Genomic DNA, 126,066 nt, shown 5'->3' with positions numbered 1-126,066 from the left:
ACAATCTACTACTACTACTACTACTACTAATAATAATAATAATAATATTGTTGTTGTTGTTGTTATTATTATTATTATTATTATTATTATATATTTTATATTACTGTATACTCCGGCATATAAGACTGGGTGTATAAGACTGACCATACTCCCGCCGCCACAATTTTTTGCCTCATCTCATCTCACCGATGCAATGTGTCTGTCTCTTCTTGTGACTCGCTCTCTCATCTTTATTTACTACTCCGTCCTTTATCTCACCTTGTACACATAATGTTACCTCTGAGCGGAAATACTTTTAGCCTTCTGTGTGCGAGAAGAAAGCCTCATCCAGCCCTTAGTAGTGTTGAACAAACTCGGACACAATCCACTTAGGTCATTATAAAAAGCAACAAGAAGTGAGTGGGGGACAGTTCCTGTTCGTGCCCTATTCCCCGCTGTCAGAATCTGTGCAGTCCGTTTCGTTCCAAACAAAGTCTTGCTGTTTTGCAAATAGTATTTTATTGATTAAAAACAACCTAAGCGAGCTACACATATGATTCAGTGTCAGGAATGAGCTATTGACTACACTTATAAGATTTATAAATGATCCTGCATACAAGCTGCCATCAAAAAACCCAACATCCAGCCTATTCATTGGCTCATTGATCATGCATCCTAGTTCTTTGTTCTCAAACCTATCTATCATAAATACTGTATATTTTGGCATATAAGACGACTGGGTGTATAAGACAATCCCCAACTCTTCCAGTTAAAATATAGAGTTTGGGATATACTCGCCGTATAAGACTACCCCTCTTCCAACACACACCAAATAAAATTTTTTAAAGCATCAGATTTGATTTCAATATGGCAATTTTCCTATTACTGTACCTCCTTCTCTACCTCTCAGATCTCGCACTTGCGCACCTGCACCACTTCACTGCAGTCTTCAGGAGCGAGGTATGAGAAGCAGAGAAGGAGGTACAGTAATAGGATACAAGGGCGGGCCAGACAGGTAAAAGAGTTGTATTTTTATGGGCCCAGAGCCACTCTATCTCTTTTTTCCATATCTTGGGTGCCCCGGAAGCCTGCAGCTTGCTCCATCCTTCACTTACACCTTCCCGGTGAGGCGCCCCTTCACCTCACTATCAGGACCGCATTAAGTCCACGAATCCCGATGAATAGATTTTCTTCTACCGTACTTGTACTACGTCGCCCTTAATGCTTTCATACAGTTGCTGCATATGGCAGGGACGTGGCCATTTTTGAGCTCCCCCCACAATATGCAGCAACCACAGATTTTCCAATTCAGATTGAAAGTTTCAGCACCCGCTCTGTAAGACAACTCCCGCTGTATAAGACTACTCCTGCATATAAGACGGCTCCCATGCATAAGGCTACACCAGCGTATGTCGACTCCCATGTATAAGGCAATTCCCGCATATAAGACGACTCCTAACTTTTGAGAAGATTTTCTTAGGTTAAAAAGTAGTCTTATACGCCAGAATATACGGCACATGTAATATTACTAATAATATTACAATATAATGGTATAGTACAATATATTGTACTATGCTAATAATATAATATATTGTATGTATATATATATCTTGTAAGCTGCTCTGAGTCCCTTTCAGAGTGAGAAGGGCGGCATATAAATGTCATAAATAAATAAACAAAGTGACTGCAAGACCAATGTGGAGTGGAAAAAATGTGGCACCAAGTTGAAATCTTTACATTAGTGTATCAAAGGTAAATGACATCCCATGCTTTCAGGTGTCAGAGTTAATTTGTAACCATTCAGCTGGATCATTTCTGATCCCAGAGTTTACTCTTTGAAAAAGATTTTAAAGAAAATATATCGAATTACTGTACATCATGCACCCTCTCAGACTGACGGAGCAGCAAAATTTAACTGACAGTCTTGTAGTGTCATCAATCTACAGCAAAACTGGTACAAATTGTTCCCTATCCGGAATGGACAGAGAATAAAATATAGGATAAACTTGCTTCTCTAAGAGCCCATAATGACGCTATGTAAGGTTCGTATCCACTCATTATGAGGTGGAAATCTCCCACAACACTTCCCTATTCCATCACAGTGCAATATGGACTGTGGTATAAGAAGTTAATAAAGTTTCATTTTGTTGTGTCATCCTACTGAGAGATTTGTGAAATTCAATACATTCATTAAAAAGTTTTAACTACACAGTTAATAACAGAAAATCAATATATTAGTTGTCCAATATTTATACTTTTTAGGTAACATACAAAATAAATTAAATTCGCATACAATAAAATGAAAATAAAAGCCACAACACAACATAGTCAGAACTGATAATATAAAAACATATTTTATCACACACACACACATCCTGATAGCTCAGTGTGTAAGTCATAGGGTTGTGAACTGCCTTGTTTCTTCTGTGAAAAGAATCCTTATATTGTGTCACTGTACCATGATGTTAATAACTTAGTAAAATCAAAATGTGAAAAAATCACGGAGGCTCTAGACAGCTCTGAAAAGTCAGTTTCACATCTCCCCGAGGAGCAACTCTTAGATCTAAACCAGTTGTTAGAGACAAGAGCAGACCAACTGAATAAACTGAGATTTGGTAGATCAAAAGTTACATATCTTATTTAGAGGATCTACGCTAGTTGAGACTAATAACTGGCATTGGTCAAGGTTAAGCAAAGTATAGCTTTTATATCAACTCTAGCCAACATAACCAATGAGAAGTTATGTTGAGAGGTGACATCTTGCAACATGTGGAGAATCACATTTTGTCTAATAATAATAATAATAATAATAATAATAATAATAATAATCTTTATTTATACCCCGCCACCATCTCCCCCAACGGGAACTCGGAATGGCTTACATGGTGCCTTAGCAGATGCAGTCATCACTTCTCCTTGTTTTTCCATATTGCTGAGATGGAATCCCACAGAGCCCATCACATGACACAAGGCAACTTCTGGCGGGACTTTGTGGGGCTCTGTTTCAATAATATGGAGAAGCACTGCCCATAGTGGTGTTACCTGACTCCTCATTGAAGAACATGAAGAAGAAGTGGGGAAAGGATGAGAAAGCACATGGGATGCGAGACCATCCCAGAAGATGGTAGGGAATGAGGAGGGATGGTTCCCTCCACTTTTCGACTTTCTTCCGCTTTGCCCATCCAATGAGGTCCTTAGTCTATAGCAATCAGACACAGGATAAATACAATAGGTGTGCAAAGGGATTCAGCCATTAGAATCCCAAGCTATCTGGAAGTAGTTTATAGAGTAAGGACATATACAGAATGAGCAAGAAAAGAGCTGTATTTTGTTAATCATACACTGGGGAAAAAGGTCAAAAGTTTTAAGACTTTAAAGGAAGGGTTTAGAGGACATTTTATTTTTGTCCCAAAATGCTCCCAACTGTCCTCTTGGGTTTTGGGAGATGTCTACACCACATTTTAGATCAGTATAAGTCCAAGAGAGTGCCTTGGACAGCGAGAAGATCCAACCAGTCCATACTTCAAGAAATAAAGCCTGACTGCTCATTGGAGGGAAGAATAGTAGAGGCCAAGATGAAGTATTTTGGCCACATCATGAGAAGAAAGGAAAGCTTAGAGAAGACAGTTATGCTAGGGAAAATGGAAGGAAAAAGGAAGAGGGGCCAACCAAGGGCAAGATGGATAGATGGTATCCTTGAAGTGACTGGATTGACCATGAAGGAGCTGGAGGTGATGACGGCTGACAGGGAGCTCTGGCGTGGACTGGTCCATGAAGTCACAAAGAGTTGGAAACGGCTGAATGAATGAACAACAACAAAAGTCCAAGAGATGTTGGGGATTGGAGGGGGGGGGGTTATGACTCTTTCAAGGTCATATCATATCTTGAAAATGTCAACATGGGTCATACATCTGTTGTATTATGGAGTTTAGGGGAGACCCTTTGTCCAAACTTTTGTCTGAGGGGATCAAAAAAGCATAACATATAATCCAGTTTCCAAAACGAAATTATTTGCTTTGAACTGGATTATATGCCAGTGTAGATCCAGTCTGAGGAAGCCATAACACTGGGTTATATGTAAGACTGATGCTGTCTTGAAAATTGATCTATTTATTATAGATAGGTTTGAGAACAAAGGACTAGGATGCATGATCAATGAACCAATGAATAGGCTGGATGATGGGTTTTTTGATAGCAGTTTGTATGCAGGGTCATTTATAAATCTTGTAAGTGTAGTCAATAGCTCAGTCTTGACACTGAATAATATGTGTAGTTTGCCTTGGCTGTTTGTTAATCAATAAAGTACTATTTGCAAAACAGCAAGACTTTGTTTGGAACGAAACAGACTGCACAGATTCTAACAGCGGGGAATAGGGCATGAACAGGAACTGTCCCCCACTCACTTCCTGTTGCTTTTTATAATGACCTAAGTGGATTGTGTCCAAGTTTGTTCAACACTGCTAAGGGCTGGATGAGGCTTTCTTCTCGCACAGAAGGCTAAAAGCATTTCCGCTCAGAGGTACCGTTGTGTGTACAAGGTGAGATAAAGGATGGAGTAGTAAAGACGAGAGAGCGAGTCACAAGAAGGGACATACACATTGCATCGGTGCAAAATGAGATGAGGCAAATAATTGTGGCGGGGGAGGATGGTCAGTGCATGTAGCAGTGTGTAAGAAACAAGTAAAGGGCACACTACAAATAGACAAGTTGAAGAAAAGAACACAGCATGAGAGAATAAGAGGGAATGGATGGAAGTGTGCAAGACACAAAGGGGGTGCTGCAGTCCAAAGGTGCAAAGCAGGCCCGTAGCAGGATTTGGATTCGGGGGGTGCTGAGTTTGATTCACGGGGGGAGGGGGGGCCGAGTTTGATTCGGGGGGAGGGGGACTGAGGATCTACTGAGCAAACCTTTTGTATCGTTATCCTAATACACCCATGCATATGGGATATATTGAGCAGGTGATCAGATCATGATATGAATGAACATAACAGTTTAAATAATGTACCAGTAAGGCCTTCTTGCAGACCACCCTGAGAATTTGCTACACCTTATCAGTGTTTTCTTTTCAAAATCCTCCCTCGCTTACTCAAAAGGGAGAGAAGCTCTTGCAAGTCAGGAATATCCATTAATCTTATAAAAGCATTTTCCCTCAAAATATTTGTTAATCTCTCCTACAGATATATAGGCATTTCCCCCAGCAAGCCTTTCCAATCCCAATGTACCCAAATATTATCTGTATCTATCTATCTTTATACATTAATTTTATATATGAATTCCCCCCTCATTTGTTTGCAGGTCTTTGCAAATCCAATATACATATAGAGATTTCCATGTACCTGTATATCTGTAACTATATATGTATACATTATTTTCAAATATGAATTTGCTCCTCACATGTTTGCAAGTCTCTGTAAATCCTATATATAGATATCAAAAATATAGAGCTACCTATACATCTGTACATCTGTGTATGTATACACACACACACACAAATTTATATATGCATTTTCCCCTCACATGTTTGCAAGTCTTTGCAAATCCTATATAGATTTAGTTATCTATAAGGAGAAAGATGTCTAGATAGATATGAAAATAGATATATAGAGCTTACAAATATTGCAGGAGAGAAATGCACATATACAGAGAGAGGATCTGCAAACGTTTCAGGGGAAATGCATATGTGAAATTAGTATATATAATTATAGATCTACAGGGTTAGTCAAAATGCATAGGCCAATAAGCCATTCAATTGAATGGCTTATTGGCCTATGCATTTTGACTAACCCTGTATATCTAGCTCTGCATTGTTTATATAGGAATTGAATGTTTGCCTGTTACTATGTTGGAAGCTGGCCTGAGTCCCCATGGGGAGATAGGGCTGGACAGAAATTTTACTATTATTATTGTTTTTGATACCATATTATTTTTGTTGACCCTACTTTTCCACTTGCAGAGCTAATTTACTGTTTTTCTCTGAAATACAGTAAATATTCAAAAACATTTAACCAACTGATGCCTCAGTTAATGTCATTTTATTGATATCTATTTTTATTTTGAAATTTACCAGTAGCTGCTGCATTTCCCATCCTAGGCTTATACTTGAGTCAATAAGTGTTCCCATTTTTTTTTGTGATAAAATTAGGTGACTTTGATTATAAATTGGGGATGGCTCATACTCGAGTATAACCGGTACTCAAAATATTTTTTTTTAATCAGTGTATAATAATAATAATTGTAAAATAGCAGACATACCCTCTCAATGAACGTTAATGGATAGTTGAGAATGGACCATTAGGCCTAAACCTAATGAAAGGAGACTCAGTGAATCAATGGGAATGGAGTATATGAACTAGGACTAGGAAGAGGCCAAAATGTTCTTTTCTACTGCATACTGGTTTTGCATTAATAAGTCGATGCTAACAGTACATGGAACAATTACTTTTTAATCAAATTATATTCAGATGCAGTAATGGCTGGTATACAAATTGGAAATAGTTTAACGCCATCAGTTTAATAAATACAATATGCACATATGTATACATCGAATGCAGTCACATATGTAATTTTACATATATACACAAATGCAAATTCCATATTTCTTTAGATAAAACTATAATTTCGTTGGCAAGAAATGTTAAGACTATTAAATATACAGTAACATTACTGAAAATCTAAATGTGGAACCTTCCCCCCGAATCTCCAAAAGTAAAGTTGATAGTTTCTTCCCAGAATATACAATCCATGTGGAATTTTAAGATGTTTGTCTTCGACATGTAGATTGGCAAAGTGTTAAAACACAGAATTTTATCTGCCTATATATCAAATATTTCAGAATTACGAGAATCAGATCGGGTTCTTAAACTGTACGCATAGCACTGTTTCCTCAATACAAATATACTATATTGATTTGAATAAGAAAACCCAGAAGGGAAATATCTGTTTTGTTCCTCGTTTGCTTTTCTAAAAACGTGGTACAATTAAAAATGCTCACTGCAGTGGCTAGTCCCTTTTTCCCCATTCAAATATCCAAAGTGAAACCAAAGCATCCTCAAAAAATTAATTGCCTCTTATAATCAACTTAAACTAATCAATATATCCATTTTTTTTCCAAATAGTTATATACAAAAGATGAACTACAGGGCTTAAAATGTAACTTGTACACCAAAGTGATTTTTAAAAATATACATGAGGAAGAACATATAGTAAGAAATCGAAAGGAGGACTTCTGGTGTCAAGACATTCAACAAGAGTGGTTTCATACTGTAAGCCTCTTTCCAGTGCGGGCATCATTCTACATCTTTACATACTATACATGATATAGAAATATTTATAGGAGGTCTTTTTTACCCAATATATTGTTTCAAATCTTGAGGTAAAAAAAGAGAAGTATGGTCATATGAGTTTATTCCCCCCACCCCCACCCCCGTCATCCCCAAACACCACAATACATTAGAGAACATCCAGGCAGAACATAACATGCTGGGTGTATTTAATGCCTATTTTCTTGCTCTTTTGAGACATAAGGGTGGCAGGGGGAGCCTCTGGGCAGTATTATGCTACAACTGAAGCTATATGAAATTAAAGCATTTTGGTTTTAAATGGCTGTGTTTTGCATTGTGGAACGGAATATTCATCAAGTTTAATGTTAGCAGCATGACATAAGCCGATATGAACTATTTGCTTTATATTCAGTATTTGTATCTTATATAGTAACTAATGCTCAGGTTCCCCAAACTTTTACAGCAAATTGACATTCTTTTAGCATGGCCCCCTAACCTTTCCACCTGCTTGTGTAATGCACACTGCAATGGTTGGTTCAGGTTTATGCAGGTGGAAGGTGGAAACGTAGCAGTGTATAAAACCCAAGGTGGGATCTGAACAGGTCCCGTCTTTCAATATTCTCGTTGTCAGTTTCCGTCTCCACATGAAGTTTCAATATTCCTTTTCTTCATATAATCACTTTGCCCCCACTTCAACATGCGGTGAACTTGTGAACGTTCTGCAAACAAGTCAGCAGGCGATGATATGGATTTCCTGGTGAAGCGACCACTTCAAATACAGATTGAAAGGCTCTGCGATCCAGTTCTTCATCTATCTGATGTCTGTAAAAGTCTATCGCCACCAAGCAGAAGAGGTTGACGTCAATTTGTTCTGATTTTCCCATCCTGCTGATTATGTGTGGAAGACTTCAGAAAGGGTTAAGGAGGTACAAAACACACTCTGGAAAACTTTATATCATGATGAACTAGATAATGAATTATATTTATATCTATATCTACATCTACATTTATATCTATATATATATGCTCTGTGCATAATGAGTACCTTAAAAACAAAAGAACCAATGAACAAAATCACAACAAATTTGGCAACAAAATGTCTCACAACACAAGGAGTGACCATCACTAAAAAAAAAAATTGATTTTGTCATTTGGGAGTTGTAGTTGCTGGGATTTATAGTTCACCTATAATCAAAGAGCATTCTGAACTCCTCCAATGATGGAATTATTTATTATTTATTTATTTACGACATTTATATGCCGCCCTTCTCACCTCGAAGGGGACTCAGAGTGGCTTACAAGGTATATATACATACAATATATTATTAACATAGTACAATATCAGTTTTAAATATTGCTATATTGCACTATATCAATTATACTGTAATATTATTAGTAATATTACATGTAATATAAATATACAATTATAATATCATATTATTGTTATTATTATTATTATTATTATTAGTAGTAGTAGTAGTATATTGCATTACATTACAATATTATAAATATTATATGTATATACAATATATTATATATTATATTAAAACAAATTGAACCAAACTTGGCACACAGGACTCCCGTGACCAACAGAAAACACTAGAAGGGCCTCCGGACCAACCGGAGACTTTTTTTGAAAACGGTTCCATGCACAAGCCTAGTATCCATTATGAGTTGAACCAGTGAACATTAGGGCTTTGTTGTTCAAGCACATCATGAGAAAAACTGTTCTGAGATAACGCAGAGAGCGTTCCATACACACTTTGCACTTGCTTGAAATGCATCTGTATCAGATTTAAAAAATGAATTTGCTATGGGTTTCTAATCTTTGGGCAACTGGATCCACACTGAAAAGAAAATCCCTGGCAGGCTTAAGACTGTTAGAACACCAGAAAATGTGGAAGCAGTAAAAGCATCACCATGTCATGGTACTGGAAATATCAGGTCGGAGCTTGAGGAGGAGTCTGCATAGTGACAAAACTATTTGTCTGATATTATTTCTAAACCCATTCAACTAAACTTTTCAGAAACATATACATTTCTTAGACTGATTTGTTCATTTTAATACCCCTTCAAAATATGGGAGATCTTTATGCTCCATCCTATATTAGTGAGTTATAAGAAATTTGCACTTGTTATTGTATGTTGTCTTTAACAAGCCTTATAAAGTATCAGGCCATGGCTACCATAGCAAACCCTCCACAGCAGCGTAGTTACACGACCACCTTTAAGGGCTCACCTTGAGGCTCAGAAACCCATCCTAGAAAGAAATTAAGAGAACAAACAAGGTCAAAATGAGTGACAGGTTCCTAGGGTTGGGACTGTGGGGCCAGACTGGGAAAGGGGATCTGTCACAAGCTATTGGCAAAGCTCTAACTAACATGATGTTGAAAACAGAGCGAGATTTAAAATTATGAATAAAAAGAAAATTATTGACTTAAGAGATGGGATGTGAAGGAATTTTGTTAATTACTAATCAAACAAATACACTCCCCTTGATGAATTACAAGCTAACCCATCCCAAAAAAGTCAAACTAACTCATCCCAACACCATTAGAAAATGAAGGATTATTGTAGACCTTTGCAGACCAATACGCCTTGCAAAGGATACATTGCTGAAATCCACAGGCTGGTAGAAGCACTGACAAAGAAACAAGACAGACTCCACATTGCCATGGCAACGGGTGTTCTCTGTGTGAAGTTGGAGAGTGACAACATCACCCAGTCACGGACCATGGATGACTGGCCAGTGGTATGCAATCTCTGAAACACCTGTGAAAGTCAAAACAGATCATTAACATGCCAAAGAAAGTGCATCAAATCATTCCCTGCAAAACGAACACAAATATACAATGGTCCCAAGTCATATATATATATATAAACCATGTGGTTGCTTCTATGTGGTTGCACCAGCAGTTTCAGAGCAGTTCATAAGTATTAAAATACACAAATAATAAAATACATAAAAACAAAAATAAAAACTGGCAACACATAATAATGATTCTGGCATAAAACTAAAGAAGCTCTCAAACTTTTAAAAGCTATGTGAAAACAAAAAGGTCTTTCATAAATGTCTCTCCCACATCTAGATTATTCTCCAAACTGGGATACCAGACCTGAAAAAGTTACCTTCACTTGAGACAAATGAGACCCAGAAAACAACTCTGAACAATGAGATGAAGTCATCCTGAAGAATGCCTCACATACAGATAATTAAATGAGCACGAAATGGTAAATTATTTATTTATTTATGGCATTTATATGCTGCCCTTCTCACCCCGAAGAGGACTCAGAGTGGCTTACAAGATATATATATACACACACACACACACATACACACACACACATATACATACATACATATATTATGTTATTAGCATAGTACAATATCAGTATTATATATTACTATATTGTACTGTACAATTATATTGTAGTAATATTACATGTAATATAAAATATATAATTACAATATCATATTAGTAGTAGTAATATTATATTGTATATTAGTAGTAGTATTACATTGTATTACATTATAATATTATAAATATTATATGTATATACAATATATTATATTACCTTACATTATATTATATTATTATCATTGCACAGGAGAAGTCTCAGATTCGTTCTATTAATTACAAAGCAAGATTTTTCCAGAAGGAATTTCTCCTATTATACCATGCAAGTCAACACACACCCAGGTAAGTACATGTAAGACCAATCTGCTAAGGAGCAAAACTACTTATTTCCATTACTTCTCTTACATCACTCCATTATCTTACCTTATAAACTACAGATGCCATAAACTGTGGATATGGCTGCTGGTTAGATAAAAACTCTCCAATAACTTTATTCATGACATCTTGTGGGGGGAAAAAGTCATCCAGAAACTGAGGAAGAATCCGAGTTACCACTCTGGCTTCAAAGGGATATCCTTTTCTGACCCTAACACCCAAAGGATACAGATAACAATAATGACTTTGTCTCATGAAACATGGGCTAATTAGTATTCACTCTAAAAAAGAAAGGAGTTGAAAAATGTTATCCCTCACTGTGAACTACAATCCTTTTAGAGGGCTGTGGATGAGTTTCCAAGGTACCTCTTCGATTGAGAAGGATACTGTAAGACAGAGGTTCTCAACCTGTGTGTCCCCAGGTGTTTTGGCCTACAACTCCCAGAAATCCCACCCAGTTTACCAGCTGTTAGGATTTCTGGGAGTTGAAGGCCAAAATATCTGGGGACCCACAGGTTGAGAACCACTGCTGTAAGACCTTTAGGCCAAGATCCATAACCACTCCATACTGCTGATAGGAACCCAAACACACTGATTATTTGAATTATCTGAACATCCTAAACACTGTTTTTAGTACATTTTTTAGAATAATGCTAAAAACACAGTAAGAATGGTCTGGGCCATATGGTAAATAGATAAACATGACAGCAGTGTTCTTTTAGGAGCTTATGGCACATATATCTTAGCCTTGGTTTCTTTCTGTTTACCTTCCTTCTGAGTATAAAGCAGTAGGTGTGAGTGGAAAACCTATGACACAAATTCCAACTAATTATGACTGATGAAAGTCAGAATCCTGAAACATATGGAAAGACAACAGCTTTCTGACCCTTATGGGAAAGAGTCAGCTTCCCATGTTGTTGCTCATCTACCATATTTTTACAAATAAATTATTTCTGTCTTATCAAATGGACAGAGAGAATTTTACCCGTACTACTGATGTCAAAGATTGCTGTTACACAAGTAGGATGAAGTCTAAATTTTGTAATTGAGTATTTATGATAGCATTATAGATAACAGTTTGAAGAATTGTTAACTATCTCTATATTCTTAACAATCCCCCCCCCCCCCCCCCGTTAATAGATAAAACGGGCTGCTTAAAACAATCTTACACCTAGCCACCACAGAATATGAAGAGGATAGATAAGAAAAAGGAAGAAGCGTTGATTTTGCATGTTTTCTGTATTTCTGTGCTGGATTGACATAATATTTGCACTGGTGACAAACATTGGGAAATAAAAGTTAATTTGTATCCTAATGTCTAATGCCATATCTGAATATGCAATAACCGTATGTAACAACATTTGAAAAATGTTCTGTTCCTGGGTATTTCCTGTTTAATTGTGCGGTACTTTTTTTTTTGTGACTGCCACAAGCTAGGTTGAATTAGTTGAGACTCTATGAGATATTCATTGAAAAACTATAGCAAACTGTGCTGCAAAATACCCCACAAAAACAAAGTTTTGCAGTTTAATAATTTTTCCCATGTTTTATGATCAAATCCATTAGGAATGACATTTATAACACAGGAACCAAAAATATGTTACATAGTGTAATCAAACAATGCATTTGCTTTAGGACTACAAATTCCTACCTGTCAAAGAGAATAGAAACTCGTTCCATAGCCACAATGACAGATTCGCTGTCCGGGGTGGTTTGATTATGATCTGTAACTCGCACTGGGCTGATTTTCTCTTTTCCTAAAACAAAATACCAAGAAAATAAAAGATATCAGCTCAATTAAGTAAATAATTAAAATAATGCAGGACAAGACAATTCGCCCTGGATACGAATTGCAGCATTGGCATCCAGTAGCATAGTGGCACTGCCTTCATATGACAGCCAAGAGTGGCCATGGTTAGGTCCATTTTAGTTTATCTTTTAAACCTCTCAAATGCAGAAAGACTATCTGACATTTCCCTGACAACTTTCAGTCTTTTTCTCAAAAAGCATTTTCTGGACTCTCTGAACAGGTGCCATGGTGCAGGGCTGAACATCATGAGGCCCTCAAGATGTTATTATCCGGGAATTTTCAGCATTCCTCATCACTTTTATGATGGCTAAGACTACTGAGATGTGCAGTCCAATATCGTCTGGAGGGCAAAATGATTCACAATGTTGCCATGGTGGAAATGCTAACCTGCATTTCCATAAAGGACAAAAATGCCTTTGCAGTTTAACAACAAAAGTACACCCCTATTGTTTCCATAAAAAGAAAATAGAATGTGGAAAACAGAGTGTTGGATACATACACCTTTTTCACATTGGGTAAAACTTAAGTCAAGTTGGACCATAATCTTGCATTTTATTGAATTATAATAGGGAAGAGGCTAAAATACCAGTATTTAAATTAACATATTTTTGAGATTTAAAACAATAGTGTAAAATGATGATGATGATGATGATGATAATAATAATAATAATAATAATAATAATAAATTATTTTAAATATTTATTAAAAAATAAGACCTCACAACCTCTGAGGATGCCTGATGTGGGTGAAATGTCAGGAAAGAATGCTTCTGAAACAAGGCCACCCAGCCCAGAAAATTCACAGCAACCCAATAAAATCAAACCTTATTTATATCCTACCCACTCTCCACAAGTACTCGGGGCGGCTTACAACAAAATCAACATAGTACATACAAAACGAAAATCAAAAAAAGCAATACATCAAATGAAAACCATCATAAACAAAATTAAACTAAGACGGTATCACAATAATAAATACAAACAGATTTAAAATATTTTGCTGGGTTTAAAGACATGGCCTGGAAAAAATTATCAATTTTCAGATTAAAAACTCTTATTTTATTGGAACAAATATTACTGTCCTGCAATTGCCTAAGTGGTTTTCTTAGGCTTTAAAATATTGTCATCATGATGGAAATGATATATTACATGAAGGCACATATAACTTGAAGACAAGAGAGAATCAAGAATTTGAAAACAGATCTATTGAGAAATTCAGAGTTCTTGTTATAGTCTTAAATACGTAACTTTGGTTTTCAGAGTCCTACTGTATCCAACTGCATTCTTAATTTCACGGGTTTGGATCTATGTATCAGAAAAGTGCGAATCTGTGTAGTGATTTGGGTTCTAGACCATAACTCTGAATACCAAGGTTCAAATCCTCACTTGGTCACAGAAACCCACTATGTGACCCTGGACAAGTCACATTTTCTCAGGCTCACTGGAATAACTCTTGGCAAATGCTGAGATAGGTCTAAGCTGATGTAAAGGCACACAACATCAGAAAAGTAAATTGTCAATTTTCTATCATGTATGTGCATTATTTTAAATCATTTCGAAAGAAAGTGGAGTAGCTCTCTGTTTATGTGTATCAAAAGTTGAAGGAAGAAAGCTTGCACAACACAGTTTGCATTCCCAACCAATGATGAACAAAATGCTTGCTGCTTTAGGCCTTTCCCCCAACTGGGTGGGGGGCCCCCAGATGCCAGTGAACTGTTACTCTTTCAACCTAGATAGATATGCAGTTGGTCCTGTGTCCCTAATGCAATCCAAACAGAAGGAAGGGAAATTAACACTTGTTCAGCGACATCAAAACATAGATGAGGAAGAGATATAAATCAAGATAGGAATCACAGAATTATAGATGAAGGAAAACACATTTGAGTTCAGAAAACCAAGAGCATGAGCACAAGTGGGAAAAAGCTTTGTTTCCACCCTCCAAATGAAAGATTGGTCTGGAATGACTCCCATAGAAGGAGCAGATGTCTACCTTATGCTTTTTTATTAACTGGAGCCTTTTAAAAATGTCTACGGTGAACAGGAATTTTAGATGCAAAGACATTTGCTTCACACATACGTGAGCAAAAGGTGACTAACTAAGCAAATCCTGACCCACCTACTCCATTTTGTTTCAATATTCATTTCATTATTCACTGAACCCTTAATTCCAAAGGATAATAATACAATGGCGTTATAGAGAAAATCAAAGTCTGAATTGCACATGGAGTGTGCATTTTCAGCACTAAAAGAATTACTAGACTTGTACCTGTATACATGCAGGTCAGCATTAACCCCAATGCAGCCATGGCTCTGTGGGGGCTGTGTACATTCACTCTGTCTACACTCAGCTTAACCAATGCTTCACAATCCAGCCTAGAAAGCTGTTCTGAAAGAAGAAGTCGTTCTAATCCCCTCAGGACACAGTGGTAAGTAATGGATGGTGTTGATTCTTCACTTCCAGACAACATCACTCCGCACATCTGAAAAAAAAATTGCTAAAATGAGGCCAGTTTTGAATCAAACATGTTTGAGGTAAAACCAAAATAAGTCAAATGGCAGACAATTAAGAACACAAATCGAGTGTCTCCATGGGAACATTGTGGTTTCCTCTTGTGGGGGTGGGGGAAAGTATTTGTGTACTTTCCAGCCAAGTTGTTTTCTCCCACTGCTTCAGTGTTAACCCTGTCCTCACAAGCACTCTGCATGCTGCTCCTGGATTCCTGCTCTGCATTATTCATACATTATTCATCTTCTGGACGGATGCATATTGCAGCTTGTACTGGGAGTGTATGTTTTGTAAACACCCTGGGCTGGCTTCAAATTGGATTTTAGTGGCTGTGTAGAAGAGCCCTGAGACGATGTGGAAATGCTGGGAGGATTAATGGTGTCTGTGTGGTTAGATCTTGCCTAGCCTATGTAGTGCCAAGAGTTAATCTCTGTATGAATGGTTCCTTCTTCTTTTTTGCTGAGAGTGACTTGTTTGTAGGCTTCTGTCTCATAAGCTTTTTCTCAGATTATGCCTGAACAACATGGGCTTCCTTCAGATTTATGAACCACTCTCCCCCCTCCCCCGAGATATCACAGGATGCTGGAAAATGAATATTACTGCTACAAAGTCTTGTAACCAATACTCCTCCCTCCAAAAAAGAAGCAAAACTTCCACAATCCTTCTGGGAAAACGGACATCCTCTAAAGTCAACAGACATCTACTAAAAGGGTGTTATTATGTAACTAAAACTAGATAGTATGTGAGCTCCTATTTATGAGAATGCTTGCTAAATTCACATCAATCATCTGTCAAGGCACTGTTTAGAAGCCACTTCCTTCCATTTACTGTATATTCTGGTGTATGAGACTACTTTTTAACCCAAGAAAATCTTCTCAAAAGTCAGGGGTTGTCTTATACGCGGGGTCGTCTTATACGCGGGAGTAATCTTATACACGGGAGTTGTCTTATACGCGGGAGTAGTCTTATACATGGGAGTCGTCTTATACACGGGAGTTGTCTTATAGAGCGGGTGCTGAAACTTTCAATCAGATTGGAGAATCTGTGGTTGCCGCATATGGTGATGGTGGGGGGGGGGGGAGTTCAAAAATGGCCATGGCCACGTCCCTGCCTTATGCAGTGATTGTATGAAAGCATTAAGGGCGACGCTGTACAAGTACAGTAGAAGAAAATCCATTCATCAGGATTCGTGGACTTAATGCGGTCCCGATGGTGAGGTGAAGGGGCGCCTACCGGGAAGGTGTAAGTGAATGGCGGAGCAAGCTGCAGGCTTCCAGGGCGCACGGGGTATGGAAAAAAAAAGATAGAGTGGCCCTGGCCCCAGAAAAACACACCTCTTTTACCTGTCTGGGCCGCCCTTGTATCCTATTACCGTACCTCCTCCTCTGCCCTTCAGATCTCGCTTCTGAAGTTTGCAGTGAAGAGGTGCAGGTGCGCATGTGCGAGATCTGAGAGGCAGAAAAGGAGGTACAGTAATAGGAAAATTACCATATTGAAATCAAATCTGATGCTTTTAAAAATTTTATTTGGTGTGCATTGGAAGAGGGGTAGTCTTATACGGCGAATATATCCCAAACTCTGTATTTTAACTGGAAAAGTTGGGGTCGTCTTATACGCCCAGTTGTCTTATATGCAGGAAAATACGGTATATTCTGCCAATCTCATAAGGTAAAAAAGCAAATACAAACACATACATATGTATACATCACACATACCTGTATAATACCGGATGAGAATTCAGATCCTACATCAAGTGGATAATTTTCTATTAAATAGAACGCAACTGCACACATTACTAACACATGTTGCTGATTGTGGACGTTCACACAGCTGTTAAGAAAGGAAGAAATTAATGATCAATGGAATCCACTTTCTTCTGTAATCTGTACATATCAGGAATTCTTATTAAGAACTAAGACCCAGAGGTCTTGACTGGAAGGCATTTTTTGTAAAGTTTCTTTACAGCTCACAAATCAATGAAACTTTGCACTCAGCTGGTGCTTCAATGAATTTAACCACTCTAGCATATGATTCTCTTCCAGTTCCATAGCTTAGAAATTCTGTTAAATGAATGCCACAAAAGAGAGCTTGTTATGGTGATACCTACTGTGCTATTCCCCTCAAATTGGAAAGAAGATATTCAGTAATGACTGGAATGAGCTGCTTTGCTGTTTCATCAAGGAGGTCACACTCAAGAATGTAAAGAATTCCATGGAGAGCGCCTATCCGGCTTGGCATGTGAGTACTGCGTAGTGTTGAGTCCAGAAGGCGGCTTACTGGCTCTGCTACAGCTTTATCCTAATGGATATAGAACACATCCAAAATATGCTGAATTAAATAATAACTTGGTGTGTTTAGCATAAAATGATGAAGTAAAATCCACAAGATTTCCAAGTTATAATTAACTATGTCAAATTAAGAACCTATTTTTCCGTGTGTGTGTGCCTTTGAGTTGCCTGTACATTTATAGTGAACCCTATGAATGTCACAGGGTTTTCTTAGGCAAGGAATTTTCAATGGTCATTTTGTCAGTTTTTTTCCTCTGAAATACAGCCTACTACATCTGTGTTTGTCAGCAGCCTCTCATTCAAGCACTAATCAGGCCTGATCTTGCTTAGCTTTCAAGATCAGATAGGATCCTTTCTGACAAGCCTGTTTATATTCAATATATATTCAATATAATTTGATTTTTCCCTTAAAGAGATGACTAAAGTAACCTTGGCGTGTCATTCAATGTCAGCTGTACTGTAGAGAAGATATAGCAAAGTACCATATGATGAACGCCAATGTCTCTGTGAGGCTGAGGCAGTGGAAACTGTGGGATACGTTTTGTTGTACTGCTCTTTTTACCAAGGCCTTCAAAAATATTTCATAAATCAAATTTTAGAAAGTTTAGCAGGGAGATCTGTAAGGTTTTATGTTGATTATCTTTTGGCTGACCAACACCCCAAAATTACTGCCAAAATTGCAAGTTTTTGTGCAGCAACAATAGCTTGTCAGTGCAAGATGCTGTCAGAGTCTTAGAAGTTTAAATATTTATTTTAGTATTTACCATTGTCATCTAAGTATATACCGTTTTAACTATCATATTGAATAATCGGTTTTAACTTCGCTATTAACAATGTTTCTTAACACCTAAATGTATGACATGTTCCTACTCCAACGTTTGCTCATTTTTTGGTGCTGGTCATCAACCCCAATACATACATATAAGTTTATTTATTTATTGACTATACTTGTATACCGCCTTTCTCAGCCTATCGGCGATTCAAGGCGGTTTACAACAAGTTAGTACACACAATAACAAAATACAGATTAAGCATTAAAACAATATAAAACCACAATAGGAACAATAAAAACCAACATCATTATCATTAGCGTCTCCTAGTTAAAAACGTTGCTCAAATTCCATTGTCAGTGATTCTATTTCCTATGTCAAGTTACTCTGCATTTGTAAACGCTTGCTCATATAACCTTGTCTTAACCTGTCTCCAAAATGTTACGAGTGAGGGAGATGATCTAATCTCCTTAGGGAGGGCATTCCATAGCCGAGGGGCCACCACAGAGAAGGCCCTGTCTCTTGTCACTGCCAAATGTACTTGTGATGAAGGCGGGATTGAGAGCAGGGTCTCCCCGGACCATCTTAAAGTCCTAGATGGTTCATAAGGGAAGATGCATTCAGACAGGTAAATTGGGCCAGAACCGTTTAGGCCATTTTAGGCTAAAGCCAGCACTTTGAATTGTGCCCGGTAGCAGACTGGCAGCCACACATATACACAATATAAGTTGCTTTTCTCTTAAAGAGATGACAGAAGTAACTTCTAGTGTGTCATTTTATCACCTTCTCATAGTGACACCAGAGGCACTCCAAGTGGTCAGCTTCTGATCAAAAGAAATAAAGTATAATGCCAAGGTTTTTTAAAACTTTGTTACTGTTCTTTTTTAAAATACATTATAATTGTAACCTCGTTTAGCTTCTGACACAATAAATAAATAGAACCTCAAGAGTTAGCAAAAGAGTTGCACTTTGGAATTATGATCAAGAAAAGACTTATTACAAAATTGACAGCTTACCATTCCGAGAACAGCAGCTGCTTTGCATATAGCTGGGACCAAATATTGAACAAGAATCTCATCTTCTGAGGGGTGTATTTTCCGTAGCTCTGTTAATGTTGTATACATCATTTCAAACTGATTCCTTTCAGTAAACAAGTCAGATACAGCTAAAAGCTGCAAGCAGAAAAGCACAACAGATTGTTTAAAAAATAATAATTTTAAAATCGTAATTGTAATTCAGTAGATGTAATATAATGAAGCATAGCTGAACCAGAAAAAAACATTATAAATATTTAATTTTGTGTAATGAAATGCTATACATTTTAAGAGAAATATCCTATTTCTCTTTTGGAAGAAAAAAGGCATCCTGAATAGAGAACAAAGATTGAGAAACAAGGAATATTTTTGACAAAAAGAACACTTTTTCTTGATGTCATGCTCCACAGAAGAGGGAAGATTAATGCAGAATTATTGAAGTTTGAGATCACTTTAACTGCCATGGTTCAGTGACAGAGAAGACTAAAGGCCTTGCAAAACTACAAGTCTCACAATTCTACAGTGTAGATCAGGCATGGGAAAAATGTCGCCCCTCCAGGTGTTTTGGACTTCAACTCCCACAGCTCCTAACAGCCTTCCAGCTGTTAAGAATTGTGGGAGTTGAAGTCCAAAACATGGGAGAGCCAAAGTTTACCCATGCCTGGTGTAGATGCACCCTAACACAAGATACTTAAACTCATTGTCTGTTCTAGACTACTCCAACAAGATCTCAAACTCAAACATATATTAGTGTATTGGCAGAAATTGATCCACAAATTTGGTACCAGTTTAAAAGAAGGATATTCCTTTTTCTGACATATTATTGTTCCTGAAAAGAAAGTAGTAGTTACTGTATTACGGCAACTGCTATGCAAAACCCCCATAATCTGGAGAATCATCATTTCTAGCTTCAGAGAAAATGAACATGAAGATTTTTTTAACCTTATTAACCTTGTACACCTTTGGAGAAAAGGGGTCTTTGGACCATAATAAAATGTTGTTGTTAAGAGAAATTATACTTCCATTTGGTGCAAGCGAGGAAAAAAAATACTTCTGCTTTGAGGTTATTGTCTGAAATGCCCTGAGATTGCCAAGATCTAGTCAAAATCATTTATGATATTGAAAGCATAAAAACTTACAGATCGGACGACCTCACTGATCAGAACAATTGGGGTTCTCTTGTTTGGATTTGATGGCAAAATCCATTGACTGTACAACTCCAGTAAGAATTGGGAACAGGAATGTATGTCAACACCGGCACGATGTTTCCTGTAACCAGGCACAACATTAATACATCACTACATGATGGCATTTTTAAAGCATAATTCAAGAGGATCCATTGAGGAGCAAATGATCACATATGAAGCGGAAGAAACCATTCTGCATGTTACCCTGCTCTTGCTGAACTTTACCTGACCATAGAAAGAGCATCAGGGACACAAATGAGTGGTGAGGCTGCAATGCATAAGGGTCCTAAGGCTTAAAAAGCATCACTTCTGCACATTTCTTTGAAGTCTACATTGTTGCATTTTTACCTCCTGTTTCCCAGCTAATGACTGGCTCATTTTGCAGTAGCTGCCACTCCCACCTACACACTGAAAGAGGCCGAGTCAAACATTGGGAAACATTCAGAAGATGAAGACCATTATCTATGTGTAAGGCCTTCAGATTAACTCTCTTCCTTGTTCCCTTTCCCAGAGTGATTCCTTTTCTCTCTATTAATCTGTGAAACTTCATTCATTGTAGTATGAAGATGAGGTGAATTAGAAATCCTTGAAACTAGACCATCTCATGAAAACAAATATAGGCCAATTTTTTTAGAGCTCAAGGTCCATGGGCCAAATCTGGCCCACCATATCATTTTATGTTGGCCTCCAGACGTTGGACTACACCTCCTGTATTCCTCATTAGACATCATAACTGGAGTTCATAGGAGGTGTGACACAGTAACATCTAGAAGGCTGCAGTTTGTTTTGTTTAGTCAGGAAAGCGGAGTTTGAATTTAGATACAAGGCTGGTGGATATGATGCCTGGCTTTAAAATGTCTTCTAATCTTTCCCCAATCTCACAGCCACAAATGGGTTGCATTTCCCACTATTCCCAGTCTGCATAGCAGTTAATCAAAAATGAGGGGAGCTGTCATTCTATAACATCTGGGGACCCCGATTGGGGAAAAACTAAAGAGCAGCATCTACCACTATGTAAAAGAAGTATAGTTAGCCCTTATGTGTACACGGATTCTCTGTCCATGGAGTCAAAAGCTCTTCGAAGGCAACCATAAGGCTGACTGTGACCCTCAATGAAAATGTGTTTGACAACCCTGCTTTAGAGGCAGAATCTGTAACTGCCATTTTAAGCTGGATTTTGCATTTCCAAGGAAATTATTTTATTTAGACAGATATTTGGTGAGAACATGTCTCTGCTCCAGGCAGGATAAAATCACAGAGAAGCGTGTATGTTCAACTTCTAGTGAGGAATGAGGAATCCAATTTCTGTCTCAACTATATTATCTCAGCCTGCTTGATGAAGTTTCTAAAGTGTGAAAAGGGGGTAGATCTACTATCAGCTAAGAAACTGTGAAATCTCTTAAAACATATGTGAGTATAGTGTGGTGGCTACATTGTTGGTGACACAGCCTAGCCTAACTCACAGGTTTGCTGTAAGAGTAAAATGGAGAAAAGAGAAACATTACCTCATACTGAGCATGCTGGAGAAAAGGTGGAATAGACAGCAAACTAATAAATATTACTAACTGATCATTCTTGATACAATACTCGCCCCCGCACAACGGAATAGCTAAAAACCTGGAATTGATGGGAGAGGATGGTGGTGAGGAAGGGACAGGCACATCACCCTCATCATCTTCATCTTCATCCCACTCTTCTTCGCGTAATGGAGTAATATTATTTCCAAGCCACACAGAGTGGATAGACACCTTGAATACGAAAAAGAGAATTTAAAGAATAACCAAAAGGTCTATTTCTTAAATGCCCATATATTTCAACACGGCAAAATCCTTAACTCTTCAAATATATGTTGTTTTCGTAATAAATAAAAATCGGAATCTTTACATTACTGCACCTGCATTATTGTAAACAGTTTCTGCATAGGGCTATTTTTGTTACCTCATTCATCAGGATCTATACACTTCTCTCAATCTCATGCAAATGGGCTGAGTCTTCAAATTTGGGGAAAGTTCTGGGATTGTTTGGTGCCAATTTGTAAACATTACCTTCAACCAACTTTATTTGGGTGTCTTTGAAAATAAGGGTGATGGCATACTAGAAATAAAGCACTATGCAAATGTAGCAGTTGTGGTATTTTCTTTTATATCATTTCTTTTCTGTCACAACTATTATGGCAAAGCAACTTAGAAAACCACAAAAGGGAGGAGGTCTCGTCGGAAGACTTTGGCTGGGATGCCTCTGTTTAAGGAATATGACATCTTGTTTAGGATCCCCCTGCTCAGAGGTAGCAGGGTTGGCATCACAGTGAAATAAAACAAAATCCATACATTTTTGCATGATCAACAGAAATGCTTCCAAATAAATATTTTTTCTGGATTTAGCCTAAGTAAAGAAATCCTACAAGGCTGGAATTGTGTGACTTTCCAAGATGCTATTGGAGCGCAGTTTCCAGCAGCCCTGGCCACCAAATCAGGAGTCCAAAATGCTGGGAGCTGTAGTTTAACAACATCTGGACAGTCTCATAACTCCCACTCAAGGTATAGTATGGAACACTAACAAGGATCATAATTGAGACGGGTGTCTGGCCAAGCTAATAACTACAAGGAATGAGAGACAAGTGTGGTTCAAAAGTCTGGTGTGCACTATTCGTTGTTCCCTAAATTTGTGGATAACTAGAGGTCAAATGAGATTGCTTGCCCTTATAAATCATTTAATGTCAAGGTGGGAACAGATATAAACCTCTATGTGTGAGAAAACACTTGGATAAGGGACAAAATACTCTCCTGATTAATAATTATTTTATTTTATTAGCCTTAAATCCCAAAATTCTTTATTTTCCAATAGTACACTGTTGGATATTTTGAATGAAAGTCAAAGTTACTCAGTTAATGTAGGAATCTGAACATACCTGTCCTAATTTATACCCCATATTTCCTATTTCACGCTCTGTATTGATCTGCAAAAGGAGTTTTTCATGGCTGATAAGAGCACCTAAAATAGAAAAGAAAAAGAAAAATGCTTCAAATAACACTTAAAATAAGTCTGGACATATACAGGCATTTTTTTGAAAATATAATTTTGGCATTTTACTAATATGCTATATTTCTTTTCTCTTTTTGCTAGAGCAGTGTTTCTCAAACTCTGCTCCTCCGGGTGTTTTGGACTTAGCTCCCAGAAATCCCAGCCAGCTTACCAGCTATTAGGAATTGTAGGAGATGAAGCCCAAAACATCTGGAGGGGCAGAGTGTGAGAAACACTGTACTCGAGATTGTTCCAAACCAAAGAAACAGTTGACATTGCAGTGTTTAACCACAATCCCATTGTATACTTCCTGTGAATCCTGCTTTTCTCATCTGAGTGAAAAGTTATCTTTCTTAAGTTTTATCATAGATAATAAGGGATCTTCACCAAACTTGGGCATTACATCAGGATATGTTTGGGGTTGTTTAAGCTTGAAGAATCCTGCCACTGCAAGAAATTTAGTTGTGCTTATATCTGAGGTTTGGCTTCAAATTCTACAATAAGCCATTTAGGAAACCGCTCCAGTATCACACAAGAAAATGCAGTTTCCCCTTCTGAAAACAGCCATACCTGTAGAAGAAGGGGACAGAGATGGAACCGGATCCCATGCTTGATACAAATGATGTGTAGCAATGTTGTCTCTTTTGGATGCCATTTCTTGGATTTCTTGTTCTACAATTCCTCTGATGACACTTAATTTTCTCCCAAACCTGGGATGAACAGAAATAGTCAAACATTAGCTATAGTCAAGCAAATCTTGCTGGTAAATTATTTCAGCTATTGATTTTATTGCCATAACTATCACAGATTCACGAGGTCTACTAGGTCAAATAATAACTTAATTGTATTCATGGTATCAACATTGGGAGAATATGGCTTACAGTAAGAAGAGAGATGGCTCTCCAACTCCACTGGCTACCGATCTGCTACCGGGCTGAATTCAAAGTGCTGGCGTTGGCCTTTAAAGCCCTAAACGGTTCTGGCCCAAGCTACCTATCTGACCGCATCTCTGCCTATGAACCCACCAGGACTTTGAGATCTTCCGGGGAGACCCTGCTCTCGATCCCGCCTGCTTCTCAAGCTCAGCTGGCGGGGACGAGAGATAGGGCCTTCTCGGTGGTGGCTCCTCGGCTGTGGAATGCCCTTCCTACGGACATTAGACTAGCACCATCTCTAATGGTATTCCGCAAAAAGGTGAAGACCTGGATGTTTGTGCAGGTGTTTGAGTAATTAAGTGCAATCTGGTAATGGAACATAGGAATGGAACAATGGACGACGAACCTGGACTACGCTTGGATGATGAGAAGATTGGGTACGGTTGTTTTTTGTAATAATTGTGCATTGTAATTGCTTATTGGTAATTTATGGATAATGTGTTAAGTCAATTGTTATATGTTGTATGGAACTGCTGTTTCTACTGTTTTTACTGTTTGTGAACCGCTGTGAGTCGCCTTCGGGCTTGAGATACAGCGGTATATAAGCAAAGTAAATAAATAAATAAATAAATAAATGGCTGATGTAATGTCCCCGAGTAAAGGTGATTTTAAATACTATGAAAATACAAAAAAAGTTTAAATATTAAAAATGATTCAATTATGATGTAGGTACCAAGCAGAACTTTGGGTAGAATTCTCACCCAGGAGGTCCTTCTGCATATGAAATATGAGTCTGACATGTTTTACAAATACATGTAGATAACCTAAGTTACACCATGCAAAGTGTTGAAATTTTCTCCTTCAAAAAAGTAAAGGTATTTTGGATTTCAACTCCATTCACTCCACATCATTGGCTGTATTGGTCAGGATAAAGATCAATGCAATTTAGCAATATTTAAAGGAATATAGATCTGTCAGCTCTGTCTTACAGAGTGAGCAATGATGGTTGTTCTGCCTTATTCTCCTAATTTCCTGGCTTGCCTGGTGCTTTGGACTTCAGCTCCCAGAATTCCTGATTATTGAACAAGCTGGCTACAACTTTTGGGAGTTGGAGGCACAAACACCTGGAGGGGCTGCACGTTAAAGAGGCCTCTTCTACATTAAGATAAATCATCTCTTGTGCCAAAAGGGGATGATAGGCTAGAAAATATATTTGCAACTACATTAGTATAGGGCCCCCTGGTGGCACAGTGGGTTAAACCGCTGAGCTACAGAACTTGCTGACCGAAAGGTTGGCGGTCCAAATCCGGGGAGCGGGGTGAGTTCCTGCTGTTAGCCCCAGCTTCTGCCAACCTAGCAGTTCAAAAACATGCAAATGTGAGTAGATCAATAGGTACCGCTTCTGTGGGAAGGTTATGGCGCTTCATGCAGTCATACCAGCCACATGATTTTGGCAGCGTCTACAGACGATGCTGGCTCTTCGGCTTAGAAATGGAGATGAGCACCACCCCCCAGAGTCAGACTTGACTAGATTCAATGTCAGGGGAAACCTTTACCTTTACTTTACATTATCTGAAAACACATGGAAAGCCTTTGACTTCCTAACATCCACTGTCCCCTGCCGAAAGGAAACAAAAGAATCTCCAAACATCTAATTCATGATGGTTCTGCTTCTGAATAATTTGCTGTGATGAGTGAAGATACCATCTGTGCCTTATTTATTTTATGAGATTCATATTTTACCGAGATTCAAAATGGCTATCATCAATAAATTGAATAAAACAGTACAAGGTGAATTCTGGCATATAAATCACTTAAAACAAGGAGGAAAACAACAAATGGGTTTTCCCCTCTTTAGCAACATCTCCTTAAGAAAAACCAAGATGTAGAAGTCTGGAAGTAACTATTAAGATTCTGTGCATTTTCGTTGAAGAGTTTTAAAATAGGATAAACTTCTGAGTAAGGTTACATTAAGTTAGGATACAACAAAAAGAACCCCAGCAAATGAAATACCTTGTATCTAGAGCCTTTAATGCTTTATTTCGTGGTTGCTGTTCCAAACAGCTAACTGACGGATTGCCAGCAAATGGTATTGTCATTGCACTTAACACCAAGGATGTTATGGCTTGAACAGCTAGAACATTTATTTGTGTTCTTTCTGTGTCTTCCTAAAAAAATTCAAACACAAAACCACAGTTATCCATATTATTTTACATAAAAAGACAACATCAAGCTCAAAACTCCCTGTAGCTTCATGACCAGCTTGGCAGAATTACAGGCAGCTACTTAGCAGAGCTCTGACTTCCAGATGAAGACCAGAAAAATGCAGAGCTCTTAGGATATAACAAGTGTTATATCTGATTTTCCTCCTCGAAATTCTCGTTTTTTCTGTATTTTGACTATTTAATCCCAGCAGATGACAAAATGGATGCTCACATGATCCCACTAAAAAAAGCATGTGTTACAGCAATAGTACAAAAATATTTTGCAAAATTATATATCCCTTGAGTTACACTTCATACTGTCTCCTGGATGTTATGGATAGATATACACACTTATTCACAACTTATATCTCTCAATACATCTCTGTTTTAATGATGTTGTATCAGGCCTTGAGCCGCAGAGAGACAGAGGTAACAAAATTCATTATTATTAACATTATTATTATTGGATATCTGCTGAGATCTGTGTGTCTTTTGTACTTCCCAACCCATGATCTCCATAAAATAGTTTGGCTTTTGCTACTAGTAGGAGACAGGATTCCGGCTGGAGATTGCTAGGCAGTACTTTGACCTTCAATCCCTACAGGATCTGCATTGGTCCTACTGACCAGTCATTGCTGACAGCTGTGTTGTAACATTAACAGAGAGTAATGAGCAAAGCAAGGGCTCTCAAAAGACATCATAATTAATATTGAGGTTTTATAGCTAGAAACTGTATTTAAAAGAAGAAATAAAGTCAATTGTCAAATAATTCAGATAAAACAAAATTACTCATTGAATTGTTTTTTTAACCTCTTGCTGGTTTTCCTCTTGGTCCATTACAATTGGCTGGGTTACCAGAACGCCGAGAAGTGTAGCCCAAGTTTCTTCAAACTGCATGCGGTTTGTCCACCCTGAAAGCAAAACCACACCACAAACAGTAGCTATTTTTAATAATCAAAATTTGGAGAGTAGATATTTTAATCCCTATAGCTGTATTTTAAAGAAAAACACTAGCAACATTTGCAAATGGAATATGCCCATCAAACAGAACTAAGGGTGGTGGAGGAAAAGATAATAATGTACTGAATTAGAACACGAAAGACAGTAAAGTCTTACTTATCCAACATAAACGGGCCAGCAGAATGTTGGATAAGAGAAAATGTTGGATAATAAAGACGAAAAAAAAAGCCTATTAAACATCAAATTATGTTATGATTATATTATGGTTTTACAAATTAAGCACCAAACACATCATGTTTTACAACAAATAGCAGAAAAAGCCGTTCAATACACTGTAACGTTATGTAGTAATTACTGTATTGACAAATTTAGCACCAAAACAAACACGGGTTCTTTCCTTCTCCCACCCTGGACTGCACTGGATAATACAGAACTTTAGATGAGCGAAGGTTGGATAAGCGGGACTCTACTGTACATGTAAAAGTTTGACAGTTGCCTTTGCTTGAGAAGGGGGGAAAGTCAATTTCGTTATTAGGTTTTTAATTTTTTTTAAAAGGTGGAGAAAACATTTAGTTATTAGTTTTAGGTGGTAGGGATGGGGAGAACTGGGGTGGGAATATTATGGCGTTAACTTTGTATCAAATTATTTTTTTGTTTCTTATTTTAATGTTTGTGTTTTGTTCTTCATATTTTTAATTTTCTGTGGGAATATAATAAAATAATTTTTAAAAACTGCCTCCCAGTTCTAGATTTTCCATTACTGAACAAAGTGTATCCATTTCAAATATCAGACACCTCACAAAAGCGTCAAAGAAATGAAATGAGGGGAATGATCTTTTTTCAGAATGAAAGTCCCTATAGTTATGAAAGCCTGAATATCTCCCTTTCCCACCCCCAGGTTATTAACTGGATGTGCCTACAAAAAGCACACAACCCCCCTGTTGCAACAGCTTCCTTGGCTGCCAAATTGTTTCTGGACACAATTCAAAGTGCTGATTTTAACCTATAAAGCCCTATATGCCTCAGGTCCAGATTATTTGAAGGGCTATATCTTTCTTTATGGACCTATTTTTCAGTGACTGCTGCTAGACTTTGGAACGCTTTCCTTTGAGAGACCAGGATGGTCCTGCCTTTCGTAAACAGAAATATTTTTTTCTGCCATCAATCATTTATATATATTTACGAGGGTTCGACTTTTAAAGGAAGTGTGATTGTGATTTTAAGGTGGATATAAAGTTTTAATGTATTTTAATATTTTTAATGATTAATGGTTTAAATAACATAAATTGTTTAATTGGGTTTCTATTTTGTATGTATATGTATTTTAAATTTTATGTATTCACATTGTTTTTCATTACTTTATATTTATTGTTAGGCAACTTGAGTTTTAACATTGTGAGAAATTCTCCCAATCTGTTTTACTCGCATGGTTTTTACAGTTAATTAAACCAAAAATTGGGAAATTACTTATGTTGAACAAAATAAGAAAATTACCCATGTAGTGCAAGTATTCTTGCCCTTGTTACCTTTCAATGCAGCAGCATGCACCAATACACTGCTTGCCCACAGCAAGGAACAGTTCTTGGGAAGGTATGGCTTGTCGATATTGTACTAATCCCCCAGTATTTTGGGAAGTGACAGCCAAATTTTGTACTACACAATTTCAAATAACTCTAACCCATTTGTAAAAATGTAATTAACACTAAGCTCTGCTGCTCTTCATGCATTCAGCAAAACTCCAGTATAGCTACTTACCTAAAGTGTTGATTCGATAAATAAACTCCTTGAATACTTCCTTCTCTTGAAGAAACTCTACAGGGATTTCTGGGAAAGTTGTGCCAAACTCTCCTGTAGGCTTTGGAGACCAGCCCAGCTTCCAGACCTATTAAAATAGACATAGAGAAACATGAGTGTCTTGCAGCTCGGAGGCTGTATTTCCTGTGGCATTCCATCTTTTCTATTTTACAAAGAGAAAGGAAGGAACAGTAATGAGACCATATTTGCATGAAACTTAAGTTTTGGCTTAATTGGTTTCATTCTACTCAGAGAAAATGGATGGTCTGAGGATACAAATTGAAAGCCAACAAAAACTCCTTCCTGTGAGAAAGCAAGGAGGAATATAAACTGGATAGATCAATCCAACACAAATGACTTCTTGCAATTGGCCCAGACATGTTTGATGTCAACATCTGTCAATACAAAGCTCATCACTAAATGTAGTGTACTGGGAAAGTAAATTTCATTCTGCCATACTGATCAGATTTTGAGCTAGTTTCTTAAAATGTAAAAAGGGCCAGTATTGTCATGTGCTTTATCATTTCTACTAGATAAAGGTAAAGGTTTTCCGTTGACATTAAGTCTAGTCGTGTCTGACTCTGGGGGATGGTGCTCATTTCCATTTCTAAGCCGAAGAGCTGGCGTTATCTATAGACGCCTCCTAGGTCATGTGGTCATCATGACTGCATCTTCCCACCAGTGAACAGTTAGAATTCACCCCACTCTCTGGATTCGAACCACCGACCTTTCGGTCAGCAAGTTCAGCAGCTCAGCGATTTAACCCACTGCGCCACTGGGGGCTCCCATCATTTCTACTACAACATTATTATATGTGGAAATTTTCCTGAAAGAGCTGGAATATCTTGTTCTTTTGCCTCCAAATTTTTTCTTTGCAGTGAATTTAACTATCCAAGTGTTATATATCAAGAGCTTGGAAACATTTGGATGACAATTTCCCAGATAGATTGGATGTTCTGTTGTAATGGCGGATGGGTAATTATGAAACAAACAATTCATTTGTAATATATTGACAATGTTGCACTCTACTTAATTCATGATGGTCCAGTGTTTGGTTTCACAAGTTGCCAACAGATGAAAACTGGATAATAGTTTGCATAATTGTAAAGGAAGGCCTGCTTACTATTTTAGGTGTGAAAAACATTTTTAAAATAAAAGAGGGATCTAAACAAAGAAAAAATGCAGATGACTGCAGTGAAGTGGTGCAGGTGTGCATGTGTGAGATCTGAGAGGCAGAGAAGGAGGTACAGTAATAGGAAAATTACCATATTGAAATCAAATCTGATGCTTTTAAAAAAATTATTTGGTGTGTGTTGGAAGACGGGTAGTTTTATACAGCAAGTATATACCAAACTCTGTATTTTAACTGGAAAAGTTCAGAGTCGTCTTATGCGGCCAGTAGTCTTATATGCCGGAATATACGGGTACTTCTTTTACACAGGATGAAAAGTTTCACTCCCCAAGAGATGCATTAATAATGTGTTATATTCGAAACTTTATGAGATACATACCAATGGAGGAACTCTTGTGTAGCTGTTTACCAAAGGCAGCCTGGATAAACTGATGATGATGTTCTTAAGAACAGAGGTCAGGAATGCTGGGATATTGCTGTTTTTCTTGTGTCCCAAGGACAAGACAGATTGCAAACATTCCACCAACTCCGCCACTGTTTCACAGGTGGCTGCAATAAACTCAGATTCTGAAATTAGAAGACAAAACATAAAAATAGGACAGAACGCTGAAACAAATATTAAGATACCAAATTCTAAGAAGCTATCACTCTATTCTTCAACAATGTACAGACAGTCCCCAAGTTACAAACAAGATAGGATCTGTAGGTTTGTTCTTAAGTTGAATTTGCATCTAAGTTGGAATAGGTACATTTTGTAAATGTTACTCCAGTCAATTTTTTAAAGCTTTCCATAGCATACCTACATGTTTTCTATTCAGTAACACTGAATACACAAATATATAATGAGAGGGAATCTATAGCAGACTAAAATAATGCAGTTCTACATCACACACACACACATACTACACACAATTGCATATATATTTGGTTCTTGATTTATACTCACTTTGTGTTTGTAAATCCACTTCACCTTCAGTAGCAGTTTTTATATGACTCTTCTTCCTTTCTGGACTAAGAAGACGATTCCCAGGCTCAACTGCCACTAAATTAGACATAAGCATCAAGCATTTCAGAATTACAAGCAGAGAAAGAGTTGTATTTGCAATATTAAGCTTAAACAATTAAACCATAGTTTTATTCAGTTGAGCCACACAAACTAACAACTAGCTTTATGGATAGTAGGTATGGAAATTATGAGCTGTTTGGCCTCCTGTTTTTCTGTACAATTAGCAGTGTTATTTTCCCCTTTCTTTCAAAACTTCACTCAGATAAGTTAGCTACATCCACTAAAGAGAAATCTTGTACAGTTAAACAGTTAGGAAAATAAAGGATTTGAGAGGGACTCAAGGAGCTTCTCAGACCACTTTAAGTCTGTTAACTCACCTGCCTCTATAATGAATCGAATACAGTTGATGACAGAGCAGGCATGGGTCATATATTCTGCTGAAGCCAGCAAATTCCATAAATTAGACTGTTGTAAAGCCAAACAACAGCAATCCAACACAGCCTGGAGATCTATACTTAGTGGAATACATTTGTGTATTAAATGCCATGAAAGCATCTGTGGAAGAAAAAAAATGTTGATTCTTGTAGTTATCAGTATTTTCTACTTCATCTATTAGAAACAAGCAGCAAAATTCCAAGAGTCTTTAAAATACTATCATACTTGGAAAAGTCCACTCGTATTGCCTTTAACATTTCTAGATATGACATCAAAGTAGGTATGACAGAAAATTAAAAAAAAAACCCCTTATGGTTGAAACAGTATTATTGACTCTTTAAAGATATGACGACAGATTATTTTTCAACACGTGTGCTGCTTGATGTTTTGCTGTCTTACCTCTAGCAACATTACAACAAACTTCAGAATGTCACTCTCTTTCTCACGTGGGATGCACAGAGAAATTGGCAGTTTCGACAGTAACACTAAATACTGACTTAAAGCATGAGATAAGGCCATCGTAGAGTGATACACCATGGTGTCACCTGCAAAATAAAGACCATCATAAAAACAAATGTTATCTACAAACATCACAATGTATAATGGACCTCTTATCCTAACGTTTTAAGTTTCCCTAATTTTCATTGTTTCTAAAAGAACCAACAATATTTTCAGAACTATTCTTATTATTTTTTTAACTAAAACATTAGCAGATCATTGTATAGTTAGTAAACTGTCAGAATAAAACTCTAGAATTGCAAGAATACCAGTCACACCAGAAGGAAAATCTCACAGAAATCCATTAGAACCCATTTACTTAGTCTTTTTTAAAAAGTTCACAATTCCTGCAGATAATAGGGCTAACCTAACATGAAATGACCAAACCAAGGTAATGAAATAAATATTTAAACACACACACACTTTCAAATCACTTTTCTTTTGTCTGGCTGAGAAAATAGTTGATTCAATACTTTAGAGACATTCATTTTCAGAACAACTCAAAATATTACACCCAACATGGCAACTAATAGGATCCCCGATAGTATCCCCGATAGCAAAGACTCAAAACTTCTAAAAAAATATGTACTATCCCACGTCCTTGGAAGCTTTAGAAGGAAATTAAAATGGGGGGAATGGGGAGGAGGTCAGGAAAAGGAAATAAAAAGTGAAAGGAAAAAGAGAGGGAAGGAAGGAGAGAAGGAACAAAAGACAAGGAAGGAAGGAAGGAAGGAACCAAAGAGCAAAGAAAGGGAGGAAAGAAACAGGTAGAGATGGAAGAAAGAAAAGAAATGGGAAGGGAAAGAAAAAGAGGAAGGGAAGGAAAGAGGGAAGGAAGGAGAGAAAGAAGGAGGGAAGGTTGGCCACAGCAACGTGTGGCGGGTACAGCTAGTCTATATAAATAAAAATGTAATGTTCATTTGTGGGATTAACATAACCACTGGACAAATTGCCACCAAATTTGGCCACAAGACACCTACTAACCCAAGGAGTGACCATCACTCAAAAAAATTGAGTTTGTCATTTGGGAGTTGTAGTTGCTGGGATTTATAGTTAACCTTCAATCAAAGAGCATTCTGAACTCCACCAATGATGGAACTGAACCAAACGTGGCACACAGGACTCCCACGACCAACAAAAAATACTGAAAGGGTTTGGTGGGCACTGATGTTGCGTTTGGGAGTTGTAGTACACCTACATCCAGAGGGCACTGTGGAATCAAACAATGATGGATCTGGACCAAACTTGGCACAAATATTCCATATGCCCAACTAGGAACACAGATGGAGCTTGGGGGAAATAGACCTTGAAATTTGGGAGTTGTAGTTATTGGGATTTATGGTTCACCTACAATCAAAGAGCATTCTGAACCCCACAAATGATAGATTTGGGGCAAACTTCCCACACTGAACCCCTATAACTAATAGAAAATACTTAAGGCCATCCAGTCCAACTCCCTTCACTAGGGCAAGAAAACGGAATTAAATACTGTTTACCTACAAGCATAAAGGAATTACATATATTAGAAACCAACACTTTCTCATTACTTTATTTTCCAGATTACCAGACTGGGCCACAGCAACGCATGGAAGGGGATGGCTAGTTAACTAATATAATAATAATTCTTTATTTATATTCCGCCCTATCTCTCCAGGAGGACTCAGGGCGGATTGCACCATACAACGGCAAACATTCAATGCCTCCACAGACAAAGCAAGTACCCACATAATAATCCCAGAAAAAAAAAAACCATATAGAAAACAACATTAGAACCTAACATCAATAAATTATATAAATAGATTTATATAATGACATAAAATCTGAATAGAAAACATCCACCATGATTTATAGAAACTAACTATAGTTCACAAAGTTGTGTGGATTCATTGTGTAGCCAGTGATGGTAACTGAGCTAACATGAACTAGCAGAACTCTATCTATATGTTTACCTTTTTATATATAGGTCATTTTTCTCTCCCCCCCCCCCCCCCCCAAAATGTGGTCTATTCCAGAGGTAAAGAAAACGCATTGCAGTCCTTTGAAACCCCCTTCCCATTTTTAAATGCAGCCTGAGGAATGTCAGATAAAAATGCTCACTTCCTCTACCGTTGCCTGCCCCAGTCTATTCATCCTGCATAAGGTATAGTTCTGAATTTTCTATTTCAATCATGCGTCATCTCACTGTATCTTGGTGATACTTATTACCCTGATTTTACATTCTTGAACTAGGAATTCAAACTCACCTTGTTTGCTTTACATCATGTGTTAGTATGTAGATATAAGAGATCATGAGTGCGGAAACACTATTAATCATGAGGTGACCTCTATTCTACTGTTCTACCGTTAAGACCTCTTTTCTATTGTTTTGCTCCTATTTCATTGTTGTTTTCAAGATATACTGACCTTAAAGCGAACCTATCAGGGCTTTCTTGTTCAGAGGGAGTTTGCCCCTGCCTTTCTCTGAGGCTGAGAGGTCACCCAGTATTTCCATGCCAAAAGGGGAATTTGAATCCTGACCTCCTAGTGTCCTGGATCAACATTCAAAGCAATGATGGCTTTCTCTTCTGTCACACATGCACCTAATATACAGTTCAGTATATTAGCCCCTCTTGGGTGGGCTTGCAAGGCTTCACTCAAACTAGTTTAAGGATTACTTAAAGAATAATGTTACCAGAGTTAGCTTGGTTCACACTGCAACATGGAAAAGTGCCTTATAAAATAAAATGCTCTTTACTAATATTACCAAAGATATCACTCAGCTTGTTCCAATACACTGATGTTTCAAATGGTTGCAATGGCTGAAAAACGTGGTGATTGGTGGGAAGTTTTTTTACAACAGCAGTCACGTGATTGAGAGTTACCCTACGGGCAGTTTCAAAAAGCCTCTTCTGGTCTTTGGAGATTTCATGCATGCCAAGACTTAAACATGGAGCTAGAAGACTTATGTTGAAGTCCTGAAAGAACAAATGATTTTTAAAAATCTTAGCAAGAGCATATCATAACATAGAAAAAGAAATCTGGAAAACTTAAGTGATACAATGTAAAGTGCTATCATACCCAATCTTAAATACAGTGCCTGGATGTCATGTCCCAAAGTACACCCAAAACTTGGAAAAGATCAGATTTGGGGAAAACTCTTAAGCAACCTTAATACTTAATGAGATTTCTGAGTAAAAAATGTAAATATCTTCAGCTTTGTAATATTCAGTCATGTTACTGCCATAATGATTAAATATTACAAAGCTGATGATATTTACATTTTCACTCAGAAACCTCATTAAGTATTTATGTGGTATTCATACAAGTTTCTGTTACATAAAAATGTAACTTTAAGCCATATAATTCTAATATGACAGAATGTTGTACAGATACATATACAGTTTATGGTTAATATGCACACTGTTCCGCCAAATATGAATGGTAAACAAATGAAATCAATGGAGTATACGATAAAGAAATGAAGAATGTATCTACAAAGGAGTGCATACACTCCTATTTCACATAGGAAAATAGCAATTGGAGAAAATAAGCAACAAATTTTGCCACTTAAAAAGAAAACAAATTGTGATTCAAAAATTCAAAATATCATATAACTTATGAAGCTTTCCATTTTGCTTAATTTTCTGATACAAATAGTCATGCGTGACTAAAAGGTAAAATGTTTTCATATTATGTGTGGTGTACTGTATTTGTAATTGTTTTCAAATTTTAACAGAATTTCACATTTTCAGTATTTGAGAAAAAGTTATCAATTCATAAAACATATGCATCTATGGCATCAGATTTATTACCTTATGCATCATAAAAGAATTCAATTCATGCGGAGGAAGTCGATTCACTAACTCGGCACCTTCTAGCAGAGCCAAGGATGATTTCATATAGCACTGTGATTTCACTAGCGAAATATACCAATCCTTTAAAAAAATGATTAAAGTTAACTAAACATACTTTAAAACACATAAAAAGAGAAAAATTAATGATGTTGGTTCAACCTTTTTAAAAAGTACTATACATCTCAAAACTTTACTATAACTATGATCTAGATTATTTTTATAGTACAAAGAAAGTGTCATTTTCTTGCCAAAGTGTTCCTGCAAACAGAGATATTAAAAACCACAGGCCATATTAACAGTAGCAATTAAGCATGTGCATTCGAGCCAAAAGGCATGCTGTTTTCGGGTCTGTCTCCATCTGACCCCCATTTCATTTACCAGAAAGTTACCCAAAAGGGGAAGGGTGTTTTCTGTTTCATTCGACAGAGATTCAGCCCATTGGCTACAATGGAAAACTTTAAAGGCTCCATACTCAGTCATTTTAAGGCCTATCTGCATGAAACCTACCTTGGTTGCAGACCCCATTTACAACTGCAGGCTTGTCAGGTTTCAAAACAATTCACCGATCTACTCATTTTAAAGAATTATTTTAAGTTTTAACCATACATTTGGGAATAGAAGTAGCTTGTTGTGTCCATCCTCAGCCAATCAGAGCATGGGTACCACCAGGCTGAGAGACACACAGAGAGAAAAACTTCAACTCCCATCATGCTCCTTATGGCCACCCTATGCAAATGCCACTGGGAAAGTGAATTCCCAGGGCTCTCTCTGGAGGAGAAGATAACTTAGCAAGAAAAAATGCAGACTTCTTCTGCCGGGGAGAGAAAAAGATAATGCAGATCCCCCTGCCTCAGGTATTTTGTGGACTTAACTCTTTCCGAAAATATAGTCTCTAAAAAATCCGTTTCACTGGTATTTTCATCTCTCTCTTCCCCTTTCCGTTTTCGAAAATTAAATTAAAATGGCCCTCTGAAAACTACAAATCTTTTTGTTAACAGTGATTTGCACCCGACTAGTAGCAATATAAACAGCTGCCTTGCCTTTCATAGCTTCATGAGCTACATCAGTGCATTCATACACTACAAAAATAACAAGCACTGCTTTGATACATTTTAAAACCTGAGTGTAAATAAGCCCTCAAGAATAAGTAGGAAATTATTATTTATCTAGGAAATGAAGCCTGGTTAACTCCTACTCTTTATCAGAAAATATTTTTTAAGTAGTAAGAGACATGGAGTAAGTCAATATTTACTACAAAAGGGACATGTACAAGAAATGGAAATATCACTGAAGAATTAAACAAATAGCTAGCCTGTATAGGGATAGTTAGAAAAGCCAAAGAACAGAATGAGCTCGGGCTTCCTAGAGGTTATGTCCGTAGCAAAAGCAAGAACAAGGGTATGATTCATACTGAAAAGAGCTATCTGTTTATTTGAAATACAGTAATGACTGAAGTATATCAAAGCCTGTCTTATGGTTGCAAAAAGAGGTGCCCTCATATGAAAAATTCTTAACACAATCTTACTTTGTCTGGATTCACAGTTTCTAAAGCAGGTTGGTTATCCCCATCCAGTGGGTGTGCAGTAACAACAGGTGATGGGCTAATTGTTTCTGGGGCAACAATGAGGCGAAACCTATCCAAGAGTGAGTAAAGTCTTTGATGTCTGAAAACAATTAAAATAGAAACACAGGTAAAACAAAAAATCAGAACAAAACATTCTGACATTTTCAGTGGATTCAAGTGAATTATATTAATACAATTAACAGAGTCCCTCCAGCCAAGAAGCAGCCTCAGCTTCACCTCTGTCGCCCACTCCTAGCTTCGGCTCTGTTGCTGCTGCTTCCTATGGCAGAAGACTTCTATGACACAGGCATTAAAAAAATCGTCCCACGGATGACAATATGTATTGAACTGAATGCTGATTATGTGGAAAAATAATGTAATACCTATCATATAATCCATGTAAGTTTTCTTAAAATATATTCATTCTTTGTATTTTAAAAAAAATCTTGTAACCTTACTTTCTGGACATCCCTCGTAGCTTAGTGGAAAGATGAGGCTATAGTTATCTAAGCAAAGGTAGAGACCAGCATTACAATTATTAGACTATTTATTTTTTTAATGTATAAATGAGCTTAAACAAAATGTCTCATTTCAAACAACTCTAAAATTTCATGTTACAAGAGTATCAAATCATTACCTGTGGGCTAATCCACTGTTTTGGAGATATTCCTGAATTCTATCCAATTCTTCAACTGGTAACTGAGCAGTGCTGTTCTATACAGAAACAAGAAATATTTGCAAAATTCTGAAGAATGAAATAATAAAAACCACATTATGGTAATGTAAGATTAAGGCATAACACAGATTTAACAGTCAACTAACTACAAAATAGTACTAATTGCTGTTTGTTGCTTCAAATATCCATTACTTCTGCAAATTAAGACCTCCAGAAGAAGAGATTTGGTGATGAAATACAAAGGAATATGTGAGCATGAAGACGTATGATTTATACAACATCTGCACAAGAACATTTCAGAACTGTCTAGAGCTCAGCAGCACAGATAGAGTTCATCTTCCCAGTATACTAATCAGATGCTTACAAATCCCCCAAAAGAACTATTTTTATTTATCTGAAAGTAATGTATCCTACCAATCAACCAATCCTTGACCTTACAGCTGACTCACTATGAGCAGTTAAAACAACATTATTGTTCCTTTCCACTGAGGGTTAACAAAACAATATTGCTTCAGTGCAAAGTAAAATAGGAGGGTAGTGAGAGATATAGAAAATGCACCTTTAAGGCAGACACTACCAAATATCTGCCCTTTCTAAAACTGATTAACATGAAATTCTTCTTCTAGTGAAGTGTTTTATCAGTTGGAAAGCCTATTGTTTTTTAATTGAACCACTCTTTCTATTCTCCACTACATCCTTTGTAAATTACAGAGATACAGTAAGTAGATGATCTTAACTTTGATAACTTGTAAGGAAAAAGAAAATACTGTTGCAGTAAACAGTGAACCTGATATAGTATCATTTTTATAATATTCAAATGTTTTCCAGGTTATAAACTGAGCACACTGAATGTATTAGAAACAATGAATATTTTTGTTCATCTAACAGTGTGATTGATATTTAATTAATACTCCCATGTTCCAACAACTTATCAGGAACTTCAGCAAATGAAAGTACATATGAAAAAGACAACAACTTTCAGTACCTGCATAGTTTCAGCTAAAAGCATTTCCACTCGGCGGCAAGCAAGAGTGTCAACCATGCGAGCCAGCACACGGAATGGTGTACACAAAAGCTTATCCACATACAGTATTAATACAGCACCAGACTGACTCAGGTGAATCCCCTCTAGGCATTGTAATGTCTTCTTTACAGAAGTTGGCTATACGGGAAGAAAAAAAAATTACAGACTTTTTTCAGGCTAAATAATTAATAAGCAGCTAACAAAATGTACAATTGTTCTTAACATAGTAATTATTTTCTTCATGTTTTCCTTTTCTAGAAAGGTAGGAAAGTAAGAGTGAAATATAAAAAGGAATTTATACAACAATGAAGAGGCAAAGGAAGATATTGAAACAAAGGAGGCAAGACTAGGAGATAGAAGCCTCTAGAACAGTGTTTCTCAAACTGTGCTCCTCCAGGTGTTTTGGACTTCAGCTCTCAGAAATCCCAGCCAGCCTACCAGTTGTTAGGAATGGTGGGAGCGGAAGTCCAAAGCATCTGGAGGAGCATAGTTTGAGAAATTCTGGCTTAGGCCATTCTTGGAAGAAGTAGCTTTCCTGGACAAGATGAGAAAGGAATAGGACATGGAGCCACAGGTACATCTATTGATAGGGCAGCCAATGTGTTTACTTTTTAGGGACGGTGATTGCAGTACAACCTACTAGATACTTATAAAGGCCTCTAAGAAAATGGGATCCCCACTTCTGCAATTTGAAGGGACGCATAAGTAGTCATCTACTTTCTAGACTGCAAGCCATTGGCTACTGTTCCATGAAGCATCCATAGTCTGGAGCAGAACACCTTAAACATTTTCACTTATAACCCCTTTCAGCATGATGTTTTATCTGATTCTATATATAAAGATATATAAAATGAGTATAAAATTGAACATTTACTGGTAAAAATCAGAATTTGCAAGACTTGCTAAACAGGCTGATTTTCCTTTTTATGAAGTACATTTGAAGCACCTTCTGCACAGTTCACTGTTAAAACTGCAAAACAGATTGGTGTCACTAGATGATGTTTAGAAAACTTGTTACTGTTGCCAAATTTTTCAGAACCCCAACATTCAACTAAGGGGCTCGATTTGAGGTTGGGATCCACAGTTTAAGAAGCCTGGGTTTACAGCAGTAGCTCTGACATTCAAATTCCAAGAAGCTCTACCTTCATCTAGTCTTCAAGTCATATTTTTCCTCTCTTATTCCACTTGTTCATTTTCATCCACAGATTCCTTTACAATTTAACACTATCAAAGTAACTGCAGAAATCATGTGCTTTCTCTTAAACTTTAACTTTACACTTAAGCACATGAAGCCATATTTAATCCTTGAATGTAGGTGCACTAAAGGATGTATGATGAGTGGAAAGGACTGAAATTATTGACAGCACTGTATACAATACAACTTTTTTTGTGAAATCGTATTTTCACTTGATAATATACTGGTGATATCTGTTTAACACCAATGCTATGCACAAAACAACGGCAACCCATTTACTAGTTTAGTGATGTCTGACAGTTAGATACCCCGTGTTTCAATTTCCTCAATATCTAAATTCAGCTACACACCTTTAACTATCAATACTCTCCTCAAGGCAAAATAGGGATACAGTAAGTCCCAGAAAAATGTTGACATGATATTTTAAAACTCTAGACAACTTACAGCTGCAAAGTTCTCACACCGTGATTGAATAGCCTGGATGAAAAGTCCACTTGCTGCAGAATTCCTGTGAATGGCACTAATTAAGTCTTGTACCGGGGGTTCGTGAGACAGATTAATAAGGTCTTGAACATGGTTCACTGTCAACCAGGTTAAGTGTTCTGAATCGTGCAGATTTTGGCACTATGAAGAGAAAATAAAATCATCCATCAATTCTAAGGCTATGTTTTATTATACTACAAACTATAATAAAACTTTATTTATATACTGTCGTATCTCTCCGAAGGGACTGCAACTATAAAGGCGGTATTCATACAATTTCTGATATGCTAACTGAACAACCCTGGCAAACATAGGAAGTGCAAGGGACTTCTTGTTTACCTAAAAGAAGAAATGCAGATCCAACAGATTACTCTGTGGTTCTACAGTGTAGCTCAGGTCACTTTATAGGTTAACCAACAATGCCAAAACCTCACTAGAGAATTCATTTAGGATTAATACTTTTAGAAAAGACTACTCAGCACAAGTAAGGAGGCAGTAAGAGCATCGTTGAGCCTGGATCCCCAGGTTTCAGCGGTGACCAGGGGAGCATTTGCACAGCTTAGGCTCGTGCGCCAGCTGCGCCCGTACCTCGGGAAGTCTGACTTGGCCACGGTGGTACACGCTCTGGTCACATCCCGCCTTGACTACTGCAACGCTCTCTACGTGGGGCTGCCCTTGAAGACGGCCCGGAAGCTTCAGCTAGTCCAGCGCGCGGCAGCCATGCTACTAACAGGAGCGGGACGCAGGGAGCACACAACGCCCTTGTTGTTCCAGCTCCACTGGCTGCCGATTTGCTACCGGGCCCAATTTAAGGTGCTGGTGTTGGCCTACAAAGCCCTAAATGGCTCCGGCCCAAAATACCTTTCAGACCGCATCTCGGGCTATGAGCCCACGAGGGCCTTGAGATCGTCTGGGGAGGCCCTTCTCTCGATCCCGCCTGCCTCACAGGCACGTCTGGCGGGGACGAGAGAGAGGGCCTTCTCGGTGGTGGCCCCCCGGCTGTGGAACACTCTCCCTGTAGACATCAGGCAGGCGCCCTCCCTTATGTCTTTCCGTAAGAGCCTAAAGACATGGCTATTTGAGAAGGCATTTAACTAAGTGCTAAAATAACCGGCAATGACGACTGGAACGGAATACGGATTACGAGATTGGTTATGATTCTACGATGAGACGGAGCGGATTGTTTAGTGTAATTATATTGTTGTTGAATTGTTGATATGTTGATATTTCGTTATTGTTTTTGTAAAATGCCTTTTATATGTTGCCGTGAGTCGCCCTAGGGCTGAGAACGGCAGTCAACAAATGCAGCAAATAAATAAATAAATAAATAAAGCCAGCATATGGTTAGAGATATGAGGACCTAGGGTTAAAAAGCAAGTAAGACCTACAAAAGGAATTTTCACACCAGCTTTTCTGTGTTTTTTAAAAGGGAAAAAACATTTTCTTTTGAAATGATGAATAAAAAAAGACAACCTTGTTCCTATATTTATTTTCCATACATTATTTCTAAACACTATTTAGCATATGGACTTTAATGTAAGACTATATTTAGCATCCCACATCATAGCAATTCCTAATGTTGGTGTGCTGTTCTTAGTTCTTTTTATCAGAATAAGTGCTTTATGTCTATTTGGCACTATAAAGGACTAGACTAGAAACATGTTTCTTTATTTTACAAATGCTGCTTTTACTTTTACAATCTCTCTGTTCTTCATAAATGTGTAACTCCTTATGACTCCATGTTTCTCATGGTTGAAATCCAGTTATAATGGAAAAAATAAAAATTTAAAATGTAAATTAAATTTTGATCATTTTCTGATCAAAACATATTTTATTATTCCGGTAATAGTAATTTAATGTCCAATCAAGTAGTACATAATGCATTTTATATTTCTGAAATCTTTAATTTTTAAAGATTGCTGAAATTTCAATTTCTCCCCAAATCTCTATCTCATCCAAAATTCAGAAAAAAACTATTTTTCTTCATGGTTTCAAATTATTTGAAAATATATCTCTAAAAATACATAATACAATCCTGCAATCCAGGAGCATTCTAACTTGAGGTCAGCTGTTACCAAGAGTACTATGGATTGTGAAGTGGCAATAATTGAGGGCAAAAGGGAGAAACGTGTCAGGAGGAGAACCAAGTAAACCCTTGGGGCTGCCCTCCATCTGGAAATCTATCTCCTTATTGCGAAAGACCCTGTGGATCCAGAATAGGTCTCCACAGTCACTTATAGACCCACTGCCAAGACTCTTGGAAGACCATCTTACTCGGCCACCAGTGACCACCTATGATGATTATTTTTTAGCAACTGTGTGATCCAAATAACTAAAGATATCCTCATAAAGTACTCAATTTCTCTAGTCCCTATACAAATTATGTGGATTTTTAAAGAAAAAGAAAGCTGTGAGGAACAAAAGAAAGATGTTCATCATGGAAATAGTCTTAAATTGGATTATTTACTACACAAAACACAAAATTTCGAGGAGCAAATATACAAATTTTAAAGCAGGTCATCAAAGGAAACGGGATGGAAAAATGGGTATTTGAAGTAATTCAAAACATACCACATAATCACAAAAAAGGATGAGTGCGCCTCTTCGGACTATTTCTCGATTGCACATACTAAGTTTGAATTCCGAATCTACTTCATCACTATCTTCACATGTTTGAGAACCAAGCAGTTTACTACTGGACAGGCTGTGTCTTCTGTAAGAGAGAGAACATTTCAGAATCTTGTTAAAATTTGGACTGCATTTCTAGAAAATAATATTTCATTATATTTCTTGCAGTCTGAGTAACAATTTTTGTTTTGCTATTCATGTTTCAATTTATTCTAAAGTTGTATTAGTTGCAGAATTAAAGGGGAAGACATAGGCTTACCAATAAATAACCAGTTGCCCTATTAATTCCAATCAACAATAATCGATGTAATTGGAATTCACAATCTTGTATACTGAGATAGCTGGGCATTTTGGCTCCTTGACAACTGGGCAAAAAAGGTCAAGAAAAATGGCTAAGACTTGAACCACAAGTCACTATGTACAAAATGGAGGCACTGTTACACAGCAGAAGGAGAAGCTTATTTTTATGGAAGCCTAATAAGTTTCCACTATTCCCTCCATGAGCTGGATGAGAGGAGTGGATAGAGTTAGTCTGACATTATACAGTCACTGGCCAAGACTACAGCTCATATAACCAGTGCTTTCCTAACAGGGTAGGCTTCACTTTTTTGATTGTTAACCCTGTCTGGTGGCCACCGCAACTGAGGCAGGAAGATATAAAACTACACACATCACACACATTATGTATATGACATAGTCTTACTTTGGCGTCTGATGCACTGCTGACCACCAGGTGCTGTTTGTATAATTTACAAGTAGTAGGATCTGGCACCACAGGAGCACTAAAGAAGGATGGGTGGGTATCATGGACTGAATAAGAGCATTTAATGTTTCAAGGGTATAGAAATGATGATCAAATCCGTCTCCTGTAAAAAGCCTGCTGGCTGCAGCTGTGATTCTTCTGAACATTCCTAAAAAAAAGTTCATGTTATAATTGAAATCTGGCAGATATTAATGGGAGGACATTAGTGTCCTTCAGATAAGGCAAATTGTGAAAAAGACATACTTCCATATTCTATTGTTTACAAATGTAATGCCTGCTGAGCTATGAACTTTAAATTAGTCATCTTTAATACCTACATAGGATGTTACCAAACTGCATTTCAAACTCTGATTATATTGTAAGTCTACTTTCGGGACAAAGTTAAGAATTATCCCAAAGGATTTGTGCTCAAAGCAAAGATAATTTTAGTTGAATTAAACTGAATCAAAACTGAAATATTTTATTTCATAAGCTAACAAGTTACAATAAATAGTACCTGATTTGAAAATATGAATTAAGCACATAAGCAGTGTGCCCAACTCTTGGCAATAGAATGTATGTTGCTGCTCATTCATATCCACATTCAAATGTTTGCTAGTAATATCTTCAAGTAGAATTCCCACTAATTGTAATAAGAACCTGGAGGAGTGGGGAGAGCATGGCATTACAAATAAAAATCAACTAGACTGCTGGAACAAGAATCAAAATAATGTTTAATGGAACAAAGGCAGAAGGTAACATTTTCTTCTTAAAACTGATTCAAATCAAATCAAAGCCTATGAAGGTGTGCATGACATAGATATACTTCAATGTCCTTATTCATTCATTCATTTACACACCTGGAAAATGTCTCTTCAGGCTGATATTTATTTTGATCTTCCAGAGTTTGTTCCTGATCTGTAGAAGCTATATTTTCATCATTTCGTAATCTGTTAATTGTTTGCCGTGAGATTAAATACGGTGAGAAGGAGAGCTCTTGAATACGAGAAAGCACAATGTCTTCTGTTGATTGAGAAATCAAAACACGGAGAATAGCCAGAATACCAGATATCCATAACTGGACTGTGCTTACCGAAGCCTATTGAACAAAAAGATCATTATTACTCAAATTTTCTGCCTGAATATCAAGCAAAATGTGGGTGCTAGAAATAATATCATGCAAAAGCTGACTGGCACAACCTTGGGATCACAACCAGACACAGTGAAGACATCTGCCCTTGCACTATGCTACTCTGCTGCTGAGTATGCATGCCCAGTGTGGAACACATCTCACTACGCTAAAACAGTAGATGTGGCTCTTAATGAAACATGCTGCATCATCACAGGGTGTCTGTGCCCTATACCACTGAAGAAATTACACTGTTTAGCTGGTACTGCACCACCTGACATCCGCCGGGAAGCAGCAGCCAATAGTGAAAGGACCAAGGCAGAGACATCTCCAGCTCACCCCCTGTTTGAGTATCAGCCAGCACGTCAACGACTTAAATCAAGAAATAGTTTTCTAAGATCTACAGAGACACTCGCTGGAACACCTCAGCAAGCAAGAGTCCAAAAGTGGCAGGCTCAAACCCAGAACCTCAATTGATGGCTGATACCAAATGAGAGACTCCCCCCTGGGCACACAGAAAACTGGGCAACTTGGAAGGCTCTGAACAGACTGCGCTCTGGCACTACGAGATGCAGAGCCAACCTCAAGAAATGGGGCTACAAAGTGGAATCCACGACATGGGAGTGTGGAGAAGAGCAAACCACTGACCACCTGCTGCAATGCAACCTGAGCCCTGCTACATGCACAATGGAGGACCTCCTTGCAACAACACCAGAGGCACTCCAAGTGGCCAGCTACTGGTCAAAGGACATTTAATAGAATACCAAGCTTGGTCTGGAATGCAAGGAAGGGGGAGACAGGACTGGAGAAAACCACCAATAAGACAGGCTGGCTTTTCTGCCTTTTGTTTTGGGAACTGTCTTGGAGCCTGAAGGGGTGTGTGCAGGTTAAAGTTTTGTGGGGTATATAACCTGCAACAAAGAAGACACATTAGAATTGGTTTTTCTGTATCCCGGTAAAAGGGTAATAAAGACTTCAATATGTTGTCAAAAGTTTTCATGGCCAGAATCATTGGATTGTGGTATGTTTTCCAGATTATATAGCCATGTTCCAGAAGCATTCTCTCCTGACATTTTGCCCACATCTATGGCAGGCATCCTGAGCGGTTGTGAGGTCTGTTGGAAACTAGGAGAATGAGATTTTTATATTAGCTACCTTGATTAGCAAAGAATGGCCTTGCAACTTCAAAGCCTGGCTGCTTCCAGCCTAGAGGAATCCTTTGTAGGGAGGTGTTAGCTGGCCGTGATTGTTTCATAAAGAAACAAATAAGGACTTCATTTCCAGTGAGTCCCTTTGTGTGATGGTCTTATTCTGAGATTTTTCAGAACCTGACAAGTGTCAGTCAGCAGGTAAATGCATACAACAGGTAAATGCACCTTTCCCCACAATTTTTTACAAGGTTGCTTTACTGATATTTTCATCTTTCCAAGCAGAAATACTATACTTACCATTGTACTCGGCGTTACAAACATGCTCCTTAAAAGCATGTCCACTGGACGAAGGGCAGATGGTGCCAGTATTTCAAATAGAGTGTTCAATACCCCCAGAGCTTCATGGGAATCTATCTGCATCTGTTTTTTTTAAAAGAAAACAAACATGTGCTATTATTATAATCACTGCAATATAAAAATAATCAGCAAAATCAGTTATATCAGTGTATGGAAAAAAACACAAAGATTATATCAGAATCGTGTTGTCAAAGGCTTTCATGGCTGGAATCACTGGGTAGCTGTGAGTTTTCCAGGCCGAATGGCCATGTTCCAAAAGCATTCTCTCCTGACATTTCACCCACATCTATGGCAGGCATCCTCAGAGGTTGTGAGGTATGCAGGGAACTAGACAAGTGCGTTTGTATATCTGTGGAGTGTCCAGGGTGGGAGAAAGAACTCTCGCCTGTTTGAGGCAAGTGTGAATGTTGCAATTGATCACCTTGATTAGCACTCAATAGCTTTGCAGCTTCAAGGCTTGGTGGCTTCCTGTCCGGGGGAATCCTTTGCTGGGAGGTGGTTAGCCGGCTCTGATAGTTTGTCTGGAATTCCCATTTTTGAGTATTGTTCTTTATTTACTGTCCTGATTTTAGAGGTTTTTAAATACTGGTAGCCAGATTTTGTTAATTTTCATGGTTTCCTCCTTTCTGTTGAAATTGTCCACATAATTATGGTTTTTAATGGCTTCTCTGTGTAGTCCGATATGTAGTCCGATATGGTAGTTGTTAGAGTGGTCCAGCATTTCTGTGTTCTAAAATAATATGCTGTGTCCAGGTTGCTTCATCAAGTGCTATGCCATAGCTGACTTATGTGACTGAATTAATCTGCACTGCCTTTCATGTTCCTTGATTCGTATTTGGGTTCTGCGTTTGGTGGTTGCTATGTCAAAATTATTATGTTTAGTCTGTTCTTACCACAGTTTCAGCATGTTTGTAAAGCATAACATATGTTTACAGAAATTCTTCATAAACAAATATGGGTATACCTGAGGAATTTTCATGAAGTATTTAACATCACTTGAATATATATTATTTCCTTGCTCAATCTAATCAAAGAACTTAAAAATATACATTTAGTATTTTTTTATCCAACATGTAGGGATTTCAAGACTTCTATAGCTGAATGGAAATGTTTGAAATATCTCAAATGCAATAAGCCAATCACTGAATTTGCCTTAAAATGGGGTGCATCTCTTAATTTGTTATGATGCATTATGTGGGTTACCCTCATGTGTACACTGTATTTAAATGTCATAGAGTTGAAAGAAACCAAAAAGGTAATCCAATCCAACTATGTTTTTAGAATATAGGCCTTTTATTTACAAATTTGCCATTTTCACCTTTGTTTGTGTCCTGCCCACATGATGCACTTATGAGAGTCTCTACAGAAAATGGAAGTACTTTGGGAAAAACCAGAGTTAGAGAAACAGGCAAAAACAGATTCTTGGTGACACCCAATGCAATCTTAACTTTAGAGTACATGAAGGAAAAGTCAGTGATGATATCTTTTAAAGAATTACTCAAAGATGGGGAATCTAAAGATGGGATTCTACTAAGAGACGAAGCGGATTTTTATGTAGTTTGTATTTGTCGTATAGTTATATGTTGTTGATACTGGCCTTTGTAACTGTCTTTTTATGTGTACTGTACACCGCCATGAGTCGCCCGTAAGGGCTGAGAATGGCGGTTAATAAGTGCATCAAACAAATAAATAAATAAATAAATAAATCTATCTTACACTGGGCAGTTCCCTTCTACAAGAATATATACACCTCAGCGAGAAGGTCATATACTGCACAAAGATGAAGAGATTATAACAATGTATATTTTAAAAAAGAAAATATAAATTTAACCTGTTGTTTTGCCAGCATTGGGAGAATGATGTCTGCTATCTGTCGAGACAATCTTTTCCACTTGTCTTCATTCTCCCTGTGACACTGCTGTAACACTAAAATGAACATCTCCAGAACCTGAGAATGAACAAAAACCTCAGTATATAGCACATTCATTTGTTTAATCATAAAAAATATATTTTCTGATATTCATCCTCACTTGCTTTGAATCTAATACTGTATAGTTTTTCCCTATCTCTAAAATGAGATGAGCAGGTGCACCACATGTATTTCGTTGTTGTTGGTGATACTAAGATTAGAGTGCATCTTACAATCAATGGTGTCTCACCATTGAAGAAATATGTTATATATTCGTTGTTATACTGTATATTGTCCTGTCAATTGCAAACAATGACAATCATGAGAGCACAAAGTCACAATAAGAAAGCACACAAAAGTGGCAGTTTTAAATAATATATAATTTACAGTTCCTACTCATGTTCCAGAAGATTTAAAGGTGAAAAGAACAGGCTGCATATTTTACTATGAAATGTCTTCAGTTCAGAGTTTTTAAAAATCCATGCTGTATCTTTAACAAAACAGAAGAAGTAAATGTGTGTGTGTGTGTGTGTGTGTGTGTGTTATTAATGCCTTGGCCCTTACAGGACAATTAGTAGGAAGATACTAGTTGAGGTTTAATTTGGCATCACAGTGAGATCTTCCACCATTTAAACCAGGGCTGTGTCACAAAAAAGTCAGTTTCTCCACAGAAAATGTCAATTGCTTCTTATTGAAAATAATGGCAGCTACTAGCTTATCTATAAATCCCTGGGGCAGCAGGCAAAGGAAGTGAGGGAGCTTTCTAAGACACCTGATGGTATCACGAGGACAAAAAATAAAGACTGTTATATCATGCAAACTTATTACAAATGAACAAAAATTAAAAATCAACAGAATAATGCCAGTTTAATGAACAGGTAGCTCAATATCTGCCTTAAAAACTACTCAAAGTTAACTATTAACCTTTTCCTACTAAATGTGTAGCATTGAAAATAATGTATACTGTTGTTGCATATTAGGGCATTTATTATAAAAAGTTCATAAAACTCCACCATTGTTACAAGGTCTGCCGGATGGCAATCCCCAGAAAACAATACCACAGTTTCATTACAGCAATAAATTGTTGCAGCTTTGACAAATATATTTGAGAACTTTAAAAACATTGTCGTTTGTTTTTTGTTTTTTTTACATTTGGGTTATTGTGAAAGGACTAAAATGTTTAAGCAAAAAGAAAAAGGTTGTATTCAAATTAAAGCAGTCTAGTGGTTCCCAACCTTTGGACTTCCAGATAATTCCAGTCAGTATGGCCAGTTCTATGAACTGGAGAACAGAAGCCTGAGAACCATTAGGGTAAACAATAAAAAACATTATGCAGCTTATAACCAATTCTTACAATATTTACCTGATGGTACTGGATAAGTCGCAACAACATTGAAACCACTACTTCTTTTTGAGTCTCCAGTTCTTTACCAGCATCAGCTTTGTTTGCTCCTCTTAATATAAAGAGATCGTGAACAATTGGCTGTAGAGCAGGAATTGCTAAAGAAAATGACACTACATTTTAATTTAAGATTAAATGTGTAACAGCACAGTAATTCCCTTTCAAGAGATAGATTGTTGTCCAGGTTTAGCACAGAAACATTTATTATTATTATTTACATTTATTATTCCCTTTTAGAGAATTCATCCATTCTAGCTTTTAAAAATGACATTTCTTAATATGACTTCCAAGTTTCAATGTCTTTTTAAGGGCATATCCTTTGAAAAAACACCTTTTGAATAAAAGGCTAGGGTTACACTTCCTACAATGGGGTGAGGTCTACCTGCTCCTCCAGGGCAGATGCAAATAGTAAAAAAAAAGAAACCAGTTACTCCATTACTAGGGGCGCATCTACATTGTATAATTAATGTAGTTTGACACCACGGTAACTCCAATGGCTCAGTACTATGGAACCACATAGCTTTACTACATTACAAGGACTCCACAGCATTGAGTCATGGCAGTTAAAGTGGTATCAAACAACATTGATTCCACCCTGGAACATTTTTTTATATTGGAAAGATTCTTCAATTTGAAGCAAAAGAATGCTTGCAGCAGTACCACCCACAATGCAAGGAAACCTATAGCCTACCCATGTTAATAATTACAAGCCTTTTTGAAAATACAGGTGTATCAACTTCTCCTGTCAGACCACTTCCAATAAAGAAAAGGTTCAGATTTTATGTCTGAAAATATGTAATGTACATTTGCATATTGTTCCACTTTGATAAACATCACTAAACAAACACAGAAGCAGTTTTGAAACTGTATTACACATTTTTAATTGCATTAACAACTTTTTAGTACTTATTATACCAAGCTTAATTTTATCACTCTTGCTATTTTATTACCATGTGTAACAGCTTTTCTTCCACTAGCCATTATCCCATCACATAGCTGAATAATTTTAGGGATTCCAATTATTTGCTTGGAGTGGTAGCGTTCATAAGACAGTAGCACCAGGAAGAAAAAGACACTAGGAATAATTGCTTCTGATTCCCTGGGAAGAAAAAAAAGTAGAGAAACACTGGACTTAACCATGACATAGTCACGGCATTAACTGCTTGATTTGTATACTTATTTTATCTACCAATGTACTCAAGATCTGCATAAAAATGTATAGGGTGAACAGGTGTCAAAAGTGGGAAAAGTTTAAGAAGTCCTGTCCTTAACCAATATAATCCACATGGATAATGATAAGCAAAAGGATTCAGCCAATGCCTCAACAAGATAGGTGGTTTGAAACCATTTTGTTCATCTATCACAAAGCAACAAGCAAAGGGAATCTGGGAAGGTAGGCAACTGAGAAATGAACTGAACTTGTGAAAAATGAACAGAAACATAAGCTGTGCTGTTTGGAAGCAGTAAGAAATCACTTGTCTGATAAAATTTATAGGGGGGAAATTACACTTTATAACATGAAAGAAATTACAAAACAAAAGTGCTATAGTGCCTCCAACTTATCTGATTGGTTTCCTTAAAGGGGCACAAATGAGATCCTCTGCTGTTGTCTTCCAGAAAGAAAAATAAAATGCAATCACTGAGATTATTACACTGTGTAACATGATTTTTGTTCCTGGGTTATAAATGTCATTTCCTAATTGGTTCTATCACAAAAACATGGAAAAAGTTTATTAAACTGCAAAAACTTTGTTTTTGTGTGACATTCTACAGCACATTTTGCCATAGGTTTTCAATGAATATCTAAACTAATTCAACGTAGTTTGTGGCAACTGCAAAAACTAAGTTTCTGGAGAATAACAACTACTTTGAAATTAAGTACCACACAATTAAACAGGAAATAATACTTTCAAACGACAAACAATTTTTTTTCAAATTTTGTTACATAGTTTTATTGTTACAATGTACCAAATTTTCATCTGTAAAATGCAGAAAGATAAGTGGAGATCCCCATGGGAGAGTGCTAAGTGAATATTGGGAAAAAACAATGCACTTTCCTCGATTTTTCAAAAGTTTTTTTTTTTACAAAAATTCCTTTTGCTGTTTCCCTGATACATTTCCCCCTCTGCGGTGCAATCAGCAATCACTTTTGTGAATTGGATGACAGAACAATACTACACATTCAGATATGTTTATATTGCAACATCAATAAGATAAAAATGTTGGTCTGATATCCTCTTCTCATATCAAGCCCTTCTGTGTACATTCCTCTACAGCCAATCAATGAAGGGTGAAGGATGTTTTGAAGCATGAAAATATTTACAAAATGAACAGTTATTGGGATTTAGCCCTATTTTTAAAAAACCTCATGCACTTTAAAGAGAGTATACAACATTGAATTTGTACCTGAACTGTCCAACTTCAATGTATTCAAACTGCTTTAGAACAAACCCAATGAAGACCTAAAAACAAAATAAATATCCATATTCAGTTGTTGTTGTTATTATTGCTGTTTTTTATTTGTACATATTTTGGGACGAAAGGTTGTAAGAAACAGAATTAAAATTGTAAAGAACCTCCGCCACTGGTAATGAAGCTGCCACCCAATTGTAGAGAGACGCTACCAACTAGTGAGGAAGCGCCTAGGTTTAGGAGAGAGGGGCCACTGATTTGTAAAAGGCTCTGGTATTAAAGGCTCTGTTTGTGTTGTGAGGTAATTTTGGTAGAGTGGGTGCACAGAACGTAAAATTAATGGAGATGAGGCAGTTTTAAAAAACCAAAGAGAACATGTTTATTTTTAAACAAAGCGTATGGTTGCAGTATGAAGATGTTGAGCTTGGCAAATACTTGATGGTTACATGTAACTTGGTTGCGATACAATTCAGACTTTCGATGTTACAACTTATGAACTCTTGCTGTGGTGAAGCACTTTATTAACCAGTGTTCCCTGCAGTGAATAGTCTCTCTGTTTGATCTATCCTTGATCAAACTACAGATCTCTAGTCTTCTCCCGACTAGAGATCTTAACAAGCCACTGTTAGTTCTTTCTAACTAAAGCAACTAACAAGGTTTTTCCCTTCAGCTTCCCCGCTGAAGAAATCTCTACTATTCACGAACACTAAAACCTGACTCTTCACCTCTTCACTCCTCAGAGTCTAAAAACCTGACTCTGCTGCTCTCTCAGAGTCTTTCTTCCCTGACTGACTCTAACTGTCACTTTTTAAAACCTTCCCTCTCTAAGCTCCTCCCACCTCCTCTTCTGCCTCGTTTCCATGGTAACACATTTCTCACAGCTAGGCCGCTCCAGCCTTAGGGCAACCAATTCAAACATAAATACAGTTATAAGCATATTATTATAACCACTTCTGTACAAAAATTAATAAAATGCAAGTGTTAACCATATAGAAAATCCTGAATACTGGATAAGGCTGGTCCTATCAATCCACAAACAAAACAAAAATAGTTCCACCTGTTTGCTGAAAGAGAATAGAGAGAATGCTATTCTAATCCCTCCAGAAAAGGAGTTCCAGAAACTGGGAACATCCATCCATTAAGAAGGCCCTCTCCCATGTTCCCACTGGATGTTTCTGTAAATGTGACGGGACAGGGGGAAAACTGCCTTCCCAGCAGATCTCAAAACATAGGCTGGTTTGTTACAAAGAATATGATCTTTCAAATAATCTGTAACTGAACTCTAAAGAGCTTAATGGGCACTGACAGTACTGGGAGAACAACCCAGAGAATAAAATAGGATATCTGTTAGAACTAGAAACACAATCCAGAGCAGCAGGCCCGTAGGCCCGTGAGTAGGATTTTGATTCGGGGGGGGGGGGGGGAGTTTGATTCGGGGAGGGGCGAGGATCTACCCTAGCAAACCTTTTGTATCATTATCCCAATACCCCCATGCATATGGGATATATTGAGCATGGTGATCAGACCATTATATGAATAAACATAACAGTTCATAAATAATGTATCAGCAAGGCCTTCTCGCGGACCACCCTGAGAATTTCGGGGGGGGGGGGGATGAAGCCACTCAAGCCCACCCCCCCACCCCACCCCGGCTACATGCTTGCAGAGCAGGAATAGACTTCAAGAGCAGTTAGCCAAATAGGAAGTCTTTTTGTTTAAATATTTTTTAAAATCCCATGAATTTGATGCCTATATCCCAAAATTTTCCAGGAAAATGCTTTCTGGGCATTGATACCCACAAAAGGGTGGAGCTATCCTAATCTCTCTCAAGCCAAACTGGGAAGCTTTTATCACAAAATTCCAAAGGAAAGTTGGCCTCAACATACAGGGCTGCTGGCAAGAAATCCAACAAAGTAGAAAAGAAAACTAAAGGACTCACCTGATCAGAGTCTAGAAGACAATAGTTGACCCGCAGTTGAACGAGTTGGGCAAGAAGATCTAAAACTTGCCTCTGCAGTTGTACTGATGTTGTTGTAGTATATTGCTTTAAAGCTTTGATGACCAGGGGCTCAAACAAACGAATATGATTATGAATAATATTCTATGAGAAAGGAAATGCATCAATTTATTAGGATTTTGTTTTGAAAGTGAAACTGCTCATTTATGGGGGCGGGAGGAGTGTGACCACACCACCACCACCACCACCAACACCATCATCATCATCATTGACTTGATTGGGATAATATTGCGCTGCCCAATATTGTTTTATTTGTGGTGAGTTGACAAAAGGCAGAACAAAAGCAGACTGAGCTATGGAAGCTGTATAAATGCCCAATTCCTTCTTAAATGATGTAATGTTTCACATCTGACTAACTGAAGCATGTTGCATATTTCCCAAGTCGAAGAAAGAGGCAGTCCCATTATATCCTTAATTGATCAGGCTTTATCATTTTAAGCTGGATATACACAAGTTGGAACAGGTTGTTGCATTCTCTCAGTATCTCAACGCTGTTACATAGAGTAAAGGGCAGGTAGTTTATCTGCTGTCCCAGAAGACAGGGACAGACCTAATGGTTGGAAATAAATTGCTTTAATAATAATAATAATAATAATAATAATAATAATCACAGTATGTGACAGCAAACGAGATCTATATGCTGGATTTCATATCACAGAATCACAAGTCAAACGCTTCTCAAGCGTCTAAGACTGTGTGATGTATTTTTGAATGATGTGCGCAGATCCAAGTAAGATGGCCTTTTGTAGTTGACAGATCGTGATTTTGTCAATGTTTATTGTTTACAAATGTCGGCTGAGATGTTTTGGCATGGCACCTAGTGTGCCAATGACCATTGGGACCACCTGTAATGGTTTATGCCAGAGCCTTTGCAGTTTGATTTTGAGGTCTTGATAATGGCTGAGTTTTTCCTGTCATATTCCGTCAATTTGGCTGTCACCTGGTATGGCGACATCAATAATCCAAACTTTTTCTTTTCCACAGTCGTGATGTCTGGTATATTGTGTTCCAAAACTTTGTCAGTCTGGATTCGAAAGTTCCACAGTATTTTTGTGATGATGATGATGATGATGATGATGATGATGATGATGATGATTATTATTATTATTAATAGCATGCCCTATCTCTCCAAGGGGACTCAAGGTGGTTTCTACAAACAAAAAGTGGCAAACATTCATTGCCTTTAATGAGAACACACAAACAACTCAAACCAATAATACAACAACATCAATATAACTTAAAATAACAACTAAGGTAAATAAATTAAAACAATAAAAATTACTTAAAAGCATAATAAAATCTCATCTATTACATTTACAATGTAATAGAAAATCTGACCGCTACCATGCATTAAAATTAAAGATCTAATGGAGTCTCCCTCTGGACATCTTCAAAAAGATGTTGGAGAGCTATCTGCCAGTTTTCTGGGCTTTGGATTGAAGGGATTTAGAAGCACTTAGACAACATTAGATGGGCATTGACAAACTGAGGGCATATTTATACCAGAAATGATCTTGTGCTGTTAGAAAACAGAAGATAAAATTCCAGACAGGTGCGCTGTAGGGTGTTTTTTTAATTTACCACATTTTAATAACATACAGCAAGCAACAATTTAAATAGTGTATATGTTGTTTATACCTTGTCAGCACGATTTTTCACTGCACTTGTCATGCCTGTTTTAAGCTGGGAAGAAACCTTCTGCAATATATCAAACCATCTAAAAACAAAAACAATTATTGCACGTTACCAAGTGCCTGCTTATCTGATAATATCTATAGAAGCTTGAGGATCTGTGAGCAAATACATCTGGATTTAGGTTCAGTCTCAGCCATCTTAATAGGCATTCATGCAAAAAAAAAAAAGATTGCTTAAATACTCTAAAATTTGAAAAATCTGACTACTGGAATGAAAGATGTACCAAAATACATTGGGGTCAATGACTCACTTCTATCCAGTTGTGAGTAAGTACCGTGTTCAGAGTGCAAACAGAATATCTTACATGTACTAATAAAGTAACAGTATTTAATATAATTAAATATGTAGATACATTGTTGTTGCTGTGTGTCTTCATATGTGACATGTGGTGACCTTAAGGTGAACAATCATAGGTTTTTATGGGGCGGAGACTGTGACTCGGCCAAGGTTACCCAGTGAGTTTCCATGATTGAGAGAGGATTCGAAACCTGGTTCCCAAAGGCATAGTTCAATGTTCAAATCATTACACCATGCTAACTCCTTTAAGATAACCTGAATTTAATTTGTTTCTGTTTAACTCTGATTCTCTCCATCTCCCTCTTTCTACTAAACCTTAGCGCCTTTCATCCACACATCCTGATTATTCTGTAACCCACCATGCGCCACAAGGAGAGACAGGTAAGAAATAAAATCATTTTGATTATTTTTGGGCTATTCAAACCAATGAAAAAAAGGTTATTCCTACCCAGAAGTATCATGTTCCTGTTCAGCCTGCATCATATTCCTTAAACTGGCATCAGCAAGTGCTTGAGTGAAATGTGTATAAGGAGCCATGAAGCAATAATGATAAAGCCCAGGCCTCAAGTTTGACGAACCAAGGCGTTGGGCTTTGCCTTGAGATTTACTTGGGTTTGAAGACAAGCAATCATACTGTGAAGCCAGGTTTGTGCCAAACAATGTCTTCAACAACTAAGGAAAGATAGAAAAGAAATTTTGAAATCAGGCAAATTCACACAAATTAGCAACGCTGATTCATATTTTCAGAAATGATAAGCAATTATTCAATCCATCCACAAGGTGACTGTCTACTTGACAAATTTCTTCTATTAACAAGTTTCTTCTTTTAGACTACACGCAGTAGTGTGAAAGTAATAGTGAAGGGAGTATATGCATTTATGTCACGTAAGTCTAAGGAAATATTTATCATATCCGAAGCAAACCAAGGGTACAATTGTAATGTAGTTAAAAAACACAAAGTTTAAACACTTGGCATTATATTGTATCAGAGACTAGCAGTAAAAGATTTGGTAATGCATTCAGGATGGAAGCTGAATATATGTAAATAAATATAGCTGTCAGTGGGTTTGCCATATAGTGTGGTGTCTAGATGTCTACAGTGTAGCTGAACAGCGGTGTCAAACAAACTGAAATTGTGTGAATTGTTCCAAACTTAAGATTGATAGGCAGTGGGATTTGTTGAAATTCTAATAAAAGGCCTTGAATTATTCTCTTCCATGAATCGAAATGATAAATATGTCATTGATATCACTTAGTATTTTTAATTATTAATGTAAACAAAGAACAGGATGTGTTTGTATAATTTCATAACTTTTTGTTCAACATAAAAGCCACAAATATTAACTTTTGTTGACTAAACCACAAGAACAGATTGCTTTATAATCTGCTTGAGTGAAGGAGAGAAGAAAGAAAGGGGCTTAGGCCATTTATTATTATTATTATTATTATTATTATTATTATTATTATTATTCCCCATTTCTCTCTCTCTACTGGAACACAACAGAAAAACCTGTAGAAGTACTGTTGTAATGAGTAAAGGATACAGAGAACAAAAATGTCCTATTGCCTATACTACAATAAAATAAACAAATGCAAGGACAAAGGAAAATCAACAACACACTCTTGTTACCTGCTGTACACACAAAGTGGCCATCATTGGTTCTCTGCTGAAACAGGATTTCAGATAACCCAAAATTTCTTCAACGTACTAGAAACAGATATATAAGTGTCATTTAGCTGCAAGTGGTCACTGAGTCAAACGTTTGTTATGAATACGTTGTTATACAAATCTTCCACAATCATAATATGTCAGATATCACAATGGTAATATGGGCAGAACTAGCAGAGGGTTTATTAATATAAGAATTTATAAAATTACTGTATATCTTACTGTGTATCTCATGAAAAATAAAGTGATTACACATATAAAGATTGCTTTTAAACAAATATGGGGTACTTCGAAAGATGTAGGGAACAATTTAGTCTCCCAGGAAGAACAGTGGCCTGCACTGCTGAGTCTGTTTTGCACGGGCATCTTTCAGCAGGAAATGTTTTTAAAGCAAGCATTTCCTGCTTTTAGCTGCTTTCCACTGTGGCTTTACAGTTATATATTAAAGCTTAAGCCACTAAAGCAGAATGAAACACTTTCAAAAACTATAAGTCTACTCCAAATAGATATAGCAGTGTTTTCTTTATTTTATCTACACATTGAGTCACCTAGGAACCTCCGGTGGCGCAATGGGTTAAACCCTTCTGTCACAGGACTGAAGACCGATAGGTCTCAGGTTCGAATCCAAGGAGAGAGCGGATGAGCTCCCTCTGTCAACTCTGGCTCCCCATGCAGGGACATGAGAGAAGCCTCCCACAAGGATGGTAAAACAAAAACATCCAGCATCCCCTGGGCAATGTCATTGCAGATGGCCAATTCTCTCACACCAGAAGCGACTTGCAGTTCCTCAAGTTGCTCCTGACACAAAAAAAATTGAGTCATCTAACAGTAATTACTAATACAACTGTTCTCCCAAGTGTCAATGTTTATTTGTCATGAAGCACACAGCTGCTAGAAGGAAGGTGAGTTAAGTCACAAGTGCAAGCTTACCAAGTGGCCCCTTTGGACAGAAGTAATGGAAAGCAGTTTACAAATACTTTGCTCCAATCAAAATTAGTGTGAAATGACTTTACAACACAACTGAATTCTGACAAAAAATATTACCCAATAATTTATTTCCCAATAAAGGCATAATGTGCAATTCCTAGCCATTTCCAAAGGCAGGAAGGTGTTGTTGAGCAGAAGCTCTTAGGTACTGCTCAGGACAGAAGTCTAAATCTTTTATAACATACCAAAAATCTAGGAAGACTCCGAAATTAGCAAAACTAAAATTAGCACTACACTTACATGATATCTTAATACTAATTTCTCTCATTGATTTTAAAGACATTTAGAGGCATTATTAACAACCCACTTTTCCAATGTCCTGAAGAGTTGCAAGTTCTAATATCTGAGACAGAACATCCAAAGCAGATCTCAGGAATGCACCAAACTTTTCACTGCTGTTCTGAAGATCCAGTGTAACCTTATCCAGAAACAAAGAAATAATTAAATGTTGAAACTATAACCAGAATAATCAAGCCAATGAAACAGTACGTCAGGCTGTAAATCTTATGCCCTATCACATGAGAGTAATTTAAACTGAAATACTTATTTCAAAGTAGACATATATATGACTGCACTGCTAGCATACTATCAAAAATCAACCTGCTACAAAGAAATTAAACAGATGGAACAGTATGAAAAATCTTTGCTTAATTTCCTTGTATTTGACGCTATTAAAGGAATTGCAGATAAGATAGAGGAGAGGGAAAGTGGCATCTAAGGGAACTTGGAAACCACATGCCCAAGAAGTAATGAGGTACAGGATTTCAAGATCCAGACCTGGGAAGACTCTTTCACCATTAGGAAAACCTATGAATAATAATCATAAAAATCTACCAGGGTTGACTTATCCAATTGCTATCAAACTATGTTATTCAATGCCTACAAGTATAAAAACTCTTTCCAAAGATATGGATAAGCCCAAGAGAAATTTCACAAATAATTTTAACTTGTCATATCTACTATAAATGAGGAAAGTCTGGGCTCCCTAAAGTAGTACAAGATCCTCTACTATGATGCTAGTACTTGGACACCCACTAGCTGTCTTCTAACAGACACCAATGTTAGAACATCTTGTAATGGGGGAGAGACACCATCAGTTTTCTTTTTATATAGGCTCCATTGCACTCTAACCTTCAAATACAATATGCTCAGGTATAGTGTGTGTGGTGCATGTAAGCATATGCAAACATATAAGAATAAAGGCACTAGTTGTTATGCGCAGTAGTTGCACATCCTTGCAGTTTATCTCATGCCCTCACTCCATTGCTGCAGTTGTACTTATTCCATTACTATTGTTTACAGCTTGGACATGTTTACAGCAGGTTACCACCATTGGCTGATGTCCTCAGTTTTACTACATCTGAGTTGATGTTTTTATATATGTATGTGTTTTATTTTATTGTATTTTATATTGTGCTTCATTTTTATGTTTGTTTTGAGGCACTTTGTTCCATCTGTAAGCCACACCGAGTCCCTTCGGGGAGATGGTGGCAGGACATAAGAATAAAGTTGTTGTTGTTGTTATATTGTTAAGGCTCATGTATCATGTCAGTTTGGTTTCATGTTGTTACACAATGCAAACCAATAAATAATCAATTATAATCAGTATATGCCCTGGAAGATCATCAATAGTATATACTTTGGGGGGGGGGGGGGGGGAGGTTAGTGTTTAAGTCATTGATGTTAGGGTAACAGAGATTTAAAAACTGGATGTGATACAGTAAATGGTTATATAATGTTTTCCCTTGCCCTCCATACGATTCTCCTCTCTCTTGATGATTTATTAGATATTTGTTAAGATTTATTAATTTACCAACATTAATCTTAACACTTCTACCCTTCTCCATATCCCTACCATACCCTTTGGAAAAATATTAAAAGAAATACTCCCTAAAAATTGTTAAGAAAGTGAAAGGGGGAAATTGTACATACTTGGTGTTGATCTGGGATCTATAGATAATACATATATCTCTTGTATATTTCAGATACAAGTATGATGGGCACTATTACAGGTGGCTTGATAGCCAAACCTAATCTGTAAACCCATCCACAAAGCATTCCAGACCTTTGTGTGTTTCAATCCAAAAGTTTGTAAAGGGCTCTGAAAGCATCTTCATATCAGAATCCCTTCTAAGACATGATTACTGATTCTGGGAGAACTGTGTTAACATACAACTTTTGTTCTGTGCTGCTACTACAGCTATTATTGTTGCATTTTATAATTCATTTTGGAAACACTGTGTTTTAAGTAGAATTCAGTTTTTCGTTTCCCTCATTTCAAAATATCATATTTCTGTTTTATTTTTAAAATAATTTTATTTGTTTTTACACTTACATTAACATTTAATATAACCAGTATACAAAATAATGTGCATTTTACAAACACTTAGACCCACCACAACAAGTATCATTTTTGTCGTAAATATATAAATAAACAAATAAACAAATATCTTGGTGCAGTGGATAACTACCTGAAAAAAACATTAGTAAGGATGGCAGAGATGGCCTTATGACATGATGGGAACTATCTGCTACTACATTCTGAGAAGGAATCTATGGTTTTCACCTGACTGACAAAGAGTTTTGTAGAACAAAAATGATAAGAGCCCCTGCTCTAGCTGGGACTACCAACTGGATTGAGGGTCAAATTTTGAGCAAAAAATAGAATGAAAAATACCTTATAGTTGGCATGGGTAGCTTTCAAAACATCATACAGCTTCAGATACGAAGGAAGGTGATAGAAGTTGCCCAGTGATGATGATTTACTTGCTGGAGCAGGACCTGAAGCATCAGTTTGCCTAGGGGCTTAAAAAGGCAGAAATATGATATGTTAACATAGTTAATCTCTTACAGCTATTTTTTAAAAAACGTTACCTATTCCTCTCTAGATCTAATTCGTTGTTGTGTGCCTTTAAGTCATTACCAACCAATGGCAACCATATGTGACCATCGGTTTTCACATGGTTTTCTTGGTAAATTTTGTTCAGGAGAGGTTGGGTAATCTTGACAGGAAAATGTGATAGAGTCTGAAACGACTTGAAGATTCATGACAATAATTCAAATTAACTATCTCATCAACCAAAAGCAGGCCCACACTTCCAACTGAAATACTGGTAAGTTTATGTTGGTTAAAATTGTTCTTCATTTCCAATATTGTATTCTTTCATGTTTTTACACTTCAAATAAATAAAGGTTGCTTACCTGTAACCGTATTTCTTCGAGTGTCCATCCGTAAAATTCGCACCTATGGGTCTTCCTGTGCGCCTGCGCAGCAATCCGGACATTCTAGAGATTTAATGAATATTTAAATGATTTTTTAAATGCAATATACGCCCCGCCCATCCCCCGCACCCCTGGTATAAAGGGCCGGAGGCGTGGCTTGGCCGGTAGTTCCCGAGCGCTAAATAGCAGCTATATGGGGCATGACTGTGGGGAGGACGGGCAGGTTGTGCGAATTTTACGGATGGACACTCGAAGAAATACGGTTACAGGTAAGCAACCTTTATTTATTCTTCGTGTCCTCCGTAAAATGCGCACCTATGGGTGAATAGCAAGCTACTGACCTGGAGGTGGGTCATGCCACACAGGAGAAAAGAACAGCTCTGCCAAAAGTGGCATCTTGCTTTGACAGTGTGTCCAGCTTGCAGTGAGAAGCAAACGTCGATGGCGTGGACCATGTTGCTGCTCTGCAGATCTGTTCCAAAGACACTCCTCGTAAGAAGGCTTGGGAGGTGGAAACTGAGCGAGTCGAATGAGCCACCAGATGAGGTGGAGGTTGTTTTCCCGCCAACTGGTAAGCAAGGTGGATCGCCGAGACAATCCATGAGGACAGCCCTTGAGAAGTGACAGGGTGGCCCAGAACGTCTTTCCTATATTTAAAAAAGAGCTTGGGCGATTTCCTATAGGAAGCAGTCCTATGTAGATAAAAGGAGAGGGCCCTTTTAACATCCAGGGAGTGAAGAGCGATTTCCAACTGAGACGTTGGGTTAGGAAAAAAGGCCGGGAGGATGATGTCTTGAGACATATGGAAGTGAGAAACTACCTTAGGGAGGAAGGTAACGTCTGTCCGGAGGACAACTTTATCGTCATGGAATCTAATATAAGGTGGGTCCGACCGAAGGGCCGTGAACTCACTGACTCTTCTAGCAGAAGTGACGGCCACCAAGAAAGCCGTCTTCCACGAGAGGTGGGAGATATCATTAGAGGCCATGGGCTCAAATGGCGGTTTTGATAATTGAGATAGCACTAATTCCAGGCTCCACTGGGGGGAGGGGAGGGAGGAGGGGGGGTGGGTATGTTTATAACCTTTAAGAAACAACTGAATAAAGTGATTCTGAAAAAGGGACGGCAAGCCCTTTTGTCTCCTGTATGAGGAGAGTGCTGCTAAGTAACACTTAACCGAAGATAGGGAAGAGCATTTGTTGGAGAGGTGTACCAGGAAGTCTAGTATAACCGGTACAGGGGCTGAATACGGATCGCATCCAGCTGATTCAGTAAATGCCTTAAACAGGGACCACTTATAGGCATAGGATTTTTTGGTAGCCGGTTTGTGGGCTGCCAGAAGTATACGAGATACCTCTTCAGATAGATTTAATGTGGTCTGATCCTCCATGCCGTCAGGCGAAGGGATTGGAGGTCTGGGTGGAGCACTAGACCGTTCTCTATAGTGAGGAGGTCTGGGGTCTGCTTGAGGTGGAGGAACTCCTTGTTGGAGATTTGAAGTAGAGGGGCAAACCAGTGTTGTCTGGGCCACCAAGGTGTGATCAGGATACAATCTGACTTGTCCTGAATTATTTTGGCTATGACTGGGGAGATTAGTGGAAGGGGTGGGAAGATGTATAGGAGGCCTGGGGACCACTGGAAAAGGAACGCGTCTCCGAGACAACCTTGGGATGCGTGAGGGTGTAGTCTCGCGCAATAGAGTGGGCACTGGTTGTTTAGAGGTGACGCAAAGAGGTCTATTCTGGGCATGCCCCATTTGCATGTGATGAAGTTGAATTGGCTTGAGTGGAGGTGCCACTCGTGGTTGTTTTTTGCCGTCCTGCTGAGGGAGTCGGCCAGAGTGTTTTCTTGTCCTGGGAGGTGTATGGCTGAGAGGAGAATATTCCTCTGAATGCACCACTCCCATATGCGCGTTGAAATTGTGAGGAGTGTTTGTGAGCGTGTTCCCCCTTGTTTGTTGATGTAAAATTTGACTGCTGTGTTGTCTGTCACAATTTGAATCATGTGGTTGGATATGATGCGGACAAAGGCCCGGAGGGCTTTCTCTACCGCCATTAACTCGAGGGCATTGATGTGAAAGCGGCGGTCCTGGTGGGACCAATGGCCGCTGACTCTGAAGCCCTTGAGGTGTGCGCCCCAACCCGTGTTGGAGGCGTCTGTCGTTAGGGACATGGAGGGATGGGGTTGATGGAATGGCATTCCCAATTGTACATTGTGTCGATTTGTCCACCATGAGAGGGATTGAAGGACATTGGGGGGTGGGTATAGGATCCGCGACTGAGAGTCATGGAGGGGGTCGAAAGACTTGATGAACCAGTTTTGGAGGGGTCTCATCTTGAGACGGGCATGAGGTGTGACGTTTGTGGTAGAAGAGATGTGGCCAAGGATAGATTGGATAGCCCAGGCTGAGGCTTGTTGGGACCGCTGAAGGTTGGAAATGGCTCGTTGGAGGTTTAGGAACCGGTCTTCTGGAAGGAAGGCTCTTTGGAGTGTAGAGTCTATGATGGCTCCTATGAATTGGATCCGTTGTGTGGGTTGAAGGAGAGATTTTTCCTGGTTTATGACCAGACCGAGGTCCTGTAAAAGAGATAAGGTGTAATGAGTGTCGTTATTCAACTGGGATTTGGAAGAAGAACAAAATAACCAGTCATCCAGGTACGGAAAGACCATTATGCCTTGTTGGCGGAGATGTGCGGCTATGACCGCCATACATTTCGTAAACACCCTTGGGGCTGTGGATAGGCCAAAAGGGAGGGAAGTAAACGAGAAGAATTTGTGTTGTATTGCAAAGGTAAGGAATCTACGATGTGACTGTCTAATTGAGATGTAGAAGTAGCCATCTTTCAAGTCAACCGTTGCCAGCCATGCCCCCTTAGGGATGAAAGGGAGTATGTTAGGGAGAGTGACCATGCGGAATTTGCGTGGAGTGATGAAAGTGTTAAGTTTACGGAGATCAAGAATGGGGCGTAGGCCCCCATCCCTTTTGTCTATCAAAAAGTAGCGGGAGAAGAAGCAGGAGCTAGCTTCTTGGCAAAGGGTAGGGGAAATGGCTCCCTTGTGGAGTAGAGAGTTTACTTCTTCCCAAATGGTGAGGGAAGGGTCGGTGAGGAGGACATGTCCTACTGGGGGGTAGGTGTCAAATTCTATTGCGTATCCCCTGTCGATGATATCTAGCACCCAGGTGTCTGTAGTGATAGATTCCCAAGCTGGCAAAAAGTGATGAAGTCTGTCTAAATAAGTGAGATGCTGAATGGTGGTGAGGGGGGGAGGGGTGGAAGGGGAGGTCGTGCTAAAAGCGGCGTTTGTTGTTGTTTGAGGGTCTGGTACCATGGTACTGACCTCTAGAGGGAAGTTGGGGGCGTCTTGGAGTTGTAGAAGAAGCATATGGTCTCTGTCGTCCTCTATAGTAGGAGGTGTTGAAGGGTCTATTGTAGTACTGGGGGCGATAGTAGTAAGGGCCCCAACGTTGACGCTGGTAAGTATAAGGCTGTTGGTCATACTTATAGACTGTTTGTTTCATCTTGTGAGAGTGTTCCAGCTGTGAGTCCGTTTCGGGATTAAACAATCCCGCTTCATCCATAGGGAGGTCCTCAATAAGGGTTCTCTGGGACTGTGAAAGGATGGCAGCCCTGAGCCACGCATGTCTGCGTAAAGCTACTGAGCCTGCTATAAGCTTGCCTGAGGCGTCAGCTGTATTTTTTGCTACGTCTTTTTGGAGACGTGATAGGAGCAAAGCTTCCTGTTTAAATGCTTTAGCCAAAGGTTGGTCTGATGGAGGCAAGAGATCCAAATAAGGGGAAATTTTGTTCCATAAGTGCGTCTGATAGACACTCATGTAAACTCCATAATGAGCCATCCGTGCGAAAAGGCACGCTGAGGAATAAAATTTTCTTGCCATGGCGTCCAATTTTCTCCCTTCTTTGTCAGAGGGGGAAGATTGGTTTCTTTGTACCGGTTTAGGTTGAGCATCAGTTACTACAGAGTTTGCTTTTGGCATTTTGGAAAGCCATGAGGCTATTGAAAGATCAATACGGTACAAGTTTTCTGCCCTTTTAGGAGTTGCTGGAACCATGGCTGGGGCCACTCCTGTATTTTTAAGGATTTTAAGTAAGTATGGTAGGGTTGGCAACACACTGGATGCTGGTGCTTGTTGTTCAACTGATGTAAAACAGGGGTCTGAAACTGTATCTGTTGGCTCAGGAGTAGAGAGATTGAGGGCTCTGGAGAGTCGAATTAAGAGGGCTGAGAATTTTTTGAAGTCCTCTAATTGTTGAGGAGATGGGTCAGGGTCTGGATGGGGGTCTTGAGGAATGGGAGTATCATCAGTAGATTCTAGGTCAATGGTTTCTGAGTCTGTTTGAGGCAGAGGAGTTGGATCCAAGGTGGGTGGTTGGGGATTTGGATCAATATGTTCTTGAGGAGGCTGAGAGAGTGTAGCAGTGGGTGGAGCACGCGGTGGTTGCGGGTACCTGGGATCGGGTGGGTGGGGGGCATTGAATCCTCTAGCATGTTCAGGGGGAGGAGGGTAGAAATAAGGGTACATAGGGTAAGGTGGAGGAGGAGGGTAGAGATGGTAAGGGAAATCTTGGTAAGGGTAGTATTGGTCTGGGGAAAAAGAGCGAGTCCTTTTAGGGTGAGGGGAAGGAGATGGATAGTCTTCAGGTTGGGGAGAGGGAGAGCGGGGGCGGCGTCGGGCGGGCTGCGCCAGAGGCCTGGGTTGCGCGGGGGGCGGAGTCTCCCGCGGTACCGGGGATTCCAGCGGTTCTGGGGAAGGAGGTGGGGGGGACTGAGAAGGAGGAAGAGGAGGGGGAGAGATTGAGGGATCAACTGCGGAGCGCGGTTCCAGCATACTGTGTGGATCCAGAAGCTCAAGTGGGGGGAGGCGACAGGGATCCTCCATCTCAAGCAGGGAAGGCAGCGGCTCCTGAAGTTGGAGCGTGGAGCCGTGAATTTGGAGAGCCGGTTCCAGCGTGGGAGGGCTCAAGGGCTCATCGCCAGTGAGTTGCCGTCCCTTTTTTTGTTTATTTGGCTTCTCCTTAGATTTAGACCTCGCGGTCTGTTTGGAAGTTTTTTGTTTCTTTTTCGGCGGCTCAGCTGGGGAAGCGCTCGCCGAGGGAGAGTCACGCCTATCCCCAGCACGTGGGGAGGGAGGCTGAGAGGAGAGTTGTAACGGGGAGGATTGTTTGGGGGCGGGAACCTGCTGGGGAGCTAAAGCGCGCTCATATAAGAGGGCTTTTAGCCTCGCTTCTCTGCCTTTCCGAGCTCTGGTGGTGAAGCTCAGGCATATCTCGCAGGTTTGTAAGTTGTGAGACTCTCCTAAGCAAAGGAGGCATCTAGAATGCCTATCAGCTTCTGGGAGGTTAACTCCGCAAGCTGAGCAATTTTTAAAATAGAGGGAAGACATTCTAGCCTGTCTGGAAGAATCGTCAGTCGGTCCGTGGTCAGGATTGGAGAAGGTAGGTAGTCGAAATAGCAAATCCAAAGTCCAGTAGTGGAAGAGAGAAAGTCCTTAGATGCTGCTAGTTTGGCGTGGAAAAAAGAACTACCGGCCAAGCCACGCCTCCGGCCCTTTATACCAGGGGGGCGGGGGATGGGCGGGGCGTATATTGCATTTAAAAAATCATTTAAATATTCATTAAATCTCTAGAATGTCCGGATTGCTGCGCAGGCGCACAGGAAGACCCATAGGTGCGCATTTTACGGAGGACACGAAGAATAAGACAAATTTATTTACTTCATTATTTACTTCATTTATACCCCGCCTTTCTCACCCCGCAGAGGACTCAAAGCGGCTTACAGACTCCAGCAAAAATTCAATGCCACATATTAACATAATAAAAACATACTCCATCAAACTATAAAAATAATCAAAACTAATAAGCAAATAAAACACATAGAACAATAAAGCAGGTTTAAAATGTGCAGTGTGCATAGGAATTCATTCATTTATTTTCAAACTATAATCTGTCCCCCCAACAGTCTATGGGATTGTGAACTGGGCCTCTGTTTAAAAGGTCTGAGGGCCCCTGAACTACACAGTCTATGCAGCTGAATGTTAAGTAAGTTTTCTGTTCAGACGCTACATAGCAAAATGCAGCTATTCTGCTTCTGCTAGCATATGAGAAAACTAGGAAGGGAACCATAGTCTATTTGTGGCTAGTATTAGTCTGTTTTGCTGATTATTCTCTGTGGCAGAGAAGAAACCATCCATGAATAGTTTAACTCCTCCTGCTCATCAAGCTAAGCAAAGAATCACAATGCTTCTCAGCTGATGCTTTTAAGACTAAATTCCTAGCTCCTCTCATCAGTTCTTTTTTGCTTGCATTTTTCAGGGCAGGTTGCATTATTTTCACTCCTCCTCACATCACTGCCAACTTCATATGTTTCGTGCATGTTGCTTTCCCCCTGTTCGCATAGGGACCAACATCAAACGAAAAATGTTATTTCCAGAGACTAAAAATACCCTACAAGCACCTGACCCTTCTATGCTATGACAGCTATGCTATGGCTGTCAAATCTCTAAGCTCACAATCCTGAGGATGGTCAAGTATGCAGATGAGAACAATGGTCATAATGGTGGAATTTCATTGGTTCTGGAGAACAAGTTTTCTTGAAATTCTAATTTACTGAAGGTTTGAATGAAAAAAAATAATTAAATTTCATTGAGCAAATGAACAGCTGTATCCTTCCTACCTGGGCTGTTTTCACTTGTCTTTTTGGGGCTCATTGGCACAGAGGTTTGTTCGGCAATCTCTTTCTCTTTTCCTTTGCGTCCTTTCAATGGACTCAAAGAAGGTGGATTTGTCAGAGATGGTAACGTTGCCTTAAAAAGAAGTTCTCATGTGTAAAGAAAAATATCAGCCATATTCTAAATGCAATAAACAATCCACAGTAACAAAATGCTTCAAAAATAGTAAATAATCAGGAATCTTGCCAACATTACAACCAGAGTATACACAAGCAATACTTCCAATTTTAGCATAACAGAAAATGGGGAAAAAGTAAATTCTAGCATCCAAGTCAGGTGTTTAAAAACTATTCAAAGTAACATTCATTAAAACTTATCAGTAAAAGGTTCTCATTAGACATGCCTATGAAGGGAATGGGATTAGTAGAAAAATATACCATACAGATCTTAAAACTCTGCTTTTGCAGTTTTCCAGATGGTCTGGATTCAAACCATTAGGGCAGAGCTTTGCAACTGAGTATTGCAACATATTAGTGTGTTGGCTGCAATGTGTAGGTGTGTTGCATGAATGTAATGAGAAACCCTTCAATCTATGTGAAACAAACAACACTACTGAAATGTGGAAGCTAAAAAATGCTTCATGACAAAATGTAAGCATCTTTATCTAATTTTCCACAAAATATTCAAAAGTTGTGTTGACATCATTAACCTCATACATGTTATTAAAATGGCAAGCAATTTTATTAGTGTTATACAGTTTTTTTTATTCTTTCAAGTATTGACTTACTGTTATTTATGAATCACAAAAATCTTGGAAATGTATGTTATTATGTTATAAGTCATATATTTTAAATATATAAATGAAAGATTTTCATGAGATACATTGTGTCCCCATTCATTTCATTATTACAATTTGTGTATGTGTCCATATCTCTTATAAGGGGTTGGTTTAACCTCTGGTTTGCTAGCAAAACTGAATTACTGTGTCGCAAAATGATGCAGGTCTAAAAAGGGTGTCCCCAATGAGAAATGTTTGCTGCATTAAGGCTTTAAACCAGCACTTTGAATTGTGTCTGGAAATGAACTGTCTTTTGTCTGTGAAGGATGATACTTCTTAATATTTCAGTTGGTTCTAAAAACATTTATGCCACCAATGGCCTTAAAATACTGTTAGCAATATAACAAAAATACCTTTATTGTTGGGCCAGGAACAACATCATCCAGCACATGAGCACAAATATTAATGATCTTCAGCAAATGGGAGAACATCTGCTCTATCAAAACAATTATAGTTCTGTCTGCTAGAGCTGGCCATGGCTCTTCCTGCTTAGTAGCACCAACATTAGCGTCATCCTCATTAGTCCAGGGGGTTTTCAAAGATTTTGAAGCACTAGCTGAAATCACACCAAAACGAAGTTACAAACCAAGTCCAACCAATTCTGTATTTTTTAATAAAACATATGGAGATGTAATCCTTGAACTGAAGATTTAAACCTTGTAGGTACAACAAGCCTACACAAATACAGTAAAAAATAAAATAACCTTTAAAGCTTGCTGTTTAAGTTCACTAAATCAATAAAGAAGAGCTGACAAACTACAGGTGACTTTTAACAAGAATGCTACAAAGTAGGGCCAAAATATGATCTGACATTACGCCACAATGTATATTATTGTTGTTTTAAATTGTTATTTTATGATGTTTTATACTTAATATCGATGTATTTGGATTGTTGTTTACATGATTTTAATATGTTGTAAGCCGCTTTGGGCTCCGTGAGGGAGAAAAGCAGGATATAAACATTACCATTTCCATACTATTGTAGGCCTGGGCAATGCATGGTTCTAAATGGTTCTAAAGTACTTACAAAACTAAAGTTCTGGTGGTGAAAATTTCAAAACTCTAACAAAACTCTCAAAATTTCATTATAAATGGCAGTTCCTAATTGGTTCTGTCATAAAAATCGCCAACAATGAAATAATAATTAAATTTTGAAAGTTTTGTTAGAGTTCTGAAATTTTCACCACCAGAACTTTAGTTTTGTAAGTACTTTAGAACCATTTAGAACCATGCATTGCTCAGGCCTAAATAACACAAATATGAAGGATGTGGACTCTAACAGCTAAAATTCTCTAAAAGGAGCTGAAATTAATATGTTAAAATCTAAGTGGGATTCTTGTGCAATACATTAATTTAATAATATCACTGCTATAAGTCAGCAATAAATATAATTTTTTAATAGTCTTTAGGTTAACTGATCTACATGAGATATTACAAGAAGAAGAAATAAAGGAACATGAAACAAGTGAAAGATAAAACTCTGGAATGAACATAAAAAACTGCCGAGGGCCTTTTATCTTACCTGCAAGCAAGTTTCCAGCCAGTATCAAGGCATCTTGATGGGCTGACAGGTCTAGTGGGAGCCAAGCTGATGAAAGAAGTGAGAGAACCAAACCTGCCATTCCAATGGTACTATTCTTCTGAGACTCTTCTGTAGAACCTGGCAGGTAAAAACTGGAAGATGAATTATAAATAGTAAATTGCCATAAGAAATGGTAGAACTGGCAACACAACACACTATAAGTCTTGTTAAGAAATGACATATCCAGTAGCCTTTTTCTTTAACATTTAGAGAGGGTGACTATTGCGTTCAAATTTTAAAAACTGCACAGAATAGGCACTCTTGCCTGCTTACTGCACAATGCTAAACAATGCGGTGCCTTGAGACTAACATGTGAAGCTGTCTTACGTTCAGAACAACAACACAGGTATGGGCTTCCTACTAGCATAATCCTTTCACACTAACCGCAATCTACTGAAAAGCATTAAAGAATTCTGTCATACTTTATGCTTTCATATTAGCAGATTAAAATGATGATAAAATGGTTCTTCCTAAAAGACTAGAATGTATTACATATTTCTCTCTTGAGTCTGTTACACTCTCCAAATGCCAGATGAATTACCTTCAGCTTTAGTTCACTACCCAATGACAGAGAATGAGAATTTTCTGGCTACAAATTCTTATTCTTGATACCCTGCTTTTAAAAAATTGCTAAAATCTTGTATACAGGAGAAAGAAACATACCCACAGTGCCATCCTACATTCCAGGTACAAACTGGAAATGATGTGGACAGAAGGCATAAAGCTTCAGAGCAACCAAACTGAAAACCCAAAAGAGAAAACACATTACTAATAAGAATATGAAGAACATGGAAATTGCACAACATTCTTAACTTTTAGCTTTCATTGTAGACTCTGAGATACATATGAATTATATGAGGGATGTAAATGTATATATAAAATTGATACATTTGAAAAGCTTAAATCATTGATACATTTGAAAACTCACTGTTAGAGATCGTGTTGATGATGTTGTCAAGGCATGGGAAACTGCTGAAATAACTCTAGAAAGATTATTTTCCACTGTCACATCTGTTGGACTTTGCAGTATGTTAAATCCTCTGTAAGTTCTAGAACAAATGCAAACATCCATACATGAACTTTCATAGGAACAAAATCAATATTTTCTAAGATTCAGAAGGTGGGAAGGTGCATGTAGTTTGTGATGCAGTATCTTCACCTTTACATGTATTATTTGGAATTTTCCAGTTCCTAATTTGAGCTTTGCCTATGTTCAGACACTAGAGAATGTTATCTTATTCTAGAAAAGGAGTGACAATTGAGTACCCCATGAGATCTATGCAGTCATTGGAGGAAGATTCACATGTGGGTTTCTCCTCCCTGCAGACCTCCAAAGACTAATCCAAATATCTGAATTTTAAAAATAGCTCAAAATTGGGACTGTGGCGCAGCTGGCTGAGTGTCAGCTGCATTAAGATCACTTCTGACCAAAAGGTCACGAGTTTGAAGCCAGCCCAGGTCGGAGTGAGCTTCTGATCAATTGTGTAGCTTGTTGTCGACCTTTGCAACCCGAAAGACAGTTGCATCTGTCAGGTAGGAACATTAGGTACTACCTATGTGCAGGGAGGCTAATTTAACTAATTTACGAGGTCATAAAAAAAGACTCCAGCAAAGCACTCCAGCAAAAAGCATGCGGGGAATGCGGAAAGTACTTCATCAGTGTCGCAGATGGACAATGAAAGTGACAGCTTCCCTGGTGGCCAGAAAAGTTAAATAGACTCTGACTGTCTGTCTATATCTGTTGTGTGTCTTTGGCATTGAATGTTTGCCATATATGTGTACACTGTAATCCGCCCTGAGTCCCCTGTGGGGTGAGAAGGGTGGAATATAAATACTGTAAATAAATAAAAATTAAAAAATATTTGCAGCCAAAGAAATTAAAAATATAGGTGCAATTTTGCCCTTGAATGCTGTTTCATGAATGCAGTCCTAGAAAAGTAGGAAGAATTACTCAGGGAAGGACAAAAACACAGGTGGGCTTCAGTAGCTCATAGATGAGAGCAGCATGATTTGCTCTTCTTTATATGTCATTGCGACAGTAGTTAACACCATTTTCAATGGTGAAACAATGGGGTGGGGAGTTTTTCTTATTCAGTCTCTTTTTCATATAATGTTTTTCAAAAATGGAAATGGGAGCACATATCTAATTCTGTGACACAGGTACTATCAATGACTGTTCATTTATTTTTGTCCTCACCTCTTCTCTCTTTGTGTTATAGACAGAATGTGTAAAAGACTATATAAGTTATTATCAAGCCTCAGTCTGCAACTCAAAACATCTTTAATTTTTGAAAGGTAATCAAGAACATGGAAAAAAAACTCTACACAATAAAAATGTTAAAAAGCACATTTTCCCCTCCATTTCCCAGCAGGGAACTTCCGCGAGCCCTGATGCAACATGCCTTTCAACCAGGCCCTACTGGATCTGCACAAGCTGGCAAGAGAGAAGGGAGACCTTCATCTGTGAGATTTCCTGTATTCTGGAATCCTTGACATATTCATATAGCATGTGATAGTCGTGTGAAATGTTGGTCACAAAACCTACCCTCGACTTATCCTTGAATACAGACAGTCCTTGAGTTACAAATTACTCATAGTTACAAATGGTGTGATACAACAGAAAGAGAGAGAAATCTGCCCCTAGGAAGGTAAATTCATTCCTGAATCAGTTATCAATGGGGAAAAGGTGTCTCCACTGAAGAATTCTCACCAATCCTTGATTTCACAATAAGCCACATTTTTCAAAATCCAATCACAGGGACAGAAAGTGAGGTGAAATCTTCTGAACAAGGGCGCAGAGAGAAAAATAAACACCACAGGGGTATTAACCCTTCCCTTTGCTATCCAAAGCTTTGGCTGGAGTTAAACTTTAAAAAGTATCTCTTCTGACTTACATACAAATTCAGCTTAAGAACAAACATACAGAAACTATTGTGTTTGTAACTTCGGGACTGCCTGCACACATGGTAATATCCTTTGCGATGAAATCATTTGTACAATAAACTTAAAGAGGTCAAAGCTACTGTGTACAAAATGAAAGGAACTACACAATAATACACAGAAATCAAAGAACCAACGAATATAATTTTACCTGGTTATAGTGCTTACTGCAAACTGAGAAGCAGGTTGGGTTTCATGCATTAGCAGCTTTAGGTAGACACTACTTTGGTCCCTTGCTACTGCCACAACAGGATCAGCTTGTCCTTGGTCACAATTATAAAATAACTTTGGAACAAGCCTGCAATAAAAAGAAAGGAAGGTTATCACGTAGCTTTCAAAAATAAAATAATGCAATTTAGATCATATGTAGTTTCTCGTCTTCAAAATCAAAATGTACTTGGATTTACACAACAGGTAACCACTACATTTTTGCTTGAAAAGGCTTATCAACATAGTGAACCTTAAATATTTTAGATTTTGATGTACATTATAATACTGTAATCCAAATTTAAACCTTGATCGTTAAGGGTAAGCCATACATATATCAATTATTGTGATATGAGAGATCAATAGAATAATTCCATGAAAGATCCATTTGAATTATTTCTCCAAACCCTAACATATCCCATCAGCATCACAACTGTAGTCATCCTGAATTATGAGGCACAAAGGAGCTTCTTCCCAATGACAGCTTTGGTCATTCATTTCCTTGAGTTTTAGTTTCTCTTGAGATGTATAAATTATTAATTTCAGTGTATTGTTACAACCTTTTCGAGAACAAACACTAAAGAAAACTGTTTTCAATTTTAAACTTTCAGTGGGAATCTGAATATAGGTTCTCAACTATTTTTTTCACTTTCACACTGATTTTAGCAGAGGGCAACCTGCAAATCTCTTTCCAAAGTGCTCCCTAAGTAGTGAGATCAAAGCTCAAGTAATAGGAATCTGTCCTTCTCCCAGGAGCAAAGCAGATGGAGAAGAGGGAAAGGGGGTGGTTAAAAGAAAGAAAACACTGAACAGCAACTTTCAAAAGAAAGCTTATTCTGTTCACCAGCCAGGGGATTGTGATTTTTATATTTTGTATGATGGGTCCCAAAACATATTTCAGATACTGTTCTCTGTTAAAAGAAAACAGGCAAATGAATAGATGAGTCAACTACTTGAGCACTCCTTCAACAAACTGAGTTTTAAGAATAAATGAGTTTCCTTCTTAGGAGTTTCTTGAGCGGAGAATAATCTTCCTGTGTAACATCATCACTAGCTTCCCAAGCAGTTGTTTTCAAGAGTCTTCCATTATGGAATGTAAAAACAATCAACCCCAAACGTAATCTATCAAGGATTTTAAATGGCTTCCATTTTCACAGGTTACTACATTTGTCTACAAAAAGACAAAACAATCTGCCAAAAATAATTCCCAATTTTTGAACTCTGATTCAAATTTTGTGATATGGTGTAATTCTAAAGCATTAAAAATGTGTTCATATAATCCTGAAGTCATAATGAAGAGCAAATATTACATGCAATCATTTTAATGCATTTTTAATGATGGCTTTAAATTGCCCACATTGTATTGCTCTTTATGGAGGTTTTGTCTTAGAAACACGACCTGTTCCAATATCAAAATGTGCCATGTTTGACAGTCTCCATAACTATAATAATTCCACATTCCAGACACACTGTTCCTTACATTTATGTCCCAAAGTGAGCATTTATCTGTTTATGTATATATTTGTTTCTCTCACTCCATTATATATGCCATAGACACCCTCTACACTCACAATTAATGATTTTGCAAGTATTATTAAATTAGTTCATTATAATTCTTCAATTTAACCAATACCTTACTAAAGTGGCAGCAGCAACATGCCTCACTCTGGGGTCTTCATCTCCAAGCAGAGAAATAACTACATTATTGAGCACACGGTCCTGAAGTTTTAACAGCTATGGGAATAGGATAACAGAGTGATCAATAAATATAATTTATCGTTGAGCTGTTTACAGGTATTATGTTACAATCAGCGCCTCCAAGCTGATAAATGAGGAACCACCAAGAAAAAAGATTTCACTCCATTTTAAACAACTTCCACATGTAAGCTTTTACACAAAACACATATTAGGTATTTGATTGTAATTATATAAAAATCCTGCTACAAATGAGAATTCAATACTTTCTGTATAAAAGGAAGCACTGAATAAAATTACTCACTCCAGTATAATGATGAGTACCTCTGTGTAAGTTGTTGGCCCTTCTTTCCAAAAAACTGATTAGCCTAGAGAGAGAGAAGAATTACAACCATACTGTTATCACAAGACATATAATGTGCAGATTTGATGAATGATGAAATATGATATATGGTTTGAATATAATTGTATGAAAGATGAATGAATGACTCTTAATAATTTTGAAGACACAATTCTGAAGATTGAGGCCTGGAAAACGACTACACTCAGGAATTGCAGTTAACCCCTGTTAATGAGAACTGAAATGGTTGACCTGCCTAGTAAACTGTGATAAGAACTGCGACAGTGATAAGAGAAATATTTACATCTGTCAACATTTGCTGACCAGACTAACTCTAAAGGAAATGATCTCTGTTTACATTAGTCAAATACAATGCTCTTTCAAGTTAAAACCAGAACACAATGGTTCGCTACTTGAAGACAAGCATCTATGTCAGGTGAAGACTCAAAATAATTTCAACAGTACAATTATTTACTACATCAGCAGAATATTCCTATAAGAGACTCAATTTAATAATTCTCATTTGTGGCAGACCATAGGAGTCTGGTCCACCCGCCATTCTCTACTGAAAGAGATGGTGTATGCTTCAAGAGAAGAGGAAGGAGTGTTATTTTAGAGTGTTCGTTTTTGTGCAGGGAAGTCAGTTTCTGCCGCAGGGAAAACACAGACCCAGTCCTTAGCATTGTGATTAGGGAAAGGATGCATTTTAGAAGTTACGGAAATTTTGGAACTGTGCATTGGCAGGCTGCAAGGAAAGCAGGGCCTGGACTAAGAGATGTTCTTCACGGAGGAAGAATGGTGAAAAGGTGATGTATGCCTGGTGATAGATGTATGTTTTTATGTAGTGTGAATGCTGAGTGAAAATGTAATTCTCCTTTGTTTGTTTGTTGGGCAATGTAATTGTAAGTTGTTTGTGAATCCAATGTAGTTACATAGAATCTGTATGGTCTGTGTGTCCAATGCTGTTCCTTATGTAACTGTTGTTCTGTAAAATTTCTGATATAGTTTCTCTTGCTGGAAAATTGCAATAAAAATAAACTATGCTTAAAAGTTATTGAAAAGTTATTCATAACACTGCAATTATTTGTTAGAATCAATCAGTCCATCAGTCAAACTTGAGTAAAACATTATATTGGTAGGGCATTTATAACATTTAAAGTAAAAGTACATATTTAATGATGAGAACAATTTTTTCAAATAAGAATGCTTACCGAAAATCAATATCAGCAAGAGTTTCTAAAAGCTCAGTTCTAACCAGCCAATAAGAACTATTCCTCAATGTAAGGAGATCGACCATTAGCTTTATACCCAAGGCACTATAGCTGCTACTGCACAAAGCCATGATGCAATGCTAAAAAATAAAGAGAAACTTCGTTTTAAACAATATATTGTAATTTAGAGATACTAGTGCTTGTTAACCTAGCATTTGCTTAATATTTTTACTCAAAGTCAACTTGAAGGCATGTAACAACAGCAGCATTATTTCTACATGAGACTATCTACATCACTCATCCTATTCCAGTAGACTAAATAATAAAAGTAATAAAACTTTATTCATGTCCCATCCTATCTTCCCGAGGGGATTCAGGGTGGTTAGAGAATGAAGCTGATACATCTGTATCATTGTCTTTTTATTTCATTATACATTTTCTTTATTTTTTTTTAACTTCCCACATTATCTGCAATATCACAATACATTAGCAAATCACAATAGGAAATTCTGTGTTATCCCATCCACCATCACTCCCCAGGTTACACACGCTTACAGACTTCTTCCCTATCAATCTTCTTACTAATATATTATTCTCTACTCTTATGTCTACTTTTCTTAATAATAGTAGTTTCTTCCCTGAGCCATTTAACCAAAATCTCACTTGATCTGAGGGTAGTTTAAATTTGTTATTACTCTCACACATATAGCTAATAAATGCTTTCCTTATAAAATTGAACAGATTTATTTCTCCCTTCTTTAATCTTACTATGTATGCTAATTTTTTCAGATAATGCTATAAACCATATTTATCCAATTTCGGATCAATGCATTCTCTTATAGAATGAAACACTGCAAAGGCATCCACTTATATCAACAATATAATAAAGAACTTACTTGTTCCATGCAATAATTTAATTTCCACTTGTTTAAATTATCAATGGATACATGTTTTGGGACTACATGATTGAGTTGTATTGCCATATTACACTTATTTTATGTACTAGTTTTCTCCCTTTAAGCCAATTACTTGCTGACATACAACTTTCCTTTCCAAATATGCACTAATAATAATAATTGTCAGGATTATTTAGTTATGCATGTGTGTTTTTCAATGTGTTTCTATGTAATTCAAGATGGATTAGGATGTATTTCAAAATGGATTCTATTCTGCTCAATTGTGTATTAGAAATACTGTGAGAGACAGAGAAAAAGTAACCTTGACAGAAATGAGATAAAGTGTTCCCTGGCTGGGAAGAAATAGGAGGATCTGGTCTCAGCCAAGAAGTCAGATAAGCAGATGTTCAGAAACTGTTGTTTTGTGCTTTGTAGTTCCTGTCTGATGCCTGCTGTGAATAGACTTGTGTAGATGTACTTAGTAAACTTAGTGTTCTGTTGTAACTAAAAGTCTGCAAACTCCTGATTTCTGAAAATACAGTGTCTGCTGATCTAGCAATCCTTCTGCTGGCAAACGTCAATACTCTGACAATAATAATAACTTTATTTTTATACCCCGCCATCATCTCCCCAAAGGGACTCAAGGAGGCTTACATGGGACCAAATGCCCCTATGAGCCGCCGCAAACTAGGTTCCTGAGGGAGCAAACCTTGCCAGCACGTCCCTGATGTCATGAGCCTGCGCCTCTCTCCCCGCCCCTTTCTCCGCCCCTTTCTCTTTGCCAGCGTGGTTTTTCCTTTGCTAGGGCAGCATTGCCTGCATTTTCTCTCAGTTGAATTCTGCCAACTGAGAGAATACGCTGGCAATGCTGCCCTAGCAAAGGAAAAACCATGCTGGCAAAGAGAAAGGGGCAGAGAAAGGGGCGGGGCGAGAGGCGGAGTCTCATGACGTCAGGGACGTGCTGGCAAGGTTTTCTCCCACAGGAACCTAGTTTGCGACGGGTCTAAGGCAATAAACAAACAATCCATCAAACAAAACACAATTAAAATAAGAACATATTCAAATGGAGCATGTGTCCAGTTAAAAGAAAGTTTTAACTAACAAATAAAGGTATAAACCATTAGTATTAAAACTGAATCCAATCAATACCCAATACTCTTACTTGTGAATAATGCCACTAAATTTTGCAATGCCCCCAAATTTTCAGTTAAGTGCAGCCAAAGCACATCCAACATATTTAGTATCACCTTAAAGGTTAGGACATTTTACTTATCATAAAGCTAGCAATGGAATGAGTAGGATTTTTAAAGGATTTTTGATAATGTTACACAACTAAAGATAAATATAAAATATAGTTGACTTCCTTATCAATTCCTGTTGAAAAAAACATCCTTTTGGCCCTATAATGACTCAAATAGGCCAAAACTGTAGAGAAATTTCCCTGTCGGGATGTTGAGAGCAACGGCTTTGGGGCAAAAAACCCAAACCCTCACCATTTCTTAGGGTGCCACTCTCTAAGGTATCCTTAGGTGGTCAATGCAGTCTACTAACCACAGAGTTACCAAACCTGCCAAATGCATATTTGTTCTGCATTTCAAAATGTAGTAGTATTTCAGAGAACTTTCTGCTTACCCTGACAGCTGTACAAGCCAGTTTACAGGTAACTGAAGATTCATCTTTCAGCGTTCTTTGTAACAAAAGTATACAATCTAACAGTGAAAATGTATTTCCTGGGGAAAAGAGAAATCAAATACAATGAAAAAGCTAAAAACATTATGACACAACATTCAAATGCCTACAGATTAATGCCACGATTACCTGTTGAAACTCTTATACTTGCTAGCCAGTTTTCCACATCAAAGCGAGATTTGGTGAGAATGGAATAAACTATTGTTCCACATAAAATGGCTGTTGCTCCTCTAATCTGGGGATCTCCATGATCAATATAATTCATAATATCCTTTACATACTCCTCTTCTAGGGGGGGACAGAAAAGAAATAATTATGTCCTGTTTGTAAGTCTTAACTCTTGACATTTGTAAAGGACCTATAAAATCACCTTATCAAAAGTTAAATGCACATGACCTAACAACCAAGCACTGAAGCAACCATGGATTATATATTTCAGATTCATGTGTCCTAACTAACCCAACCTCATTAACCTGATATTTCAACTAAAAAAAAAAATCCGCCAAATTTGAAACCATACCAAACACTTATCATGTGCAGTTCCAAATATTACATAGGCTTAAGATCAAGCGCCTCCTAAATTATCGAGGAGCATCTATACTATTGTGATACTAGAGGAGAAGATGAGAATCCTTTGCCACTACAAGACACTGAGAAGGGTATCAGTATCCCATACTTCACTGCATGGACCAGAAAAACTAAAAGGGCTTTGAAAAACTCCATTCTCAGTCTTAAACAGATAGAAAACACAGTCTTACATCAAGGCACAATGCATAGCATGAAGCCTGAACTTCCCTCATGACATATTAACTATTTCATGTAAATAACTGTATATTTCACGCATATCCCTCTGAGAATTAGAGCACAGTATGCTCCTTTGGCGTTGTAAAAAAGGACAACACAGAAATACTGAAACTTTCTCTATACCTGTGGAATAGACAGTTAATTTTCTAGATAAAATATCTGATAATTTCGGAAGCAAACAAAAAGAAAAATCAGATTTCTTTCACAAAAGAAATACAGTAGTAAAACAATTTAAAGCTCAACCTACCACCTGTGCTGGCTTCAGAAGGCATTTTATATAGTTTGCTGAAGAAAGCCTCAGGATGGAGAGCGACGGCTGCACTCACACAACTTATTGCTAAAGCTTTCACACTGACCCTCACATCTTTATCTGGTACCAGTGCTAAATAAAAGAAAGTAAATATACATTTAAACAAACTACAATTCAATTCATTCTGTAATATGAACATACACACACTTTTAATTCATAATTGTTATAGTACATTACATTCAACATAGATAACAAAATCTCAGAAGTGTAAAAGAAGATATATAGAGTGTCAAGTACATACAACATATCCACTTAAGATAAAAAAATATGTAATAAAGCAATTATCTCAAATAAAGAGGCCATATGTCAGAATTAGGGATGGTCAAAATCAAGAATGTTTGCCCTTAAATGGAAGTTTTAGAACATTCAACTGACATTGAAGGATTGAAGCTTGATTCGAGTCTGAACTGATGTTTTTATATGTGCATGTGCTTTATTTTATTGTATTTTACATTGTGTTCATTTTTATGTTTGTTTTTAGGCACTTTGTGTTGTCTGTAAGCTACCCCAAGTCCCTTCGAGTGGCCGATAAGAATAAAGTTATTATTATTATTCTAAGTATCTTAAGATATATTATATGGGAGAAGAACACATTAGGTCTTTCCTATATCCTCTGTATATGACCATAAACAAATAGAGAACTGAAGAATGCCAACCACCAATGCACAAAATAAAATAAAACATCACAAATATATAAACAAAAAACAAAAGATTCTTAACTCTTATTACATATTTAATAGCGATAATGGGAATGATATTTGCAGATATCATGAATACTAAATGAAAAAGAATACAAAACTGTTTTATTATTATTGTAATTATTCTAATAGAGAGATATAAATGTTCTTCTCTTACCAAACACCCATGCACACACACCTGTTTGCCTTGCTCCTATACACCTCACTCCATGAACTGGTGCTGTAGTTATACAGAAAGCTAGTGACCGTTGGCTCTTCTCCTAACCAGTCTTTGACCTACTTCTGGTGAATTACCATATTTACTCAAGTATATTACACCATCAAAGGTAATGCACACCTCAGTGTTGATGGTACACATTACATAAAATGGATTTGACCTCAAATGTAATGTGCCCAACAATGCAAGCATAGCTTACTTGCCAGCCTTACACAATTCCCAACTATGCTTTGAAGGTCTTGTGAATGAGGCCAGTTTTGAACCACATGGTACTGAGCCTGGGAGAGGGTGGGTGAGAGACCCTGAGGGCTGCCCAGGAGGCAGTATCTGCAGTTGAGTAGCAGCAGCAACTGAATCACCAACCGGGTGCTCCTGCTCCTTCTCTAGGCATCACCACTGGGAGCAGCCTCTTAAGGAGCTCCTCTTCTCTCCAACCTCTGAGGTTCCAGGTTTTTCTGGGGCTTTTCACAAAGGTGGTTTTATGTGCGCAATTCTAATTTTGGTAATGAAATTTAGCCCAAAAAGTGAGCATTAGACTCGAGTAAATATGATACTTTCTCTATGCAGATGCCCCTCCCTCCTGAGACCAGTTGCTCAGGCAGATGACCTGAGGCTGACATCAGGTGATTCACACCAAAACAACAAAACCCTAAGAAGGAAGCACGCCTCCACTGAACTCACACAAACAAACAGCCTTACTCCAAATCTCAGATCAACAAACTCTCCCAACAAATACTCCCAAATCATTCTCTGGGACTGGAGAAGTTTACCCCAAGAGAATGGTCTCTTCTGCCACACCCACACAAACATTCCTGTTTGTCTTTCCTATTTGCCTTGCCTCTGTGTGTCTAGCTCCAGGAACAGTTCAACAAAATCCATTCCAAAATTATGAGATTACAAACTCAAGTACATTCTCAGTGATATCCAACTCAGGACCACAGATCTCTCTTCCTATTTTTGATAAAGTATCTATTCAAGTTCTTTGCGATTTAGAATTTGAATAGCCTCCAAATTTAATCAACATTTAAACACAAAACAAATCAACCAGATGTCAATTAGATTAAGGGGAATCGAACATAAAAAGATCAATTTCTAATTTTTAAAATATATGTCACGTTTTCTTTAAACTTACCACCTTTCACCTCTGTAAGCAGAAATGAGGCTGACAGAAGACGTACACAGTGAACAAGTGGAGCAGCATTTTCATCAGTATAACACCCTATGTCTCCTTTAATTCTGGAAAGCTGTATTTTTAGGAGAAAAAACTTAACTATAGCAGTGTAATAAAACATAATTTACAAGATGTACTATGATCCCTGAACAGCTGTTGCAACACAGAGGTGTGCATTTATTTATTTATTTATTTCCTGCCTTTCTCTACCCTGTGGGGGACTCAAGGCAGCTTACAATCTCACCTCCATGGTATTTTAAACATCAGTTAAAACATAAGTTAAACATTTAAACATAATAAAGATACATTTCAATGAATCACATCATCCAGAGTAGTAGTCTAAAGGCCAATCCGTAGTCAAATTGCACATTTCCCATACTAACATTCCTGCACTGCTCTATTTTTCAAACACCTGCTCCAAGAGCCAGGTTTTGACTCTTTCTAAACACTAAGAAGGAGGAGGCTCTTAGTATTTAGAAAGAGAGTCAAAGGGAAGACAGTGCAGACCAGGGGTAGGGAACCTTCGGCCCTCCAGGTGTGGTGGACTTCAACTCCCACAATTCCTTGAGGCTCGGCATTCGCCCCAAAGGCTTACACGAGCCTCAAGGAATTGTGGGAGTTGAAGTCCACCACACCTGGAGGGCCGAAGGTTCCCTACCCCTGGTGCAGACCAACTCTTTTGATCTGCACTATCCTCCCAGAACTACAAACTCCTGTTGTCAGCCCCCACCAAATCTGATAACTACAGAAATCTGGCCTGCAGAAATTCCAATTGAAACCATGCATCACACATACTATGTGTTGCACACACTGTCCTTAAGACAAACCTGGGTTGAAAAAAGTCAACCGCTCCAGCTTTTCTAAGTACATTGTGGACATTCTAACATATTACTCATTTATGTTAAAATGCTCAATGATTCCTTTCTGATAATATTCAAAAAATAGATTTTTGAAAATTGTTGGGGATAACGGGCATATTCTTACTGTAAATTTTGTTCTCTCAGCATGTCACAATGGTGCCTTCACTTGAAGAAAAGAGGTAAAGTCCACTGCTAATTTTGCCACTCCAGAGTCAAGAATCATCTTATTCTCCATACCAGAATGATAAAGACTGCTCTTTAATCTCTTTTTAAAACTGTTCTCCAAACCAATTTAACTGCTTTCGATATAAAAATGCAATCTCTGAATAGAAGTCAATAACATACTATATGAGATACATGACTTGGAAAATAAAAAAACATTCAGTTACCATTCCTGTAAGAGAAAAATTATGGCCTTCATGGTATTGATCAGGGCCAACCAGCTAAGTGAAGAGTGCAATTTAGACAAGCTGAACATCTCTACCTTCCTTTCATGTTCAATGCAGTTCATCAGTTATTAGCTAAATAACCATTGAATAAGAGCAAGAGTCTTACTTTATTTTCATGATCACCAGGCTCTGTTTCTTCTTTTGTTGAAAATTTATCCATGCTGCTAGTAGAAGGCTGTCTGCTATGACCCATGCTTTTTAATAAATGGGATTGCTGAAGGGCTTCGTAAAAATAAAAGTAAAACATAGATTATGGTCAATTTCACTAGATTTATGAACAAAAAAAGTTGTTTTATTAGATTTAAATTCAAATAACTTAGTCATAAAAAGTGTGGGAAATACAATCGTCCCGCCACCATCGCAGTTTTAACTTCTGCAGATTGTATAATTCACGTATTTGATTAAAATATTGTGCCTATGTTCTCCAGCGTGGCACTATGGTCAACTTCCTGCAGTCATGATAAAGACTTAGCGATTTCTAGGGAGAACACGTCTCCTGGAATCTTTAGGTTATCAATGAAATTGACCAGTACTGGAAGTTTTAGAAATTCTTAGAGATGTTCTCTCAGACAAAAAATAGGGATTTTCTATTTGTGGTTTTTCACTTTTGCTATGCATCTATGTCTCTTATTCCAATGTATGTGAAAGGATTGCTGTAATTCAACTGCTACTATTTTCACATGGATTTCTCCCTTTTACTTGTGAACATACCAAGACAAGAACTTCTTGTATCAATTATCATTTCATCCTGGAGGACATTGGCTGTTTCATCTTCCTCATCTTGCAACTGTCCAATCTGCATTCCAGAGTATTGGTTTTCAGCACCTTCTATAATCTAAATTGCATACACAAGACACTTTAAAATTAACTTGGCTTAACACTACAATTTAATCTCAATTCAGGATTATTTTTCTACATGAGGTTTTTTTTTTTTGAAACAACAAAAATAGCACTGATGGTCAATATGGAACAAAATAACAAAGATTGCATCTGAAAAAAACAAATACTGTACAGGGATTCTTTCGGGGGTGGGGCAGTATTCCAGCAAATCATCCAATATATCTAAAGGCAACTAATACTGTGATTCCTGAAGTCCAGAAATCTGTGGACCAAATTGCTAAATAAAATGATAACCTCAGAAGCCAACTAAGATTCTCCAAAAGACAAACACACACAACTGGCAAAAGATCCAGATAAGTGCACTGGTGCAGGCACAGAGGAAATCATTACTTCAAATCTTAAGGGTAAGGAAAACGTGCATGGAATTGCTGCTGCCTATGCACATCGAGGACTAGAAAGATAACTTGAGTAAATTAAATAACTTGGTGATGATGGTTTAATCTCTAACTGAAAATGAGATCAATCACTTCCTGGGGCAAGGGGACAGTTTATTCAGGAGAGGCTTCAGTATTCCTGAGGTGCTTTACACACTACTATTGTTTTTGGTTTGCATTAATCAAGGTGGATGTGGCTAAAATTCATATGTGGTATGAATGTTGACCTCTTACGAAAGCAACTCAGCTCCAGCAATAGGGTTTTCTCAGATCGGGCGGAACATGAGACATTAGCTAAAATATGTAAACTCAGGAAGCCAGTCACCCACCACCCTATATTCAGATTTTATTTTTGTCATACTAGAAGGATTGACTGGAGTGAGGTTTGGGGATCAAAAATGTAACATCTAATACAACCTGGAGTTTGGATTTAGATACAAGGTTTGTGGATACGATGTCTAACTTTAAAATGTCCTTTAACCTTTCCCGAAGTGCTGTTGGCTAGAAATGCCCATTATCCCCAGTTCACATGGCAGATAAACAAAAGTGATGGAAGTTGTCATTCAATTTGAGTTCTGGGGACCAAACTAGCTAAAAACTAAAGAGCACCAACCACTATGTAAAAAAAACAAACTATAGTTGTCCCTCTGTATCCATAGATTCAGCAGCCCTTTCAAGGCAACCATAAGACTGATGTGGCCCTCAATGGATTTAACATCCCTGATCTATTGGTTACTGGCTAGATAAATAAATCCATGAATTAAAACCAAAATTAAATGTAGTAGATTTTACTCTTTGGTTTCAAATACTTCAACCATATATACAGTAAGTAAATGTCCATACACTACTCAAGTTTGTGTCTGTACAATTTCTCATTGTAGTACTCTCTCAATCAATCAAGCAATCAAATAAATTAAATTATTCGAATGAAATAACTTTAACCAATTTCAAATGTTACAGTGCTGTAAAAAAAACACCCCAGGTATGTCTAAGTTCAGATTTTTTTTTAATTTAACATGTACAGAAATGCAATAAATCAGACTCCTCAGCAGCCACTTACCATTTCAGAACAATCTGAAGGGGTCACAGCTGAATCCGGGCCTTCTGTAGTCGTCTGGGAGCTGTCACTAATGGGAGACGATGCCCGAGTGCCACTGTTCAGGTCTGCTGTAGGGTCTGACTGGACAGTGCTGATTTGGCTGGAGCTTCTGCTAAGAGCATCATCGTCAGTATCTCCTTTGTTAGCTGAACTTGTCAAATCACAATTTGTCAAGTCTGATTCTGGCTGTAGTGTATGTTGAGAACGTGGTTGCTCAGTTATAATGTCATGTCCTGAGGAATCTGATACTGAACTTGTTGTTGTTGGTATATCTGAGGAAGTTAATTCACTAGTTAACTCACTCTTCATGGATGCTAAAGAAGAAGAAAAAACAGGAAACCCATAAAATACAGGAGCAAAAAATCTTTTGCTACCAAATAAAATTGCAATAAGTATTATTATATTTATTTATACTTTGTTTTATCTCCCCAAAGGGGATTCAATGAGTAAAGGTTCTAACAAGAGTGTATCTCTATGTTAATTTCATTTTTTTTTCCTAAATGGCAGTTCACAAATTTCTGAACCGTTTCTTCTTAGCATAATTATATCACAGTACAGTGGGGACTTCCGGGGACCCCATATGGAATTTTAATGAAGTGTCATGAATTCTAATACAGAGGAGGAGGAGGAGGAGGATGCTAACCCTCCTCCTAAAGATAAGCTTTAGCAGGCGCGCACACACAAATAGCTGTTCACATCATCAGGAATGCTGGAAAATCATTGCCTCAAACTGTATCGAGTTTCAAGGCATACATGAAACACTTTATGTTATAAAAACCATGTGGCTTGTGCTGAACAAAAGAGACAGGTAAGGATCACACGTTTTCACCTCCTTGTGTGTTTACCTTATTCAGGCTTTAGAATGCCTGGAAAGGTATTAAACCCTAAGGCAACTCCATGTGTTCCACAGTCCTAGCCAGGAATCATTCGTACACTGGAGGTAGCCAAAGAAGAATAAGGGAATCAGCTGGCCTAGATAGAGGATGGGAGCAGAATATAGCCTGTGTAGGTAGCAAGGGAACTCAAAAGGTTTCATAGTAATTCCAAGAGTGGAGTATTTGGTGACTAAACTCAAGTGATTTTTTTCAACTTAATGTTCTTCATTCATTGTTTATGCCAAACAGATTTAGCATTACTATAGCCAAGTCTTATTACTGCCAAGCCAATTTCAAGATTCCAAAATAGGAGGTACTATTTGAAATGTAAAGGAGGTACTATTTGAAATGTATTGGGGTTGAGGTGGGAGCAGAGTTCACTATACTGAATGTATCATACATAAAGCTGGAATAGACTCCAGGAATAGAAGTGTGAAAATTGGAGAAGGAACAACAACAATCTAAGACATGCAGATGATAGCAGGAAATAGAAAGATTAAAGTGAGCTACTGAAGAAACTCAAGGAATAAAGTGTAATTGCAGCTTTACAGATTAGCAGGAAGAAAGCAAAATCAATGATCACATATGTTCTGCATAACTTTAAAGTAGATGATAAGGATATTGAAAGAGTTCAAGATTTTCCATGCTTCACTTTAGTTGTTAGAATGGAGACTGTCATCAAGAAATTAGAAAATGACCCTCAGATGTCTCAATTGTTCAGACACTTTGTGTATGATGGCCTGATCTTGCCTAGGATTACTCTTCAATGTTAATAAGATATAATTCATCATGGGCAAGTACATTTTAAGTGCAACAGACTTCAAACTGAAATATACATCTGTGGTTTCTTGATAGAAAGGACTCTGTAATCATAGTAAAACTATATGTTACACACCTCAATATCTTTGAGGAATTTTATGCAGAAATCTAATAGAATCGGGAAACAGCTCAAACAAAGCAGTCATGTTTATCCACAGCATCACTGTGACCGACATTATCTTGAGATATTACATATATAGCTCAAGGAAATACAAAAATAATAGGCACAGATATGGTATTTGTTTTCAGCATAAGAGCTCCTGGGAGCACATTTGAGACTAATTGGGAAATTTCTAGCATAGTCTTTGGTGGACAACAATCTACTTCATCAAATGCCATTAATCAGAAATGCAGGTGTACTTTTTCAAACATTTCTAGAAGCATTACTTTTTATATATGATTAATCTTGAAATCAACTATTACTATTCTGTGCATAACAATTATATTGATCATTTCTAGAAGACATTCACAAAAGATGAAAAATTATAAGAGTCAAAGAAACTTCAGTGATAAATATAACATATCCAACCTGCAAAGCTTGTGTTGCTGACTTCAGATCTTGTTTCAGAGTCATCTTCTAAACCTTCTTCTTCTCCTCCAAGAAATATTTTAGCTAATAATCAATGCAATAATTTAGATTTTAAAAAATATTTTGTTATATTTCAATTATTTTACTACTTCCCATTACTTCAATAACCTACAGAAAACGTTTACTTTCTCAAACATGTTAATGTACCATTGAGAAAAGGAAATAAAATAGAATCACACTAGAATGTCAAAGGACCCTTGGACAAAAGCTGATGGTGACAGATAATAAAAAGTAATGCTAGAAATACTAGGAACTGTTGCTACTTTGGACTAATAAAATAGTATAGGAACCATGAAATGCATCAAGCTTTCCCCCTAGGTGCCACATACATACATCCCCAATGAGGGCAAGGAATTCGCCTTATTTTATCAATTTCTCACAATTCCAAATATTACGCATTCATAGACATATATTAAATCTCTTCTGATTTACTTCCTACATTAAAAGGGTATCTTCTAAAACAACCTATGTGAGGAAACATAGGGAAAGTGTCCACCCAACCTTCCTAAAAGGCCACAGCAGGGAATTTAAGTAATAGTTTAATTGATATGTTTTAATTATGTGATTTTAAAGTATATGTTGTTTAATTTTTATATGTATTTTAAGGCATCAAATTGTGCCTTTGTTGAGCTGCCATAAGTCCCCTTCGGGGTGAGAAAGGCAGGATATAAATGAGGTAAATAAAATAAAACAAAATAAAACAAAAAGGATTCATCCTCTACAAGAAAAACTGGCAGAGAGCTCCCTTGCAGCCTACAGACCACTCTTTTATCAAGCTTGTCTTGAACTATACAAGTTCATATATCTTAGAATCCACATATTTGTCTCTTTTAATTAGGTTGTTCATAAACAAATCTAGACCAGAGCCCCACTCCACAGAACTGTAAAGCACTCCCTTGCATCCTGCCCAAAAGATAAAAAGTTGTTCGATGGAAGGTGGAATAAAACAAACTCCACAGTGACAGTACTGGACAAGAAACATGTTATTCTGATTAGACAAAAGATTAAAACAAGTACCAAGGTCCATTAAATAATACAAACTACTTGTCAAATTAAATGCGCAATTCCAGAGGTTAGCCAGAAGAGATAAGGAACTATTTTTAAATAAGCAATGCATGGAAGTGGAAGAAGACAACAGGATAGGAAGGACAAGAGACCTCTTCCAGAAAATTAGAAACATTGGAGGTAAATTTCAGGCAAAAATTGGTATGATAAGAAACAAAGATGGCAGGGACCTAACAGAAGCTGAAGAGATCAAGAGAAGGTGGCGAGACTATACAGAAGATCTGTATAGGAAGGATAACAATATCGAGGATAGCTTTGACGGTGTGGTGAATGAGTTAGAACCAGACATCCTGAGGAGTGAGGTTGAATGGGCCTTAAGAAGCATTGCTAACAACAAGGCAGCAGGAGATGATGGGATCCCAGCTGAACTGTTTAAAATCTTAAAAGATGATGCTGTCAAGGTGATGCATGCCATTTGCCAGCAAATATGGAAAACACAAGAATGGCCATCAGACTGGAAAAAATCAACTTATATCCCCATACCAAAAAAGGGAAATGCGAAAGACTGCTCAAACTTCCGTACAGTGGCCCTTATCTCTCATGCCAGTAAGGTAATGCTCAAGATCCTGCAAGGAAGACTCCAGCAATACATGGAGAGAGAGTTGCCAGATGTTCAAGCTGGGTTTAGAAAAGGCAGAGGAACGAGAGACCAGATTGCCAATATCCGCTGGATAATGGAGAAAGGCAGGGAGTTTCAGAAAAGCATCTACTTCTGCTTCATTGACTATTCTAAAGCCTTTGACTGTGTGGATCATAATAAATTGTGGCAAGTTCTTGGTGGGATAGGCATACCAAGCCACCTTGTCTCTCTCCTGAGGAATCTGTACAAGGACCAAGTCGCAACAGTCAGAACTGACCATGGAACAACAGACTGGTTCAAGATTGGGAAAGGCGTACGGCAAGGCTGCATCCTCTCACCCAACCTTTTTAACTTGTATGCAGAACACATCATGCGATGTGCGGGGCTGGATGAATGCAAAGCTGGGGTGAAAATTGCTGGGAGAAACATTAACAACCTCAGATATGCAGATGACACCACTCTGATGGCCGAAAGCGAGGAGGAGCTGAGGAGCCTTCTAATCAAGGTGAAAGAAGAAAGCGCAAAAGCCGGGTTGCAGCTAAACGTCAAAAAAACCAAGATTATGGCAACAAGAATGATTGACAACTGGAAAATAGAGGGAGAAACCGTGGAGGCCGTGACAGACTTTGTATTTCTAGGTGCAAAGATTACTGCAGATGCAGACTGTAGCCAGGAAATCAGAAGACGCTTACTTCTTGGGAGGAGAGCAATGTCCAATCTCGATAAAATAGTGAAGAGTAGAGACATCAGACTGGCAACAAAGATCCGCCTAGTCAAAGCCATGGTATTCCCTGTAGTAACCTACGGATGTGAGAGCTGGACCTTAGGGAAGGCTGAGCGAAGGAAGATTGATGCTTTTGAGCTGTGGTGTTGGAGGAAAGTGCTGAGAGTGCCTTGGACCGCGAGAAGATCCAACCAGTCCATCCTCCAGGAAATAAAGCCCGACTGCTCATTGGAGGGAAGGATACTAGAGACAAAGTTGAAGTACTTTGGCCACATCATGAGGAGACAGGAAAGCCTAGAGAAGACAATTATGCTGGGGAAAGCGGAAGGCAAAAGGAAGAGGGGCCGACCAAGGGCAAGATGGATGGATGGCATCCTTGAAGTGACTGGACTGACCTTGAGGGAGCTGGGGGTGGTAACGGCCGACAGGGAGCTCTGGCGTAGGCTGGTCCATGAGGTCACGAAGAGTCGGAGACGACTGAACGAATGAACAACAAAACTTGTCAAATTATGATGAAATGGATTGACTAGAAGCATCTGCATTTCATTTAGGTATATGTCAAAGGGAGGAATATACTCAATTTCACATTCCTAACACCTTGCAGAAGCTTTCTCGTAAAGGCAATATCAATTCAACTTTCACTATATTTCCTCTCATATGCTGTTTTAAGAGATATCCTTTTATAATATAAATTAAAAGAGATTTAAAGTATGAGAGAACGTGAATGTATGACATTTTGAATTGTAAAAAATGCATAGAACGAGGCAGTCTCTTAACCTCACTGCTGTGTGTATGGCACCTGAGCATAGTTTATTTATTGTTAACCACCCTGAATCCCAATACTGGGAGAAAGAAAGAATACAAATTAAGTAAATAAATATTAAGGAAAGTAACAACCAAAAAAAATCCTTAGGGGCCAACTGTCGGTAGTGAGGGGTGACATGTATAATAAACAATAAAACTTTATTTATACACCGCTCTATCTCCCAGAGAGAACTGAAGGCGGTTTCCAAGTAACAACACCAGAACACACAGTCACAACGTAAGCAAAAATAACAATAACAACAAGCATAGAATGATCCCAATAACACATATATTAAAATAAATCCTGCCTGTGATCTTTTAAACATTCAATCATGACAATAATCAGAAAACAAAGAAAGAAAATATACCACAGTAGGCAGGTGAGCTGCAAGGATCCGATTTCAATGGAAGGATGTAATAGGCCCACAGTACAGACATCTGCACTGGTCATTTAGATTATATAAAATAACCACAATACAAATGTCTATTATATGCTGAAAAACCAAAGTTAACTTGTCTCCCAAATTTTCAAGACAAAACTTACAATGGATGACCAATCCATGGATAGGTTCACCCAGGGTTTTGGGCTTGATATTTTGATTAACATTTTTAGACTTATACATGAGTAAATAGGGTACAAAAGTAGGATTCCAGAAAAATATTGCCAGATCTCTATACTCTAAGGCTAAAGTAAATTCCCAAATTCTCAACAATTGTCTTCAGGAAGCCAAAGATTACTCAAAAGAAGAAAATGAGGCAAGTTTAGGCAGCTAGAAGCCAAGGCAAAGTAAGACAATGAAGACATGTTTTACTGATTTATGATTTTAACTTAATAAAGGTATCTTATCTATATGGCTTTTCCACTAGAAATATACACTACAACAACCTATATTGATAAGTGAATAGGAAAATGCTGACTAAAACTCCTATTTGGAAAAAAAACGCAATTGTTTTAATGATAACAATAGATGGATTCTATCGAAAGATCTAAATTTTAAAAATAGTGAAACCAAAGAACAGAGTATAATAAAATACTTTAAAACCACATTTAAGTTGTGTTAATACAAAAATAAATTATATAAAAAGAGGAATTTGAAATATCCAATATGCAAGCAGGTATTGAACAAGCAACACAGAACTTGAAATGAAAGTGAGCCAGTCAAACTGAAAAATAGATTGTAAAAAAATTAGACAATCCATTTAAACAAAGCTGTCGGAGTCAGATAGAGCCTTCACAGTGAAATCAGAATTTAGGCAAAGTCATATAGCTACGAATAATAACATGAATGCAGTTCTGACAATAGCAGACAACATAATTGTTGAAAGTAATGATTTTTAATGGTCAGGTGTAACTTGAAAAAATTGCTACATGTATTTTAGTGACTGAATTGCAGACGAACTAACTAAGGTAAGTGGTAATGGAAACTAATGTTTATGAAATTGAAAGAATGAAGAGACAAAAATATAAAGCTAAAAATTGCTATTTGATGTATACATATATAATCACCTTTTTGCTTTCTGGAAAAAACAGGGCTGCATGAAGACCCCCCTCCAGCTGCAAATTACAGAAAGTAACAGATCAAGGCACTGATCAGTGTAGGTATCAACAAGGAATTATAATTACCCTTGAGAAATTTGGCAATAGTTTTGGTCTCTATAAGGAATGCTATTTTTGAAAGTAAAACAAAACTCTTCTCTTGACAACAACCAGCAGCAAGTCTAACTACAAGATATAGGTTGCGTTTCCAACACCTAGGACAAATAAATTAGTTCAATTCCCTATCTAAATGTTCCAGTCAAAAGCAAAATTTAGCTCATTCTGTAACGTGTAAGAATTAGAGAAATAAAATCAGCTTTTTTGCAAGGTAACTTAATTTACTATTTATTCTAGTTCTTGTAGTATACAGCTAATCAGAAAATCATTAATATTAATCTGGGATATAATTTTAATTAATCTTCTGGTTAAGTATTTTTAAAAATTCTGCTGTTTGCTAGAACAGAAATGTTAACTAAGGATTATGAAAATACCCATTTCAGTTATTCCTTTTTTAAAATAAAAATATGTAACTTACCTATAAGTTCAACTATGCTATCACTGCGGTTTCTGCTGGCAACCACATCTTTGGATACACAAGCTTGTGTAATGCCACCAGCAGTTGTCAGGGCAAGCAGAAGATTAGGAGGTGGCGTTCTTAAAAGCTGTTGCAACAGTTCTAATGATCCAGTTACAACATTGTGGTCTCGGTGCTGCGTATAATGTAGACTCAATTCATAAACCTAAAAGGAATATAATGAATGAACTGAGGGACGACACTTAGAATAAGAAGCAAGAATATCTAACTGTAATGAGCACTGTTGACTGAAAAAATTTCACTGCACTCAGCTCTTCTTTCATGCAAATGACAAGCCATTTTTCCGTTCATTGCAGTCGCAAATAAATTGACGTAACTTTCAAAACGGCACAGCACTGAATGGGGAGATAGGAGCTTTTATAGAAAGCACCAATATGACAGTGCAACCAACAGAAATTTTAATATTACCAGAGTGAGGATAATTTTTGACTCACCCTCATTTAAGAAAGATTATCTTATAACATGCAACCCTGGAAGAGTCTGGTAAACACAAGGTTTACTTCTTAGGAGAAACACATAAGATTGCACTGTAAAAAAGATAAACACCTGTCATTTTCTTTCTTACCTGTACAAGCTGATTTAAAGACGGAGAAATCTCAGTTTCTTTCTGTGTCACACCAAAGCTACCTTTAAGACTTGTATCTTTCACCTGCTGCTGTAGCAAAGGTATCAGATATCTTAAGGTGAGCAATACCCCAAGAATTAAGACACTGGGATATTCATCTTCCATGGGAAATAATAAACCTATGAAGTTCAGAACAATGGTTTAAAAAGATTTTTAGAAATTAATCTTTTAACTTTTTAAAACTTAAAATAGGTATTTCCCAATATAATGTTTTCAGGTTCCAACCCACCCCCCTCCCAAAAAAAAGTATAGCCCTCTTTTACTTACTGTACGCTTGCTCAGATATTGTATTTTACCTACAATTATTTTTAGATATTAATGTTTCCCTAAACTAACAAAATATGCAAATTCAAACAACTACTTTCATAATACTTTTCTGATAAGGAAAGGAAAAATAATAATCTCAAATGGCCACAGCATTTTCAATCAATGCAATTGATGGGCCACTATATTAGCCTTGATACAATTTATTCTCCCTATGACACTATGTAACAAAATTTGAAAAAAATTATCTTCCTGGTTTGAAAATGTTATTACCTATTTAATTGTGTAATGCTTACTTTGAAAGTAGTTGTTATACTCCCAAATCTTTGTTTTTGTGGCTGCCATTTTAGCCTTCCATTGTGCCATTTTTTTACCTTTCATAGGCCATATTTAATTTTTTTGTGCAGACCACAAAAACAACGTTTTTGCATATTAATAAACTTTTTCCATGTTATGATAGAATCAGTTAGGATTATAACACAGGAACAAAAATCATGTTACATATTGTAATTTTTTACAAAGGAAATGCTTTATATAACATACTGTTTTTATTGTTTCTAACTTCCATATTTTATCAATAATATGCCCAGAGTCTATTTTACAGATGCATCTGATCAGCATCAGTTTCAATTTTAATTTAAAAATGACATAAGAAATTATTATTCCCATTCCTTATCTATCAGAACTCATCCTTCAGATGTCAGGCATACAAAACGAACAAAGAACATACGAAAAGCCATGATGGATCATATCTTAGGCCTATTTATGAAATTGTTTTGTTCAGCAATAATTAACAAGTAAATAGATTAAGTCTACAAATAGGATATGATACACAGTACCCTTCCATGCTGTTGCATAATTACACATACAACGGGCAAAAGAACAAAAAAAAAAACACTGTTTCACTGAAAGAAAATATATATCAAAATTTGTTTAGGTATAATGAAAACTATAAACTCTCATTGACTGATAAACTATGCAATTGCTATTCCCTTCATCCCCATTTACTGTTGAGAAAGATTTCCAGCTCTTTGGGTTTTACCTTCCTTCCTGCCTTTCCTCATAGCTCCATAGCAGGAAAAGAGATGGAGGAATTTGTGAAGAGTGTGTGTGCATGACTCTCATCAAGAAAGAATGTACATGCATCCCCATTAAGTAAGATAGCGTGCCTGAGAGTGAATGCCAACAGAACATTTCTATCCATTGTGAATGTGTACACACACAAGCCCACGTGTCTCTAAATTCTGTGCATATACCTCTTACATCTCTATCTCTCCCTATCCATCAAACTTTCTGTCTGACCAACTATTTTCTAATATTTAATCAAAATCTGAAACACCACCTTACCTAATAGTACATTCAGAAGCCAAGTATAAAAATACTGTGTTCTTCGCGAATGCTGGCAAATGCTCACTACCGACGCAGCTGCCGTTCGACGTATAGTAGGTGACGTGGACTTAAGGTTAGCTACAAATGCTTTCAATAAAATCTAGAGTGAAAGAAACTTTCGTTACTGTTTCATTTGTCTGCAAAGACACTGAGAACTAAGTTTTTTCAACTGTTGCTTGAACTTTACTCTGAGAAGCAACAGTGTTCCAGAGAATGGCTTTTACAACACATATTAATGTATAAATTTACTTCATGTAAAATCAAGGGAAGGTTGGGAGTAAATAAAACAAAGCTCTAATTCACCATACAGTCAGGATTTAAGAATAACTGCTAGCATTTCGGAATTTTGCTGGTTTTGCACTTTTAAAAATATATGTATTACTAGTAATAAAAAATTAACATTGCAGGCAATTAATTTATCAACTACAACAATTTTAGGGTGAAATACAAAAAACATTTCAGATAACTATACCTTAATTTCATTATCATTTGCAAAATTTCCAAAAGCTGCCATGATTTTTGGTATTGCTGCAGCCAAGGTCTCTTGTACTGATTCCTCAGATCGAGTGCTCACTCGTGTTAGACAGGGCAAAAGGTTTACAAAATAAGGTCTGCAAGCACAAAAGATATAAAATATTATTGTATAATGTGGCCAAACAAAAAAAATGTTGTATTAGATTTGTTGTATTAGACACAGGAAAGAAGATTTCTTATGGAAGATATTAAGAAAAATAGTTGTGAAAGCTTTCTCTCATCAAAGCAAGGTAAGAACTATGAAGAAGGAAACTTGTACAGAAAACTGTGGGCCCTTCCACACAGCCCTATATCCCAGAATATCAAGGCAGAAATTCCCACAATATCTGCTTTGAACTGGGTTATCTGAGTACACACTCAGTTAGTGTGGGATTTCCTGCCTTTATATTCTGGAATATAAGGCTGTGTGGAAGGGCCCTGTGACATATCATTCCTGTCTTGTCAAAACAACGAGAGTAATTCATGATTAAGGAAGCATCCTACATACCAAGTGGAAGAAAAACAACCTCTTCTTTTCTTTAGAAGATTAGTAGACCCAACCAAGATGGGTAGGTCAGAAGTAACACTAAAAATAAACCTAAAGATCCATTTTCCAAATAACATTATGAAAGATAACATCATAAAGTTGGAATGGCTCAATGGTTAAAATGATATTGTTCTCTGGAGGAAAAATGAAATCAGAATCCTGTAAATTATCAAAACATCTTATTGCAAATGGTCATTTATACCATACACTGACCATTCAATGTAGATCAAAGCTAGTTTCAAACTACTGGTCCGGCAACAAATTCCCTAAAAAGTGCATGAAAGAAAGCACTTAATGTGCATCAGTCCTATGTGGCACCATTGAGACCTCAAACTGATTCCATGATTCCCTATGTAATCATCTACATAATGAAACAATTTCCTTCAATACCAGTTTGAAAGTGCATTAAACTGCATATATGGGGCCTGAGTAAGGCAACTGGGTGGTCTCATTCAGAACTTCATTCCAAAGTTTGAGAATCTTCAAATGTACATGGAAGATAAAGGTGTTTGTCAGCTGCATAGTGACAACACCTTGGCTGAAACTTCCAAAAACCTTTCCCCAACTGTTTCATGTAAATATTAAAAAACACATGAGACAAAATATACCATAAAACAAAGGCCATGGATCAAAGCAATTTTAATTAACTTGATATATTCCAGATCTACAGAACTACCATACCAAAAGGTTAAAAAAAACAACTAAGTAACCTAACAGACCTAGAGGGCGCCAGGTTGAGGAAGCATGGAATGGAGATGTCATAGGAAATCTGTTCCTGGTGTACACAGAAGCACAAGATTCAAGTATCAGAAAGAACGCATAACTACAAAGAACTTTTATTTTGTCCTGAACTTACTGCATCTGAACTAGCCCAAAATATGAAAGTATCTACACATAATTCCTGAAAAACAATCTCACCGGCATTTCTGTGGTCGAACAAGGTGTGCGAGTTCAGCAAATCTCCAAAGAGCAGCACGCAGACTTCGAGAAGCACCATTCTAGCCAGATAGAATTGAAAAAATATGTGAATCACCCAATTTCAGTCTGCTTTTATTTTGAGAAAGAACATTTAACATGTGTTTGCATCTCTAGATCAGAACAAAATCTAGACTAGGAATTTCTATTCAGGAAATGATTTTTTTCTAACTTATGTTACGAGTTAACATATCCACTTGGAACACTGTAATAAGAGTTAACAATTCTTTTGAACAATAGTAAGTTTTACTAGATAATAGGCCAATTGAACTGACAGAATGTTATCTCCAAGAAGGCTCCCGAAATGTAGTAGGCAGCACATTATCTTTTAGGATGTAATGAAAACTAACATATTCATATTGTCATTAGGAAATGTGCCTATCTTATGAAGTTTATAGAATAGTAAATATATCTATAAATAATATATATCTATAAATAAAACTGAGATTTTATTAAAAATATAGGTGTTCAAATAAAATATGCTTTTTCTGACATCTTAAAAACCTGAATGGTCTCCCAGCACAGACCCTAACAAATTTGCAATATCATAGTGAAGGAAAATGTTCTGAAATAGGTAAAATGCTTTTCTAGACAAAGTTTTGAGCACATAAAATGTCAGTAACGGTATACTATAAGTAAACTAAGTTTTTGCAGTTGACTTATAGACTTTTATCTTTAAAAAGCCTTTTAACTCAGGCAGGCATTTAAAGAAAAAGGTTTATAAGATCAAGTCATTGAGTTCTGTGATTTTAGCTTTCAATACTTTTAAAATAAATTTTAGGGATTTTAACTGCTAATTAATAATTAATAACATTGATGTTTAATTCTATTTTAATGTATTTATATTTTTGGATTTATAATTGTATTGAAATGCTTTTAATGTGCACCACTTTTGAGTTTTCTTTGTGGAGGGAAAAAGCAGGGTATAAATTAACACAACAATAACCTCTGCCAAATTGTTGTTACATACTCTCTAGTTCACTTCAATTCGCAGCAACACTAAAAAACAACAGACTTCCAAAATATTCTGTTAATAGCTGTCCTCTTCAACTTTCATCCATGATGTGGCATTCCTTCCTTATTTTTTTTTTACATTTTCCCAGCATCATGGTTATGTCCAAAGTACAGTGGACTCAATTTAGTCATTTTAGTTTGCGATAATTCAGCTTTGATTTGATTTCAGACTTCTTTATTACAAACATTAACATAACTCAGTTTACATAGTGAATAGCATTGCTGTTTAAGCTGTCAGTAATATGAAATTCGTAGGTTGCAGTAATTTGACAGACTTGAAGGCACACACCATAGGTCTATTAATGCCCAACTATTTATCATTATTTATCACATGTTTTTATAATTGACTGCAAATTTGAACAGATTTAGAACTTCAAGCAATAAAAGTGCCTCACCTTTTTAATTTCTTTATAAAGTTCTAACTGTAACCTAGGAAGATTGGAGTCCATCAAAGCCTAGAATGAAACAAAATGGTAAAATTCAAATACCTCTTAAACATTCAAAAGCTTGCATGTTGATTTGGCATCTTGCTATCAATCTCCCAATGTAAATGATAGTTGATAGTTGAGTACATGGATGACTCCCACATCTCATTACTTCTGACACCAATGTTTTACAAAAACAAATTTCCACCTGAGCATTAAGAAAACTTCAGAATACTACAAAGGATTGTTAAATGAATGTTAAGATATATGCAGATCCCACAAACACTGAGAATGCCCATAAGGCTTCTGATCTATGAGAGTGTTGCTTCCTAGTGAACAATCAATTTCTGATGCTTAGATCTGAATACTGCTGCTACTGTTCACACAATAAAAGTATCAACAGTTTAAGAAAATCTACATATTACACCAAAAAACGACTTTCAGAAAAGCAATCAAAATAGTCTCAGTAGCTATTCAGATTTGATTTGACAATAGAGGGGGGGGGGATTAAAAACAAAGTGAAGAGGAAATGGAAGAGAGTTTTGAAGATACAGTAACTACCTGGAATAGTGCAGCCCTAAACCCGATCTCACATTTTGCTATGGGTCCCACTTGTGCACAACTTTATCAGTCATCCAGACGAGAATGCTGAATAGGTTGGATGGAACCCCAGAGCTCAAAAACTATGTACTTACAATATGCAACACAATGGTTCGAAGCATTTCATACTAAGAATAACCTTACTTCTCCCAAAGAACTTGAAATTGTTTGACTGAAAATGTACTGTTATAGAAGCCACAAATAAGACCATACAGAAGATCATATACTTTATAGCAAAAGTATGTACATAATTAACAAAGAAAAAATAAGCATCTGTAATCTAGTTCTCCTTTAGATGTCTCTTGCTATTCATTCCACAAGCAACAGATCATTGGCAAATATCCAATTTCTCTTGACTAAAAGAGAACTGATAAGCTACTATAGTACCCAACACAAGGGATCACCAAATAAATGTTAAGCACTGTAGCTCTTGTCACATTGCTTGGCCTTTCTCCCTCTATACTGGCACATTTTACAACTGGGAATGGTTATGTGTCACGAGCATGAGTCCTGCCATGTTTATTCCTCATTTGTTGTATTTGTTTATATCGACTATTTACACTGGATGATGGATGCTGTCATGCTTTAACCATGCTGGAATTTGCTTGTATTTAGGGGGGTTGCTGGAGAATGGTTCTTTCTCTCAATAGCTAGAAAGTATCTATGCCTTGTAGATCTATGGCTAGCTGCAAAGGAAAGGTAGTAACTAGCTCTAAGTCAGTTCTAGTGACAGATGTGAGGTGAGGTGATACCTGCAACATTCAGTTTATGAGCCAATGCAATGGAAGTCCAAATTTGATTTGCTTTATCACCCCTCAGATTTATGATGACTATCACTTTTATAAGTATCTGAAGGTAATTAAAATAAAGAATTAAACAACTTTTTTCCTGCTATTCTGAAACTATGACATGAACCAAAACACTGGTTCTCAAACGGTGCTCCTCCAGATATTTTGGACTTCAGCTTCCACAATTCCTAACAGCTGGTAAACTGGCTGAGATTTCTGGGGGCTGAAGTCCAAAATACATGGAGGAGCAGTTTGAGCACCAATGAACCAAAGGATTCAGATTGCAAAGGGTGAATTAGGAAGAACTTCCTAATGGTAACCTACAGCATGGTGCACAATTCCCCTTTAGAAACATTTAAACAGAGATTATACAGCCATTTTCCAGAGGTGCTTCTGCTATGGATTCTTGCATGGCAGAGGGTTGGTTTCCTTCCAACTTTGTAATTCTAATTGTTTAATTCATAAAACAATTAATATTTTTATCATGTTTTCTCCTAAATGATCTTACATCCTAAAGGATCTCACTATGTAAAAGCAGTTTGACGCATTTACATGTTTATCAGCAATTATTGATCAAAAAATTAAATAAAACTTACTTTTATTACTTTGTTTAGACATTCATCCGCAACCATTCTTACATCTGACTCCACATCATCACTGCAGAGAAGGAAAAGTTCCATAGCAATTCCCAGTAACTTCTGAAATTCTGGAGAGTTCCTTAAATAAATAAAAAATTAACACAAGTCTTACTAGTTGGATTTTGCAACACAACTATGTTTTCTGCTACCCTTGATCATTTTAAGCCAGAAAACATATTTTTTTAAAAAAAACTGAAAACTGCCCTGTCTGGGATGTTAAATGGCCTTGGGAGGACTAGAAACTATCTGAACAACAGGCAATAAAAACAGGATTATTGTCCTGAGAATATGACAGGTGCCAATTCACTTCCTCTTCCTTTTACTGAACACCTGGCTTTGGTGCTTCTAATATGAGTTGTTTAGAAACTTCTGCTTTTTATGCTAGATCTTTGAATTGTACAACAAAAAGGTAAAACTACTATCAAACGTAGGTATAAATCTCTGAAGGAAAAGTTTAACTATTGGACAAAGTTCTATTTATCCAGCCACGATTCAAACCATATATCTAGTAACAAGACACACCTATAGGGGAACCCAACATGGAACTGCTTGCTTAATTTCTCTCTTTACTTTGGTCAAGGCCAACTTTTCTATTCAAAAGTGGAAGAAGAAAATTGTGAGTCTGACATCCTTGTCCGGGTTTCATGCTGCAACTAAATGTAAAATTATGGACCCTTACTCTGTTTCAAAAGCATACTGAATTCTTAAAAGGCGGGAAACAACTTGTTTTCATATTCTCAGTCACCAAAATCAATATGTACATGAAGAGAATCCTCAAATACTTACCTCAAGGACTGAGCAACTATATTTTCACAAATTGTTAGACAATGATTGACTCGATCTTTTTTAGTTGTGGAAAGCTCTTTCTTTCTAGAATATGAGGAAGAAAATAAAGATTTCAGTTATAAAATGAAAACCTTAACTTTTAAAATAATAGTTTTTCTCCAAACCAAAAACATTACACAGTGTCCTTGGTATTCTATAGAAGGCATCCTCAACCTATGACCCTCCAGCTGTTTGGGCCACCAACTTCTAGAATTCCTGACCATTGAACAAGCTGGCTAGGACTTCTGGGATCTGGAGGGTTGCAGTTTGAGGATGTCTGTCCTATGGGATTTTGTTCCAGGACCTCCTGTGGATAACAAAATATATCAGGGATCAAATCTCATTATATACAATGATGCAATAAAATTGTTTCCCTTATATAGAGATATATAAAATGGTAAAATCAAGGCTTGCTTTCAGGATTTTTTGGGGGGGGGGGGGCTGATATTTTCATGTCAAAATCTGTAGATACAGAGGGCCTACTATACACATACAGAAATTATGTAATAATCATGCAACAGTAATGCAAAAAAATAAAATCTGTACAATTCAAAAAGTGAAGAGGCTAGACAACATCTGCACCCTTTCCCCCGCCTGCATACAAGTTTCCTGGACTAAAAATGTTAAGGCTTCTAGAAAAGCAAGGCAGTAAGCAAATTGATGCCCCAAGACCAACCTCTATTCAGTTCTTACAATTCATACTAGCAACACAACTCAAAGAGCCAGGATAATGTGTAAAACTCCAGGGAGACCAAGGTTTGGATTACTGCTCAGACTTAGACACATAGGTGGCACCAGAGGAAGATAATGGCAAAACACCTCTGGACAAGGTTATGATAGGTTCGTCATAAGACAGAAATTACTCAAAAGACACACAACAAAACACTCTTGAGTAAACAAGTTCACAATGGAGATGCTCTACTACTGAATAAGCTTCAGTAAAGATACCATGCATTAGTCATTCCCAGTTCAGGCCAAACAAACTGAAAAGCCCAAAAGCATGCGGGTGAACTAGGAGAAAAACATATTTGAACAAATAATTAGTTGTCTTTCCTTGCAACTAATCAATCATTTCCATAGAAAGAGAAATTGAATTTTATATTGACTTCCAAAGCTTACAAAGAATAGATCTACTGCTTTTTGTTTTCAACCAACTGCACTTGCACAGGCAAAGAAATCATCAGGTATCTAATAAGCTACTGAAATCTATGGACTTTGATTTTAAATGGGCATTGTAGAAAGCTAGTGTCAGAAAGCAATCAAGAGAATTTTAAAAGTCTTAAATTTCAGAAATCCACTTGCAGCCCCAACTGCAGCACCTCTCCTCTTTGGGGCAAACAGCTTTCCTCTCTTTGGCCTGCCCAAGAGAAAGGCACTGAATTCCCTGCACACACCTCTATAGTATGCAGAACCTGGCAGATTCTTGCAAAAGCCCAAAGAAATATGAGATGCCCTTTGTTCACTGCAGAAAACATAATGAAAATGGAAGATTCTTCTCTCCCCTTCAGATCAGATTTCCTTTTCCAAAAATGTGGAAGGTAAAGGATAACAGAAATTCTAACAGAAGAGGCTGGCAACAAGACAATACACTTTCCCCTGCGAGAAATGGAAAGGACTTCCCTAGAACAAGTCAAGCCCTATCCAATGAGACCCGACACCAAATTACTGGTCATTGAGGGTCCTTCCACACAGTCGTATAACTCAGAATATCAAGGCAGAGAATCCACAATATCTGCTTTGAACTGGGTTATCTGCCATATAACCCAGTTGAAAGCAGATAATGTGGGATTTTATACAGTTGTGTGGAAGAGGCCTGAAAGACTGAAGAGATTGAAAAAGTTATAGTTTTTTTGTTTTTTCTTTCTTTTTTTGGGTAGGTTATAGAGTATCCTTTGTAGATCCACTAATTATGTTTTTAAAAAAAACAGATGTGTTTGTAGAAATTATTTTTATTTTATATCACTCACAGCCCTTCCACACAGCCATAAAACACAGAATATCAAGGCAGAGAATCCACAGTATCTGCTTTGAACTGGATTGTCCAAGTCCAGTTCAATTTGGATTTCATGCAGCTGTGTGGAAGGGGCCTCGGTCTTTCAATGGCCACACTGTACTTTCTGGGCAGGACTGAAGTCAATGACAGCACTTTAATTTAAAGAAGCTTTAAAGCCCAGTCAACTTAAAAGACTGCATCTCCTTCTATGAAGCTGCATGAGCTCTGAGATCAACAGAAGTCCTTCTCCCAATCCCACCACCTTCGCAAATACAGTTGGTGGGAACAAGACAGGGCCTTTTCGGTAGTTGCTGCACGGCCCTGGAACTCCCGAAAGACATCAGAATGGTCTCCCCTTCACTAACTTTCAGGTGCCAGATAAAAACTTTTCTCTGGAATCAGGCCTTCAAGGAAGAATAATACAAGAGTGATAGGCGCCATAGTAGCATTTGAGCTGAATCTTTTTCCTGCAATACCTTTATGGACAAGTGGTATTAGAACAGATAATTACTTTGGTTTATGTTTACAGTGTTCCCTCACTACTTCGTGGTTCGCTTTCAGCGGATGCGCTGTTTTGCGGTTTTCAAAAAATATTAATTTAAAATATATATTGTGGTATTTTCGCTGTTTCGCAAGTTTTGCTGCCGCGGCCTCCAAAACACTTTTCCTCCTCAGTACTCCCTCCCTCCAGCCTTGAAGGGCCTTTCCTTCCTTTCCTTTCCTTTATTTTAAGTTTATAAAGACGTAAAATAGTGTATAACTACTAAAATAATGTATAAATATTAAAATAAATATAGTGTCCCTACATCGCGGTTTTTCACTTATTGCGGGAGGTCCTGGAATGTAACTCCCGCAATAAGTGAGGGAACACTGTATTTAGTTTTAACTATACCTAAAGTGCTGAATGTATTTTAATCTGTAACATATTCTGTTATGGTGTAACTGCTTTATTATGTTTCAGTTGTCATTTTTTTAAAAAATCTGTTTATTTTTATTATCCCAATGTACTTTGTATGTTTTATACCTAGTTGTTGGCCACTTTATTTATTTTTCAGCATTTTTACCCCGCCCTTCTCAACCCCCGAGGGGGGACTCAGAGCAGCTAACAAGGGCAGCAATTCGATGCCACAATCAATAACACAGTATAAAACCATAAATACATACAGAGTTAAAACAATAGCAGTTAATTATAACCAAATTATCATAAGTCATGAAAAAAAAATACTCAGTCCACAAACCCACTGATAGAGCCATAAAACCGTATCGTCATACGTATCGTCTTGCCAATCCATTTCCAGTCAAAGTGCTGCTTTATGTTTATTGTCCGACAGCCTGGTCCCAAAACCAAGATTTTAATTTCTTCCTGAACACCAGGAGGGATGGGGTCGATTGTATTTCATTTGGAAGCGTGTTCCACAGGCGGGCGGCTACAGCTGAGAAGGCCCAGTCTCTCATCCCCGCCAGCCGCGTTTGCGATGTTGGCAGGAGCGAGAGCAGGGCCTCCCCGGATGATCTTAAGTTATGAGGTGGGACGTAGAGGCAGATGTGTTCGGACAAGTAAGCTGGGCCGGAATCGTATAGAGCAGTGGTTCTCAACCTGGGGTCCCCAGATGTTTTTGGCCTACATCTCCCAGAAATCCCAGCCAGTTTACCAGCTGTTAGGATTTCTGGGAGTTGAAGGCCAAAAACATCTGGGGACTCCAGGTTGAGAACCACTGGTATAGAGCTTTATAGGTAAAAACCAGCACTTTGAATTGAGCTCAGAATTGGACAAGCAGCCAGTGGAGCTGACACAACAAGGGGGTGGTATGCTCCCTGTATGTAGCTCCTGTTAGGAATCTGGCTGCCGCCCGTTGGACTAACTGCAGTTTCCGAACTGTCTTCAAAGGCAGCCCCATGTAGAGTGCGTTGCAGTAATCTTTGAATCCCCAAATGGGGGAATATATTAATTAATTTATATAATTACTATAATTATAATTAATAAATAATTTTTTTAAAAAAAACCGTTACAAGGAAGCACTTGCTGAGGGGGTTTTGGTGGGCTGATCCTGCACGGCAGGAATCGAAAGTGGGTTATTGTAGGTTTTTTCGGGCTGTATGGCCATGGTCTAGAGGCATTCTCTCCTGACGTTTCGCCTGCATCTATGGCAAGCATCCTCAGAGGTAGTGAGACCTCAGTGATTCCGGCCTTGAAAGCCTTCGACAATACAAGAATCGAAAGAATTCAATTCACAAGGCTAATCCAAACATGGGACTGAAAGAGAGTGTGGCTGCTTTTGCTACCCATGATTTTAGATCGAGGTCGCTTTCTGTCATAAGCTTCCTCGAGTCCCATCTTTGGAAGAAAGGCGGGATTCCATAGGCTCCATCCCCTCAGGACAAATGCCCCGGTCTCCGGGGGAATCCCCACAGACAGGAAGACAGGCAAAGAGACAGGCCCAGCCTGGCCTCTCCCCGCCCGGACTCACGGTCTCTGAGGGGGCTCCTCGGCGGCGGAGGCGGCGGCCACTCCGGCCGAGGAAGCGGCTGAGGCGCCCGCTGGAATGGCGGCAGGGCTCTGCTGCTGCTGGAAGGAGCGGAGGGACTCGAAGGCCTTCATCAGCTTCTCCATGGTGGCCATGACTACACTCGGAGGGCTCCGAGAAGGAAGCCCACTCCTCCGGCGCCTTCCCGCTCAGGGCAGCACAGCAGGCCTCGGAACTCAGAGCAGGCAAGCGCCCTCAGCCCGCCTCCAGCGCACCGACGCCATCTTGGAAAGCTCCCGTCATTCCCCGCGGCACCGCGACGGAACGCCCCCTCGCCGTGTCCTTGTCCCCTCGCCACTTCCGGGCTTCCCCTTGAAAGGCAGGCCAAACGCCAATCAGCGCCAAGTAGAGGAGGATACGCTCCGCCTCCTGGCCAGCTGTATGGAAGGGGCCTCAGATAACCCAGTTCAAAGCAGGTATTACAGATTAGCTGCCTTGATATTCTGAGGGCCCTTCCACACAGCCCTATATCCCAGGATATCAAGGCAGAAAATCCCACTATTGCGAAAGACTGCTCCAACTTCCGTACAGTGGCCCTTATTTCTCATACCAGTAAGGTAATGCTCAAGATCCTGCAAGGAAGACTCCAGCAATACATGGAGCGAGAGTTGCCAGATGTTCAAGCTGGGTTTAGAAAAGGCAGAGGAAGGAGAGACCAGATTGCCAATATCCGCTGGATAATGGAGAAAGGCAGGGAGTTTCAGAAAAACATCTACTTCTGCTTCATTGACTATTCTAAAGCCTTTAACTGTGTGGATCATAATAAACTGTGGCAAGTTCTTGGTGGGATGGGCATCCCAAGCCACCTTGTCTCTCTCCTGAGGAATCTGTACAAGGACCAAGTCGCAACAGTCAGAACTGACCACGGAACACCAGACTGGTTCCAGATTGGGAAAGGCGTACGGCAAGGCTGCATCCTCTCACCCAACCTTTTTAACTTGTATGCAGAACACATCATGCGATGTGCGGGGCTGGATGAATGCAAAGCTGGGGTGAAAATTGCTGGAAGAAACATTAACAACCTCAGAAATGCAGATGACACCACTCTAATGGCCGAAAGCGAGGAGGAGCTGAGGAGCCTTCTAATCAAGGTGAAAGAAGAAAGCGCAAAAGCCGGGTTGCAGCTAAACATCAAAAAAACCAAGATTATGGCAACAAGAATGATTGACAACTGGGAAATAGAGGGAGAAAACGTGGAGGCCGTGACAGACTTTGTATTTCTAGGTGCAAAGATTACTGCAGATGCAGACTGTGGCCAGGAAATCAGAAGACGCTTACTTCTTGGGAGGAGAGCAATTTCCAGTCTCGATAAAATAGTAAAGAGTAGAGACATCACACTGGCAACAAAGATCCGCCTAGTCAAAGCCATGGTATTCCCTGTAGTAACCTACGGATGTGAGAGCTGGACCTTAGGGAAGGCTGAGTGAAGGAAGAGAGATGCTTTTGAACTGTGGTGCTGGAGGAAAGTGCTGAAAGTGCCTTGGACTGCGAGAAGATCCAACCAGTCCATCCTCCAGGAAATAAAGCCCGACTGCTCATTGGAGGGAAAGATACTAGAGACAAAGTTGAAGTACTTTGGCCACATCATGAGGAGACAGGAAAGCCTAGAGAAGACAATGATGCTGGGGAAAGTGGAAGGCAAAAGGAAGAGGGGCCGACCAAGGGCAAGATGGATGGATGGCATCCTTGAAGTGACTGGCTTGACCTTGAAGGAGCTGGGGGTGGTGACAGCCGACAGGGAGCTCTGGCGTGGGCTGGTCCATAAGGTCACAAAGAGTTGGAGATGACTGAACGAATGAACAACAACAACCAAAGCTATGAAAGAGTACTGTCTGTGTTAGGATGAAATACAGTTGGCACATAATAAATGCATTTCAAAACACACAACCACCCCCACCACCCCCAAAAAAGGAAAACACTCCAAGCCACAGCTTCTCCTTGAGCTTCATTTTTTTTCCTGCAGATATCTATAAACACCCTAAATGCAGCAGATCCCCTCTGAGCGGGGAATTTTAGAGTGTAACTTTTAATGTTTAATAATACATACGTTTTTAAGGATTATTGAACATCTAATATTTGTTTAGTGTTTAATTATTTGTATGCATGTTTTAAATATGATGTGAGCCACCTTGAGTCAGTCCTGTTGAAAGGTGGCATTGAAATATTTATATATAAATAAAAATGTAATGTTAGTTCGTGTACCATCAGAACTCAAAAACCACTGGGGGAATTGACACCAAATTTGGACACAAGACACCTAACAGTCCAATTTATGTTCTCCATTCAAAAAAATTGATTTTGTCATTTGGGAATTGTCGTTGCTGGGATTTATAGTTTACCTACAATCAAAGAGCATTCTGAACTCCACCAATTATGAAATTGGGCCAAGCTTAGCACACAGGGCTCCCATGACCAACAGAAGAAACTGGAAAGGTTTGGTGGACATTGACCTTGAGTTTGGGAATTATAGTTCACCCACATCCAGAGAGCACTGTGGACTCAAACAATGATGGATCTGGACCAAACTTGGCACAAAAAATCCATATGCCTAAATATGAACACAGATGGAGTTCGGAGGAAATAGTCCTTGACATTTGGGATTTGTAGTTACTGGGACTTTTAGTTCACTACAATTAAAGAGCATTCTGAAACCCACAAACGATAGAAATTGGGCAAACTTCCCACACAGAACCCCCATGACCAACAGAAAATACTTAAGGCCATCCGGTCCAACTCTCTTCACCAGGGCAAGAAAATGTAATCAGAGCTCTCCTAACAAAGAGCCATCCAGTCATAAATATAGATAGATAGATATGATTCTCACACACACACACACACACACACAGATATAGTATAGATTTGAAAGAGACCCTTAAAGAAGGACTATGATATGTTGCATGTTCCAGAGTAGGCAAACCAGACACTCTCCACATCAACACTGACAAAGAAACAAGAAATACTGTTTATTCACAAGAATAAAGGAATTACTTATATTAGAAACCAACACTTTCTCATTACTTTATTTTCCAGATCACCAGACTGGGCCACAGCAATGCGTGGCAGGGGACAGCTAGTCTGTAATAAATAAACACATGGCTTCTGAGGGCCCTTTCACACAGCCCTATATCCCATCAATGCAGAAAATCCCACGTTATCCATGTGTGGACTCATATAACCCAGTTCAAAACAAACATTGTGGGATTTTCTACCTTGATATTCTGGGATAGAGGTCTGTGTGAAAGGGCCCTCAGGCTCCTCTTGCACTGCTTCCCCATCCCAGGGCCCTTCCACACAGCCCTCTATCCCAGAATATCAAGGTTGAAAATCCCATTATATCTGCTTTGAACTGGGTTATGCGAGTCCACACTCAGATAATGTGGGATTTGCTGCCTTGATATTCTGGGATAGAGGGCTGTGTGGAAGGGCCCTCAGAAGCACCGATAGTGTCAATAGGGGTCCGCGCAGCCGCAGTTCCTATCTTCGCGCGCTTCCGGTTTCTCCTCCCTCGGCAGGGGAAGTGCCAGCATCCCTGAAGGAGGCCGGTGGGCGGGGCCTCCAGCGGAAGCCACGCGTGTGAGCCTCCGGAAGCGCAGAGCGCCCAGTCCCCACGCGAGCAACCATGGGGAAAGCTAAGCGTAAGGGAACTCTTGCTGCTGCTGCTGCCTCCGCCAAGACCGACGCCATGGCGCAGAGCAACCCCTTCGAGGTGAAGGTGAACAAGCAGAAGTTCCAGATCCTGGGCCGGAAGACCAGGCACGACGTGGGGCGGCCGGGGGTCATGCGCTCCCGGGCCCACAAAAAGGTGAGGTGATTTGTAAGGATAAATAACAGAATGTCCTTGGTTTAGTTTTGGATTTGATGAGTGGTCCCATTGGAAAATGCATCAGGATGTGAGCAAACTACAATTCTCATCACCTCTGTCATTGCCCCCAAACCGCATCAGTATTTAAAGCAGGGGCACTTCCAGACAGGCCCCACATCCTAGGATCTGATCCCGGGTTTTCTGATTTAAACTGGATTATATAAATCCCTATTGCCAGATAATCTGGGATAAACAGAAAATAATCTATATATATATATAAATGCTCTGTGCATAATGAGTACCTTAAAAACAAAAGAACCAATGAATGAAATAACACCAAATTTGGCAACAAAATGTCTCACAACACAAGGAATGACCATCACTCAAAAAATTATGATTTTGTCATTTGGGAGTTGTAGTTGCTGGGATTTATAGTTCACCTACAATCAAAGAGCACTCTGAACTCCATCAATGATGGAATTGAACCAAACTTGGCACACAGAACTCCCATGACCAACAGAAAACACTAGAAGGGTTTGGTGGGCATTGTCCTTAAGTTTGGGAGTTGTAGTGGACTCAAACAATGATGGATCTGGATCAAACTTGGCACAAGCACTCAATATGCCCAAATATGAACACAGATGGCATTTGGGGAAAATAGACTTTGACATTTGGGATTTGTAGTCACTGGGATTCACAGTTCACTTACAATCAAAGAGCATTCTGTACCCCATGAATGACAGAATTGGACCAAACTTCCCACACAGAACCCCCATGACCATCAGAAAATACTTAAGGCCATCCAATCCAATTCCCTTCATCAGGGCAAGAAAACGTAATCAAAGTCCTCCTGACAAAGAGCCATCCAGCCATAGATCAGATAGATAGATATGATTCACACACAAATACACAGATATAGTATCATAGATTTGAAAGGGGCCCCTAAAGAAGGACAATGATAGGTTGCATGTTCCAGAGTGGGCAAACCAGACAATCTCCACATCAACACTGACATAGAAACAACAAGGAATACTGTTTACCCACAAGCAGAAAGGAATAACATAGATTAGAAACCGTTACTTTATTTTCCAGATCACCAGACTGGGCCACAGCAACGCGTGGCAGGGGACGGCTAGTAAATAATAACAAAGCTTTATTTATACCCCACTCCATCTCCCCCAGGTGGACTCTGTGTGCCTTACATGAGGCCGTGCCCATCAATACAATGCAAGCAATAATACAAACACAATAAAACAAGCAAAATACATAAAATGCAAAATCAAAATAATACACCACACAAAAATATAAAATCAAGCATTAAAAACACAGGAAATTTCACTAGGCAGGGCCAGATGCATGGATAAAATTATAGAAAAATTTAAAAACACTGGGAGATAGGACAGCGTAACTTATAAGGAGGAGGCTCCAGGAATGAGGAAGGATTTCATTGCACAACCCATTAAATAAAGTGTGTCTAAGGACATTTTGTGCAAAGTGTGGTCAGGGAGAATCTTACATTCAATCACTGAAGGCACATTGGAATAATCAGGTTTTCAAATTCCTCCTGAAGATTGCCAGTGTGGGGGCTTGTCTAATGGAAGTGAGTTCCAGAGGCGGGGGGCCACTGCAGAGAAGGCCCTCTCTCTCATTCCCGCAAGTCACACTTGCGATGCGGGGGGAGCGAAAGAAGGGCCTCTCCAGAAGATCGAAGGGATCTTGTGGGTTCGTAGGTGGAAATACACAAAGGTAGGAGGGTCCCTGTAGGTCAACCTGCACCTTGAATTGGGCCCGGTAGATAAATGGCAGCCAGTTGAGCTCCTTAAACAGGAGGGTTGACCGCTCTCTGTAATTCGCTCCAGTTAATAGTCTGGCTGCCGCCCGTTGGACCAGTTGGAGTTTTTGGGCCATCTTCAAGGGCAGCCCCACGTAGAGAGCATTACAATAGTCCAATCTAGAGGTAACTAAGGCGTGGACCACCGTGGCCAAATCCGACTTCACGAGGTACTTCACAAGAAAACCTGGGATCAGATCCTGGGATATAGGGCCTATCTGGAAGGAAGGGCCCTTGTTCATGATATGTGCCAAGTGTGGTCCACATCCATTGCCAGTGGGGTTCACAGGGCTCTCTGGAGGTCAATAGACTTTTAACTCCCATCATCCTCTGTGATTGCCCACCAAGTTGGTCATGATGTGTGTCAAGTTTGGTCCAGATCTGGGGAACAACAGGTGAAGTATAACAAATAGTTCAAGACAATTTTGACCTCTATAAGCTGGTTTTGATTGTAAACCCTATATTGTAGTTCATTGTTTTCTAACTCACTTTGTATTTGGGGGCATTGGTGTTGGCTTATATTTCAATAAATGGTGGAAATTCAAAAGATAAAATAAAATAGGTGGCATTATGTATGTGTGGTCTGCAACCATCCCTTTCTGTAAAATATAATGTTTATTAATTACACAACAGACAGATATTTGTGTAAACCATAAGTAATCCACACATGATCAGTGTAAAGCAGTGGCCCTTAACCTGTGGGCTGTGGACCACTAGTGGGCCATGAGGACAAAAAAATCTGACCTGCGAGTCTCTTTTCTCTATTTATTTCTGCTCCTTTCGCACCGTCTGCCACTTATTCCTTGTCGCTAACCATGGCATGTGTTCTGTACCAAAAGCTAGAGCTGATGTGGTCTATCCAATGCAATTTTCTGAATCAGCACCCCAAACCGAATCTAAAGTTGACCAAAAACTAATTTGTAATGCTTTTGGTACTAATGTTGGAAAGTGGTCTCTGGTCAAAAAAAGGTTGGGAACCATTGGTGTAAAGCATCATATATAGTGAATCAGTATTGATATTTCTCAGCTGTGGGACTCCCTCCCCATTGATATTAGAGCAGCCCCCTCCCATCTGACCTGCAGAAGGAAAGTAAAAACCTGGCTTTGGATCAAGCCTTTGGAGATTAGCTATAGTGCAATAACAGCTATGGAATATGTGCAATGATTATTGGAACTGCCTCAGATTATGATTGTGGATGGTGTGATTTTAATAGTGAATGCATCGGGCTGAGAACAGCGGTATATAAGTAAGGTATATATATATATATATATATATATATATATATATAATATGGTACTTTAATTTTAATTTTCACTGAAATGTATTTTAACTGTATGTTGTCCAAAGGCATTGAATAATTGCTATATGTAAAGCCGCCTTGAATCCCCTTAAGGGTAGAGAAAGGCAGGATATAAATAGGGCAAATAAATAAATAAATAATATTCTTCAAACAACTTCCACTTCATCTTCTCAGTTCTCATCATCTTCATTGTCTGCTCATATTATTCTCAGCCGCGGATACCTGAATTAGTTTTAACATAAAATAAGCACATATTCTATGTTTATCTAAAAGTCCTATGTACTGCGGTATTATCTTATATACAACTAAATTTATTTGATTGCTTCCAGACTCTGTCCCAGGTTAGCAAAAACAAAGTTGTGGTTCCATCAAGTTTCCCAGTTCATATCTCACATATATCGGGGGGGAATCATATATCTACCTAATAGTTCTGTTCATGTGGTGCCAAAGAATAGAAGGAAATTGAACATAAAGGAGAAACCTCAAGTTTAAATTCCCAGCCTGGTGGAAGGGTTGCTGAACAAAAAAGAGGCAAATCCATGACAGGCATGGATTTCTCTTCCTCAAGCTAATGGAGTGGGCACTGGCCATTCTATTCCAAGGTGGATAAAAATATTGCTTGTTCCGTCTTGAACAGAGGTTTTACAAGATTTTGTAAAATGCCATGAGCAGACCAAAGTATAAGACAAATATTTGTAAAAAAAATTGAAAGTCCTACAATATATAAGGAGTTTATTTTGGAGTTAATATCACATGAGCTATAACATGTAGACCCATTACTTGTTGATATCGTGTTTGAGTAGGACTGTGTTGTGTCGTAACCTTTTTTTCTGGTATTTTCTTTCTCAGCGTACTCAAACTTTGCTGAAAGAATTCAAAGAAAGGGGGAAATCGAATGTATTTAAAGATAAACGTATTGGTGAATATGATAACAAAATAAGTCCAGAGGAAAAAATGATGAAGCGGTTTGCTTTGGAACAACAGGTAAAGTATAACAAATAGTTTAAGACAGTGAATACATTTTGATGTCTAGAAACTGATTTTGATGGTTATTAATAGGACAGCAGGAGCCCCCGGTGGCGCAGTGGGTTAAAGCTCTGTGCTGGCAGGACTGAAGACCGACAGGTCACAGGTTCGAAGAGAGGCGGATGAGCTCCCTCTATCAGCTCCAGCTCCTCATGCGGGGACATGAGAGAAGCCTCCCACAAGGTTGATAAAAACATCAAATCATCCGGGCATCTCCTGGGCAATGTCCTTGCAGACGGCCAATTCTCTCACAACAGGAGTGACTTGCAGTTTCTCAAGACGCTCCTGACACGACAAAAAAAAAAAAAATAGGACAGCATATTCTTTGGCATTTTGTGTATTATTGTTGGCATTAGCAGCAAACATTTTCTGCCTCAGGTGTCAAAATACCTAACTATGTTTCTTGAATCCACAGTTCAAGAAACTAGCCTTACACTATAATGTTTGGTATAGTTCAGGACTTCTTAAACCTTTTCACTCAGGATCCCTTTCCACCTGAGAATTTTTTTATGTGGTGCCAGGTATGCAAGTATATAAACTAGGTATAAAAATCAAACCTTTACTGATAACATATCAGCATTTGGAAAAATTGCTCTACAGGCTGATTTTTCTTTTTGTGAAGTCCAGCTGCATAATATTCTGTAGAGTCCACTGTAAACACTGCCCAACAGATTCATGTAAATGTCTAAAACACTCACTAGGTGGCATTCTGAAAACCTTTACTGTTGCCAAATTTTTGTGGCCCCAACACTGAGCTAAGGGGACCTCACTTGGGGTTGGGACCCACAGCTTAAGAAGCTTTCAGGGGAGTTTAGGGATAGGTTGTGGGTGCAGGTCATCACTGGCTGGCCTCCCATCCACTTCCTAAGGATGATACTGCTTCCTGAATATCCACAGTTCAAGAAGCAGGGTAGCAGGAAAAGCTTGTGAATAACCACAACCAGAAGTATGAAACCTCTGAATGTGAAGGGCCAGCAGTAATTTGTTGTTGTGAGATATATTTTTGCTGATTTTAGATCAGCATGTGCAATGTAATGTTTTTAAATGTTTACGATGTATTAATTTTAATTTAATTTTAATATTATTGGAATTGTATGTGTTTTAAAACATCGATTAATTGCCTATATGTAAGCTGCCTTGAGTCTGAGATAGAGAAAGGCAGGATATAAACAGACTAAATAAATAAATAGTAAAAGTGAATATTCAGACAATGAATATCAATGTGGACAAAGACTGGAGACACTACAGTTTGAGAACTTAGTGACCAAAATGGAATGAAAGTTAGAAATATTGAGAAAATGAAGCAATAAATTTGCAAATAACTTAAGTTTCTGAAAGCTATGGTGAAAAATTGCATTAGTACACTTGACTAATACTAGATGTGAGCTGTTTATAGGAATTACCTGTTCTAACATTCGAATCAAGGTCACGTAATATTTTATGCTTTTTGTCACAGAAAAAATTTGAAAAGGAACACATATTTAATTTAAATGAAGAGGAAGACTTAACACATTATGGTCACTCGCTAGCAGACATTGAAAAACTTGATGATATTATTGATAGTGACAGCGATACTGAAGAAAAAGGCATGCTGTCAGGTAAGAAGAGTCAAATACGCATTGTGATCCTTGATCCACATGTACAACCCAATTGCGACATAGTAAGACCCCTTCCATTTCTGTGCCAATTTAATACCCATTATTACCAAACCTATGAATTGAAACCTGATTTGTTATAACTTATGATACTTTCAACAGATGAAATTCTATTATGTTAGTATTGTGTATCTGCTATATTAATTTATTTGACTGCGGCAGCTGCTTGGGATAATTTTAGTCTTTTTTAGAACACTATGGCTGAAATCACCTCTTATGTGACAATAATTCCCATTGAATGCAGAGTTGTTTAATTCTGAATAAGCATGCACAATATTATTCCACTGAAAAGTTTGAACTTTTAGTGTGTAGAGTTTTTGCTGAATTTGTATTCTCGGTTTGCTATGTTTCTTCAATTTTTCCTTTATTTTATTTATAGAGGAATTAACAGCTGCTCACTTCGGAGGAGGTGGGCTCCTTCGCAAGAAATCACTCACAGGGCAGCAAGATGAAGCAAGCGGACAAACTAAGTCACGGAAGGAGCTCATTGAAGAATTAATAGCAAAATCCAAGCAGGAGAAGGTAGGCTTTGTATTTCCTATAGTATAATGCAGGGGTCCTCAAACTAAGGCCCGGGGGCCAGATACAGCCCTCCAAGGTCATTTACCCGGCCCTTGCTCAGGGTCAACCTAAGTCTGAAATGACTTGAAAGCACACAACAACACCAAAAACAACAATCCTATCTCATCAGCCAAAAGCTGATGTTATTGGAATTGTATGTGTTTTCCCATTGAAATACTAATAAGTTTATATTTGTTAAGATTGTTCTTCATTTTAATTATTGTATTGTTTTAAGTGTTTTTGCACTACAAATAAGATATGTGCAATGTGCATAGGAATTCATTCATGCTTTTTTCAAATTATAATCCGGCCCTCCAACAGTTTGAGGGACTGTGGCCTGGCCCTCTGTTTAAAAAGTTTGAGGACTCCTGGTATAATGGAATTAATTCAAAATTAAACGTGTGTACACAGTTTTAATTTCTCTCAAACAGGTTATGTTCAATAAATGGTAATTTTCCATGTAGCATGTTATCTAATCCAAATAACTTGAATACATTTTCAGTCTTAGTGCTGGGACTGATGTACATATTCATCACTTAAAACTCTAAAGCTCTGAATTTACGGTCTAGATACATCAATCCCCAATAGAGGTTTTTCTTAACTGATTGGTTTAGACGGGAGGGAAAGATGAGAGGTTTTGGATCTTACTGGGTTTTGGCCCACCACTCCCCTAATTCCCATAATCTTTCACCATTGACTATGTTGGCTGGGACTAACAGGAGATGTAAACCAAGTTCTTTTGTTTCTACCTCTTAATTAGACATTGGCTGCCCTTTGTGTATACAGAAACCAAGAAAGATACATGTGTATTTGAACCACACTCCATTTACTTATTGCAAAAAAAAACCATGCGCCGTTTGCTTGTTTGCTGTCCACAGTTTTATTTTGTCTTCCTATAACAGAGAAGAACTTGTACGCAAGAGACCCAGAACATAACTGTCAGATTTTTGTCTCTCTGGTTTCTTTTAGAGAGAGAGACAAACTCAGAGGGAAAATACACTGGAACTTACAGAAAAACTGAACAGTGACTGGAAAGAAATTCAAAGCTTTCTTTTGCATAGAACTTCCAGGTCAGAAACAGAAAAGCAAGTGGAGGAAAAGCCCAAGGTATGTCTTTCATTAACAAATATGTTGTCATAGTTTCCCTTATTTCAAGTCATATCTGAGCTTTCTTTTTATTGTCTCTTGGTGATTCTGCTAGCTCTTTCAGTGCTAATTTATGTCATTGTGGGATCAAATCTTTAGCTAATAAATAATGCAGTACAAAGGATACTTAAGGAACATGTGCAATGACAATTCGGTATACCATTTCTGGATTATGGGATTTTAATGTTTATACTAGGATGATATTATGCTTATCAGAATGTTTAAATTTTATGTATGTCTTATGTTTAATGGTTTTAATTGATTTTAAGTTCATAATTATATATAGTAATTAGTTATTATGATTTTCTTGTGTACTGTATGTTGGCATAAATTTTTTGCCATTCGTATTTTGTAAACCACCTTGAGTCCTCGCAGGGTGAAAAAGGCAGTATATAAATACAATAAATAAATAATACATAAATTTACTTTTTCTCTACTAATCTTAATGTTTGTTTATTTATTGTGAATGTATTTGCATCTAGGGGGTGGGCTGAGGTTTTCTGTGCCACGCTCTCTACATTTGGCTTATTTGTTAAATATGGTAGATATGAGATTCTTTACCAAAACAACCTTCAAATGAAAGTCCTCCATGTAAACAGCATTTGTAACAGTGGCCAGTTGCAATAACAAGATCTGTGAAGTTTATCTATGTGGGCTAATCTGCTTCTATAGTCACATAAAGTTATGCCATGCTTAAATATTTAGAAGACAAAGTATTGCCCAGCAAAATCATGGTATAGTTTTGATCTCAAACAATTTGGGTGACTTGATCAGTTCTGTATTATAGGAGTATTTATATATCACATGCAGAGGGAGCACAATGACGATAGCCATTGATCCTTTATGTGAAAATAAGAGAAGATTTCCTGTTTTTATCAGTGAAATAAAGATATAATCCACTGAGAAGGCCAAATGTGATTTCAGCTTTATTCTAACATATAATTCAACATGTACATTCTCTCTCTGATTTTCTTTACAGCCTGATGAATATGATATGATAGTTAGAGAGCTTGGGTTTGAGATGAAGGTGCAACCCTCTAATAGGATGAAAACTGAAGAAGAGGTGGCAAAAGAAGAGAAAGAGAGACTCCTGAAATTGGAGGTACTGTATTTTTGCATACTGCGTTGAAGAACTTTGAGTGACTGCATTTTGTGATTCATGGTAATCTTTCACCTCTGTAATATGAATGCACATTGGTCAATTACACAGAAATATGGACATGGTATAATGAGCAGATCATGCAATGTTCCTTGGCATGATACAATACCTGGCAGGATATTTCCTATGTCCATGGAGCTCGTTGCTAACATCCTCACTACCTGCATGGAATTGCTCCAGAGTAAAAAAATAAATAAATTAGGTGTTACTTTTTCTAGGTTGGGAGTACTATATGTACTTAAATTAAGGGAGGGCCATTTGAACATGGGAGGATTTTCCTCTGAAAAATGGTGAATTGGTTTTGAATTGATTCCACCTTTATCCCCTCTTCTCTGTCTCACAGAAGCTTCCTTTCTGATTACTGTATCTGATTTAATTATCAGTTATTTGTTCTTGGATTTTGGGAGTGTATGTGTTCTAAAAATCCCAAATGCCCACTCTCTTTCTTTCTTCATTGCTGCTGGGGCAAGAAAGAAGCCAATTCCTACATGCCTTTGACCAATCAAAAGTAAGAGGAGTCAGGGCATTTCTAAGACACTCGTGTAGTGGGGAAGAGGAGTGGGAACGCTTGAGTTCTCCAAACTTCTTGGAAGAAGGAGTGATATAAATGCAACAAATAACAGTGTTTGGTTTAATCTAATGCATCTTAGCGTCTTAGATCCATATGTTGCAATAAAAAATATGACTGTCCATGATTTCTTCCTCCACGATCTAATGAACAATACTAACAGAGCAGGATTTTATCCTTACTCCCTGTGATAGAGAGACCAGGTGTTTGTTTATAGCATTGTCTTGATTATATTTTTGTATTACAGGCTGACAGGCTACGTCGAATGCGTGGGGAAGATGAGCTAGAAACAAAGAAGACTCCCAAGCACATATCAGCTGATGATCTTGCAGATGGGTTCTTACTGGATAAGGATGATAGACATTTCCTCTCTTACAAAGTATTTTCCTCTCTTATTCTTTTTTTTAAACAGTAGGTTTTAAAATTCATAAAGATTCAAGGGCAAATCGTTTTTGATTGCATAGCTCTGCTGGGTGAAAAATTCCAAATTTTGTTCTACAAGTGTCATGCATATTTGGACAGGATAGAAACTGGTTGTTTTCCTACAGTTAGACTGAAGTCTCATCTATAAAAGGCTCCCCCTGACATTAAGTCTAGTCGTTTCCGACTCTGGGAGCGGTGCTCATTTCCATTTCTAAGAACTCCAGACGGCTTACAATTGGTAGCATTGTCCATAGACACCTCCAAGGTCATGTGGCCGGCATCACTGCATGGCACGCTGTTACCTTCTCGCAGAAGCAGTACCTATTGATCTACTCACATTTGCATGTTTTCGAACTGCTAGGTTGGCAGAAGCTAGGGTTAACAGTGAGAGCTCACCCCATTCCCTGGATTCGAACCACCAACCTTTTGGTCAGCAAGCTCAGCAGTTTAACCCGCTGTGCCACCAGGGGGCCCTTCTATACTGCCATATAATACAGATTATCAAAGCAGATAATCCATATTATTTTCTTCGAACCAGATTATATGAGTGTACACTGTCATATAAATCAGTTCAAAGCAGATATTCTGGATTTTATATGGCAGTGTGGAAGGGGCCTGAGTCCCTTGGAGAACCTCTGCTTAATTAAATGATTGACTTAAATGGATCAATATTCTTGACAGTGTAATAAAGATTTACATGACTTTTCATCCAATCAATGTCCAAATCTGCGTAACTCACCTACAACAACCCATTGAGGTAGTTTTTCTTCCTCCATCTCTTTTGCCCCCTCCTCTCTCCTGTCCCTGTGCTTTCTGACCCAGTTCTTCTTCTTCATTGCCATCACTTCAGTCGTTCCTTCCCTCCAGAGTAGATGTGGACATTCTTTCAAGGCTCCTGTTGACTTATGGTAACTCCATGTGGGTTTTCTTAGGAAAGGAATACAGCACTCAGAGAAGTTTGGGCAGTTTCTCCCTTTGAAATTCACCACTTGACAATTGTTGCCTATCTCTCATCCAATTAAGAATTGGAAGTGACCCTGCTTATTTTCCAACATCAGATAGGATCTGATGCCCTTAAAATATTTATGACCATTCCCTCTGAAAGGTTATTATTTATTTGTTTGCAATGTTTATATTCCACCCGTCTCATCCCGCAGGGGACTCAGGGCAGATTATAATGCACATATACATTATTTATTTATTTATTTATTTATTTATTTATTTGGAGTATTTTTATCCCATCCTTCTCATCCCTCAAAGAGGGACTCAGGATGGCTTACAATTGGCAGACGTTGTACATGGCAAACATTCAGTGCCATTTAGGCATACTAAATATGTAAACAGACATTGAGGCAATTTAACATTCCAGCTCTTTTCGGCTTCATGAGGGTATGCTTGGTTTTGGCCACAAGGGGTGCTGCCACTTGGCCATCAACTTGTGGCATCGGGTCCTTTGATGGTGTATTTCCTCATTCTTCTGCACGCTGCTGGGAGGTTTTATGGTGTCATAAATTAGTTAATTTAGCCTCCTCGCATAAAGTGGTACCTAAATTTCCTACTTGACAGATGCAGCTGTCTTTCGGGCTGTATAGATCGACAGCAAGCTAGACTATTAATGTTTGGAAGCTTACTCCGACCTGAGCTGGCTTCGAACTTATGACTGTTGGTCAGTAGTGAGTTAATGTAACTGGCTACTACGTAGCTGTGCCACAGACTGGTCCTTCTGCGCCACAGCCAGGTTATTTCTTCTGCAGAAGGAGCACTGTAGGGAAGCCCCGATAGCTTATGAGAGAAAACTTCCATTCAGGCAGGTTCCTGTATGGAATCAAGCAGAATGCTATTGTAGTCAACTAGCGAACTGATTTTTTTAAAAATTAAGTGGCTTTTCTTTCATCTCTTCAAAGCCTCCTATATCTGTCCCTCTACTTCCCAGTTTTTATAATTAAAATTAAAGGGATTGCATCTCCAGTTTGAATCCCAAAGCAGCTCAAACTAGCTGACAGAAAGAGTGGTTCAGCTGTGATTTTTGACCTGGGAGCAATCTTCCATTATTCACCTCTTCGGCCTGGTGCTATATTCTTTGTTATTCTAGACCCAGAACTCAGGACCAGACTGTAAAAGATAGGGATGGTAAAACTGACAATGGCACAATTTCTGTATGTTTCTAAACAGAGGCTAGATGGCCATCTCTTGGAAGTGTTTGATGGTGTATTCCTGCTGAGAATGGAGTCGGATTGTCTAGGCTTGGGAATCATTAGGATTCTGTGATTCTAAGTCCTTTGATTAATATACCTATCTATTACATAGGATGGCAAACCAAATATCGAAGAAGATGAAAATGAGAGGAATGAAAAAGAGGAAGAAGGAAGTGAAGAAGAATCTGAGGTTGAATCTGAATCTGTTGACAGTTATTCCGATTGTGAAGATGATGTGGAAGAAGCCCATATAAGTGAACCACAGAAAAGGCAAATGAAGTGTAACAAAAAAACATTACAAACTAAGGGACAAAGTTCTGCCAGGGAAGCTGCCAAGCTGGAATTACCATATTTGTTTGATGGTAAGGGCGGAAAATACTTTATTCAAATTGTATTGACTGTATTCTGTGGAGAAGTGTTAGGCTTTTATTTGACTGGTGGAATAGTTTACAGTATTTGTTCTTATCAAGAAATCTAAACAATATCATGCTTTAATCTCATGGCTGAGGATATAAGAAAATATGATTCACCACAATAAATCAAGTCCATATCAAATCCACAGAAAGTGAAACTTGCAAATGTGGCAGGCCACCTATACATACATAACGGAGTAGGTACATCTTGGAGTTGAAATCCAAGTCTAAACAGGGAATTCATTTGTTTCTTATACACATAACTAGAAGGTAATTTTATACAATATTTGTAATAATTTTGTTAATATTGAAACTTTCAAAAATGAGAGATGTCACTGTTTCAGTCACCCATGTGGATGATTTTGCATTTTGGAGTAGTTTGAAAATTTGGATAAGAGATGCTCAGCCCTTATTTTGTGTTTGATTTAGATTCTTTCAGTAAGATTTCATAGCTTCACTATTGCATAAAATAGGTGGGAATTGATATGTCTGTTGTAATATTGGAAATATGTTGCTCTTTAGTAGCAACTTAAAGCTACTTGTTTTCCTTTGTAACGATCATATCACATTTTTCCTCTGCCATATAATGAATACAGTTGCCGTGTGTTTTTCTTTTTTATAATAGCTCCAGATTCTTTTGAGCAACTTAAGGCTTTACTGTCAGAAAAAACAGTAGAAGAACAGCTACTTGTGATAGAAAGAATTCAGAAGTCAAATCATCCAAGCCTTGCCGTGGGAAACAAAGCAAAGCTAGAAGTATGTTTTTACCAATACTTACCCTATTCAAAGAGCAATCTGGAAAAAATGTTTTTGATTAGTTAAATGAAGCAAAGTACCATATATACTCAAGTATAAGTTAACCCAAACACTTAAGAGCAAAAGCCTCTGGGACTGTGTAATATTATTCATTCTCGAAATTCTTGTATTAAATATTCTGGCCTGTTTTCTAGAAATTATAATGTCTAACTCGTTTAACCAGTCCAGGATTACCATATGTACTTGAGTATAAGCCGACCCGAATATAAGCTGAGACATCTAATTTTACCTCAAAAAACTGGGAAAACTTATTGACTTGAGTATAAGCTGAGGGTGGCAAATGCAGCAGCTACTGATGAATTTCAAAATACAAATAGATACCAATAAGATTACACTAAATGAGGCATCAGTAGGTTAAATGTTTTTGAATATTTACATAAAACTTTAATTTAAGATAAGACTGTCCAACTCTAATTAGATCATTATTGTAACCTTTAATGTAAATGTGCTTACGTATAGTAATAATAATTACAACAACATCAGAGTAAAATAATAAAAAACTTTGAGTCAAGTATAAGCTGAGGGAGGCCTTTTCAGCCTAAAAAGGGTCTTAAAAACTCTGCTTATTGACAAATATATACGGTAAGTT

General features: G+C 38.0%; 2 protein-coding genes across 3 annotated transcripts in view; one reads left to right on the top strand and one right to left on the bottom strand.

Moving 5' to 3' along the window:
• Positions 1 to 7,395: 7,395 nt before the first annotated feature.
• HTT (huntingtin) lies at positions 7,396 to 108,846 on the bottom strand. 2 transcript variants are annotated; one of them, XM_060778022.2, is made up of 67 exons: positions 108,525 to 108,846; positions 104,025 to 104,108; positions 103,197 to 103,317; positions 101,183 to 101,242; positions 99,717 to 99,796; positions 98,211 to 98,349; positions 97,697 to 97,838; positions 96,026 to 96,204; positions 95,401 to 95,605; positions 94,836 to 94,883; positions 90,096 to 90,179; positions 87,834 to 88,186; positions 86,211 to 86,334; positions 85,606 to 85,721; positions 84,152 to 84,263; positions 82,042 to 82,176; positions 81,120 to 81,278; positions 80,934 to 81,031; positions 78,406 to 78,545; positions 77,159 to 77,222; positions 76,793 to 76,893; positions 75,104 to 75,250; positions 72,941 to 73,061; positions 72,676 to 72,752; positions 71,953 to 72,104; positions 70,784 to 70,986; positions 69,598 to 69,727; positions 62,360 to 62,487; positions 59,990 to 60,100; positions 58,657 to 58,734; positions 57,475 to 57,698; positions 56,673 to 56,751; positions 54,957 to 55,118; positions 53,012 to 53,067; positions 51,556 to 51,704; positions 50,567 to 50,703; positions 49,126 to 49,242; positions 47,235 to 47,357; positions 45,518 to 45,756; positions 45,175 to 45,317; positions 44,619 to 44,826; positions 43,859 to 44,000; positions 41,249 to 41,428; positions 39,571 to 39,747; positions 38,547 to 38,623; positions 37,871 to 38,009; positions 36,304 to 36,426; positions 35,256 to 35,466; positions 32,414 to 32,559; positions 31,957 to 32,134; positions 31,520 to 31,615; positions 30,953 to 31,140; positions 29,403 to 29,529; positions 27,498 to 27,598; positions 26,497 to 26,651; positions 24,179 to 24,318; positions 23,496 to 23,578; positions 22,205 to 22,335; positions 20,540 to 20,669; positions 19,383 to 19,538; positions 17,416 to 17,606; positions 17,024 to 17,138; positions 15,069 to 15,282; positions 12,645 to 12,750; positions 11,042 to 11,204; positions 9,871 to 10,031; positions 7,396 to 8,165 (listed from the first exon to the last, which is right to left on the bottom strand). In XM_060778022.2, exons 1-67 carry the CDS (start codon positions 108,674 to 108,676, stop codon positions 7,952 to 7,954), a joined length of 9,324 nt encoding a protein of 3,107 aa, XP_060634005.2. In that variant the 5' UTR covers positions 108,677 to 108,846; the 3' UTR covers positions 7,396 to 7,951. The 2 variants fall into 2 exon arrangements, with proteins under 2 accessions (XP_060634005.2, XP_060634006.2); XM_060778023.2 differs by lacking the exon at positions 94,836 to 94,883.
• Positions 108,847 to 112,130: 3,284 nt separating this feature from the next.
• The window catches only part of NOP14 (NOP14 nucleolar protein), a 27,509-nt gene continuing 13,573 nt past the window's right edge, over positions 112,131 to 126,066 (top strand). The window contains exons 1-9 of the mRNA XM_060778026.2: positions 112,131 to 112,383; positions 116,365 to 116,499; positions 117,998 to 118,139; positions 118,576 to 118,718; positions 119,727 to 119,864; positions 120,883 to 121,005; positions 121,878 to 122,009; positions 124,361 to 124,610; positions 125,287 to 125,417. Coding sequence (XP_060634009.2) covers positions 112,201 to 112,383; positions 116,365 to 116,499; positions 117,998 to 118,139; positions 118,576 to 118,718; positions 119,727 to 119,864; positions 120,883 to 121,005; positions 121,878 to 122,009; positions 124,361 to 124,610; positions 125,287 to 125,417 — 1,377 coding nt within the window. The 5' untranslated portion in view covers positions 112,131 to 112,200. The remainder of the gene's footprint in view (positions 112,384 to 116,364; positions 116,500 to 117,997; positions 118,140 to 118,575; positions 118,719 to 119,726; positions 119,865 to 120,882; positions 121,006 to 121,877; positions 122,010 to 124,360; positions 124,611 to 125,286; positions 125,418 to 126,066) is intronic.

Source organism: Anolis sagrei, chromosome 5 (genome assembly GCF_037176765.1).
Source record: "Anolis sagrei isolate rAnoSag1 chromosome 5, rAnoSag1.mat, whole genome shotgun sequence".
NCBI classification, from domain to species: Eukaryota; Metazoa; Chordata; class Lepidosauria; order Squamata; family Dactyloidae; genus Anolis; species Anolis sagrei.
The sequence above is the reverse complement of the archived record's forward strand: the minus strand, read 5'-3'. Positions and strand labels throughout refer to the sequence as shown.

Bases quoted from the DNA above. Each gene is read 5' to 3' on its own strand.
- HTT (XM_060778022.2), bottom strand. From the start codon at position 108,676: ATGGCCACCATGGAGAAGCTGATGAAGGCCTTCGAGTCCCTCCGCTCC. The intron at 103,318-104,024 runs GTAAGTATTTGA...TATTTATTTAAG, and splicing joins ATAGTTGCTCAGTCCTTGAG to GAACTCTCCAGAATTTCAGA. The intron at 12,751-15,068 runs GTACAAGTCTAG...ATTTTGTTTTAG, and splicing joins GCTGACCTGCATGTATACAG to GAAAAGAGAAAATCAGCCCA.